Consider the following 124,443-nt stretch of genomic DNA (forward strand, 5'->3'; position numbering starts at 1 on the left):
GCTGCTGGAGTCACTGTGTACATACATTACTTATCCTGTACTGATCCTGAGTTACATCCTGTATTATATACTCCAGAGCTGCACTTACTATTCTGCTAGTGGAGTCACTGTGTACATACATTACGTATCCTGTACTGATCCTGAGTTACATCCTGTATTGTACTCCAGAGCTGCACTCACTATGTGCGTATTATGTGCGCGCAAATACACTTATGCCCATGTGAAGCCTCCCCTTGGTCTACGGGTGCATAAAACATGCAGTGTTACATGTGTATTTGCTGTGTTCTGAATATTAGGACTTCGACAGATGAACGTATGCACAAATATACTCTCTGCATTCGCGCATGAACAAGGGTTGTCCGCAGGGTCACACCCTTCCCCTTGCTTTTTCTAACGTGCCATAGACTTCTATGGCGGCTTTCTGCGTAAAACGCAGTAAAAATAGGGCAAGACCTATTTTTTCTCGTGCCTAACTCCTGCTCATGAGAACGAATCTATTGAAATCAACAGGTTCGCTTTGTCACGTTTTGCGGGCGTGAGTATCATATGTGGGCGCTATAGCACAAACATATCAACAGTGTATATATTCAGTGCTGCATTTGCTGGCTGTCACATGACCACCAGACAGCGTCCGTCTGCTGACCTGCGGGGCTTCCCATCAATTATTTAAAACCACATTACCGTACATGTCATCTCTTACCGCAAACCGCCATCATGACTGTCAATATAAACCTGTCAGCAGATGTAACAGTATAGCAGCCTGTGATGTATGGGCCGAAAACGGGGATGACGGAGCGCAGCCTTCATATTTAAATCATGTCTCGTCCCAACGTATACACAATATATATTTCATCCCTGTCAATAAAGTGATGGCTGCGCCGCCCGGGAGAAGGCCGCACGCTGTGACCTCCCAACAAGGCTAATGTCTGCGCAGGATTAATGTCTCAGGTGCGGAGTCCCAAGGCCGAGGCGAGGTGGCCGACCTCATTGCTGTCACTTGTCAGGATTTCACCGTCTTCCATCCCTTTTGACTTAAATACCTGTCAAATCCTCCAACGCAATTACATAATACAGCGGACAGGACTCCTCCGACGCCGTTACATCCTATAACTGTATCTGCGACAACCAATATGGCCGATCGTTACTACTCCTGAATGATACATCCGTCCAGTCATATATTCATTCATCCTATGGCTAGGATTGCTTCTCTCAGGCTGAGTGCATGTGTATTTGGGCACGCATGAGCATAGCCGTTTTGCAGACTGTGTTGCTCTGTAACGGCAAGCGTATTAGCGCATGCGCTCATGTGTTTTTGCCCTAAACAATGCTTTTTTGTGTGCACATTGGCGTATTTCACTTTTCTTTAGCAAGACGTGTTCATTGTCATTGACAACATTCTGTGTCATCGAGCCCGGATCACCAGGCAGCAGTTGGAGGAACACAACAACGAATTCTCCACATTGCCTTGACCCCCAAACTCACCAGACTGCAACCCCATTGAACATGTTTGAGATCTTCTGGAAAAGGCTCCGCAAAATGTTCACCAATGGATGGGGCTGCTGCAAAGGGCATGGGTTGGGTTCTGTATGGAGGATGTTTGCCACCTCTGTTTCTTAAAGGGTATTCCGGGCCAATCTTTTCAGTTTTCACGCATCCAATGGATGGGTGAAAGCTAGTGGGGGTCTGACTGCCAGGATCCCTGCTTATCCTGAGAATGGCAGAGGAACAAACACAACAGTACAGTTGAAAAATAGAAAAAACTCTCAGCGGGATTCTTAATGAAGAAGTAACGACAAAGCAATTGACTTACTTCACGGGGGTGCCCAAGACCAGGCACCCCCGATTCCAGTAGGCGTATATATCCTAGTCGGCGAAGGAGTTTCCGTTCCACAAGTTTATTAAGTACAACGCGTTTCGGCCTCTTGAAAAAGACCTACGATAGTAGAGGCCGAAACGCGTTGACAATTGCTTTGTCGTTACTTCTTCATTAAGAATCCCGCTGGAGCGCGGAGAGTTTTTTTCTATTTTTCAACTGTACTGTTGTGTTTGTTCCTTTGTCATTTCTTATGCCCAGAGTAGACTCAGGACGCTCTCCCTTATTACATGGGATATCATCAAGATCGGCAGATCCACCCCATGATTGACTGATTTCCAGGATTACCATTCAGTGACATACGTTATTAATTTAATATCCTTGCTTGTATGGTATATTGAGTGGATTACCCCCACCCTATTACATTTAAGTTCCGTTAGTCTTGGAACCTCTTCTTCCTTTCTCCCCTTGGAGCGCCGCCTCAGAAACTTTTGTATATCCTGAGAATGGGGGACTTCTGACCCCCTATTTCACATCTCAACATCTATTCTCCCAATTCTGTAAAGTAGTGGGGAATGGAACCGCTGGTCGGTCGCTTGGCTAAATGTTTGCGCCACTGAGAGGAATGGAGCCGCTATGTATAAACATACCCTAAATGTCTGGCAGCAGGGATCTCCCAAAAGGGTAGGCCAACCCGTTATAGAGTAGATGTTCCTAATGCAGTGATCGGTCTCTGTTCTGTACATACGCAACGTAATAATAAGGAATCTATGGGCCTCATTTATCTAAACTGTCTAATAATAAGGCTGTCCTTGTTGCCCATAACAACCAATCAGAGCTTGGCTTTAATTTTACCAGAACAGTATGAGAAATGAAAGCTGCACTGTGATTGGTTGCTACTGGCAAGGACAGTCTTACTGTCAGACAGTTTGATAAACTAGGCCCATTGTGTACATTTCATCAAGTGTTTTTGGGTGGCCTTCCTGACAAGCTCCTCTGTAAAAATATTTATTTGTGCCCTCTCTGTTGTGTATAATTATTTCTGATATTAAACATGGATTCCATACAGATTCCACGTCAAATCAGCTGCAAAATCCACCATGTGAACAGAACCTATTAACTTCAATGGGTTCATTCACATGTGTGTATTCTCCTGCACATTTCAGTCGCACAAAAAAAACCTCTATTTTTCAACACATTCACTCACCAATGGTTCCCATAGAAGTCAATGAGGTGAAGTGAAAAAAGTTTGGTACTGTGTTAGCCAGTAGAGCAAAATGTGATTGTTCTCAGCAAGAGAAACCAAGTAATCTTGTAGATCTGATACCTTTTAATGGCTAACAAAAATACATGATGTTATAAAGAGCTTTCAAACCTACGCAGGGTTCGTCCTCAATCATAATGAAATAGATCCGAAGAGGCATATATATATATATAAACACATACTTATGACAAGGCATAGACATGTGATTAATTTCCACTTAAAAAAACTAGAACAGGATAAGAAGAGAAATAAATAAATACATAAACAGTCCACTGATAAAGATATGAAAGTTTTATGGTCCCTGAATTAGTGTTAGGGGGTCACCAGGCCAGAGTGTTATTTCTGCTATAGATTTATCATACTTCCCAGTCACGCATTAATCTTCTTGAAGCATTTAGAACTCTGTTGAAAGTGTTAAAAATTGTTATACATTTGTACTCCCAAATTCTTCCATGGCTTTGTGATTTAAAATTGCCTTTTATTATGGTGACTTTCATGTGTATATGTTGTGTTCGTGACTAGAAAAGTGCTCGGCCACAGGGAATTCTGTCTTTCTCTCTTTAATCGTGTGATGATGAGACCTCGTCCTCGCCTTCAGTTTTTGCCGTGTTTCTCCATTCCCCAACAGGACATTTACTGCACAGTATCAGGTACACAACATCAGACGTGGAACATGTGAATGTCCCAGGGATCTTATAGTCCTGCTGTGTGTTGGGGATCCGTATCCTGTCTGCAGTCAGTATATGTGAGCAGGTCTTGCAGTTCCTAACCTTACAGGGATAAGTTCCTTTTTGTGTGTTCGGAGAGCAATGCACTCCTGATTATAAAGTTCCTCAAGTTAGGCCTTATGCAGACGGCTGTGACAGGCTCTGCAAACGGAATACCGCAGCGGAGTCCATCACGGCGCCCCCCCAAAGACCCCATACTCACCACCGGATCCGCTGCTTAAAGTACCGCATGACGCTCCGGCGCGCAGGCGCAGTACTGCGCCTGACGCGCCGGTGGTGTGATATGACGCACAGTGGAAGTATAGTGTGACGGGGCGTCTTCCATTGACTACAATGCGTAGCCCCGCAGCAAATAGGACATGCCGCGGGTAATTTCATGCTGCGAAATTCTGCAGTGGAATTCCGCAGCACGTACATTGAGCAATTAGGTTCAATAGAACCTAATAGCTGCAGTGAGATCCACCCGTGGGAATTAGTCCTTAGGAGGTTGCCTGTAACACAGGTGGGGAGGGGAGGGAATATGATTTTCAGACGATCATTGTTGTGTTGAGTATGATGGAGTTTCTTTGGGGTTTCCTTAGTACCTCTAGCTGCGAATTGTAGGTCACTACTAGAGGTATATGATTGTTTCTTTCCTTCTCTGTGTATTGAAGTCGTTGATTCCTGAGTATCCTGGTGGCTCTCGTGATTTGGTCATCAATTAAGGTGGGATGGTAACCATGATTCAAAAATGTCCTTTTAAGATGGTATAGATGTTCCTCTCTGTCTGTTGGGTTGGAGCAGATCTGGTTGTATCTGATGGCCTGGCTGTAGACAATAGACTTTTTGATGTGCTTAGGATGGGAACTGTCCAATCTGAGGTATGTGGGCCGATCAATCAGTTTCTGGTATAGGGATGTCTGTATTGAGTTGTTTGAAATTTTTATGGTGGTGTCCAAAAAGTTGATTTGGGTATATGAGTAGCTTAGTATTAGGTTTATGGTGGGGTGGAATGCATTAAATCTCTCATGGAATTTTATAAGTTCTTGTTCGGTGTTGGTCCAGATGATTATGATGTCATCAATGTAGCGGAAGTAGGCCAGTGGTTTGTTGGGGCAAGAGGCCAGAAAGTCACTCTCCAGTTATGCCATGAAAAAGCTGGCATATTGCGATGCCATTTTATTGCCCATGGCCGTTCCAGTGAGTTGCAGGAATATCTCTTTGCCAAAGGAGAAATAATTGTTTGTAAGGATGAATCTTGTGAGTTGTCACACGGATTCAGAGGCAACCATATCTGGCTCAAGGTGTGCGTGGCAGGCGGTCAGTCCATCTTCATGTGGGATGTTGGAATATAAGGATTCCACATCCATGTTGGCCAGGATGGCACCATCAGGGAGGGGACCTATGGTTGACAGTTTGTTCAGTAGGTCTGTGTTGTCCTGCAAGTAGCTGGTTGTACTCTTCACCAGTGGTTTAAGGACACCTTCCACCCATCCTGAGGTTCCTTCAGTGAGGGTTCCCACACCTGAGATAATTGGCTCCCTGGGTTGCCAGCTTTGTGCAGTTTTGGAAGCATGATGAATACTCCAACTCTGGAGTTCTCCGGTATCAAGTCCAAAAGTTTTGTGGAGCCCACAGATAAGCTTCTGATGACCCTTCTCAATTCCCTCACATATTTCTGAGTCGGGTGTAGTATCCAGTTTGGTGTAGTATCTGGTGTCCGTCAGCTGTCTGTCTGCTTCTTTCATGTAGTCTGATGTGTTCATTCCCTGTCACAGCTGGTGGTGGTAACCATGCCGGTGGAAGAATGGGCTGTTTTATCATCCTGCCCATCGTTAGACGATGGTCTTTGGCAGTTGGGTTCAGGTAAAGTTCTATGTTGCTCTTATTAGTTAAAACAGTCCAATAAATGCTGTGTTTGACTCCCACTTTCAACAAAGACGTAGATTGTGTCGTTATTTCTGGACATACTGTTGCCCCACCTCATTGCCATATCTATCTGCCAGCAATCTGGGCAGCTTTTGAACTGTTTTGAGAATGTAGGTACATTTTAAGTCTATGAGAGATATAAATGGCGCTTGTATCAGGCAGGTAGAGTCGGACCCTATTCCTCTAAGACCATCCTGACTCAGTCATTACATTCATTGTGTGATATAAAAGCCTTGATGGAGTAGCTTAATCGCAGTGACGGATGAGTGATGGACAGGACTGTAACACTCAGTGCAGCGGTTATACTGTATATAACACGATGGTGAACCGTGAATCGCCAAGCAGTAGATATAATAAAAAGAATATGTCTTTATGCTGCATAGTAAAACACTAAAACTACTGCCGCTCTACTGAAATAAGTTCATTAAACAGTTTGGTATTCAGATAACATCCATGTGTTCCTTCTTCATGTCTTATATTTCATTAGCCCATTTCATTGAAGCCCTTGTGGTTAGTTAGTGCAAAAAGTTTACTGCTTTTTCGCTTTCATAATTTAAGTTCTTGTTTTTTGAGTTTCTTTCCTGTAGAAAAAAAAATATATTTTTTTTTTACTTGGAAACCATCAACAAGCAGGAAAGTTCAAAGCAAAACAACCCGCCATATTATGAGAGGCAGAAATGGGAAAAAGTGGTAGCCATGTACACACTCAGATTTACCATTGCGGTATCTATGATTTATGTTTCCTCAATAAACTTTTGGGCAGAGATGGGATTGGGTCTGAGAAGATAAAAATGCTAAACTTTTTCCGATTTAAGGTTTTTCTTACCTTTTTTCTGTGATCTGCTAGGGTTAGTTCCCATCAGCATCAGAGGTACTGTTCTACATTATTTCGTCTTGTAAAAAGTGAGTAGCCTAGTTGAAAGACGAGCAGATTGCATTATAGCCGATGGGGTCTGGTCAGTGCTGTTCGGTTCCATCATAAGATTGATCCGCTCGGCCATGGGGTGCTGCTTTCTTGCTCTGCAAACGAGACCCCCATGTAAATGAGCCCTTATGGGTAAAATAGACACATTGGGAACTGGCTACAATTATATGGTTGAGTAGCTAAAAACTGCAACAATAACTATATCTGTGTAGGTAGTCGAATAATGACATACAATACAATAGTACTGCCATATTGTGCCTACATAAAACTGCCATACAGCGCCTAAACTATTATACATAGTGTTGCTGTATAGTACTACATAAAGTGGCCTTACAATACCTACACAATAGTATTATACCGTGCCTACACTGTAACACTGCCATATAGTGCCTATATAATAATGGTGGTATATTGTCCAGAAAAAAATGCCATATAGTGCCTACATAAAAGTGCCTTAAAGTGCCTACACTATAATGTTGTACAGTGCCCATATAATACCTACATAAAGTGCCATACAGTGCCTACACAATAGTGCCATACAGTGCCTATATAATAAAACTACGATGTAGTGCCCACATAATTATGTGATATACTATCCATACACTGCCTGCACTATAATACTATCATACAGTGTCCACATAATACTGCCATATAGTGCCTACACAAGAAAATCATACAAAACATCAGACTTTTTTTTAACGGATTGCAGTTGCAACCATCCCTTTGAAAACAGTCTTACTCCAAATTTTGTCCCCGATCACGGATGGTGGCTTTAAGGTTTAGGTCTCCAGCATGCTAGCATTTTTTTAGTCTGTGTGTAGTCCATCAACGGACTACACACGGCCAGCATACCAACCCATATTATATTATGTGGCAACGCGCACTACTTATGTTTTCACGCAGGTATGGACTGCGTGAAAAAATTCATCACATTTAGTAATCTGATCCAATCTACACACAAGAGTCGCCCAATCAAGTCAATGGGGATAAAAAAACAGACAGCTCACAAATACCATCCGTGCGCAGTCTGTGTGCTGTCCGTTTTTATAGTGTGATGCAGAGAAAAATAATTTGGCTTGTTTTAGGTTTATTTTTTGCAGACGTGGAAAAAGGATGGCGTACTAAGTAAGCAAAACCACATGGACGAAATACGGAGGCCACACCATGCTGTACATGGATGGAAGAACATCCATTTCCTACAGATTTAAGGGCTTAAAGAGATGGACGAACGGAGCATATTACCACATGGACTAGGGTCTTCTTTTATGACTATTCAAACTCCATACAGTGCAAGTCTGAAGAAAAAAAAAAGCAGGCGGATGGGTCCTGACTAGAGATGAGCGAGCATACTCGCTAAGGACAATTGCTCGATCGAGCATTGTCCTTAGCGAGTACCTGCCCGCTCAGAAGAAAAGGTTCGGCTGCTGGTGCTGGTGAGAGGTGAGTTGCGGCAGTGAGCAGGGGGGAGCGGAGGGGAGAGAGGGAGAGAGAGATCTCCCCTCTGTTCCTCCCCGCTCTCCCCCGACGCTCCCTGCCCGCCGCCGGCTGCCGAACCTTTTCTTCCGAGCGGGCAGGTACTCGCTAAAGGCAATGCTCGATCGAGTAATTGCCCTTAGCGAGTATGCTCGCTCATCTCTAGTCCTGACCAGAGATGAGCGAGCACCAAAATGCTCGGGTGCTCGGTACTCGAGCGAAGCTTTTTGTAATGCTCAAGATCTCATTTCGAGTAACGAACCCCATTGAAGTCAATGGGAGACTCTAGCATTTTTCAAGGTGCCCCATGCTCTACATTGTATTCTATGGTCTGCCGGCACCCCTAAATTGCTTTTCATGGAAGGGCTTTACATAGGGCAGCAGGATCCTCAACTGCAGCTGTCACGGTAGGGAATTGAAGAATTCCTCTGCTGTATCTGTCACAGATACAGCAGATGTAGCGCCAGGGAATTCTTTTTACTGGCGGGGATGAAGTAAACAGTTCTTCATCCCCACGGGGGACACGGCAGCAGCAGAGGGTAAGTTTTGTTTTTTTTTACACTAAAATTATTGCTTTTCAGGAAAGGGCTTATATGTAAAGCCCTTCCATGAAAAAGAATTCAGGGGTGGCGGCAGACCACTGCTTTCAATGGAGCCGCCTGCAGCAGCCGCGGCTCCATTGAATACAGGTGGGGAGGAGAGGGTCAAAATTTTCTCGAACAAGACATGGTGCTCGGCTCAAGTAACGAGTACTTCGTGTATGCTAATTCTCGAACGAGCATGCTCGGTCATCTCTAGTCCTGACCTATCTTTCTCATGCATAGTATTAATGTGCGAGAATCCCAATAGTGGAAACGAAACCATTGAAATCAATGGTTTTGTCTTTTCCCATTTCGTGATTTTCACGGCTGCAAAACGGGACTAAAACACAGCCATCTGTTTAAGCAAAAAAAAACCCCACTGATTAATTATTTATTATTTTGGAATGGTTTAGGATTAGGGATGAGCGAGTATACTCGCTAAAGCACTACTCGTCCGAGTAATGTGCTTTAGACGAGTATCTCCCTGCTCGTCCCTAAAGATTCGGGGACCGCTGCAGCTGACAGGTGAGTTGTGGCGGGGAGCAGGGGAGAGCGGGCGGGAGAGAGGGAAAGAGAGATCTCCCCTCCGTTCCTCCCTGCTCTCCCCTGCAGCTCCCCGCCCCGCGGCAGCACCCGAATCTTCAGGGACGAGCAGGGAGATACTCGTCTAAAGCACATTACTCGGACGAGTAGTGCTTTAGCGAGTATACTCGCTCATCCTTATTTAGGATACATCGTGTCATCACCGTTTCATGTAGTAGTGATTTTGTTTTTTCAAAGGAGAAAACGATCTGCAAATATATATATATATATATATATATATATATATATGTAAATGGAAAAATAATACAGCGCAGCAACAGAGGACACAAATGGAGCCGTATTTCATGCATCATAGATCAGCCCTGGGTTAAGTCTCAGCTCACTTACATAAATGTGTTAATTTCTCATAGCTTGGTGTATCCAACCAACCAACAAATTGCGCTCTGCCCAGGGAAACATCAAACTGTGGATCCAGTCTGGATTGCGTTCAGCAAACCCTTCCTGTCTGTAATGTCATCACTGCTGCTGTTCTTATAGGAATCGGTCCAAACGCACAAATACACATGTAAGGTGGGCTTTTCCTGGTTTACATACAGAACAGAACCCCCCATACATGTACACTGCTTAGGTTATTTAATGGGTTTTTAAGGATTAGAAACAAGTGTCAGCTTTGCATCTAACTACTCCCTGTTCACCTGAATTCTGCTATACCAGGCACAACCCTATAGCAGATATGATAGTGAAATAAGCAGGCCTTTTTAATGGTATTAGACACCCCCTTTAAGTCAACCCCTACACCCGTTACTTGATATATACACTGAATGGCCACTTTATTAAAGACCCCCATCTAGTAGCGCATTGGACTTGCTTTGGCATCTCCAGTGAGTAAAAGGGCACAACATTGGATAGAGGAAAAAATTACCTGGTCAGGTGAATTCAGATTTCTATTGCACCGTGCTGATGGGAGGTCAGAATTTGGCGCAAGCAGCATGAATTGATGACCCTTCCTGTCAGGCTTTGCAGATGACACAAAGTTAGGAGGGATAGCTAACACTAGGGAAGAGAGAGAGAATATTCAAAAAGATCTAGAAATACTTGAACAGTGGGCGGCGACTAACAGAATGGTATTTAACAAGGAGAAAAGTCCTACATCTGGGCAAGAAAAATGAAAAAAGCACATGCAGAATGGGAGGAATTGGGGTAAGCAGCAGCACATGTGAAAAAGACTTGAGTATACTAATAGGTCAGAGACTGAACATGAGTCAACAGTGTGATGCAGCAGCCAAAAAGACAAACACAATTCTGGGATGTATTAAGAGAAGCATAGAGTCTAGATTGCATGAAGTCATTAGAGATGAGCGAGCACGCTTGTTTAACGCTGCTACTCGATCGAGTAGCAGTCTTATCAAGTAACTGTGTACTCGCCCGAACAGAATGCGGGGGGGGGGGGGGGGAGCGGGAGGAGAGTGAGAGAGATCTCTCTCTCTCTTCCCCACGCTGCCCTCCGCTCGCCCCCCCCCCCCCCCCGCATTCTACTCAATCGAGTAGCAGCCCTAAACGAGCGTGCTCGCTCATCTGTAGTCTTTATCCCCCTCTACTCTTCCTTAGTCAGACCTCATCTGGAATACTGTGTCCAGTTCTGGGCAAGTGAATTTAAAAAAGACATGGACAAACTGGAGCAAGTTCAGAGAAGAGTTACCAAGATGGGGAACGGTCTGAAAATCATGTCCTATGAGGAACGGTTAAAGGATCTGGGAATGTTTAGCTTGCAAAAAAGAAGGCTGAGGAGACTTAATAGCTGTCTACAAATATCTGAAGGGCCGTCACAGTGCAGAGGGATCAGCCCTATTCTCATCTGCACAAGGAAAGACTAGAAGCAATGGGATGAAACTGAAAGGAAGGAAACACAGATTAGAAATTAGAAAAACTTTCTGACAGCGAGGGTGATGAATGAGTGGAACAGGTTACCACGGGAGGTGATGAGTTCTCCTTAAATGGAAGTGTTCAAACAAAGGATGGACAGACATGTGTCTGATATGATTTAGTGAATCCTGCACTGAGCAGGGGGTTGGACTCGATGACCCTGGAGGTCCCTTCCAACTCTACCATTCTATGAGGTGGAGTAATGGTGTGGGGAATGTCTTTCTTGCCATACGCTGGGTATTCTGATAACTGTGGATGAATGCTACAATGAATTGCTGTAGTCCAGAAAGCCAAACAAGGTCCAGCACAGTACTAGATGGGGTTCTCTAATAAAGTGGTCAGTCAGTGTATATGTACTCCATAATGTTGCACGCAGAAACTGCAACTTTCCCTGCAACAAATGAGATACTCTATTGATGCTTTAAGGCAAAAGTTGAAAAAGTTATTAGTTCTGGGTATAAAATAGCCAGTGAAGCAGCATCAGAGGCATCTTCTGTGGAATGTTATTAGTTCTGGGATGCCCAGATGAAAAAAAAAAATGTTATATAGTCCTAAAGGCTGAAAACGTCCTGGTCATTAAGGAGTTAAGATACACTTGAATATAAAGAAAATAGAAACTTATTCTATAAATAAATATTTTGATTACCGAAAAAAAAGAAAAAACAACATCTTGAAATCCGAAGAAGATGCGTCTTCCTAATTAGGTGCACAAAATATTAGCGCGACAAAGAATCTTTGTTTATTTAATATCACTTATATGACGTTTGTACTAATGATTTCAAGCTGCTACCGCCTGTTAATTAGCACAGAGCTGCAGGTCGCATCAACACCAGCATTCTGCAACATCGACCGAGAGAAGTGGGAAATGATTTTTATCGCACCTGTCATATTATTGTAAAGTATGGAGCTTATAGGTATGATAACTAGAGTCTTATGAATTGGGTCTTCTGAAGGGCTTAAAGGGGTATTCCAGGCATTTAGTACTGATAGTCTATCATGAGGACAGATCATCCTTAGGCAGGGGTTCACAGCTTGGAATCCCCGCCGATTGGCTGATCCTCCAGCCTGCTGTTAGTGCAATCGGGCTGGAGTCCACATAGCTGGTCAGAGCCAGAAGAGTAGTGGAAAGGCTACTCCTATCCTCAGGACAGATCATCCATAGGCAGGGGTTCACAGCTTGGAATCCCTGCCGATTGGCTGATCCGCCAACCTTTTGTTAGTGCAATTGGGCCGGACATCCACATAGCTGGTCAGAGCCAGAAGAGTAGTGGAAAGGCTACACTCCCATTGAAATCAATGAGAACGATGCCTTACATTACAGTTTTGGCACCTCATTGGAGTCAACTGGCATAGGAGAATCGATACATATGCCCAATTGTGCTACATAATGATCGTACCTGTGCTACACCTACTAAACGTAGCTCAACCACATTGCTATGTTGTGTACTGTTGTAGGGGGGTTGCTATTCACTTTTAATTTTTCTATTAGGCTAGTTTATTGGTGTAGGCCTTATTGTGTGATCTGTGTTATCGTTGTGCCACTGGGGATGAGGGTCTGGAAATCAGCAGACTCCACCCTGCCATCTCTGACCGGTTTCTGGGTGTTAGAGAGAAAGAGGAACTGGACAGAGTTTGTCGAAAGTTGCTCCTGTTTGTTACGCCCTACAGCCCTACAGAGGAAGAAAGCATTGTGCTGGCCAGCTCAATGGACAAGATCCTCATCGTTTCTGTATACTCAGATCGTCTTTCCTCACCAACTTGTGCAACCTGACCCGGTAGGCCTCTTGGATACATTAACACCTCAATAAGGCCTCAGAGATATTAGTTGTTCTACCCCTGTTATGGGAACAGTAAAGTGACACTTATCGTTCTACCCCAGTTGCACAGCATTCTAGAGACATTTGTTGTATTATCCCGGTCTATGTGAGTCTGTAGAGATCTACTATGGTCTAGTTGTTTATAGTTATATCGTTAGTTTATTGAGCATAAGCATTTGTGACTACCAAAGCTTTACTTGAAGCCTACGGTGGATGCCATTGCCAAGGAGCCACCATAGAGAGATGGGCTATCTGCCAACAGTGAGTCTAACATGGCCAGATCCCGGCTATGAGTGGTTAATGACTTTATTGCCTACTATAGAAGACAAGAGAGCCATGACCGCCTCCTTGGTGCAAATGCACACAGATTTGACACTCCCTATTCTGGCCGAACCGGCCAAGGCAATTGCAGATGATAGAGAGAGCTCTCAGCCATCATGCCGGCCATGCTCACACAGTCTCTTTAAAATCCCTTGACACATCACATCGTACATCTACCGCAGCTGCAGTCTTGACCCACCATGTCATTTCAATGTATATGGCATCAAGCGTAGATTTCTGTCCTTCATCTTTTTTAATCTGTTCTTCTCTGGACTGCCGTTACTCCATGTGCTTTTCCTCCACTGTATATGTCACTAACTTTAATCCTTCTGGGACTTTCATAGCCTTTCAAAATCTACTTCAAAAGAGGAACAGGAACTCGGCTACAATGACGAAAACCTGTCTGGAGCTGAAATAGAAATAATACATAGCATTTTGTACAATGTGAAAAATGTAGAAATATAGATAGATATGAGATAGGTAGAAAGTATTTTTTCACTTATTTCCCCTTTTTAAAGGCCATTCTAGCAATTTCCATTTTCAGTTTTTTTACACTTTTCAATACATTATTTTATGGCCCCTGGCTACAGCCGGAGTTGCCACTCACCGTTCCCTCCCGTCGGCCATGGACAATGGTTTATGCTGCCCCTTCAGTGTGGTAGATGCCGCACTGTTCTTCCTGCAGCTCGTATCTCCTGTAAGCTTGTATCTCATGTCTCCCCTCTCAAAGGACCAGCAGTTGCACCTACAGTGGATATAAAAAGTCTACAAACCTGTTAAAATCCTGGGTTTTTGTCACGTTAAAAAATCTGACAAAGGTGAATCATTTCAGATTTATTTCTGAAGAATTCCATTGAAAAACATACTAAAAACAAAAAATAACAAAACTAAAATAAGGTTGTTGCATAAGTTTGCGCAGCCCCTTATATTTGGGGATCTGGTTGTGTTCAGAATTAGCCAATCACATTTAAACTCATGCTAAACAGTAGTCAGTACTCCGCTGCCATTATTTGCAGTGACTCTGATTTACCCCATATAGAGTTCAGCTCTTCTCGGAGGATTTTGATGACATTTTCCAAGTTGCATTTTTCAGCAAAAGCTATAAAGATCTTACAACACATCAAAGGGGTCTGACTGGTGAGAGCTATCAGTCAGGAGAAGGGGACCAAAAGATTTCCAAGACATTACATATACCATGGTAGACAGTGAAGATGGTCAGCAAGAAGTGGATTAAATTTGGCACAACAGTGACATTACCGAGAACTGGACGTCCCTTAAGAATTGATGAAAAATCCAGAAGAAAATAGTTCCGGGAGGCTGCCAAGAGGCCTACGGCAACATTAAAGGACTTGCAGGAGTTTCTGGCAAGTACTGGTTGTGTAGTACATATGACAACCATCTCCCATATCCAGAGGCGTAAGTTGAAGCTTCTGGGCCCCAATGCAAAACCTGTAACAGGGTCCCCAACTATAATGCCTTATTTATAGTACTGGGCTCCCTATATGGAAAAGAGAGGTCTTATGGGCCCCCTAAGGCTCCTGGGCCCGGGTGCAACCGCATCCCCTGCATCCTCTATAGTTACACCCCTACCTGTATCCTTCATATGTCTGGGCTGTGGGGTGTGGGGGCAAGACGGAAGCCTTTTCTAACAAAGAAAAACCTCCAAACCCGGCTAAAATCTACACCAAGTCTAGCAAAAGTCTGTGGGAGAACATGTTATGGTCTGATGAGACCAAGGGGGAACTTTTTGGCCATAATTCCAAAAGGTATGTTTGGCACAATGACAACACTGCCCATCACCTCAGTGAAGATAGTGGGGGCAGCATTATGCTTTGGGGCTGTTTTTTGGCTGCGGGAACTGGGGCTTTAGTCAAGGTGGTGGAGGGAATTATGAACATTCCCAAATATCAGTCCATTTTGGCACAAAACCTTCAGGCCTCTGCTAAAAAGCCAAAGATGAAGAGCAATTTCACTTTTTAGCACGACTACAACCCAAAGCATATTACCAGATCAACAGAAAAATGTCTTCGCCAGAAGAAGACCAGGGTTTTGGAATGGCCCAGCTAGAGCTCAGACCTGAATCCCATTGAAGATCAGTGGATTTGACCGAGGGCACTACACACGAGATGCAAAGATTGATGCCATTAAAAAGTACTACTTGTCTTGCAATGAACATGCTCTCATATAGTTAGGCCAATGAAAAAATTTTGAAAGCTATGGCTTATGTAAGGCTGTGTCAGTAAGGGGTTAAATAACAGTGATCCTGGCTAACAATGCAATAGGCATTATGGACCATACAGTCTTATCAAATCCCCACTGAACCTTTTCTTTCCTTGATATATATAATTGTGTATTGCCAAATGCAGGTATTATTTGTAACCCCCCCCCCCCTCCCCCCAAGCAAAAATTCTGCTAAAGCGGAACCAAACTTAGCCTGAAACAATCAAGTACAGTTATTGTTCCATCGTCGTCGCTCCAGGACATAATGCGCAATTTAAAATATCCTAATCGGCCGAAATCCAATGCCATTTACATGTGAATATCACAAGCGCCGCCCTGGATTGTGTATTTACCCTTTTATTTTTGCATATACAGAATAAGCAGACCTCTTCTAGTACCGGCCTGGTTCTGGGATTACAGTGGCCGCCATGAATCTTTAATGCTGGAATGATAAAGGAGCTTAAAAGCACCTTAAGAAAACAAAGTAGTAAAGTTCTACGCATGATCACCTCAAGCCATTCACAACCGGCTTTTTAGAAGATTATTAGAGCTCGCTATTGATTACAGCGAGACAGCCAAGATTTCATCTCCGAAATTCTCTGGATACTTTAACATTACAATGTCCTACTTCAGAAGACCAATAAAAGTAGCTTACATTATATAAGACTTTGATGGTTACTTAGCAGAGTATGACAAATATGCAAAGGGATTTCTGTACTGATTTAAGACATTCGGTTTAATCTTCTTACTACAAGGAAATGTAACGGTAATGACAATAATCTGCTAAAGTACACCTGTCTACTAATGCAGCTTCGGTATCTCCAAGACAAGAACGGAGATGAACAAAAAGTTTCACGGGCTTAGAGATTTGTAGATGATCAAAGAACATGGATCATATCAGGTGACTTAGGACATCTTAAGGTAAGTAGAGTCCATTGTGTGTGTTCAAAGGGGACTTGAAGCGGTTGTGTCTCTAGGTATAGGCATCTGGGAGACCCTGGCAGTGATTGCTCCCTTTAGATTGAGCAAGCATTTCTAGGTGGCCAACGTCAAACATGAGCATGTAATCTGACTGAGTCATTGACATACTTAGGGGCGTGAGGTTCTTTGGTGGACATGTATTTGAAATTTCGACCCCTCCTTAATTCATGGTCATTGATTGCCAAGTCCACTGAACGCACATAAATACTACGAGTGGTCTTCAAATGGACACTCGCTGTTTTGACTGAACAGTTGGTGCCACAGCAAGTGTATCTTCAAAGACCAACACCAACCAGGGACTATAGAAGCAAGGACTGTTCAGTCAAAGATCACTGCCACCTATTTATATGGTTTTGAAAACAAATGAACGTTAAGTGGGAGGGCAAGAGAAGGCAGAAGCCAATCAGTGTTCGAGGGAATGCACATGCAGAATAAGAGCACACCTTACTGAAAAGTTGTTGGCTTGTCATTGAAAGACAATGATTACCTGTTTACATCAGGTGATAATCAACCAGTGACGGTTTTTAGGTGAGCTGAAACAAAGCGACTAGTGAACTAATTCTTGACCGTCACCAGGTTGGTGGCCACTGTCGCTTAAATTTGCTCTGTTGAGCGACTTTTTGGATGATAGCTCTCCCATGTAAAGTCCCCCTTAGATTCCAACTTACTAATGCTTTTTCCACTGCCAGGCAAAAGCGTCAAGTCAATGAACTATCAATTTGAATTTCTGGTATGCAAGTTTCAAAGTTCTTGGCAGAGGCGGTACTCAGCACTGGGTTCACTTTGACTGGTTGGTAATACTCTCTGTGTCCAAATATGGTGGATGTGGTTTGCGGCACATAGCACTCTGCCTCTTCCACTCACTGGCATTCTCTCAGGGTCTCTGCCACCTCGCCCTCTGGAATTGCAGTCTATGCTTGATCTTTGCCACAACTGTGTTCTACTTCACCTCATTCTATGCAACCCCATCCAGTACAAGACTATTATATATCTTCCCTGGGACATGTCTGGCATCTCCAATACCCTCATTCTGACACCCCCCACTCTACTGTGGTGCAATTACAGTATTATGATTAAGGTCCTTACATTTTATGCATCAAAGAAAATGTACTGCTACAAAGCATGGTAGAATTCTCACTCCATGACATCAGACTAAATAGAAAGACCGTCGCGAAACTGAGCATAGGTTGGTAGATGAAGTTGGGTGACAACTATTCTAGTTGTCATGGAGCATTATGGCAGGCATTGTGGCTGGCTTGGCAGCATTATGGCTGCCATGGAGTATTGTGGTTGGCATGGCGGCATTATGGGCGTTATGGAGGATTACAGTAGATGTAGAGGGCATTATAGTTGGTAAGGTGGCACTATGGCAGTTATAGAAGGCATTGTGTTTGGCGTGGAGCATTGTGGCAGTCAGAAAGCATTATGACTGTCATGGGGGCATTGTGCCTGCCATGTAGAATAGTGGCAGGCATAGAAAGCATTATGACTGTCATGGGGGTATTGTAGCTGTCATGATACATTCTTGCAGCAATAGTGGCCATTGTGGTTGGCATGGGGACATTAGGACTGTCACGGAGCATTGTGGGAAGCGTAGAGGGAATTGTGGTTGACTTAGGAGCATTTTGGCAAGCATAAAAAGTATTGTGGCTTTCATAAGAGACATCATGGTTGACATGAAGCACCACTGTAAAGGTCATGGGGGCATTGTGGCCATCTCATGGGGTTATCATGACATTGACATATAGCAATAAAAATTAGTGTGTAGTTGAGGGAATGCTTTTCAAGTCAGATTTGGTGCTGATTTCACCCACTGATTAAAATCTTATTGCACTAGCAAAATAAGTTTATATGAGGCATCCTTCCTTTTTCACATGACTGTACCTTAACTTCATGACCGTCACATGATGTGAGCAGAGCCTGAGACATCATCTCAGCAGATGGAAGTGGAGCTGTATGGACTGTTTGTGAAGAGAGTTAGAGGTTACTTATCTAGTCGCACATACTGCATTGTTAAAAAGCCGCTGAACACAGAGTTTTCTGTTCTTTATGGTTCGATTCTCCTACACTGCGAGCCCCAGCTCACTAACGATAATAAACCATGAGCCTAACTGAGTGAATCTGCAAAGATTTTAATATGTGACATTAAAAAGTAATGTGAAAATCAATGGACATCTTGAGCTGGGTCACTCCAGCGGGCCGGGAGAAGAGACACTAATGGCTGTCCATTATCGAGGTCTCTGCCATCTCATGGATGTTCTCAGACTAAAGCCATCTTCAAAGCCATTCAATGTATTTTCTCTATATGGGTTTTATTGTATTTCCCATGTAATTGTTTCATTGATTCTTCCCCTCCTTCTCTTATCTCTGACTATATTTACAAGAGTCTGCACTCTCTCGTTCTCTAGCGGTCCTCACTTTGAAAAATAAGACATAGCCGAGTCTGGGCTGGGACCTTCAAAATGCACTGCATCTACCCAGGGGCATCATGCAGTGCTTAAGGAACTTGCAGCTCAGACATCTCATGGGTTCCGAATTTTCTTGGATTTTTTGTCCTTAGGATACGGTAGGTTTGCAACCTAGTCCTGTTATTGCAATACTTGCAAAAATGATGTCCTTATGTGCGTGGCTACTGCAGTGAAGGTCTGTGACCCCAAAAGATCATTGTAAAATGCCAGAAAACTCTCTTAATATAGCTTCAGACTTTTGTATAAATATGTATAACATTTCTTGCCTCCTACGCTCCTTCTGCCACACAGGCTGCTTGTCACTGATCAAGCTGCTGGAGGTTTCTCTGGGGCCAATGTCAAGGAGTAAGCATTGCATACTGGGGATCTTAGGGTCTGTCTACCTTCAGTGCCAATGCCTGTAACCTCTAGGGGGTGGCAAGTCCCGTCTCCTAGTCTAAGCATATGCCTAAACCTTCTTTGCTGGGGCCTATGGATAATAACAGTGGTGCTCATGAAGAGGGTCATAGGCCGGTAACAATCAGCCGTCATGGGTGCATGGGGCTGCTGATAACCATATGCCAGATTGGGTGCCGACATACATTCACATGGCTATAGCAGCATTGCTTTCCAGTTTGGAGTCCAGTTAAGGAATATCCAGGTGCCAGCCAGGTTCTTCCCAGGTGGCACCATGGAGTCACGCATCTCAGAGTAGGGCTCCGGGTTCGGAAGTAGAGGACCGCCATGCCTATAGCAATGAGAAGATTAGCAGGAACCAGCCTTAGGGATGTCGGTCTTTTCCTCACTCCATGTCTTCTTCCATAGGTTCTGGGCAGAGCAACAGCAAGAGTCGATCGCTGGAGCGGTAGAGAATATTCTCGGATTAACAGATCCTTATCCTCGTCTTCAGAACAGTCTCCTCATGGCATGGTGTGTCATCTGGCAATCATGACTCAACTCACGGTGGAAGAGAAGAGCATGGATGCAGCAGGAGTCCAAGTAACTCTGCAACCCATGTGCCATCTCCAGTTTCCCAAATGACTTGTCAACCAACTATTGGGCAGTCTGCGGTCCCGGCAGTGATGGTCCCTCCAGAGGTACCCTCAGAAGTCACGAGGACAGAAGTATCCAGTGAGTTATCATGTCATCCTGCCTGGTCAGTTGACGCATCTCCTAAGGATATCGATATATCTTCATTATTGAAGGCTGCAGCAGCTAATCTGGATAGTAGGGCAATTAACCCTCCAACTTCCACCTTGGGGGTGCCACTACCTGCGCCTGAGTGTGAGATAGATAATTCTAGATTGGCTTCTAGGAATTCGTCATTTTGTAGGATAGGTCCTTTGGGCATTCACGTGTGTCCTGATATCAAAGAGAAAATATGGCGTCAGGAGTATGTTGTATGGTCTTTGGAACCAGTGGATAATGTGGCAGTCAACAAATAGCATAGTTTTGAATGCAGATCTGATAAGAAGCCCAAAGTGGCCAACACCTTTGGGACCTTGGCTTATATTTTTTGCTAGTGTTTTTCAGATGAATGAAAAGCAACAAAAAACACAAAAACAATGACCATATGCTTACTATTGTGCTAATGCAGAAGGGCAGGTAATGCACCCATTGCTCAGCATGCAGACAGCCAAACTGCTATATTGGAGGAGCACATGTGCGCGCTACTAATTAACAACCACTCACACATCCTCCTTATATAGAGGGGGCAGCTACCCAGCACTATACTTCCACATAGATAATGCAGCTTCAAATTAAGGCCCATTTAGACACAACGATTATCGCTCAAAATTCGTTCAAAAGCCGTCTTTTGAACAATAATCGTTGTGTGTAACTGACATCGTGCAGTTTTCGTTAAGCTCATCGTTATCTTTCAGGGTGCTGAAAGATCAGCGATCAGGGATTCACAGCGGGATACAGCTGATACTATTGTTTCAGTTATATCCCACTCGCTGATTACAGGCTGGGTATGAAGAACAAAGCGGTCCAGCTCTGTTCTCCATACCCCGCTTGGAGCGCTCAGCTGTATAACAGCAAGGCACTCTGTGCAGAAAACATCTGGATGCAGGAGATAAGCAGGGACGCCCCACTTGTCTTCTGCATCCTCCGCTCAGAGAGCCCGGCTGTATGACAGCCGGGCGCTCCGAGCAGAGAACAGCTGGATGCAGAAGACAAGCAGCTCTGCTTGTCTTCTGCATACCCCGCTAGGAGCGCAAGGTGATCGCTCAATGTTTGAGCGATCATCATGCGCTGTAAATGACACAACGATTATCGCTCAAAAGTTAATTAGTACCTTGACTACTTTTGAAGTCTCTGGATTACTTATTCCATTCACATGAGTTTGAGTCTTCAGCGTATATGGTGAACAAAAGTTTAGCTGGGATAGCCTTCATGCTCAAGTTATGAGGTAAGAAGCGCATTCCCTTTAGGGGAATTTATAAGGACAAGGAGAAATTGTTCAACTGAAACTGCATGGAATAAAGAAAAAGCTACTAGTGAGCGAACGTTAACAGAACGAGGATATCCTAGGGGGTTAATAGAACGAGCAAAATTTAAGGCTACAATGAGAAATTTCTTGCTGAACAATAAAAAGAGTGTGTTTAAGCAAAAAAAGCAAAATCAGGTTAATCTTTTCACCTGCAGAGGGTTCGAAATTTGGCCGTATTCAAAATATTTTTTTGAACTGCTTACCAATTTTGCGCCAGGACAGGATCCTGGATTTGATTAAAGGGGTTTTCTGTGGAAAATACTACTGATGACCTACAGTATCCTCAGGATAGGTCATCAATAGTTGGTCGCCTGGGGTTCGTTGCTCGGGACCCCGACCCGCAAATACACAGAAGTCGGAGCGGAAGCAGCGGAAGCCTCCGCACCAATCTTTGTGTAGTGGTCGGCGCTTGTAACTGCAGGCATGGCTCTCATTGAAATCAACAAACCTATGCCTGCAGTTACAAGCGCCGCCCACTACATAGAGGTCGGTGCGGAGACTTCCGCTGCTTCAGCTATGACCTCTGTGTTATTGCGGCACTGACAGCATGCACCCGCTCAGCTGACCGGTCGGGGTCCCAAGCCTATCAACTATTGATGACCTATCCATAAAAGTTAAATAAAACCTTGTTTTTATTCTGTAATCCAGGGAGTTTTGTATCTATTGCTGTTTACGATGGACCTGCACTTGTCTATGCACCCAACAGGACGGGTATCCATGCGGTGAGCTGGCGATTGGAGTTGCATCTATACTGTGGTTGGTTCTGTTATAAGCTTGGTTCTGGTCCTGCATTTAAATTATGAGTTTGGTTCTGGTCCTGTATTTATGTTATTAGCCTGGTTCTGGTGCTGTATTAATGTTATAAGCTTGGTTCTGTAGCTTTATCTATGTAACAAGCATGTTTCTGGTGCTGTATCTAGTGTTATGAGCTTGGTTCTGTAGCTTTATCCATGTAACAAGCATGTTTCTGGTGCTGTATCTAATGTTATGACCCTGGTTCTGTGTCTGTATCTATGTTACAAACTTGGTTCTGGTCCTGTATTTTTATTATGAGTTTGGTCCTGGTGCTGTATTCATGTTATAAGCTTGTTTCTGTAGCTTTATCTATGTAACAAGTGTGTTTCTCATGCTGTATCTATGTTATAAACTTCGTTATCAAACTGTATCTACTCACTGAACTTGGCTCCGGTGCTGAACCTAGGTCTATTTGTATATATATATATATATATATATTTATATTAAAAAATTTTCTTATGATGGGGGGACGTCAAAACACATTTCACACGGGGTGCTATCTAAAGCAAGGCTGGTCCTGCCACTGATGGCATCTGAAGGGCAAATGAGCATTATCAATGAAGTTGATCAAACTTGCAGAGGGGAAGGGATACTAATATCATATAGGTCATGGTTGATAAGGTGGAACTTTACTGTTCTCTATGGACCTGTAAGGTATACGTAAAGGTATATGTGTTAGAAGTAGAGATGAGCGAGCACCAAAATGCTCGGGTGCTCGTTGCTCGAGTCGAACTTTCCGCGATGCGCGAGAGTTCGTTTCGAGTAACGAACCCCATTGAAGTCAATGGGCGACCCGAGCATTTTTGTATATGACCGATGCTCCGCTAGTGTTTTCATTTGTGAAAATCTGGAAAACCAAAGAAAGTGATGGAAACGACACAGATACGGATAGGGCAGGCGAGGAGCTACATGTTGGGCTGCATCTCAAGTTCCCAGGTCCCACTATTAAGCCACAATAGCGGCAAGAGTGCCCCCCCCCCCCCTAACAATTTTTACTTCTGACAAACCCTCATTAGCAAGGCACACCTTAGCTAAGCACCACACTACCTCCAACTAAGCACAATCACTGCCTGCGGGTCACACCGCTGCCTCTTCTCCTGGGTTACATGCTGCCCAACCCCCCCACACGACCCAGCATCCACAGCACACACTCCCTGCGCAGCCTTCAGCTGCCCTCATGCCACACGCTGGCCCCATAGCCACACCACCCTCATGTCTAGTTATAAGTGCGTCTGCCATGAGGAGGAACCGGAGGCACACACTGCAGAGGGTTGGCAGGCCGGGCAGCGACCCTCTTTGAAAGTGTGGGCGATAGCCCACAATGCTGTACAGAAGCAATGAGAACTCCAATCCTGTGCCACCTCCGTCAGGAGCTGCAAACGTGGGCATAGCAATCGGGAATCCATGTGCCCACACAGTATTTATTCTGTCATGGTGTCGCATAGCTCAATCCACACTGCAAAGGGAAAGCCGTCAGCGCTCTGCCCTCTACCCAAGTCAGTCAGTGCCTTTGTGCCAGACAGGTCAAACACCGCGATGGGAGCTAAGTTTGCACCAACAGCATAGGTGGGTCCTAGGAAACCCAAGACATGAACAATTAATAAATCTGAGTGGCCAAACATGGCAGACTTGCACCGCGCCCACTACATTTTTTTTTCGGCCCACAGCTTCAGCAATCGTAGGCAGGAAGCGGACTTTCACTGCACCAAGGACATAGGCCTCTGCACAAACCCTCAGCAATCGCGGGCCTACAGCGGACTCCAATGCTAGCGTAGCTGTGCACGTCTCATTAGCGCTGTATTGATCCTGTAGTTTGTCCCAATGCAGTGCCCCGGATAGTAGAGCTAACGTCAGATTAAATACAGGTGGGCTTCGGCCCACACTGTATGCCCCAGTCAGACCGGGGTTTTTTATAAATAGTCACAGGCAGGTACAACTCCCCTATGGGAAGTCTGTGTGGAGTGGACCCACAGCATGGGTGGGTCCCAGGAAGCCACTGACGGTACATTAAAAAATCCCATTGCAGTCCCCCGGATAGCTGAGGTAACATCAGATAAAGTACCGGTGGGCTTCGGCCCACTGCATGCCCCAGTCAGACTGGGGGGTTTTAGAAATAGTCACAGGCAGGTACAACTCCCTTATGTGAAGTCCGTGTGGACCGACAGCATGAGTGGCTCCCTGGAACCCACCAGCGGTACATAAATGTATCCCATTGCAGTGCCCTGCACAGCTGAGCTAACGTCAGATTAAATACAGGTGGGCTTCGGCCCACACTACATGCCCCAGTCAGACTGGGTTTTTTTATAAGTAGACACAGGCAGGTACAACTCCCCTATGGGAAGTCTGTGTGTAGTGGACCCACAGCATGGGTGGGTCCCAGGAAGCCACCGGCGGTACATAAATAAATCCCATTGCAGTGCCCTGGACAGCAGAGCTAACGTCAGATAAAGTACAGGTGGGCTTCGGCCCACACTGCATGCTCCAGTCAGACTGGGGTTTTCTATAAGTACACACAGGCAGGTACAACTCCCTTATGTGAAGTCCGTGTGGACCCACAGCATGGGTGGCTCCCTGGAACCCACCGGCGGTACATAAATAAATCCCATTGCAGTGCCCTGCACAGCTGAGCTAATGTCAGATTAAATACAGGTGGGCTTTGGCCCACGCTGCATGCCCCAGTCAGACTGGGGTTTTTTATAAGTACACACAGGCAGGTACAACTCCCTAATGTGAAGTCCGTGTGAACCCACCGGCGGTACATAAATAAATCCCATTGCAGTGCCCAGCATATGTTTTCTGTTGTCCATTTCAAAGTATTAGCAAATAGCAATCCAAGTTTCCGGCTACTACCACGCAAGCATCTTTCTTAGGAATTACCAAAGACGATCACAAGTAAAGGCCTCATCATCAGTCTGTCCAAAATCATTCAGGGAGTATGTGGTTCTCAGATGGCCTGCTTCCACGAAGGATCGGTGCCTGCTGCTACTCTGTCCCTTGTCCTGCAGGGATGCTGTGTTCTATAGTCACCTGTATTCCGAACTCAGCTGTACGCTTATCTTTGGACTTAGCAGTACCAACAAGTTGGAAGCCACCATTGCTCTACCAGTCGGCTGAAAGTTTCAGCTAGGGATAACGGACTAGTACCGCGGTTTTATTTAGTTGGTCTTTGGAATGTGGCCAGGATTAGTGGGCCGTGGCGGGGGGCTTTCTTATTGTGTCGTTTAAGGTGAAATACTTGGATTGCCGCCAGATGGACCACTGTGAAAGCATTTGCCAAGAATGTTTTCATTGTTGGAGGAGGAGGAGGGGGATGTTTTTGAGGCAGTATGTGTCCTGTGCACGTGTCCGTGGTTATATGCACCTTCCCAGTAACCGCGTTGCTGAAAAATTGTCGCGCCTGGGGACCTAGTAGCGTGGTTTCGCCGCCATCATGTCTTTGGGGAGCCTACGTTTCCACAACCCTGTAACATAGCAGTAGCAGCAGTATAGGCAGAGCCCAGAATTAGTAACATTTCAGTGGTAAGAGTATGGACAGACCCCAGTAACATTTCCGTAGCAGCAGTATAGGGAGAGCCCAGCCCAGAATTAGTAACATTTCAGTGGTAAGAGTATGGACAGACCCCAGTAACATTTCCGTAGCAGCAGTATAGGGAGAGCCCAGTATTAGTAACATTTCAGTAGTAGCAGTATAGACAGGCCCCAATAACATTTCAGTTGCATCAGTAGGGACAGACCCCAGTAGCATTTCATTAGCAACAGTAGGGACAGACCCCAGTAACATTTCATTGGCAGCAGTAGGGACAGGCCCTAGTAACATTTCATTTGCAGCAGTATAGACAGACCCCAGTAACATTTCATTTACAGCAGTAGGGACAGGCCCCAGTAACATTTCATTTGCAGCAGTATACACAGACCCCAGTAACATTTCAGTAGCAGCTGTATAGACAGACCCCTGTAACATTTCAGTAGTATAAGTATAGACAGACCCCAGTAACAGTTCATTTCCAGCTGTATAGACAGACTCCTGTAACATTTCAGTAGTATAGGTATAGACAGACCCCAGTAACATTTCATTGGCAGCAGTCGGTACAGGCCCCAGTAACATTTCATTTGCAGCAGTATACACAGGCCCCAGTAACATTTCAGTAGCAGCTGTATAGACAGACCCCTGTAACATGTCAGTAGTATAAGTATAGACAGACCCCAGTAACAGTTTAGTACTAACAGTAGGGAGAGACCCCAGTAACATTTCATTGGCAGCATCCGTGACAGGCCCCAGTAACATTTCATTTGCAGCAGTATATACAGACCCCAGTAACATTTCAGTAGCAGCTGTATAGACAGACCCCTGTAACATTTCAGTAGTATAACTATAGACAGACCCCAGTAACAGTTCAGTACTAACAGTAGGGAGAGACCCCCAGTAACATTTCATTGGCAGCAGTAGAGACAGACCCCAGTAACATTTTAGTAGCAACAGTATAGACAGACCCCTGTAACATTTAGGTAGAAGCAGAATAGGGAGAGCCCAGTATTAGTAACATTTCAGTAGTAGCAGTATAGACAGGCCCCAGTAACATTTTCGTAGAAGCAGTATGGGCAAAGCAGCACATAAACATTTACGTTGCAGCAGTATAGGGAGAGCACAGTATTTTTAACATTTCAGTAGTAGTACAGACAGGCCCCAGTAACATTTACGTAGAAGCAGTATAGGCAAAGCAGCAGATTAACATTTCCGTTCCAGCAGTATAGGGAGAGCACAGTATTTTTAACATTTCAGTAGTAGTAGTAGCACAGACAGGCCCCAGTAACATTTACGTAGAAGCAGTATAGGCAAAGCAGCAGATTAACATTTCCTTTGCAGCAGTATAGGGAGAGCACAGTATTTTAAAAATTTCAGTAGTAGCAGTTAAGACAGACCCCAGTAACATTTCAGTAGTATAAGTATAGACAGACCCCAGTAAAAGTTCAGTAGTAACAGTAGGGACAGACCCCAGTAACATTTCATTTGCAGCTGTATAGACAGACCCCTGTAACATTTCAGTAGTATAAGTATAGACAGACCCCAGTAACATTTCATTGGCAGCAGTAGGGACAGGCCCCAGTAACATTTCATTTGGCAGCAGTAGGTACAGACCCCAGTAACATTTTAGTAGCAACAGTATAGACAGACCCCAGTTACATTTACGTAGAAGCAGTATAGCGAGAGCCCAGTATTAGTAACATTTCAGTAGTTGTAGTATACACAAACCAAGGTAACATTTCAGGAGCAGAAGTATCGGCAGACCGAAGTTACATTTCTGTTGCCGAAGTATAGTCAGACCCCTGTAGCATTACTGTGGCAGAAGTATAGGTAGGTGGAACAGAGTTACATTTCTGTAGCAAAAGTGTAGGCCAACCCCAGACACATTGGTGTACCATGAGTGCAGGTGAAGCCCATAAAAATTACTTGGATTACACTGTAGGCGAGGGCCCGAAAAATTGGTGTACCGACAGTACAAATGTACCCCAGAAAAAATGCCCATGCCCAACCCAGAGGGCAGGTGAAACCCATTAATCGCTTAGCTTACTGTGGCTTAATTTGTAACTAGGCCTGGAGGCAGCCCAGTTAAAATAAAAATTGCTTCAGGTGGAAGTTTCAATGCTTTAATGAGAATTGAAATGTATAAATATTGTTTACAAAAGTTATATGAGCCTTTTGGGCCACAGAAAAATTGCCAGTCCGGGGTGATTACGTGAGGTTTCAGGAGGAGGACGAATATCATACACAGATTGACAAAGGTAAAGGTCCCCATTTTTTACGATGATAGAGAACAATGCTTGCATCCGCGGTTGCAGTGAAAATAAGCTTTAGGTACCGCTGCTGTCCGCTGGTGGAGTAGAGAAGTCTGGGGAAATCCAGGCTTTGTTCATCTTTATGAGTGTAAGCCTGTCGGCACTGTCAGTTGACAGGCGGGTACGCTTATCCGTGATGATTCCCCCAGCTGCACTAAACACCCTCTCTGACAAGACGCTAGCAGCAGGGCAAGCAAGCACCTCCAGGGCATACAGCGCGAGTTCGTGCCACATGTCCAGCTTTGACACCCAGTAGTTATACGGAGCTGAGGCGTCACGGAGGACGGTCGTACGATCAGCTACGTACTCCCTCACCAACATTTTACAGTGCTTCCTCCGACTCAGCCTTGACTGGGGAGTGGTGACACAGTCTTGCTGGGGAGCCATAAAGCTGGCAAAGGCCTTGGAGAGTGTTCCCCTGCCTGCGCTGAACATGTTGCCTGATCTCCGTGCCTCCCCTGTTACTTGGCCCTCGGAACTGCGCCTTCTGGAACTAGCGCTTTCGGATGGGAAGTTTACCATCAGTTTGTCCACCAGGACCCTGTGGTATAGCATCACTCTCGAACCCCTTTCCTCTTCGGGAATGAGAGTGGAAAGGTTCTCCTTATACCGTGGGTCGAGCAGTGTGTACACCCAGTAATCCGTAGTGGCCAGAATGTATCTAACGCGAGGGTCACGAGAAAGCCATCCTAACATGAAGTCAGCCATGTGTGCCAGGGTACCTGTACACAACACATGGCTGTCCTCACTAGGAAGATCACTTTGAGGATCCTCCTCCTCCTTCACAGGCCATACACGCTGAATAGATGAGAGGCAAGCAGCATGGGTACCCTCTGCAGTGGGCCCAGCTGTCTCTTCCCGCTCCTCCTCCTCAACACGCTGAGATATTGACATGAGGGTGCTTTGACTATCCAGCGACATACTGTCTTCCCCCGCCTCCGTTTCCGGCCGCAAAGCATCAGCCTTAATGCTTTGCAGGGAACTTCTCAAGAGGCATAGCAGGGGAATGGTGACGCTAATGATTGCAGCATCGCCACTCACCATCTGGGTAGACTCCTCAAAGTTTCCAAGGACCTGGCAGATATCTGCCATCCAGGCCCACTCCTCTGTAAAGAATTGAGGTGGCTGACTCCCACTACGCCGCCCATGTTGGAGTTGGTATTCCACTATAGTTCTACGCTGCTCATACAGCCTGGCCAACATGTGGAGCGTAGAGTTCCACCGTGTGGGCACGTTGCAAAGCAGTCAGTGCACTGGCAGATTAAACCGATGTTGCAGGGTCCGCAGGGTGGTAGCGTTCGTGTTGGACATGCGGAAATGTGCGCTGACCCGGAGCACCTTGCCGAGGAGGTCTGACAAGTGTGGGTAGCCTTTCAGAAACTGCTGAACCACCAAATTAAAGACGTGGGCCAGGCATGGCACGTGCATGAGGCTGCCGAGCTGCAGAGCCGTCACTACGTTACGGCCGTTGTCACACACGACCATGCCCGGTTGGAGGCTCAGTGGCGAAAGCCAGTGGTCGGTCTGCTTTGTCAGACCATGCAACAGTTTGTGGGCCGTGTGCCTCTTCTCTCCTAAGCTGAGTAGTTTCAGCACGGCCTGCTGACGCTTGCCCACTGCTGTGCTACCGCGCCGCGCCACACCGACTGCTGGCAACGTGCTGCTGCTGACATGTGTTGATTGTGAGGTAGAGGTTGCGTTGGAGGAGGAGGAGGAAGGTTTAGTGGAGGTGGCACGTGTCCGTTGTTAAGTGGACCTTGCCAATAACGGCGTTGGTGAGTGCGCGTACAATGTTGCAGGAGACGTAGTCGTGCAGGGCTGGGACGGCACACCGAGAAAAATAGTGGCGAATGGGGACCGAGTAGCGCAGGGCCGCCGCCGCCATCATGTTTTGGAAAGCCTCAGTTTCCACAAGCCTGTACGGGAGCATCTCCAGGCTGATCAATTTGGCTATGTGGACATTTAAAGCTTGAGCATGCGGGTGCGTGGCGGCGTATTTGCGCTTTCGCTCAAACGATTCTCTTAGCGACAGCTGGACGCTGCGCTGAGAGACATTGCTTGATGGGGCCGAGGACAGCGGAGGTGAAGGTGTGGGTCCAGGCCGGGAGAGACTTGTGCCTGTGTCGTGAGAGGTGGGTTGGTTCTCAGTGGCAGGTTGGGGCACAGGGGGAGAGGCAGTGGCGCAACCTGGAGGTGGTGAACGGCCTTCGTCCCACCTAGTGGGGTGCTTGGCCATCATATGCCTGCACATGCTGGTGGTGGTGAGGCTGGTGGTGGTGGCTCCCCGGCTGATCTTGGCGCGACAAAGGTTGCACACCACTGTTCGTCGGTCGTCCGCGCTCTCAGTGAAAAACTGTCACACCTTTGAGCACCTTGGCCTCTGCACGGTGGCTTGGCGCGAGGGGGTGCTTTGGGAAACAGCTGGTGGATTATTCGCTCTGGCCCTGCCTCTACCCCTGGCCACCCCACTGCCTCTTCCAACCTGTCCTGCGGCTGCAATTTCCTCCCCCTCTGAAGACCTGTCCTCAGTTGGCTTATCACACCAGGTGGGGTCAGTCACCTCATGATCCAGCGGCTCTTCCTCTGAATCCTCTGTGCGCTCCTTCCTCGGACTTACTGCCCTTACTACTGCCTCACTGATAGACAACTGTGTCTTATCATCATCGTCCTCCTCACCCACTGAAAGCTCTTGAGACAGTTGCCAGAAGTCCCCAGCCTCATCCCCCGGACCCCGGGAACTTTCCAAAGGTTGGGCATCGGTCACGACAAACTCCTCCGGTGGGAGAGGAACCATTGTTGCCCAATCTGGACAGGGGCCCGAGAACAGTTCCTGGGAGTCTGTCTGCTCCTCAGAATGTGTCATTTTCATGGAGTGAGGAGGCTGGGAGGAAGGAGGAGCAGCAGCCAGAGGATTCAGAGTTGCAGCAGTCGACGGCGTAGAAGACTGGGTGGTCGATAGATTGCTGGATGCACTTTCTGCCATCCACGACAGGACCTGCTCACACTGCTCGTTTTTTAATAAAGGTCTACCACGTGTACCCAAAAATTGTGATATGAAGCTGGGGACCCCAGAAACGTGCCTCTCTCCTAATCGTGCAGCAGCCGGCTGCGATTCTCCTGGACCAGGAACTGGGCCTATGCCCACACCCTCACATGGAACTCGGCATCCTCGACCACGTCCACGTCCTCTACCCCTACCCCTACCCCTCAGCATGGTGGATTAAGAATCGAGCAGACACTGAGCGGTGTAAAAATTTTTGCCGCGCAGTTGGTGGCTGTCAGCGGTTATACAACGCAAAATGAAGCCAGAGATAAATTATAAGGAAGGATGCAAGCAGAACTAGCTGTGCAATATGCAATTGTGATGCACCTGAAGTCCCACAGGCCACGCAGTGATATGCACTGGGTTACAAGCAGCCGTAAAAAGGATTTCTTTTTTAAAATAGTTTTTTTTTCAATGCAATGCAGGCTATGGAGCGTGTATTGGACTTTCCCTCTATGGGTGTTTGCCACCATACACTGTGCGGGCAGCTGACTGGTAACACAGAGCGGTGCAAAAAATTAGTGCTTTCTTGGCGTGCACTTGGAGGCAGAATGCCCTTACGTTACACTAACTGCACCCAGCAAAAAATGTAACTGAAGGCTGAACGCAGGCCTTGCTGTGCAATGCTGAGGTACTACAACACCCAGCAACCACGGAGTTAAATGCATAGGTAGCCCTAAGAAGGACCGTTGGGATTGCTCTAGACAGGATTCCACACTACCCACTGTCCCTGCCTCACCAATACTTCCCCTTATACTACGTAGTACAGACTGCAGCCTGAGAACGCTATAGCTGTAATGGGGCTGCACGCCCGATATACAAAAAAAAAAAAGTGCACAACTGCTTCCAGCAGCCACAACAGTAGTGCCCTAGGTGAGCTGTGGCCCTAAGAAGGACTGTTGGGGTTCTTGCAGACGCTAACAATCTCCCTGTAGCAGCAGCAGCAGCACTGTCCCTAATCTCTGCCAGCGTGTGTCTGCGGCGAGCGGGTGGGGCTGCCTTATATACTCGGCGGTCACTTGATCTCCCCAGCCACTCACTGCAGGGGGTGGGATAGGGCTGGAACGTCACAGGAGGAAGTTGTAATGCCTTCCCTGCATTTCTATTGGCCAGAAAATGGCGCAGATTTTTCACGGAAGGAAATGGAATTGACTCGAGTAACGAGCATCTCGAACACCCTAATACTCGAACGAGCATCAAGCTCGGACGAGTATGCTCGCTCATCTCTAGTTAGCAGCCATGGCCTTGTATCTGGAAGTCCATTACTTATATGCATGCAGTATTGTTGGTGGGGTCCTAGTCAATAGGGTTCGATGACTATTCCACGGAGGTGACGCTTCCATAGCCAAGTATTCTTTCCTAAATGCCACAACCTGCCTTTTCATTTATCAAGCCAACATACAGCGCGGCTCCGTACACGCCAACATCCGCAATGGAATCCCAGTGTTTATTAAACTCTATCCGAAAGGGATATATTACACCGAGAAGGACGGGTTCATAATGCCGTTGATATTAAAATCTACTTGTCACCGACATTGGAGGTTTATCATTCTGCGAGAAATAAATAAATTCCACATCTCCATGAAATAACGAAATTATAATACTCTAGAGATAAAAATGATCACTGGGGGATATTTCTTTTTTTATGAAGACAACGAGGGATATAGGAATGCTAACAAATCAATGTATGCCGGGCCTGGAGGGGGGGGGGGGATGTCTTTCAATCAGTCACCTCTGTGTCAATTATGTATGACTACACAGCAGCAGCATGTGTGCACAGCGGGAAATGACGGAGGAGAAATACGATCCTCGCTACCTACAATTATTTAAAAATATCCTCTATAGACTTATGCGCTGCACGAAAAATAAGCATAGGCTTACAAAAAGCCCAATCTCTCCCTCTGTCGGGAGCTTTCATGTGAGATCTTGTTTCTGGAATAAACCGTATGGCACTTGGTATCAGGGTGTTGCTATAGGGCAGTGATGGCGAAACGTTTATTGACCAAGTGCCCAAACGGACACCCAAAACCCACTTATTTAAAGTGCCAACACGTCATTTTAGGCTGAATACGGAGGCCAAGCGCGATATTGGGCCGTGAAACTTAATCCGATATTCAACTTGTGCACATGCGATGTACTGGCATTCGTGTGCACATTGCATGCCGGCCAATGTTTTTTTCTGCCCCATTGATAAGATGGGACAAGCCGCGATTTTCTCCCACACCGTAATGTGATGCGGGGGGAAAAAAACTCAAAAAATCGCTCATATATATGACCCCATTCCATATAAGGGGTTTATGTTTGTGCAAAATTTGCGCATCCTGCGACGCACAAATATCGTGCGATTCTTTTTTTTTTATGGCATTGTGAAAGCAGCCTAAGTCAGCTTGAGGTATGCTGCCACGTGCAGAATGGCTTCAGTAGTAATAGTGTCCCCTATATCGGCTGCAGTAGTATAGTGACCCCCACAGTGGTCTCAGTAGTAATAGTGTCCTCTATATTGACCCTAGTGGTAATAGTGACCCCCACAGTGGCTTCAGTAGTAATAGTGTCCCCTATATCGGCTGCAATAGTATAGTGACCCCCACAGTGGTCTCAGTAGTAATAGTGTCCTCTATATTGGCCCCAGTAGTAATAGTGACTCCCACAGTGGCCTCAGTAATAATAAGGTCCCTCACATTGGCCCCAGTGGTAATAGTGACCCCCACACTAGCCTCAGTAGTAATGGTGTCACCTATATTGGTTACAGTAGTAATAGTGACCCCCACAGTGGTCTCAGTAGTAATAGTGTCCTCTATATTGACCCTAGTGGTAATAGTGACCCCCACAGTGGCTTCAGTAGTAATAGTGTCCCCTATATCGGCTGCAATAGTATAGTGACCCCCACAGTGGTCTCAGTAGTAATAGTGTCCTCTATATTGACCCTAGTGGTAATAGTGACCCCCACAGTGGCTTCAGTAGTAATAGTGTCCCCTATATCGGCTGCAATAGTATAGTGACCCCCACAGTGGTCTCAGTAGTAATAGTGTCCTCTATATTGGCCCCAGTAGTAATAGTGACACCCACAGTGGCCTCAGTAGTAATAGTGTCCTCTATATTGGCCCCAGTAGTAATAGTGACACCCACAGTGGTCACAGTAGTAATAATGTTCCTTACATTGGCCCCAGTGGTAATTGTGACCACCACACTAGCCTCAGTAGTAATAGTGTCCCCCACCGTGGCCTCAGTAGTAATAGTGTCACCTATTTGGTCCCAGTGGTAATAGTGACCCTCCACAGTGGCCTCAGTAGTAATAGTGTCCTCTATATTGGCCCCAGTGGTAATAGTGACCCCCACAGTGGTCTCAGTAGTAATAGTGTCCTCTATATTGGCCCCAGTAGTAATAGTTACCCCCAGTGGCCTCAGTAGTAATAGTGTCCCCCCACAGTGGCCTCAGTAGTAATAATGTCCCTTACATTAGCCCCAGTGGTAATAGTGACCCCCACACTAGCCTCAGTAGTAATAGTGTCCCCTATATTGGTTGCAGTAGTGATAGTGACCCCCACAGTGGCATCAGTAGTAATAATGTCCCTTACATTGGCCCCAGAGGTAATAGTGACCCCCACACTAGCCTCAGTAGTAATAATGTCCCTTACATTGGCCTCAGTGGTAATAGTGACCCCCACACTAGCCTCAGTAGTAATAGTGTCCCCTATATTGGTTGCAGTAGTAATAGTGACCCCCACAGTGGCCTCAGTAGTAATAGTGTCCTCTATATTGGCCCCAGTAGTAATAGTGACACCCACAGTGGCCACAGTAGTAATAATGTCCCTTACATTGGCCTAAGTGGTAATAGTGACCCCCTCACTAGCCTCAGTAGTAATAGTGCCCCCTATATTGGTTACAGTAGTAATAGTGACCCCCACAGTGCCCTCAGTAGTAATAATGTCCCTTACATTGCCCCCAGTGGTAATAGTGACCCCCACACTAGCCTCAGTAGTAATAGTGTCACCTATATTGGTTGCAATAGTAATAGTGACCCCCACAGTGGCCTCAGTAGTAATAGTGTCCCCTATATTGGCCCCAGTGGTAATAGTGATCCCAGCTGATCCAAGGAGGATCCCGGATGCATGCACTGCTGTCAGTTTGTACATTGGTAGCGGTGCCACCAAGTAATTATCAGCTAGGACGCTGCAGCACTCCAGGTGGTAATTCTTTTTTTGATGACCCGACGTCCCAAAAGTAGGATATAAGTGGGACAGACGTCCCAAAAGCGTGAAAAAGGCTGTCTCATTTAGGGACCCTGGGGACAGTGGGAAAGAGGGTCCCAAAGCGGAACTGTCCCGCCTAAATCGGGACGTCTGGTCACCTTATTCTAGTAGTACTAGTTAACAAATGGCCGTGCAATAGGTTTGCCATCTATATCACATAAGTACCCCACTATTAGACCCTGTTACAGTTTTTGCAGTAGGGCACAGAAATGGACCCAATGTGGTCCTATTAAACCAGTCTTACATAATCTTAGGGATTTAGGGAGCTGTAAGTTCCATTTAATAAACCTTTGGCAGGTCCGTGTATTATGTTCAAAGTAGAAACAGTTAAAGAGACCCTCTGACAAAATTCTGTTACGGGACAGAGGAGAGGGTGGGTTATATTACTTCTTTTCTGCAACCTTCTGTAGGTGCTGTTTTCGGCAATCCAAGATGCTCCCACCAATTTTCTAACTACCTACTGCACATTGTGCACCGATCTCTGATTGGTCAATGCCTATTTATATGAAAAGTGTAAAGTGATTCCAATATCATATTAGATAAAGGTCCATAAGATGGAACTTCACTTTAATGATACATTTTTGGAGAGTTGCCATTAGAAAGGCAATCCCATATGGACGACTGCAGGGTATTTATGATGAACCAGGAGAATTGGCATTCACAAGTAATAATGTTGCATTGCATCTGTAGAGTACAAAGGTCTCCCGGAGACTCACTTTAACAATCGGAAACTCACCATATACATCTTTTCTCATTATTTCATACCATAGAGACCCTTATAATAGGATGTTTTTGTGACTGTCCCTCTTTTGGGTCTACCCTGCTAATATTCCCTTGAGTACAATTACTACGGATTATTACGGAATCCTGACTTTTATTTCCAAGTGCAGCATCCATCAGACTGACTTGTATTACAATCCTCAACAAGGAGGAAGAAGTAAAAACAGCATATACAGAAACGTCTCCCAATTAACTACTTCACCGGCTGACAGGTTACCCCCGTTGATGGGCATTGAGACCATCGTGGCGGCGCTGGTCAGGTTACGGATCATCAGATCTTGAGCTTCATAGCTCTAAACTGCTCATCAGTGTAACCGGCAACCTACAAGTTCCTTCCTGTAATGAACCTGCCGGACTTATTTCTATTCATGCCATGTAAAAGGTCAAACGGCACAACACGAATCGGCAGATTAAATATGTTTACACCGCGTTAAAAATGAAGATTTCTTTCCATCATTAATTTAAGAAAAAGAAATACTAGATGGACTCGAAGAATGTTAACTGTACAGAACTCTCCATAGTCTCAGGAAGAGAAGGTCTTGACCTTAGATTTGGAGGAGACAAATAAGGCTTTACCCCTTTAATTTTCAGCTTTCTCCGCCTCAGTTTCACAAAATCATACCGTAACTCTTTTTTTTTCCCGTCAGCGTACCTGTGTTAGGGCAGTTTTTTGCGGGATGAGTTGCATTTTTCTATGGTACTATTTAATCTATATATATATAAAGACGAAAGCCCTCACTGATTCACTGACTCACTCACTGACTCACTGACTGACTGACTGACAGACTCGACACTAATTCCCCAACTTCCCGATGTCGTAGTAACATGAAATTTGGCAGAAGCATAGATTATCTCCAAAATAGGAAAAGTTAATGGGTCCCAACTCGATTATTTAATTCTAGCGCAAAAGAATTAGCATCCAAATTTTACGTACAGAATCTAATTCTCTCACTTCCCGATGTCATGGAAACTTGAAATTTGGCACGAGCATTGATTATGTCATAAACAGGAAAAGTTAATGGGTCCCAGCTTGATTATTCAATTCTAAGCGCAAAAGAATTAGCGTTCAATTTTCCATACGTAATGTAATTCTCTCACTTTCTGATGTCATAGAAACTTGAAATTTGGCACGAGCATTGATTATGTCATAAACAGGAAAAGTTAATGGGTCCCAGCTTGATTATTCAATTCTAAGCGCAAAAGAATTAGCGTTCAATTTTCCGTACGTAATCTCATTCTCTCACTTCCCGATGTCATTTTATATAAAGGAAACGTCGCATGGTTACCTCCATGTGGTGTTTCCTGGGTAACGCAAAGAACCATGCAAAATGGTGAACATAGTTTTTTCCTCGGTATCTCTAAAGTAACCACGACTTCATAAGATTTTCCGTGTGAACACCAGATAAACACCAGTACCAAATTAACTCAGGCGAAGCCGGGTATATCAGCTAGTATACCATATAATGTGGTGTTTGGGGGCGGCGTCTTGTTTTTACAACAAAAAGGCCATGAGAACTTTATTAGTACAATTACAACAATACCAAATGATTTCGTTTTTCTTTGCTGTACTACTTTTAAGAAATATCTTTTAAAAAAAGGTTTATAAATGCTCATCGGCATCTTCTGACAGGCATAACTGTTCGATCTTTCCATCAACACAGTTCTGTGATGGCTCATTTTTATGTTGGAGGACATATGACTTTTTGATTGCTTTTTGTTACATTTTTTCTTGGAGACAGTGTAACCAAAAAAGTGCAATGAAGGCATTGTTTTTATTTTCTACCGTCGTCATCTTGTAGTATAAATAATGCAGCATTTTGATAGAGCCGACTCTTACAGACGTGGCAGTACCAGATATGTTTGGGGGTTTTGTTTACATTTTTTATTATAAATACGGGAAAAGTATTTTTTTAACTTTTAGTATCCTTTATATTTTATAATATTAAAAAATGTCATTTTTCACTTATTTTCCCTTCTCTAGTCCCCATAGGGGACTTGAGCTTGCAATTGTTTGATCGCTTATACCATACACTGCAATACTTCAGTATTGCAGTACATGATATTTCTGCCGGCATTCTATTAGGAAGAGTCACAAACTCATTCTAATAGGCAGAAATACATGGCAGCCCTGTGGGCCTTTAGAAATCTCCAGGCTGCCAATGCAACCAAACGGTACCTTGCGATCTCATCGGGTAAGGTCTTGGCTAAGGCTCCTCTGACCCATTTTTAATTCTAACAGAGTCTTCCCCTCCATTCTAGGCCCTGTTAAAGGAGATGTCTCGAGGAAGCAGTGATTATTTTTTTTTGCCCAGTCCCCCTAATTAAACATACATTACTAATTACCCCTGTAAATGACTTTCCTAGCTGGTTTGTACTTACCGTTCCAGCGTTTCAGCAACTTATAAAAGTTTCCCCAAGATGGCCGCCGGCTCTTTCCCCGTCGCTCGCTGCAGCCCGACGTGCGCGCTCCCGAGACGCTGCCAGCTGTGTCTCCATGGCAACCGGACGCCCCGCAGCCGCCGACCAGACGCCCCGCAGCCGCCGACCAGATGCCCCGCAGCCGCCGACCAGACGCCCCGCAGCCGCCGACCAGTCACCCACCGCCAGGCAGCAGGTAACCGGCGCTAGCCCCCGGCTCCCCAGCGCTACGCTCCCGGCTCCCCAGCGCTACGCTCCCGGCTCCCCAGCGCTAGACCCTCAGCCCAGGTGAAGGCCCCGGAGCCCAGGTGAAGGCCCCGGAGCCCAGCGCTAGGTTCCGGAGCCCAGCGCTAGGTTCCGGAGCCCAGGTGAAGGCCCCGGAGCCCAGCGCTAGGTTCCGGAGCCCAGCGCTAGGTTCCGGAGCCCAGCGCTAGGTTCCGGAGCCCAGCGCTAGGTTCCAGAGCCCAGGTGAAGGCCCCGGAGCCCAGCGCTGGGCTCCGGGGCCTTCACCTGTCAGTGAACATCACCCCCGACCCATCACTTACCCCCCTGACCCAGCGCTAGTTCCCCCGGCCTAGCGACAGCCCCCCCATCGCAGCGACAGCCCCCCCCCCCCGGCCTAGCGACAGCCCGCCCATCGCAGCGGCAGCCCCCCCCGGCCTAGCGACAGCCCCCCCATCGCAGCGGCAGCCCTCCCCGGCGCAGCGACAGCCCCCCCATCGCAGCGACAGCGACGACAGCCCCCCCCGACGCAGCGGCAGCCCCCCCGGCGCAGCGGCAGCCCCCCCGGCCCATCACTTACCTGGACGGCAGGACAGCTGGGCGGCTTCTCCGGACAGCTGGGCGGCTCTGCACCTTCCTCTAACAGAGGATGGTACAGAATGGCCGCTCCAGCGCGCTCCCGAGCAGTGACAGCTCATCTGCGCATGCGCAGAAGAGCTGTAGCGGGGAGCACACTAAAGCGGCTCGTGCTGAAAGGAGAAGACCGGACTGCGCAAGCGCGTCTAAAAAAGCAAGCTGCCAGCGAATTTAGACGGAACCATAGAGACGAGGACGCTAGCAACGGAGCAGGTAAGTGGAATAACTTCTGTATGGCTCATATTTAATGCACAATGTATATTACAAAGTGCATTAATATGGCCATACGGAAGTGTATAACCCCACTTGGTTTCGCGAGACCACCCCTTTAAAATGGCGTAATATCAACTGTCATAAACTACCCCTTTACCTGTGCACTCACCTACCTTCACCATCTGCACTTGACCTGCTGCAGTAAAATACTGGCTATTTCCTAAAATCACTGTGTGCGCTGATGGCAAGCCAACCCAAGAGAACTTTAGGTTGACATTGCCATGGACAACAGTCAAAAAACAAACTCCGAGGATGGCGTGCTGATGGGGGTGAAAACGTGTTAGTGCTTCTTTTAAGTAAATTCATTGTGTCTGCAAATACGATTTATTTTTGATATATAATCCAATCTGGCTGCATTCCAAAGCTATCACAATGCTCCAGTCATGGTAACGTTTGCAACTGATACATCTGTATGTATGTGCACAGAAAGGATCCTCCAGCATTGCTACTTCATGGGGAATGCAAGTATTTACTAAAACACACAACTCTGGAGCGGTGACAGGTTCTATTGAAATTTCTGTTAAAGTGATAGTCCATCTCATTAGCACAGCTTGTAAAAAGTTGAACTTCTTCCCAATTACACACCTGGCTGCTTCTTTGAAATGACAAATGAAGGTCAAGTCCTTGCTCCATCCACACACATTGATTTTATTGAACCCCACTGTGTCGATAACAGAAAACGCTGATCCAATTCCATCTCCTCCTACAGCACAGGATTCAGTGGAAATAACTGTAACTTCTCACCAGTCCAAAGAGAAAACATCTCCTGAATTTAGAAAATAGTGAAAATGTGACAGATTTACTGGTGTCAGTAAGAGCATTCACATTCAACAACTATTAGGAGTTGGTTTTTGGTGAATTTATGACAATAATAGGTCTATCTATCTATCTATCTATCTATCTATCTATCTATCTATCTATCTCTCCTCTCATATCTATCTATCTCATATAGAATCATAGAATGGTAGAGCTTGAAGGGACCTCCAGAGTCTTCTGTCCAACCCCCTGCTCAGTACAGGATTCACTACATCATCCCAGACAGATATTTGTCCAGCCTTTGTTTGAACACTTCCATTGAAGGAGAACTCACCACCTCCCATGGTAACCTGTTCCACTCATTGATCATCCTCACTGTCAGAAAGTTTTTTCTAATATCTAATCTGTGTCTCCTCCCTTTCAGTTTCATCCCATTGCTTTTTGTCTTTCCTTGTGCAGATGAGAATAGGGCTGATCCCTCTGCACTGTGACAGTCCTTCAGATATTTGTAGACAGCTATTAAGTCTCCTCTCAGCCTTCTTCTTTGCAAGCTAAACATTCCCAGATCCTTTAACCGTTCTTCATAGGACATGATTTGCAGACCGCTCACCATCTTGGTAACTCTTCTCTGAACTTGCTCCAGTTTGGGATGCCCAGAACTGGACACAGTATTCCAGATGAGGTCTGACTAAGGAAAAGTAGAGGGGGATAATGACCTCATGTGATCTAGACTCTATGCTTCTCTTAACCCCTTAATGACATGGCCTATTTTGGGCTTAAGGACGCAAGGATTTTTGACGGATTTTCTTCTCCATTTATCAAAAGTCATAATTTTTTTTATTTTTCTGTGGACGCGGCCAAATAAGGGCTTGTTTTTTGCGTGGCGAACTGTAGTTTTTGACGATGCCATTTTTGGATACATAGACTATATTGTAAAACTTTTATTTTTTTTTTATGATAGCAGGGAGAGAAAACGCATCAATTCTGCCATAGATTTTTTTTTTACAGCGTTAATCATGCAGCATAAATAAGACAATCCATTTTTTCTGCGGGTCGTTTTTTTTAGGTTTTTCCACTTTTCTGCAATAAAAACCCTTTTTTGGAAATCTTTTTTTTTTCTAAATCGCTGCATTCAAAGTCCTGTAACTTTTTAATTTTTTATGTACGGAGCTCTATGAGGGCTTATTTTTTGCGAGACGAGCTGTAGTTTTTATTGGTACCATTTTGGGGTACATGCGGCTTTTTTGATCACTTTTATTGCATTTTTAGTGAGGCAAAATGATAAAAATTAGCATTTTGCCTCAATTTTTTAGCGCTTTTTTACACTTTTTTCCGTGCACACTCAAAAGCATATGCAACTTATTGTATGCGTCATTACGGATGCAACCAATATGTAAGGTAATTTTTTTTACCTTTTTTTATGCTAATTTGAAAAAAAGGGTTTTTTTTAAACTTTTTTCTACATTTTTTTAATTCATTTTTTAAATCTTTTTTAAAAAAAAAAAAACATTTGTGTCACTTATCGCTTATACAGCGATTATAGGCATTGGCACTACAGGACGCCAGTGTCTGGCATCCTGTTGCCATGGCGACAGGCCAGGCTCTCGCGATAACATCGCGAGAGCCGGCCGGATACACAGAGGGAGAGTGCTCCCTCTGTGAACTTTTTCCCTGCCGCGATCTACTTTATCCAAGTACTTGCATACATGCTGTTTAATAATCTGTTCAAAGATATTTCCCGGTATAGAAGTCAGGCTCACAGGCCTATAGTTTCCTGGGTCCACCTTCTTCCCTTATTTGAAGATAGGGACAACATTTGCCCTTTTCTAATCTTCTCCTGTTTTCTGGAAATTTTCAAAGATTATGGCGAGTGCTTCAGCAATTACCTCTGCTGCTTCCCTTAGTATCCTAGGATGTAATTTCTCTGGATCTTGAGACTTGAATTAATTTAAGTTAGCTATATCATATCTATCTATCTCATATATATCTCACTATATGCATCCAATATCTAAACAGGGGCATAGCTAAAGGCTCATGGGCTTGGGTACAGAAGTTCAGCTTTACCTACTTTACATGGCTACCAGCCGTGGTCTTTCTTCAATAATACATACAGTATATACAATCAGATTGCATATCTATAAGAGAACATTTATAATATGGTGTCTTAGATACAGAAGCTCGGTTCTAGTAACCTCTTTATAATGCAATCACCATAATAATCAGATATCAGTTCTAAATCTAGGCAATGATAGTGATTGATAGTTGCCTCCAGTGATCACAAGTGATATCTTCTCTCATTGGTGTTGTCTACTTTCTCTTTTCTTTGTTATCAGGCCCAGACCACCATAGAGATTTTTTAAAGCTATGATTTGCTACTGCACACTCTCCCCATCCTGTCATTACCCCCATTTGCTCCTTACAGTGCCTCCTACAGTAAAAAAGCCTCCTCTTGTGCCCCACAAAGCAAAACTGCTCGCCCACAGTAATAAGTTACCTGTATTGATCACCACAAGAAATAGTGCCTAGTTTGCGCCCCACACTGTAATAACATTTCTTTATGCCCCACATATTAGTAATTCCCCTCTATGTCCCCCACAAAATAATAATGCCCACTTTGTGCTGTAGAAAAGTAGTAATGCCCTCCTATGCACTCAAAGTAACAGTGGTTCCTTTGTGCCACTTAAAATAGTTGTTTATTATTTTTATACATGGGGAGCAAGATCATGCTATCCTTGAATTTTGGATAAAAAGAGGAGAAAGATCTGAAAAGACTCAGACCTCAAGGTTGGATTTCAGAAAGGCAGATTTTAATGAACTCAGAAAGAAGGTAGGGAGAAAGCAATGGCTGGATGTTCTTAAGGACAGAAATGTCCAAGAAGGTTGGGAAATATTGTGAATGAGATTCTCAAAGCACAATCTTTAACAATCCCTAAAAGAAGGAAGAATGGGAAGCATTTAAAGAGACCAGGATGGATGAACACAGAACCTGCACGCATGTTAAAAGCGAAGAAAAATATGTTTATCAAATGGAAAGAGGTGGGAATATCTAAAGAAGAATATAATGTGACCCGCAGAAACTGTAGGGCAAGTGTCAGAAAAGCTAAAGCTAATAATGAATTGAGGCTTGTAACAGAGGCCAAAAGCAATAAAAAAGGATTTGGGGAGTATGTCAAAAGTGAAAGAAAAGTCAAAGATGCTATTGGATGCTTACAAGATGAAAATGGTGAATTGGTTAAGAATGATGTTGAGAAGGCCGAACTTTAAAATTCCTATTTTATATGTGTTTCTCTCAGAAAGTAGATGGAACATCAACTGACCTTCCCAGTGCTATTGGGGGAATGAAAGAATGCAGGCTATCTATAAACAGAGAGATGGTGAGGGAACATTTAGCTAACTTGAATGAACTCAAGTCTGCAGGTCCAGGAGAATTACATGCTAGGATACCAAGGGAAGCAGCAGAGGTAATTGCTGAACCACTCTCCATAATCTTTGAAAATTCCTGGAATTTGAAAAGAGTTCTATCTTCAACCTGTGAGTGCGATCTTGTTCAGGGACCCAAGAGAGGGCTAACACAGAGCCACATGGAAGCACCTTTAGCTTTCATGTAGGTGAAGATGGAAGAGGAGCAATATCCCGTAGGATTTGGAGTGTGATTGTGAGAGGAGTAAGTCCCAGCAACAGAGAGAGTGCAACCCCCAGTTTCTGAAAACAGGTACCTGCGCAGTCGTCCGGCATTAGGATCATCGCACGGAGGTACTTTATTGAGTTACCCACACATCTGCTGTACGGGGTGTATATTGGCTAAGCCTACCTTGAGTGTATGTGGAGTGACCCCTACCCCCTTCCTCCTCTGGAGGGCTCCCAATCCAGGACCAGTGACATATAGATAACGTGGACTGTAGAGCCATACTTACCCTGTGTATCCTCCCTACTTATGAGCTTTAGCCTGTTTTTACTGAAAGTGAATTGTACCTGTATTACCTGTTGTTTAAGTTTAATATCCAGGTAAAAGTTATACCGGGCCCTAACCATTCCTAGGGACCCGAGATACATAGAATAACGCTGTGTGTGAACGGTGGTGTCATGAGTTATTTGTACTACTACTCCCCCCATCCCCTTTATTGGCACTCACTGCCAAAGGAGTGTCGAAGCTGGCCTGCAATCCTGCTGCGGCCTTGGCTACGTGGCATCCCTTAGGAACCAGAGCCTGGTAAGTGCCACTGTGACGAGACAGCACTTAACCTTCTCAGCTCTTCCTGTTAGCCAGGTCCCTAGGGTCACCCCTCTGGGGTGTTGCACTTGCACCAGCATAACCCTCTTCTGCATCACCTGACCAGCGGAGCTGCACGCAGTACAAGCCGCCGGGAAACAGGTGAAGGAGTACGCTGACAGCCGAAGACTTCAGAGGTGAGTATGGAATCTTCTCAAATCAGCTGTGGGACTCTTGCTTTGGGTGTGGAAATGCTGCAGAATTGCCGTGGAATTTCCGCTGTGGACATCCCGCAGCATATCTGCCTTGTGCAAACATACCTTAATGGAGACTATTTGAAAAAGTTGCTTCATTCTGAATCACATTCTTGACAGGAATATTATTAACCAGAAGGGGCGGCGAGGACAAAGTAACGATCATGAACCGGGCAAATGGAATCAATACATAAACTTACAGATTATGCCCAAATGTCTGACAGTGAGAAAGTTATACACCTAAACAGAGCAAGATTTCCAAAAACTGCAAAACAGTAAATTTACTTCAAGGGAACAAGTTCTGCCTGGAGCAGCGCAGCAGTAATGACAGTAATATATGTTCGCAGGTTGGGAAACAATGACTATATCCTTTTATTAAAGAACAAACCAATTCTGAGCTCTGCAGCTCTGTGTGTTGTTTACTTCTATATGCCCGAAGCTGGATATATGAGATGGTGACGTGGGCGCAGGTACCATCATTCATGTCCCCAGGAGAGGGTTACTGAGCATTATGGAGGGTTAATATAGGTGTAAGCACAAGGCATTTCCCTTAGAGAAGTGGTGCTCAACCTGCGGTTGTCCAGCAGTGGAAGAACTAGAAGTCCCACTATTCCCTGATAGTCTCTGGCAACAACTGGACTACCTGCCACAGGTTGGAGATCATTTACTAAGGCCACTTTCAGATGGGCACAATACGGATGCATTCTAGTATGTATAATAGCCCGCATTAGGGCGCAAGGAGCTCCCCTGAAGGGTTAAATTGTTGTTATGGCAATGGATTGTCGTATGTGCCAAAAGCAAAAGTTGCATCAAATTATTACATGTGCCAAAATTTGCACCAAATTTTGGCGCAGATAAACAGAGCATGCTTGAGGGAGGCTTATTGATAGGCGAAGGTTCCCAATACATAAGGACAATTTCTTCTATGCCACTGGAGGAGTGCTGGGTAACTGGCAGGGTGCAGTAGGTACTGTCGGAGTACCAGTAGAGAAAGACGCTGAGAGAGACTCGGAGTGAGACACTGTGGAGTGAAGGTCTGACTGTCTGCAGCTATGGTGCTCCCCCTCTAGTGAGTGCTGAATCATTCGTCAGGTGATACAGAAGTGGAATTACCTGACCAGCAGCTCGGCGCTCACAAAATGCAGGATGACCTATGCCAAGGGGTGCTGACTGTGCAATGTATTACGCGTTGAGGGGCAGCATTGTAGCTGCTAAAATTGACAGCGAATACACAGCTGATCTCTGGTCAAAGTCTGCATCTATGGTGAAAATCTTGATGTTTTTTTTAAGCAGAATTTGCCGTGGGATTTACTGCATCATTGCCGCTTGATGTGAACGTATCCTAAAAGTAAACTGACCCGATGTCCCAATTTAGGTGGGACAGTCCCGCTTTGGGACCCTTTCCATTCGGTGCTGCAGCATCCCACCTGGTAATCACTCAGTGCACCTGGGATCCTCCTCCCCTGACCTCTCCTTGTTAGCTCTGCAGGAGGAGAGGAGAAGGGAGGAGGCATCCAGGCACACACACTTCCATCCGCAGCAGCGCTGAGCAAAGGAGCAGTGGCACTTTGAATACAAGAAGAATGTAAGTATATTGGTTGCAGGGGGGCTCTAATATTGCTCATACTACTGTGAGAGTCACTATTAGTACTAGGGCTAATATAGGGGACACTAGTACTAAGGAGGCAACTGTGGGAATCACTAGTACTATTCGTACCGATATAGGGAACACTATTACTACTGGGACCACTGTGGGGTACACTATTACTACTGAGGCCACTGTGGGGATAACTATTACTACTGAGGCCACTGTAGGGGTCACTATTACTACTGGGGCCACAGTGGGGGTTAGTGTTAATACTGCGGCCACTGTGGGGGTCACTATTACTACCTGGGCCACTGCGGGGGGTCCCTGTTACTACCGAGGCTAATGTGGGGGGATACTTTTACTACTGAGCCAACTGTGGGGGACCCTATTACTACAGGGGTCACAATGGGGGTCACTGTTACTACTGAGGCCATTGTGAGGGTCACTATTACTACTTAGGCCGATATAGGGAACACTAGTACTAAGGAGGCAACTGTGCAGATCACTATTACTACTGGGGCCGATATAGGTGGTCACTATTACTACTGAGGCCACTGTGGGGGTCACTATTACTACTGGGGTCACTGTGGGGGAAACTTTTACTACTGGGGCCACTGTGGGGGAAACTTTTACTACTGGAGCCACTGTGGGGGTTACTATTACTACTGAGGCCACTGTGAGGGTTACTATTACTACTGGGGCCACTGTGGGGCGTCACTATTACTACTGGGGCCACTTTGGGGCTCAGTATTACTACTGGGGCCACTGTGGGGCTCAGTATTACTACTGGGGCCACTGTGGGGGTCACTATTACTACTGGGACCACTGTGGGGGTCACTATTACTACTGGGCAGATATAGGGGACACTTTTAGTACTGAGGCTACTGTGGGGGTCACTATTACTAGTTGGGCCGATATAAGGGTCACTATTACTAATGAGGCCACTGTGGGGGTCACTATTACTACTGGGGCCGAGATAGGGGACACTATTACTACTGAGGCCGCTGTGGGGTCACTATTACTACTAGGTCCGATATAGGGCTCGCTATTACTAATGAGGCCACTGTGCGGGTCACTTTTACTATTGGGTGGATATAGGGGACACTATTACTACTGAGGCCACTTTAGGGGTCACTATTACTACTGAGACCGATATAGGGTTTGCTATTACTACTGAGGACACTGTGGGGGTCACTATTACTACTGAGGCCACTGTAACATAGTAACATAGTAACATAGTATGTAAGGCCGAATGAAGACATTGTCCATCTAGTCCAGCCTGTCTATCCTACTGTGTTGATCCAGAGGAAGGCAAAAAACCCCAAGGCCAGAAGTCAATTAGCCCTTTTGGGGAAAAAATTCCTTCCCGACTCCCTAATGGCAATCAGACTGTTCCCTGGATCAACCCCTAATAGTTCCTACCTGCCTATATTCCAGGATTGACACTTAACCTAATATTTATATCCTGTAATATCCTTCTTCTCCAGAAAGACATCAAGTCCCCTTTTAAACTCCTCTATGGATTTTGCCATCACCACTTCCTCCGGTAGAGAGTTCCACAGTCTAACTGCTCTTACAGTAAAGAACCCCTTTCTGTGTTGGTGATGAAACCTACTTTCCTCTAATCGTAGCGGATGTCCTCTTGTTACCGTCGAGGTCCTGGGTGTAAACAGATCGCGGGAGAGATCCATGTGTTGTCCCCTCATGTACTTATACATGGTTATTTGGTCGCCTCTTAACCTTCTTTTTTCTAGAGTAAATAGACCCAATTTGGATAGCCTCTCTGGGTATTCCAGTCCCGTCATTCCATGTATTAGTTTAGTCGCTCTTCTTTGAACCCCCTCAAGCACTGTGACATCTTTCCTGAGCACCGGTGTCCAGAATTGTACGCAGTATTCCATGTGAGGTCTGACAAGTGCCTTATATAGTGGGAGGATGATGTTCTCGTCCTTCGCCCCTATTCCTCTTTTGATGCACCCCAAGACTTTATTTGCCTTTGCAGCGGCTGACTGGCATTGGTTACTCCAGTTTAGTCTATTATCCACTAATACCCCCAGATCCTTTTCCATATCACTTTTCCCTAGTGGTACCCCATTAAGTGAATATTCGTGACATCCGTTCCTCTTGCCCATGTGCATAGTCTTACATTTTTCAACATTGAACTTCATTTGCCATTTTTCTGCCCATGCCCCCATCTTATCCAGGTCCGTTTGTAGCCACATATTGTCCTCCGTTGCATTAATTACATTGTATAATTTTGTGTCATCTGCAAATATTGATATTTTGCTGTGCAGCCCCTCTATCAAGTCATTAATAAATATGTTGAACAGAGTGGGGCCTAATACTGAACCCTGTGGCACCCCGCTAGCGACTGTGGTCCAATCAGAGTACGAACCATTTATTACCACCCTCTGCTTTCTATCGTTGAGCCAATTTTTTACCCACTTACACACGTTTTCGCCCAGTCCGAGCTGCCTCATTTTGTATACTAGCCTATTATGTGGCACGGTGTCAAAGGCTTTAGAGAAGTCCAGATATACAAGATCAATAGATTCTCCCTGGTCCAGCTTAGAGCTTACTTCATCGTAGAAACTGATCAGATTTGTCTGACATGAGCGACCCTTCATGAATCCATGCTGGTGAGGAGTTATTCCCTTAATCTCCTTGAGGTACTCATCGATGGCGTCTCTCAGAATCCCCTCGAAAATTTTTCCCGTTACTGAAGTGAGACTTACTGGCCTGTAGTTACCAGGCTCACTTTTGCTCCCTTTTTTGTAGATTGGTACCACGTTGGCAATGCGCCAGTCCAATGGTACTACTCCAGTCTTGATAGTGTCTAGAAATATAAGGTATAGCGGCCTAGCTATCTCGTCACTTAGTTCCTTTAGTATCCTTGGGTGTAATCCATCAGGGCCCGGTGATTTATCAATTTTAGTTTTCTTTAGACGCTTCCGCACCTCCTCCTGCGTTAGGTATGAGATATTTTGTGAGGGGTTCGTTTTATTCCTCTGCTCCTCGTGTGGCATTTCCTTTTCTTTGGTGAACACACTTGAGAAGAAACTGTTTATTAGATTTGCTTTCCCTTCGTCATCATCAATGATTTCTCCTGCATTGTTTTTTAAAGGGCCAGCGCTCTCCCTGCAAATCCTTTTGCTGTTTATGTAGTTGAAAAATAGCTTCGGGTTGTTTCTGCTCTCTTTTGCGATCCGTCTTTCCGCTTCCTCTTTGGCAGTTTTAATCGTATCTTTGCATATTTTGTTTTTTTCCCTGTATGATTTTAGCGCTTCTTCGCTGCCTTGTTGCTTTAGTAGTTTGAACGCTTTCTTCTTTTCGTTTATTGCCCCTCGTACCGTCTTGTCGAGCCACATTGGTTTCCTTTTAGCTGAGTTACTTTTATTTCTGTGGGGATAACTATTACTACTGAGGCCACTGTAGGGGTCACTATTACTACTGGGGCCACAGTGGGGGTTATTGTTAATACTGCGGCCACTGTGGGGGTCACTATTACTACCTGGGCCACTGTGGGGGGTCCCTGTTACTACCAAGGCTACTGTGGGGGGATACTTTTACTACTGAGCCAACTGTGGGGGACACTATTACTACAGGGGTCACAATGGGGGTCACTGTTACTACTGAGGCCATTGTGGGGGTCACTATTACTACTGAGGCCGATATAGGGAACACTAGTACTAAGGAGGCAACTGTGCAGATCACTATTACTACTCGGGTCGATATAGGTGGTCACTATTACTACTGAGGCCACTGTGGGGGTCACTATTACTACTGGGGTCACTGTGGGAGAAACTTTTACTACTGGGGCCACTGTGGAGGTTACTATTACTACTGAGGCCACTGTGAGGGTTACTATTACTACTGGGGCCACTTTGGGGGGTCACTATTACTACTGGGGCCACTGTGGGGCTCACCATTACTACTGGGGCCACTGTGGGGGTCACTATTACTACTGGGCGGATATAGGGGACACTTTTAGTACTGAGGCTACTGTGGGGGTCACTATTACTAGTTGGGCTGATATAAGGTTCACTATTACTAATGAGGCCACTGTGGGGGTCACTATTACTACTAGGGCCGAGATAGGGGACACTATTACTACTGAGGCCGCTGTGGGGTCACTATTACTACTAGGTCCGATATAGGGCTCGCTATTACTAATGAGGCCACTGTGCGGGTCACTTTTACTACTTGGGTGGATATAGGGGACACTATTACTACTGAGGCCACTTTAGGGGTCACTATTACTACTGGGACCGATATAGGGGTTGCTATTACTAGAGAAGCCACTGTGAGGGTCATTATTACTACTGGGGCTGATATAGGGGACACTATTACTACTGAGGCCACTGTGGGGGTCATTATTACTAGTGGGGCCGATATAGAGGTTGTTATTACTAATGAGGCTTCTCTGCACGTGGCAGCATACCTCTAGCTGACTTGGGGTATGTTTACTAGGGGCGGAAATGCTGCGGAATGTCCGCAGCGTAAATTTCCTCAGCAAATTCTGCAACATTTCTGCATCCAAAAAACAGTCAAAATCCATACCATGAGTGTGGATTTTAAGTGGCAGTCAGCTGCGTAGCTGCAGCTCATTTCATACTATGCGGCACTCCCCTCGCCTCCTCCGTAGACTTCCCGCTGACGGCACTCCCTGGCTTTCGAACCTCAGCAGCCTTGCTAGGTGTTGCTGGTCAGGTAACGCCACCTCAGGCCTCTGGGACCCGTAAGCCGAGGAGTGCTGACAGCGGGAAGCCTTTGGAGAAGGTGAGCAGGAGCGCCGCATAGTAGGAAATCAGCTTCAGATACACGGCTGATTGCTAGCCAAGATCCGCAACAATGGTACAAACTTTTAGTTTTTGGATGTGGAAATGCTGCAGAATTTGCTCCCTGCCTTTTGTGAAACGACCGTGTAATTTTAATAATGACGGAAGTAAAATCATACATGGTGATAAGCCCCCGCCCCTGACCACACCCCTTTGTCCTGCTTTGAGCCTGGGAAAATCTGGTTACCTTACTAAAAGACAAGACTGCCATTATTGTAGCAATAGTCTTGCCTTACATTAACCTGCTGATAGGTTCCCTTTACATATTGCCATTCTTGACATAGTTCTCATACTATGGTTGCTGTCAGTGAATGGAAATTTTCTTATTTACAAGTCTGATCTGAAAGCACCCAGTTGAAACAGGTGACACCACATCCCTCATGAGTTGTGGTAAAGGCACAAGCCTCTTAACCCCTTTAGTGGCACGCCCGGAAAATGTCCAGGGCTTGCTACACTGACCATGCAGTTAAACCCCGGAAGATTTCCATGGACAGCTCTAGTGCTGAAATGCTGGCCAGGACACAGAGTTATTGTGCCACTGTACACGTTTGCCACTTCGAATCACCCCAGGAAAATCTCCGGGGCTTGCTGCGCTGACATAGTAATGATAAACCTGCCACTGAAGGGGTTAATACACTTGTATCAGGCAGCACTTCTGGGGGATTTAACTGCAGAGTGGGCCACAGAAAAGTAGGTTGACACCACACACTTATGACAGCTATCTAAAAGAAAATCTGTAACAGGGCCCCCAACTATAATGCTTTATTCATAGTACTGGGCTCCCTATATGAAGAGGAGAGGCCTTATGGGCCCCCTAAGGGTCCTGGCCACGGGTGCAACCACATCCCCTATAGTGCCTGATTAATTTTACGCCAATTTCTTGCAAAAATAGCGGTAAATCTCTCAGGCTGTGAGGCCATGACCGCTTCTTGCCCAGGTCCACCCTTATTGAAGACTGGTGTAAAAAAGCTAAAAGTTACAAATTATCGTGTGTGCCACGATTTGCGACTTTGTTACGACAGAAATCCGCTCCAAATTATCGTAGACCTTTGAATATCGTAGGCCTTTTTTTTTTTTACGTCATTTCCATATATCCAAAAATTAGAACACTCCGCAGATTTGTGCAGAATACATGGGAGTAGGAGTGATCACGCAGAATATTGCGCCGGCCAGAAGTGCGCGGACCGTAATGTCGGGGCGGTCAGCGGGGTTTCTTTTGAGTTTGTACAGTTTTCTGCTTCCTGAAATGATAAAGTGGAGTCTGATTTTGGGATTGTCTACAGCACTAAATTATCTATTTATCTGGTCACTCGGTTGTCACCGCGCTGGCCGGCCCGTGATTTCATTATCTTGTAGCGAGCGGCTTGTGGTTGCAGCATCGAATCTGAAATGTGCAACCGCTGCAAAACAGAACAACCATCCGTTTATTATCAATCTCTTTAACGTGCCCTCCGCTCGCTTACTGCAATGTAATCTCTACGTGACTCCAGTGCCCGAGTCTTTCCACGGATAGCTGAGCCGAGAGTGTCAGGTGTAGGTGAGCTGAGTTTGTCAGGTGTAGATAAGCTGAGTTTGTCATTTCATACACATTATGATGGAATTTATTTTGGGCTGCAGTGTAAATTTGGGAGTGTTTACACTCTTTAACCCCTTAGTGACGGCCAAACCGCCTTTTTTTCTTACCTCACTAACGGGCTTTGAACCTGCATATACGTCTTTTTAAGACCGGTACCAAGAATCTCGCCCATATTTGGTGCGTTGCGAGCCACACAGAACTCGCACGAATATGAACTCCATTCTTTTGTATGGACTCATATACATTAGCAATGTTTTCCCTCACTGCATCGCGGCATGTCCGATCTTTTCGCGTTCCTCTAAACGCATCGCCAATTGTTTTCAATGGGACAGGAAAACACGTTACATGCCGTACGATGCAATGTCTTCCATTAAAAACAATGGGAAACACTTGCCAATCCTCCAACGTGCGTGAAAGCCGCGCCGGAGGATCGCTATTTCACAGAAGTGATGGGAGGCGTTTTTTCGCATCTGAGTAAGAATGCATGTTGGTAAAAGTGATGTCGGGCCAAATTCTCCTAATATCGTGCTCGCCTGTGTGTAGGTAGCCTACGGCGGGGGTTTGACTGACTACTGACAGCAGGGCTCCTGCTCGAACCACCAGATTTTGTTATTTAAACCGCTTACATGTCACAACCAATAGCAATTGCAACATGTAAATAGATGTTTGGAGAGGAGGCGCCTTCTGTCACCCATCGCAGTGCCATCACGAGGTACCAATGGCTTCCGATGGCAGCCAGACGCCTGATAAAGGCCTCTATGTCTGCCATGTACCTCAGGCACACAACCCATCACCTCATGCGCCTTCTTGGAAATGTACAATAGGTCCAACCTGGCATAGATTTTCGGTATAACTTACTCCAGTTTCTGGCGTAAACTATACATGAGGGCTCTTTCACATGGGCGTATGAGGGGCCAAGTCGCGGCTCAATCTCCTGTTTTCCTGCCATTCAGATGGCCAATACCGTCGGGCGAGGGGAGAGAGTTTAACTCTGCTAAACTCTCTCCCCCTCTCCACCCCAGCCTATGGGAGCTTCGGCAAGGAGAGGGAGGGACTTTAGCAAAGCGAGCTGCTGGTAAACTCCCTCCCCCTTCCCTTTTCTGTCGATTCTCATAGGATTCCTATCTTTTCCAAGCGTTCATAAAAGCAGCCGGCCGGCTGATGTTACGCACCCAAAAAATTGCCCATCTGAACAAATGCATTGGAGTCCAATATTTCAGATGGTCACGATTCACAGCTACCTTGCCGCGATAAAACACTTGTGTGAAAGAAGCCTAAGGGCTTCTACTAAGGATGAGGGAGGATACTCGCTAAGGCACATTACTCGAGTGAGTAGTGCCTTAGCCGAGTATCTACCACTCGTCTCTAAAGATTCGGGGGCCGGCGGGGGGTGTGGAGCGGCGGGGGAGAGCGGGGAGGAACGGAGGGGAGATCTCTCTCCCCCCCCCACTCCCCGCCACAACTCACCTGTCACCCGCCCCACCCCCACTCCCCCGAATCTTTAGAGACGAGCGGGCAGATACTTGGCTAAGGCACTACTCGCTCAAGTAATGTGCCTTAGCGAGTATACTCGCTCATCTCTAGCTTCTACCCACTTGCGTTTTTGTCACACGATTCTCAATGGGACTTTCTAATGTTAAAAACGCATCGCAAGTTGTTGCTTTGCAATTTTTGTATGATGCGTTTTTAACATTAGAAAGTCCCATTGAGAATCGTGTGAAAAAAACGAAAGTGGGTGGGACCCCCAAATCAGTAGGATCGGCGGCTATGCCCCCTCCCAAAAGCCTTGGCTACTTTTCGAAAAAGTGGTGGGGCTGGCACAGAAAGAAGAAAAACTGGCATGAAAAGGTTTAGAAATGTGCTAAAAATTGTGATAAAACGCTGGCGCAAAAAAGTCAACTAGGAGATGGTATAAAGTTAGGCCAAGGAATGTAAAGATGTGCCAGGTTTATTATCCAGCATGATAATATATTGTATTTTAAGGCCTCATTCAGACAAGCGTTTTCTCGCAGATATTACCTTTTGACGAATATCAAAGGGATCTGAAAAAAAAAGGGAGGGGGAGGGAGTTCAGCTGTTCCGGCGCTCGTTGCAGAAGACAACTGGCTCTATTTAGCTAGTGAAGCTAATTAGAACCCATTCTGCCGATCACCGCTGCAGCGTCCTTTTCACATGATGCGGCCGTGTGAATGGACCAGAAAATTTCTTTTTGACATGTTGCGATCTTGTGGAGATGGTAAAGTTTGGTTTTCACTGGAGTTCCCCTTTAAATGACAAGTTGAGCTTCGCCACATCTGTAGCTCTTGTCAAAATCCCACTCACTTCTGCAACACTTAACATGTGCTTATGGGGCCTGACAGCCTATTATTACCGCATGCCCTCTAATAATGACGCCCGGGCGTTGGGTTCCAGTTGACACAATGATATACTAATTTATGCTTCTGACACGCTGACTTGTAGCACTCGTGGCAGCGAGGCGATTAGGTGCGCTGACATCTTATACGAATTAACATAATGCCGTCTTGTGGTGACGACGTTCATCAAAGGATTACAAATGTAGCACCTTACATGTTAAAATATGAACAGCTGAGTTATGCAAATCCACCAATTTTTATTTAACGCAAGCAGCAATTAACTGTTTAATGACCTGATAGATGACATGGAGCACATGGGGGCACCTTTACTTAGACCAGCGTTTCATACTCTGGTAAGTAAAGTATGTGCTGGCGTCAATGCGACAAACGCAGGAATAGGTGCAAGCCTTCTGTATAAGCCTACTGCAATGCACTTGTTGCCTCTGGCGGCACCTCCGTGCCCAAGACTGGCTATGAGCTGGCATTAAATTATAAATTTGGCACAGTTTCTGACATAAATTATAGTAAATCTGATGGGCCATGCAGCCTAAAGCTAGGCCCCGCCCATTTTTCTAAAAGATGGTCAAAATTGTACCTTTTTGGTACCGGAATTCAGGTGCAAAAGGTCTGATAGATAAGCCAGATTGTCTATCTAAGGCTTTATTCACACAAGCTTTTTATCGCGGCGGTTTTGCCGCGATAGATCACTGGCCTAAAATCAGACCAACTGATGAATTGGATTCCAATGCATTTGTTCAGGTGGGCAATTTTGGGGGGCCGGATGGAAAAAATAGCACATACGGTGCCAATTCCGGCACCCATTTTTACGCGTGGCCGGAAAAGATGGGACTTGTTCTATCTTTTGGCCACGATTAGCCAGTGGGAGCCACAAGCAGGTATAAGGGGAGGGAAGGGGGAGAGAGTTTAGCAGAGCTGAACTCTCTCCCCCTGGCCAACAGTAATCTGGGCTGTGGCATTTATACGCCACAGCCCGGCCATCTGAATGAGTGAAAATCTTAGCGCCCGTGTGAAAGAGGCCTAAGGCTGTGTTTGCACAGATGATTTTTCTGTGCATTTTTCACAAAGAAAAAATCATCAGAAGGAAGTAGAACACATTGAATGGGAATATTTACAGCGGTGTCATCTTACTGGGATGGACAGTCCGCCTATCTTTTGACCAAAACACGCTGGTGGCTCCAGCTGTCAGAAAAGGGAGGGGAAGTGTCGCGGCTTATTAGTTGCGACGGCATCGTGGCACGGTGGCCATAACACAGGGTTTGACCCATCACCTGTGTTACTATGCAGGACAAGGGTTAATGCATGTTGTGCAGAGATTGCTAGCTGCTCTACCTATCAGCAGGTGTGGAGAGCTTTATATTCTTTCCAAGCCCTCTTCCCCTTCTGTTGATTTCAGTTCACTAGAGGAGAGGTTGGAGCTGGTGAGATCCTCTAGCCTGGGTGATAGCTCCATTTACTGATAAGTACTGCTTTATCCTTTTTGTTGTTTTTGGTTACCTTTGTTGGTTATGTTGCAGTGTCAGTCCATCTCTCCAGCAGTTCCTGTAGGGATAGTCAGAGCCTGGAGGAAGACAGCAGGGCTGTCCTTATCAGGGCAATAACTCTGCTTGCAAGCAGGGACTCCTCACTTCACTGTTTGGTAGGGACAGGTTATTTCCATCTACCTGGAGTGGAGCTCACTGTCCCGCATTGCATGGTATTTTATACCTGCGTCCGGGCTGTGGAGAGGTCCGCCCAGCGGACATGACAGGGGGTGAGTTTAGCAGCGGCTAGCACTGCTAAACACTAACAAGTGCCTCTAGTGAGGCATTTAAAAGTAATTACTAATAGTTCTGCCAACTGAGGGATTTCGGAGCTGCGGCGTATTTTCCCAGCAATGGACAAAAAATCACAAACAATTTTTGGGGCAGAAATAAGTAACTTTCAGCAGAGATGTGAGCAGCATTGGAACGCAACACCTATGTGAAAGAGGCCTCAAATCACAATCGCCCGTATGAATATAGCATAAATCAAAGGGCATGGAGAAATCATGTAACAGGTGTATATGGTTTCAGCTAGATGAGCACATTGAGCAGTCACCCACAGTGCAGGTGAAAAAAGTAAGTGAACCTCTGTGTCAATAACTTCTCCAAGAGCTAATTGGCAAAAGGTATTTTAATTAAAGGGTAGTTTGGGCTCCTTCAAATGACCTATCTTCTGGATAGGCCATCAGTAGTTGATGGAGAGGGGTCAGCCATTTGGGATTTCGATCGTCCAATTTGATGTCCAGTGCAGCAGGCTGGGCATTATCATTGTCCTATCCGAAACGAGAAGCAGGAAGTAGAATAGCAACATGACGCTCCCATTGATTTCAATGGGAGTGAAGATAGTTCTCCCACTTCCTCCCCTGTGCACTGATGATAACGTCCGTCCCGCTGCACTGGATAGCTTGCAGGACAATCAGCTGATGAACTGGAGTCCCAAGCAGCAGACCCCCATCCACCAACTGATGACCTATCCAAGGATAGGTCATCAGTTGAAAAGAGCCCAGAGTAGTCCTTTAAGGAGAGGAGATTGACTGCAGGTTTCACGGGTGCTTTGTCCATTAAATAAAGGCAGATAAAGCCTGGTTACTAACAAGTCTGTTCTCAAGACAAGCGTTGGCAAGGAGATTGGTAAAATCCAGTTGTCATTTTATTCTTAAATTCCCAGTAGGTCACAAAAACCTAATGTTTAGACTTTTCTGCTGCACCATTCCTAAATAACGTGAATATACCATAATCCGGTATTGCACGGACTAAGTTATCAATTTGAACTTAATGGGGTCTATTTATTCAGACCGGTATTTCTCACGTCAGTCATAGTAAACACTGTGGCCCGCTACGAGCGACAAATGTACTATGAGCTGCAAGCCTCATAATACATTTATTTCACCTAGCCGTTCTTCTGCGTGCCAGATGAAAACTTACACCAACTCTGAGCTGGAGTAGCTTTTTTTAATAATCTAAGTCAGTTTCTGGCATATATCCCATTAAATATAGTGCATTGTGTGTGGCCATGGCCCCTAAAACAGAACCCACAACTTTTTGAAAAAGAGGCGGGGCTTGGCATACATACCTAAAACAGTTTGCCCTAGAATTGTGACTTTTGGATACCAGAATTCTGGCATCCAAGCCGTGATAAATAGGCCCCACTATATTTCCTAAGTTTCTTTCTATCGAATTCATGAATTCTGAGTTGGAGAAACTGAAACGGTGAGGTATATTTTAGCGGTTAAAGTAAAATAAAATCGCAGTAGCATTCTAATGGGGTTTCTGCACTTGATAAATGCACCGTGACATCAGTTAATGGGGCACATTAGCACAATTTTAGCAGCCTCCATCTACAGGTCTAACTTGCATGTCAAGTTATTTGTAGCGCCGAAAGAAGTTTTTTTTTACAAATTAAATTAGTAATCAGCACCTCCATTGAATGAATTAGCACTGTGTTGGAATATCACTTCAACAACAAGACAAATACTGGTGTAAATACGCGCTGGCATCGGCCTCTGTTTTCTGGCTTCTCTGGATGTTTGTAGACCTCCTGCTACTGCCCTAGAATATTGTGTTATTTGGTGTCATTCCGGATGCTCTCCGCCTTGGTGGATGTATCGCTAGACATAAGGAGCAACAGTATCAATTGCTCTATGGGATGGTCTGAGGTGTTTGTGACCGACCTAAATTTCATTTTGGGTTTGGCCGTTAACGCCAGGTGAGGCCTACATGTTATTTCACCCCCTTCTACTGTACGTTTTCCAAAGCGCTGTCCCTAACTTCTGTTCCTGTTACTGCCCCGTTATACTGCATTGCATAGCCTGAGTTCATACATAAACCTAAGACCATCCATGGTGGGCAAAAACGTCTGCTCATGAGTCCACTATTAGAAAAACACTAAACAAGAATTATGTTCATGGAAAGACACCAAAAAGGAAGCCGCTGCTGTCCTAAAAAAATCATTGCCATTTGTCTCAAGTTTACCAAGACCATGTAGATGTTCAACAATGCTGTGCTATAGACAAATGACACAAAAGTTGAAGTTTTTAGCACAAATGCACAATGCTGTGTTTGGAGGAGAAAGAATGCTGCACAACGACACCAAGACCTCATCCAACTCAGAAGCCTGGTGGAGGGGGCATCATGGTTTGGGGCTGCTTTGCTCCTACAAGACCTGGTCACCTTGGGGTACAATGAAGAAGGATACAGTGTATTCTAAGGTGGATCAGAACATCTTACAGGAGAATGTAAGGGCAACTGTTCAGGACCACAAGCTGACGAGACATTGGGTGATAAACCATAGAAGACAATAACCCAAAGCTCACAAGTAAATCAGCTAAAGAATTGTGGAAAAAGAAGCGGTTTTCTGTTTTAGAATGGCCAACTCAGAGTCCTAATCTTAACCCTATGGAGATGCTGTGGCATGACCTGAAAAGAGCTGTGCACGCAAGGCATCCCAGAAATATTGATGGACGAAAACATATTTTCAGGGAGAAACAGTCTAAAATTCTGCCACAGCATTGTGCAAATCTTACTTGCATCCACAGGATTCTCTATCTATAAACAAAGATCTAATTGCTTCAGTGTTTCTGATTTTTCAGAAGATTGGAGACTCTTAAAGCTACAGACACATCCTGATTTTAAAGCATGTATTATGCTCTGTGCATACAAAAGTCACAATTGTGGCACACGACAAAAATGCAATTTTTTGAGCTCTCATGCCAGACACCGCCACTTAAAAAAAAGGGGCCTAGCTTTAGTTTGTGGCCTCTTACATTTATTATGACATACACCAGAAACTGACAACCATTATAGCAGAAATATACGTCAGCCTGGAGGTGGCGTAGGTTTCCATCTGGTGCACGGAAGTGCCACCAGGTGAGAGAGATGTACTAAGAGTAGAGATGAGCGAGTATACTCGCTAAGGCACATTACTCGAACGAGTAGTGCCTTAGCCGAGTATCTCCCCGCTCGTCTCTAAAGATTCGGGTGCCGGCGGCGGTCAGGGAGTGGCAAGGGAGAGCGGGGAGGAACGGAGGGGAGATCTCTTTCTCCCTTTCTCCCCCCCCCCGCTCCCTGCCGCAACTCACCTGTCACCCGCGCCGGCCCCCGAATCTTTAGAGACGAGCGGGGAGATACTCGGCTAAGGCACTACTCGCTCGAGTAATGTGCCTTAGCGAGTATACTCGCTCATCTCTAACTAAGAGGTTTCTGCTAGTCTAAGTAAATATGCCCCACTATGTCTGCAATGCAATGTGTGATTGGTATGATAAGGGGAATGCTTACTCTGATTGGCATTTCATTCACCCGTCCAAGTAAACGGTCAGCCTCTTAATACATTTGACATGTCTGGCGGCACCTGTGTGCCGCACTGAAACCTGCATCAACAATAATGTATGCTAGTGTCTAGTATACATTAAAGTAAATAGCGGTTACGCCCCCTAAAGCTACGTCTAGCCCACTTTTTGAAAAAGTGGTGGCGTAAAATTGCAAACATTTTGAAACATACACAGTGACTCTTTACAAAACAGTCAGAACAATAAATGATAATGCCCTATGGGCACCGTGCTGTAATGTTATGGGTTGGTCCTTCAAATGGTACTATATTTCATGGCCACTGCTGATGGCAGTATCTCAGATATGCCAATGTTGTCCTATTCTCTACACTCAATGGGTAGTCTAGTAGCTCGTTCTGGCTGTTTACCTTCAATTCTCTTTAGCCCCTGCTTTTCTCTAATGATTGGAGGTCCAAATGGTAGACAGCCTAGTCAATGCGTGTTGATATAAACATACATATGACCATAGAAAGAGAGAAGCAGACTCGTCACACCAGATGCTCATTTCATTAGATCTTCATCAGGGGTACTTAGCCAAGTTCACTGCAAAGTTTATATAACAAGCTATTCAATTAGACAGCCATTCCCATAATGTTAAATACTAAGCACATGTGAGTTCACCGACGAGCACCTACTGATACTCCAACTTCTTGCATGCATACGAGTTGGTCATATGACATATAGCGTCATAACATTGATGCACAGTCACTGTAAGCATGATAGGCGTATATATTTATAATTGGTGCTTTTTGACTCCTTATGTTGGAGTGCCCTTCATATTAGTACAAAAAATGCGCTTAAGGAGAGCTGGGGCAACCTCTACACAGGGACTGGAGCAATCTGCTTCTGCTCCCTACTCTATATAATGGCGATGACAGATGGGCTTGGGTCCTGAAAAGCTGATGGGATGGGGTACTGAAGAGTGGGCCCCAGCGATCAACTATTGATGACCTATCCTGAGGATAGGTCAGCTACAAAAATTAGCTGGAAAACGCCTTTAAACTCTTTCATTGTTAAAGATGTTTGTCATCATAAGTCATGATCAGAGGCGTATCTTGAAGCTTCTGGGCCCCAATGCAAAATCTGTAACAGGACCCCCAACTATAATGCTTTATTCATACTATTAGGCTTACTATATGGAGAAGAGAGGCCTTATGGGCCCCCTAAAGCTCCTGGGCCACATCCCCTGCATTCCTTATAGTTATGCCCCTGGTCATGACTTAAACAATTACTGCTACGAGAATAAATGGAAAATCACTTTAAAGCCCAGCAGCTTACCTTTCCAATAATACCAGGATCAAAGCTCTAAGTGCAATAATCGGGGCACAGCACTTAGTTGAAGTTGAGCAAGCTGAAAAGTTTTACATCCTGGTTCTGTGTCTATGTAGGGGAGAGGTAGGAGTGAGAGCAGGAAGAAAGAGTAGAGTGTGTTACTGCGAACAATACCCTGTACAGTGTCTAGTGACCCTATGAGGGTGATACAGGCACCTTTATTCATGTTATGACCCCTCTATGCCAATGGGTGAGGATACGGTATATGTTCTCTGACTGTCACATTTAAGGAGTCTGTGTATTTTTTGAGATGAGAAGTTGCACATCTAATCACCCTTGTACCTAATAATAATAATAATCTTTATTTGTATAGCGCCAACATATTCCGCAGCGCAGGGACGTAACTATAGAGGATGCAGGGGATGCGGTTCCACCTGGGCCCAGGAGCCGTAGGGGGCCCATAAGGCCTCTCTTCTCTATATAGGGAACCCAGTACTATGAGTAAAGCATTATAGTTGGGGGCCCTGTTATAAGTTTTGCATCAGGGCCCGGGACCTTCAAGTTACGCCTCTGCTGCAGCGCTTACATAGACAGGGGGAATACAGAAAGACAAAAAATACAAAAATTACAGAACCGCGATTACATAGTAATCAGTTGATGGAAACAATAGGGGTGAGGGTCCTGCTCCAACGAGCTAACATACTACAAGTTGTGGGGTGATACAGAAAGTAAAGGGCTGGAGATGTGCACGGTATGGCGGAGATGTGCACGGTATGGCAGGGTGGAGAGTGAAGGATGTTATACACATAGAAAATGGTCAGACATTTAGCCGTGTGACGGCAGAATCGTTATGACTGCAGGAGCGGTTTATGATAGCTAGCAGGGATTGCAGTCAATAGGTCAGGGAACATGTTATCAGGCGGAGTACAGAGGGGTTTGTTTAGGGAATGCGGTATGCCTCCCTGAAGAGGTGCGTTTTTAGAGCACGCCTGAAGTTCTGCGAGTCCTGGATTGCTCGGGTAGCCTTTGGTAGTGCATTCCAGAGGACTGGTGGTGCTCTGGAGAAGTCTTGGAGGCGGGAATCAGAAGTTCGAATTAAAGGGGTGCGCAGTCTTGTTTAGTTAGCAGAGCGGAGAGCCCGGGCTGAGTGATGGATTGAGATGAGGGAGGCAATATAGGGGGGAGCTGCACTGTGGAGGGCTTTGTGGATGAAGGTAGCGAGCTTTCATTGAATTCTGTATTTAACGAGCTGCCAGTGCAGTGACCGGCACAGGTCAGAAGCGTCCGAGTAACGGCTGGACATGAAGATGAGCCTGGCTGCCGCATTCAGGATGAATTGGAGGGGGTAGAGTCTGGTTCAGGGAAGTCTGATCAGCAACGAGTTGCAATAATCGAGCCAGGAGTAGATGAGGGCAACAGTGAGCGTTTTTAGCGGGTCCACAGTGAGAAAAGAGCGGATTCTTGCAATGTTCTTGAGATGCAGCTGACATGTTCGGGCGAGAGATTGGATGCAGGGGGTAAAAGAGAGATCAGAGTCGAATATGACCCCAAGGCAGCGGGCATGTTGTCTAGGAGTTATGGTGGTGCCACACACTGAGATGGAGATGTCAGGATGAGGTCTGTTAGTGGAGGGTGGAAATACCAGTAAGTCAGTTTTAGAGAGGTTTAGTTTTAGGTAGAGAGAGGACATGGTGTTAGAGACAGCGGACAGACAGTCGGTGATGTTTTGGAGGAAAGGTGCAGAGATGTCACGGGAAGAGGTGTATAGCTGGGTGTCGTCAGAACACTTTGTCTACTCAAGGCCATGTAGCCATTGATATTATTCTACCGCCCCCTATGGACAAGAGTATTTTTTAAAGAACCCTTGTAAGCTCCGAGTTATTGTATTGCTTGGCATGGATGATGTCACCGATCATTTTTCCATACAATATTTCTCTATTCAATTTGCTGTGATGTGTTTCTATTAACCTAACATCCTGTATCGCGGCTCAGAGTCGCGGCCATTTCATCCTAATCTCTTCACTCATGGGCAATCTTCTCTCTTCTGCTTATTTGTTGAGCAGTCTTACCAGTTTGGGGCTTGGCACTTAAACTTTTCCCATCTAGGATCATAACTCTGAGATACGGCACATCTGGGACAGTATTGTGCTCCGGAGCTGCGCCTCAAACTGCTTGACATAGATTACTTCTTTCTCTTCATCAGCTTTGTGGCTGGCAGGTAAGATATAACTCTAGACCAAGCTGAGGAATTGACTAGGAAGGGACAGATATGCTCCAAGATCAGGAAGACAATGTGGCAGCAATCCAGATAACAATTGATCCGTCCTTCGCAAAGAGCCTATGATTCATCTGGTCTGTAGACAGTTCAGGTCATCCCTATTAAAGGCATAGATCACATGACCTCCCCTCGGTTAACATGGACAATAAAACAAATAGTTGAAGGAGGCAATGTTAATGCAAAGTCACAAACAATCAGCTGTAAACATCCTTACTATTCCCGACCCATCATTATAAAACTTAAAGGGACAGTAACCCCAAAAGTTTTTTTTTTTTTACTTTTTGCATGAAATTACACTTAAGCTTAGAAAAAATGTAACATTGTTTTTTTTTGAGGTTGGTAAATCATCATTTTTATGGTCCATTTATATGTCATGCAACAGAAAAACTATTTGTTTCACTATTTTTTTTGTTTTTATGATAAAAAAGATAGGCAATACATTCCATTTAAGGTTTTTTAATAGATAAGCTCTATCAGCTAGGCACAAGATACATCATACATTTTAGATTGATAGGGATGTAACTGATATGGGTGTAACAGGGCATAAATGACCCCTTTAAATGATAAAAATCCTCCTGTCTGCAACTCCAACTAGAGGGAGCAAAATCAATTTACTGCATAATTATTAATAATCTGTATGCAGTCAGCTCTTGAGCTCCCCTTAGTGGTGTCACCAGGCATCCAGAATTTTATGATTTAGCTCTACGGAGGAAATGTATTAAGCCTTTCCAATCTAATTTTGGATTCACAGTTTCCTAAAAGGCTTTCTCTTTTTGCTGCTATACAATGGTGCCATCTGCTGGCTAAATCCAGTATGTATGCACCAGAGAGGCTCTGACAGCAGAGTGGCTGGAAATAGACGGTAAGAATACCCTGTTGGACGTCTTCTGACATTGAAGCTGTACAAGCTTCAATCAGAATGTAGGAAAACGTCAGACAGTGGATTGGAAAGGGATAAGATGGTGTATCAAACATAGGTCTTAATATACAGATGCAGCAAAGTTTAACTGAACTGCGATAACGTTCTGCAACAAGTACGCATCTTCATACTTCAGGCACATATCAGGCAGTTCCAATGCCTACATAGAAATCTCTGCCAACTGTGCCAATGAGTTTCTGGTGTGAATTATATATACATCTGTCAGGCCGGGGTGACCACAACCCCTCTTGACGAGCCATGACCACTTTAAAAAAGAATTGTCATAAGGTGGTGTCAATTTTTAACGTCAAAACTTTTTGTGCAAGCAAGGTTGGCACATAAAATTGCTGTTTTTGTACTCCATGTTCTGCTTGATAAACTCCACCCTATGTCTATGAAGATGATTTGGAGCTCCAACCTCTATAAATATATATTACGAATTTAGTCATCAAATGTCGAGCCAAAAAAGAAACTACATAGGAGCGTGTTACTATGGGTGTTGTGCCAGAACTCTGGCATACAGTAAGTTGCGTCTTCCTTTTGGGGCAAATCAATTTTAGACAAATTAATATTGATTTCCGTAAAAAAAAGCAATATTACACCTTTTAGATAATCTTAAAAAGTGTCTAGAAAAGGGGGCAGGGTTTTAGTGGCGTGAAAGATTTAAAGGGATTACATCACCAGGTTTATGACGTTTGACTTGGAGTTGAACTCCAAATCAGGGAGGCAGGATATGCCAAGCCCTCCCTGCCCATTGCATGCAGGCTGTTTTGTGTATAGAGAGAAAACTGTCACTCTGCATGCTGCAGGCGAGGAGAGGCCCATCTCCGTGACTCAGAGCTCAGCTCCAAGTCAAAGTTCAAGAAGGGTATCATTTCTCCTTATGGAGACACCCAGAAGGTGAGTAAGGAGACTTATAAGGCCATTCATGCTGCTCATAGGCAAATAAGGAAGCTGGAACAATAACTCTGCAGCGCCACGTCACAGACCTCTCACAACCCAAGCCAGAATCCTACTGCACACTCATGAGGGTCAAAACCCCCGAAACATCTGTCTGTGTATGGATTCTGGCTTAGTTTTCAATTTCCAATCACTGTTATGAGGCTTGTATAAAGAGTCTAACATTGATTATGATTATCCAATAGGTGGTGCCGCAGAGGTATTGTTCCATCTTCCTTATTCAGATATATTTAAAGATGCAACAAATGTATCATTCTTGTGTAACAATATGATACATTTGGTGCAGTTTTGGTGCTGGAAAGAGAGAGAAAAAACTGTCAGAAAAGTAGCATTAAAAATTCCTCTGATGATAAATTCCCCCACTGCGCTAAAAGGTGAATAATTCACGTATCGCTCCGTGCGGAGTTCAGGTTACATTATTTAAATACCTTGAAGTGAGGCTTTCTACTAAAGACATAGAAGTCACAGCGGAATCTCATTTTAGCGTAAACATTTTAATGAATCTATAGTAATCCCACAGTGATTAATCCAATTGTTGTATAAGGATCAACATGAGCTAATAAAACCTCAGGGAAAGGATGCTGCTTAGGAAATAAAAAGAAATGAATAGCCAAGCTTGTCCTACAAATCAGCGGGAATGTACGCACTCCGCTGTGTGCAAATAATTAAAAGTTGTTACCGACCCTTCCCTGATCACACTTCTAAATCATAAGTTGTTTTGTTGTTAAATGCATTATGAAGTAAACCGCTCCGAGGTCTACATACAATTAGAACGGAAGAAATATACTTATTGTGGAGTTCCGCCTTCCTTCCGCTTTGTTATACAGATCTAGAAGTTCCTTTTTCTTTGGGTCATATATAAAAGATGTTGCTACCTGGAGACTGTCAGCAAGCTGCTGATAACATATCTGTCACTTGTATTCTGTTGCTTCTTTTGGTCCTACTGTGAATTGCTTGTAGGCCTGATTGGCGCAATGAAGCATATTACTTAGACCTGTGTTTCATACACTGGTCTATATTAAAGGGGTTGTCCCGCGCCGAAACTGGTTTTTTTTTTTCAATAGCCCCCTCGTTCGGCGCGAGACAAACCCGATGCAGGGATAAAAAAAAACAACAGATAGTACTTACCCGAATCCCCGCGGTCCGGCGTCTTCATACTTACCTTGTGAAGATGGCCGCCGGGATCTTCACCCTCGGTGGACCGCAGGGCTTCTGTGCGGTCCATTGCCGATTCCAGCCTCCTGATTGGCTGGAATCGGCACACGTGACGGGGCGGAGCTACGAGGAGCCGCTCTCCGGCACGAGCGGCCCCATTCAGCAAAGTAGAAGACCGGACTGCGCAAGCGCGTCTAATCGGGCGATTAGACGCTGAAGATTAGACGGCACCATGGAGACGGGGACGCTAGCAACGGAGCAGGTAAGTGAATAACTTCTGTATGGCTCATAATTAATGCACGATGTATATTACAAAGTGCATTAATATGGCCATACAGAAGTGCTTACCCCCACTTTGTTTCGCGGGACAACCCCTTTAAGTTTGCATGAGGTCAGGCTCACATGAGTGTGTCGGTGTAGCGTATTGCACACGGAATACTGTACCAATCTCCCATGTTGCCGCTCACACGAATTACACTAAGTACGTGTGCAAGAAAAATCACAGCACGTTCTATCTTGGTGCATATTACGCACACATACACGTCAAGATAGTAAATGGCGATTAGCAGCGCGCAGCCAGTACGCAAATATATTAAGAGACACAATCCTCTTAAAGGTGTATTTCCATCTTGGCAAGTTAACTCCTATCCACAGGCATACCCTCTGATTCAGAGAAATTGCCCATCGCACCATTCACTTCAGTGTTAGGGGACTTCACACTTGCAACAAAATCGCTCGACTGTGAGTGAAAGCGCAGAATTATGATTTTCAATGGTTTCATTCCCATCTGCGATGTTTTCACTCATGCGTGAAAAAAAAATTGGGGGGCCATTGTCCTCAATGGGGCCGGCCACAGCAGCACCGGCCGCATTGAAAGTAATCGGTGAGCTCCGCGATACTTTGCCACAGCTGTGACAGCCGCAGCATGGGATTCCATCATCCCTGCAGGGAATCCTTTCAGCCTTACGGGGAATCCCTTTGGATGCAGTGGGGAAATTCCTTCAGCTGCAGTGGGGGTGAAGAGATTCCCCGCAGGGATAATGGGATTCCCTGTAGTGATGCGAGGCGGTTTTCACGTGAAAACACTTTGCATCCAGGGTTTTCACATGGATTGTGAGGGCAATATCGGGCCGTGAATCACCAGTGTGGCTCAATATCGCTATCACCAGTGTGAAGCAGCCCTTAACACTGCAGGTAGCCAGGTTCAAGCACTCGGCAATCACCAGCAGTCCCATTGAAGTGAATGGGAGCATATGTAACGCCAGCTTCTGATGTAATTTCAACCCCTTTTTTACCCAGTCCTATCTATTTTTAGAAAAGCTGTAGAGGCTGGCGTAAAAATGCGAAAATATGGAATATTATATGTCTATGTTTAGCATTTTGAGAATATAAAACTTTCTGACAGTAAGGGTGATCAATGAGTGGAACAGGTTACCACGGGAGGTGGTGAGTTCTCCTTCAATAGAAGTCTTCAAACAAAGGCTGGGCAGACATCTGTCTGGGATGATTTAGTGAATCCTGCATTGAGCAGGGGGTTGGACTCGATGACCCTGGAGGTCCCTTCCAACTCTACCATTCTATGATTCTATGGTGCTCTACTTTGAAGGGACTGCGTGTCTGAAGTATTGGCATTCTACAGTACAGATACAATATAGCAACCGTCAAATGGACATTCCTTGCAAGGCAAGCATTCATTTGGTGCAGTTATCATTCATTTGCGTAACAAGGCGTGTGTAAAGCACAATATGGATGACTATTAGCGCAACACAAATGATCATATGGTGTTAACTACATCTGTAGATGCAATCACAGTCCTCATCATTAACAGTTGTATACACATATTAGGTATTCAAATGTTAGATAGATAGATAGCTTGAAATATAAACCCTACCCTGAAAATAAGCCCTAGCTACACTACATAAAAAAGTCTGATTATACTTACCTAGCAGGCTAACCCAGGTTCCGTCCACTGGTCTGCTGCTTGCAGTACTCAGCCTCCGACAGAAGGTCGCTTCCTGGTGACGGGGTTCGTAAACTCCGCCTCCAGGAAGCGATGGCTCTGATTGGTCCCCAAGCGCTGCGGCTGAGCCAATCAATGCAATGCTTGATGAACCAATTGATTTTGCTGTGATTGGTTCTTCAAGCACTGCATTGATTGGCTGACCGGTGGCACTCGAGAACCAATCAGAGCTATCGCTTTCTGGAGGCAGGGTTTACAAACACTATTACCAAGAAGTGATCTTCTGTCGGCAGCTGAGGACTGCAAGCAAGCGTGCCAGAACACCGGAGGCCAGCAGGAGGGCCCCCGGACTGTGCCTGCTAGGTAAGTATAATCAGACATTCCCTGAAAATAAGACCTAGTGCCAGAAATTAATTTAAGACAAGGTCTTATTTTCGAGGAAACACGGTAGGTAAATGGATAGACAGTTCTCCTTTCACTTTTGTATAAGAGCTTCATCCTATTAGTTTTCCTTGCTGCACTGTTTGATGTGGTAGGGCAGCACTTTACGCTCGGCCTCTGTGCTCCATTATTCTCTATGGTAAATATGTATTGATTGCACATAATTTCTTGCTGAGACTCTATTAGAGAGAACTGCTGCAGCAGCTCTCTCCTCTGTCTTTAAAATCACCGCTGAGGAGATGCAATGGAAATTAATGTGTGTTTTTCTTCCTCTAATTTAGAGGCGATGTAAACAATGATTTCACCGAGAGATTTTACAGCTTTTTAGCAACTGATACACTTTCCAAAAAAAAGTGTCAACTGGAAAATAAATAAAAGTGCTTGAAAAAAAAATTTGAAGGGTCCTGAAGAGATGACAACTGTTGTCAAATAGGCTGCTCTTAGAAGGATGGTAGGGATCCAACCTTCATTGCCAAGACCAGGGGGCCTCTAGTCACCCCCTCCTGGTTATGGAGATGACTGCCGCCACCATACCCATAAAATTCAATCAGAGCATCAGAAAACTTTGAGCACTCCAATTTCCTGAAGCTGCTGCCATATTTCTATTTCATTTCTATGACGATTGGATGCTAGGGTGGTCAACTTTATGGCCAATGTAAGGGATTTGGGGTCCCTTGTTTTCGGTAAGGGAAGGGGTGCCAGAGGTTGGGCCAGGGGCGTAACTAAAGGCTCAGAGGCCCTGATGCAAAAGGTGAGCTGGGGCCCTGCCTCTATCTGTATCTGTACCCGTACCCATACCTAAACCATGCTGCACAGAGGCATAACTTGAAGCTTCTGGGCCCCAATGCAAAACCTGTAACAGGGCCCCCAACTATAATGCTTTATTCATAGTACTGGGCTCCCTATATGGAGAAGAGAGGCCTTATGGGCCCCCTAAGGCTCCTGGGCCCGGGTGCAACCGCATCCCCTGCACCCTCTATAGTTACGCCTCTGGGTTGGGCTATTATATTTTTACTCATTACTCCTGTTTTTTAGGTTTACCTTGTCTGTATATTGTAGTTCAGCCTGATATATCAGCCTACTATTCCCAATCCTGATTTTCATGGACTTGTTTAATGAACCACATAAAGAAAGGCGTAAACTTTATGCAAATTTTGTTTACGTGGTCATTTTTTATTTTAGTGTCTGTTTCTTCAAGAACAGAAGGGGCTTAGATATTGCAGTTTGGATTCAGATGTTGGTAAATATTTGCCAGTTTCTGCGAAAAAATGGCATGCAAAGTTGCTGTCATGAAAGTTTCCATGGGGGTGACATCCAAAACCTAAGAATTGCTCTATGTTGGTAAGTCAAAAGTTAAAGCAGCGGTCAAAGTTTGGTAATTCTATTTGATTAACTAAAAGAGGTATTAGCAAAACATGGGAGAAAGAAAAGAGGGGAGAGAGGACAAGGAAGGGGATGGGGGTGCCATAGAAGCAGCACCTTGAACAGTGGTTCCCATTGTGTTTTAAGACAGGTATTAGCATTTTTGTAGGAGGTTGTGGTGGTCATTTTTGCAAATGCGACAACAGGAAGTGCAACCATATTGGTATCATCTTTGAATTAGCTTCTCGGGAACTTGTCCCATCAAGAGTACCTTTGTCCATGTGCTCTTTAGGGCACACAGGGTGCTTTCCCACTTGGTACCCTTTTCTGTTAACTATAGCAGAGAACTGCTTCAAAGAACAGCTTCCATTGTGAAATGACGACATGTAATACCACACTTCTCCTGAAGTGGCCACTGCAGGGAGAATGTGCAGCCACTAGCATCGTCTCACCAATGGATCTTACTTTATGTAAGGGGCTATCCAGACATGACAACCCCTTAAAATCTGCCTAGCGATGCAGTCGCAAGGGATATATTAGACATATCTACTATTTAGAAAAGTGGGAAGTGTACAAATAAGGTAAAAGGGGTAAAAAAAACTATACTCAGCAGATGGAGCTCCTGCTAGTCAAGCACCATTGTCCCAGTCATTCCTATTGGGCTTTGTTTGCATGACTGCAGTGATGATGTGTATCTACGTGACCACTGCAGTCAATCACAGGCCTCGGCGGTGTACGGCATGAGACCACTAAAGCTAGTGATTGGCTAAAGTGGTCACATGTGTTTATGAAATGGATATAAAAGGACACAACTGGTGCTAGCAGTGCATGTCGGATGAAAGCTCAGGAAAGGGTGGGTATGTTTATTTTAAAAGGGGCAAAGTTTAAAGTAGAGATAAAAGGGTGGGATTTGGCACATGTGCAGAGTCATTCTTGTGTTGAGTCAGTGATAGAGAAAGCGTAGAGCAGCTAATGCCAATCAAGTATCTCTGAGGAAAGGCTGCAGGAAAACCTGAGAACGTGGTTCCACGTGAAGACCTAGTTGAATGTGGTCTAAAGAGACTCTCCAGTAAAATTCCTGGAAGCTGTATATCTCCTGCCAACCAAGACTATGAATTGCCCATTTGTATCCTGTTTGTTAGACCATCTTTAGTAGAGTTGTAGCAGCACCTCTGCCTCCATTATGTTGGTCATACCATCTGAAGTTTTTGAAATTGCTACCACCCTGCAACTGGTCAACAACCCGCAAATCCACAACCCGGAGCAGAACTAGAGTGAACTGAGAGCACAGATCTAGAGGATCTCATATCATGTCAAGATCAAGGTGAAGTTGGGATGAAGAGATTCTGCAGTAAGATTCCCAGAAGCTATATAACTCCTCCGCCATCAGACAGAGTCTTCATGTGGAACCAGCTGAGGTTTCAGCTTGCTCAGGTTTCCCTGCAGCCTTTCCTCAGAGCTGTTTCATCGGCGTTAGCTGCTCTCCACTTTCTCTATCACTGACTGAACACAACAACGACTCCGCACATGTGCCAAATCCCGTTCTTTAATCTCTGTCCACCCAATTGGGTAGCGTAACAGGTATGCCTATTATTGCAGAAGGGCTCTTAGGAGCTATCTGTTATGATACCCTTGGTGACTCCTGTCACTGCAAAATAGTCCCTTAGGTGTGCCTGTTGGGAATACTTCAGGGTTCCATTCTCTCTACTTTCACATCTCCTGAGGTACATGAGATGACTGGTGGGCAGGGAGGCGTTTTCCTTGGTCAACCAATCAGTGATAATGTGAATGTATATAAACCTGCTGTGCCCTGTCATAGGTGCCAGTTACTTTCTGATGTCTTGCTGTCTGCATTACAGGTTGTCCTGAGCTCTGTCTGTCTGGTTGTGATGTGTGTGTGCATGCAGTCTGGAACTCTGTTTGTGGTTTGAGTCATGTTTTTTTTGTTCCCCTTCACCATCAGATGGGTGATGCCTGACGCCTTTGTCTGTCCGAACGATGCTCTATTGCCTTTCCCTGAATGATGTCCAGTTTCCCTTTACTGTCAGATGGGTGATGTATGACATTTTGGTCTGGTCTGAATGAATCTCCTCCATTCATAGTTGTGTGGACATAGATGATAAAATAGGTTAAATATATATATATATATATATATAATCTCACTATATCTGTCTTTTTTTTTTACATTTTGCTTTTTTCACTTATTTATGTAACTATTTTTTTATCCATGCCCCCGCGTGACACCATATAAGACCTATGAGGAACATTCACACTGTCATTTTCTTTTTATTTCACACTTTTCTACCGTAACTAAGTTACAGAGAAAAATATCCACCTGCAATGACAGTAGTCACTGCAAGAGTTGATCAAGGTCCCAGGATTACGTTCACATGATCACCGGGTCAGATAGCAGAGGTGGGATCAACCTGTGAATGTATCTTCTCACTTTTCCTACCTGCAGAAAAAAAATCTAGGACAGCTACTTTTAATATTTAATTTATAGTATCGAAATACTACAACAAAAATAAAGTAGGAAAAAAAGAGAAAAAGGAAAAAGACACAACAATACAGAGAGAGAGAAGAGAAAGCCCTTTTGTTTTCTATGGCTTTACCAAAATGTAAACCCCGGGCCTGGAATTAATCCAAGAGATTACCTTCACCCTTTTCATTATGCTACACTGTGCTGGCTCTGTTCCCAAGCTGAAAATGAGTTTTTGATGTGCTTGGTAGGTTTAGGGTCATTTATTTACTGGCATTCAGATATAGCAGCGACTTGTACTGTACATAAGACAAACAGATGCCAATTCTGCTGATACGCACTACAGAGAGCACATCAAAAATGCAGCATACGTCTCCTTCCAATATATAGCCGGCTTATCCATAATGGGATAGCGCTAAAAGACAAACGGATTAGGAGGGAATATCTCTCTGTTTGTAGGATCGTGGTGTCCGAATTAACATTATCAGACTAACCATGTCACACAATAGCATTGTTCTGCAGTCGAAAAGTAGGTAGCATTCTGGGAGCTGTAGATTTGCAACAGCTCGGATTCCAACCGGTGTATTGGAGCATGTTCAGAAACATATTGCTAGACACTTCAATATAAGGCACTACATTTAGTACCGCTGTCAAGGTCACAGAGAAATTAGGGCCCCAATCCCAGCTGATGATATGTGTGATGTCATCCAGGGCACAGCCAAAGGTCCTTTCAGTCCGCAGAAACCAAATCAATGTGAACAAAGTCATGTGACCTCTCTCTGAAGGTCCTTAAACAGCTATATCACTCCAACCATGTAAATGGGGGCATATACTTGCCTAATCCTTTACATTCCCCTCTTTTTTGGGGGGGGAGGGGTGCTGTCCTCGGCAACCCTGCTAAGTCTAAATACAGGGGTTCCGGCTGTGGGTGGAGTTCTGTGTTTTCTGCTCTCTGTATATGGAGTCCACCATGGTTCCTGTCCCACAGCAGCTGTTACCATGCCTTTAGGAGATAAAAACCCTCTTTACATATGCAGGCTAAGTCTAATTCAAGTTCTGTAATATTTATTGGTAGAGGTCACTCTCATTATGGTCACTGTGTTTGAAGCCCACAGAAATCTCGCACGATTTTCACGGTCATGTGAAAGCAGTCTAAGAGCTTATAAACTAACATACAGTCAAACTCTAGTCTACAAAAATGTCTAGCACCCAGCCAAGCCGAGTTATATCAAGTCCAGTGCCAAACAGAGTCATGTCAAGTCCAGTGCTCAGCCAAGCCAGGTCGTATCACGTCCAGTCTCCAGCCAATTCAGGTTGTATCAAATCCAGTGCTAAGCCAGGTCGTGTCAACTCCAGTGCCCAGCCAAGCTAGGTCATGTGAAATCCAGTGCCCAGCCAAGTCAGGTCATGTCAAATCCAGAGCCCAGCAGAAGCCAGCTTGTGTCAAATGTGGTACCTAGCCAAGCTAGGTTGTATAAAATTCAGTGTGCAGTCAAGTCAGTGCCAATCCAACCTGGGTCGTATCAAGCCAAGTGCCAGGCCAAGCCGGGTCATATCAAGTCTAGTGCCCAGTCAAAACAGATTGTGTCAAGTCCAATGCCCAGCCAGGCTTGGTAGTGTTAACTACCGGTAGAAGCTCGGCTAGGCTGGGCCATGCTAACTCTGGTACTCAGCCAACCTGGTTCATGTGAAATCCAGTGCCCAACCAAACCAGGTCATGTCAAATCTAGTGGTTAAATCTGGTGCCCAGCCAAGCTAGGTTGTGTCAAATCCGGTGTGCAGTCAAGTTCAGTGCCAATTCGGGTTGTATCAAGTCTAGTGGCCAACCAAGCCAGATCATGTCAAACCCATTTGCCCAGCCAGCCTCTGGGTCGTGCCAACTCCGGTGCCCAGCCAGTCTTGGTCATGCTAACTCTGGTGCTCAGCCAAATTGTGTCATGTCAAGTCCAGTGCCCTGCCAAACCAGGCCGTGTGGAATCCAGTGCCTAGCCAAGTCAAGTCATGTCAAATCCAGAGCCCAGCAGAAGCCAGCTTGTGTCAAATCTGGTGCGCAGTCAAGTCCAGTGTCCAACCAAATCAAGGAAAGGTCAAATCTGATGTCCAGCCAAGCTAGCTCATGTCAAGTCCTGTTCCCAGCTAGGCCTTGTCAAATCCAGTACCTAGACAAACTGGGTTGTGTCAAATCCAGTGCCCAGCCTAGCGGTCAAGTCCGGTTCCTAAAAAAGTGCTGATAATAGAGAATTGTAGCATTTTGTAATTAGATTTAGATTACAAAATGTTTCATTTTGTCTACATTATGGGAAAATTGTTTCTCCTGATGGGACAACCCCTGCAAGTCACTGCTCACCCTCTGAACCAACTGGACCAAAGAGAGCTTATAACAGAGAATTGTAGCATTTTATGATTAGATTTGCATTACAAAGTGCTTTGTTCTCCCCCCACTCCCCTACTATAAAGCATCATAGAGAGTTGTCCTGACTGGACCACCTCTCTCCATATTCCCTATTAGAGCCTATGGATGTTGTATGGGAGAAATCCCCATCCTCTATAAGCTAGGGTGGAGAGTCACTGCAAAGCCCAGCAAATAAGGAAGATGGAACAATACCTCTGCAGCGCCACCTATTGGATGGCAGTATTCCTTTAAATCAATGTCCGACCCTTTATACAGGTCTTAACAAAGATTGGGAGTTATAAACCAAGCCAGATTCCATACACAAACAGCTGTTTTGGGGTGTTTGCCCCTCATCACTGTGCAGTAGAATTCTGCTTGGCTAGTGAGAGGCCCGTAGACAAGAGTCAGGAGGGGTATTGTTTCTCCTTGAGGAGAGCACCTAGAAGGTGAGGGAGGAGACACCTAGGAGGTTAGTGAAGATACTTATAAGGCCATGCATGCTCCTCTGTGTAATATGCAAATAAGGAAGATGGAACAATACTTCTGCAGCGCCACCTATTGAATGCCAGCATTCCTTTAAATCAATGTCCGATATGTTAACTTCTAAATCTATTCCTCTGCGGGGTGTTTGGAGCTTTGTATCAGAAAAACAAAGTCTGGACCACTATGATGATATCAAGAAATTATTCTGCACATCCTTCTTTGAGTTAATTAAATTTGGTATGCAAAGGTGGGCCCAGATCATTCCCTGTCTGCCTCTGACCTTCAGAACAGCAAATCCTCCCTCCCATTATACTATCATACTAGAATCAAAGCTGTAATGCAAGATCAGGAATACGGTCTAGATTTCACTGACTTCCCCTCTAAGTCACGGCAGTAAACATGTATATAAAATGTAAATGGAACTTCCTAGAATATATGAAATCATAAAACTCGAGATCTTATACCAAAAAAATATGTTCCCGGAGATTGAAGCTGCAGAAAAACATCAGTGCTGTCATATCCAGCAGCTGCCGCATGAGTTAATGTGTGAGTGCGATTGAAGAGACATTTGTACGTCTGAGCCCATCTTCATGACATGCTTACATATGGCACATCGCTGCTGTAAATGAGCCATTAACAAATTGCACCGTACGGAAGATCTAAGCAAAATGTTAAAAATTGGAAGAGAATGTGAACTTTCGGCACGCGTTCCTCGGGGATTTGCAAGCGGCCTCCTTATTCATGAGTGACAGTTCGCAGTGTGCAGCATTGCATTAGAACAGCGAGATTAACAACCCTGCAACACTAAATACTAAATAAGCACCCTTCAGGGAATATCGACTGCCCTTGAAGTCCGATAGTTAAAATTCTGGCCTGTTATAGAGGGTATAGCGATGCCGTATACACATGTTTTCACAGAGTTTATATTAGGTAAATGTCATTGCTGGGTCGCTGCAGTCTCCTGTTGCTCTGGTTATTAAAGGGGCTTTCCACTCCCCCCATGCCTGTACAAGCTCCCCATGGGACTTCATTTACGATTTGTTTATATTGCATATATACTATATAAAGCACCAATATATTCCACAGCGCTGTACAGAATTTGGCATCTTTCACATAAATTCTTGTAGCTAATTGAGCTCACAATCTCATTGCAGCCAATTTTGGTTTCTAAATCTTTGCCATGGCTGCCAGCCGAGACCAGTGGCGCCTCCTCTTACCTTCCTCTACATCAGCCTTCCCCGTCTGTTGTGCAGCCAGTAAGGCATCATCCCTCCTATCACTGCCAAGCCTGTTGGATTTGCGTGCATACTCGGCCTGCCTTTTAATGGCTCAAGGGGCAAACAGTCTTCCTATTCCTAGTATACTAGCCCTCCCCATGTTATTTAAAGCCCTTCCTGTCTGACTACCCAGCTTTCCCCAACTCTACTTGTCCTGACCTCAGCTTGTTTTTTGACTACACCTTGTCTGATTGCCACCTGCCTTATTTGACATTTTGCATGAGCTCCGCCTGACCCATCTGTAGTATGTTTTCTGACTACACTTTGCCCAATATTCGCCTTCCCAGACCTGCTGCCTGATTCACCATATTGCAGGTAGTCTGTCTGTCCTGATCTCGGCCTCTTATACTGAATATTGCCTTGCTTATCACTTTGGTACTGAGCTCTGGTGCTTTTTGACCCTGCTGTGACTGCACTGAGACTAGTCTTCGGGAAGCAGCCTGGGGGTTCCCGGCCACAAAGATTTGATTCTTCAAAAAAGGGATTAAAGGGTGAATACCAGTGAACCCCTTAGAACAGCCTTAGGAGTAGTCTAAAGTCAAATCAGTCAGGGACACAAAGGGTTCACACCTACTGCATTACAATTTTGCAGCTACTAGTGGGGCAAACACTTTCTATACAATTTTAAACTGCTAGTATATAACTTTAAAGAAGGTATATAAATATGTATGCAGTCAGCTCCCCCTAGTGGTGACTGTGGATAGGTAGACTTTTAGCATGTAACAGATAAACAGAACTTCAACTAATATAAAGTTATATGAAACATTTAAAACCATTCCATTTACGCCTTGAGTGAATGGAGCAAGTTCAGTCTGCTCCATACACAGAAGAGGCTGACTTTGTTACATAGCTGATACCTGCCTGAAATGGCCAGGATTAAACATAGGTCTGATCCTGTTGATTTACTTGTTTTGGTGCCATGGTCAACAGCCATTAGAAAGAAGGGAGACTCCCCTCATTATCTCTTCACTCCCTCATGACACAATCCTGGTGTGCCAAGGGGTCGTCATGGCAGGCTGTGGTCTATTGAAGGCCTCTAGTTATGCCATATTCGTACTCCAAGTATTGTAATAGGATAGCACTGATAGCCCAATATACTATAATACAGAAGTATTGTAGTGTATTGTATGAGTAATCAAGCGATTGATTGTTCAAATCCCACTAGCAAACTAAAAAAAAAGTTAGGGAAAGTTTAAAAGAATTTTTTTAAAGCATAAAAAACAAATAATAAATTTCACATCCCCTCCCCCTCCTCTTTCCTTTTGTCATGAAAAAAAATCTAAAAAAAAAAACACAATTGGAGTCACCGAGTGTATAAAACTCAGAACTATTAAAATATTGCACTATTTACCCTCACAATGAACCTTGTAAAGAAAAAACACAATAACCGAATTGCAGGATTTTCCATTACATTGCTTCCCAAAAAATAGAATAAAGGGTGATCAAAAAGTCACATTAAAGGGGTTGTCCCGCGGCAGCAAGTGGGTCTATACACTTCTGTATGGCCATAATAATGCACTTTGTAATGTACATTGTGCATTAATTATGAGCCATACAGAAGTTATAAAAAGTTTTTCACTTACCTGCTCCGCTGCTGGCGTCCTCGTTTCCATGGTTGCCGTCTAATTTTCGCCGTCTAAAATGGCCTAATGGCCAAATTAGACGCGCTTGCGCAGTCCAGGTCTTCTTCTGTTCTCAATGGGGCTCCGTGTAGCTCCGTGTAGCTCCGCCCCGTCACGTGCCGATTCCAGCCAATCAGGAGGCTGGAATCGGCAATGGACCGCACAGAAGAGCTGCGGTCCACGGAGGTAGAGGATCCCGGCGGCCATCTTCAACCGGTAAGTATTGAAGTCACCGGAGCGCGGGGATTCAGGTAAGCGCTGTACTGTTCTATTTTTCAGTCCCTGCATCGGGGTTGTCTCGCGCCGAACGGGGGGGGGGGGGGGGGGTTTAAAAAAAAAAAAAACCGTTTCGGCGCGGGACAACCCCTTTAACATCAAAATGATACCAGTAAGGACTAAAGCTCACAAAATTCAAGCCCCAATGATAAAACAATAAAATGCTACAGGTCTAGAATTGTGGCGACAGAAAGCAATTTTGTAAAAAAGAAAAGTTTTTAGTTTTTTTTAAAGTAGCTAGCTAAACATAACAAAAACAACATTTTAAAAAAGTTTTTCAATGCATTATATGGTGCATTAAAAGGAACAAAGCAAGGAACCAGCTCACCTGATGTTCTCCAATATAATTGCTGGAGCACAGACAGTTTCTTGAACTTTAAATGTAACAGAAGGAAGGAATCCCGCTCCCAGGAATGTAGTAAATTGCTGAAACTCTATTCATAATCCAAAAACCTTCATAAAACTTTACAGGGACATCCAAATGAGATACCAACATTATTTCAAGTGCACATGGCGCTCTTAATCAGGGTAACACCATAACCAGGAACGCCATGTGTAGTGGCCCAGTGTTAGTGGGGCCCCACTATAATGTTATATGTCTGTCTCATGTCATTGTCTTGTCAGCCTCTTATGTATACCGTGTTTCCCCGAAAATAAGACAGTGTCTTATATTAATTTTTGTTCAAAAAGGTTTAACTTTTTTACATGTATAGCTGCCTGGACACTATTTAAATTGACTTTTTTAATTAACTGTTAGCAGGGCTTAATTTGGGAGTAGGGCTTATATTTCAAGCATCCTCAAAAAGCCTGAAAAATCATTTTGCATTCTCAAAAATTCTGGAAAATCGTGCTATGTCTTATTTTCAGGGTATGTCTTATTTTCAGGGCAACAGGGTAGTATGCATTTGGTTTATGTGTATTGCACTTCTGCAGTACTGAATGGATTAATGTCTGGATTATATCTGGAAAATGTATCATTGTGTGAGTCATGTGATTATGTTTGGTATATATGTATGTGTTTGCAAGGTGCACAAAAAAAAGAAAAGAGGGGGAGAGAGAGCTGAGGTCTTCAGAGAGACTACAGAGATCGGTCCGTGTGTGGACCATGGAGGAGGCAGAGCGATGGTCTGATGCTTAGCCTGGGCCCAGCCTGCCCAGGAAACCTTGGTGCCATTGTTGAGTTCTGAGAGAGAGACCAACTGCTGCAATGGCGAGAAGGGGACAACAAGAGTGAGTGTTTACCGGTAGAGAGTGAGAGAGAGAGAAAGAGTCGCCGGGAGCGGGATCACACAGATAACTGGGACTGTGGATTATCCGAGATACCCCAAGAATCCTCACTGCTACACCACTCTAGTTTGTTGAATCTGTGCCAGGGCTCTTTATGTGGTTTGGACTTTGTCAAGTTACAGTTAACGGACATTACTGACATTTCCCGGCTTTGTTCAGAAAGTTTCCCTGTGTGTGGACTACTTTATTTCATCATCAAGTTTCACCGTAGAGGACGGAATGGTGGCGTCACGTGTGACAAATGGACTCTAGGTAACCCCCAGTTACTTGCCCTGTGATCTCCCCCAGCAGTAACGTGGTCGGGTCCCAAGCTACCCCCGGGGGAGAAGATGGTAGAGCCCTGTGACAAGGTCTTTATCTACCCCGCTATCTCCTCAGCTGTGGGCTCGTTCCTCGGACGCTGCACATGTACATTTGAAATGTGTTGGTAGGTCATTGGAATGTTCCTGTGAAGTTTTATTCAGGTTTATGGATTATCAATAAAGAGTTTAATCACTTTTACTTCATTTCTAAGAGCGGGATTCCTTCCTTTTCTAACATTGTAACATTAACAAATGCAATTCTTCTTGCAAAACCAAGTTTGCATACAGCTATGTCAACAGACAAATAAAAAAGTCATGTCTCTGGGAAGGCAAAATGTGATTGTTCTCAGTAAGAAAATACAAATAATCTTGTAGATATGATACCTTTTAATAGCTAACAAAAATACATGATGTTGTAGTGAGCTTTCGAACCTCTCAGAATCCTCCCTCAGGCAAAACCCTTCTTCATTATGCCTAGAAAACGATTCTGAGATGATCCGAAAGCTCGCTATAACATCATGTATTTTTGTTAGCCATTAAAAGGTATCATATCTGGTAAGGCAGGCAAAAAATAAAAATAAAAACAGAAGGGGTTAATAAGCATAAAATTTTGTGTTGCAGGTGGGTTTCATTATATTATGACCATTTTGTAGCATCTGTAATGTGACGCAAGTCCAAACCACCCAAAGCGCTACCAAACCGAACTTATTGCAGATACTTAAACCACAAGTAAGTTCTGTTCAGTAGTACCGCAGGGAATCTCGACAACCGCAGGACAAGACCATTGGTTCTTCGTATTAAATGGTGAAGGTGCACTTTAAGACATCAACCACTCAAAATTTTCTGCAAGTAAGACCTGGCATGGGGTCAGAAGAGGACTTTATCTAAATTTGCACTCCCCAGAAGGTGCGGTTCTCGGCTGTCCTTATTCGTAAACTGTCTGATTAATAGCAGCATTGCTGGAAACAGATACAGCTCAGAACATAGAGATTGTCCTAAATCCCCCAAATCCACGGAGGGGAAATCTGCCACCGTCTTCTGATGAGTTCAGACAAGTGATCAATCCAAATGTATTTCATTTCGGCTTTATTGAATCATCAGAACATTTGGGCTGTCACATCGGCAAAGACAAGGGATGTTATATGAATGTTCCTGGCAACTGAGATCTCTTACTTCTGAACACATCCCACAGGTTAACATCACCGGCTGCAAATTTCCATCATAAAAACCTCCTCGTATGCAGAGGGTGCCGGCTGATTGGCGTTATCTCCCCAATACCCAGTCCAGTTTATTCATCTCAAGCATTTTTCTAGTCAGGCGGTGGAGTCTTTCTTCTCTTTGTGTGACATGGTGATGGTGGCAGTCCTTGGCACTGATAGACAGTTAAATGGAAAGACAATATGCATCCTCTTTATCTCACTGCTCGGTGTCCAGAGGCCTCTTTATTCTGATGCTAATATCCAGATACTGTAGAAATTACCGAATATTGTTTTTGTATTTTTAGCTATTTTGTTATTTAGAGTTTAGAATGGATTACTGATAGGTATTGCTGGCCTTCGGTCGAATGGTGCCCTGTGCCATACCTTCTATTGACTACCCTTTATGGTCTACCATATAGTGACTCCATAATACAGTGAAACAGTCTATAGACTATACAGTGAATACATGTAATGACCATAAGGAATTCTGTTGGATCGTCAATTGCCTTCCAGCCTCTTGTTGGGGCATTTGTTATGCAACTGTTCCTGTAGCTAAAAACACTGCAGTGGGTAAACTGACCTCACTGCTCAGCCAGCGTCGTTTATGGAGGAGTTCTCATTGTCTAGCCTTCCTTATGCACCCTTGGCTTCTGCATTATGGTTGGTGGTGATCAGTTATATGGCATCCTGTGTTGAATTTTCTAGCACTCCCACCTCCACACCCCAACCTATCAAAAATACTATGTGTATAGTACCCACACCAGAACAGATCAGTGAATAAATGCTTTACCAGAACCAAGCTCATAACATTAATATGGTACAGACCAGCCTCAGTACATAGATACAATACCAGAATTAATACAGCCCCAAGTTGAAGTTATTAACCTAAATATAGTAGCGTATTAAAACCTAAATATAGTAACCTACATATAGTAGAATTAAGTGATTTTGCTACAGGGTGCCAATGGGCTGACAGCAGCAACTTGGAACATCAAAGTGGAGGAGCCAAGAGGAGGATGATTCATGTAGCTCTATGAGATGCTGCTGTACGGAGGAAGGAGATCATCTGCTTAGGCAGATCTAAGAGGGGCAGTTACCCCAAGCCTATAACCACTTTGTTTTTCCCTATGTAAGCTGGTTGTTGGCACTATGTGCGACGGCATTGGGTCAAACTTAACTAAGGCTGGCCGTGTTGGTGATGTCAGACCAGTGGCCACTACAAAGTCAGAGGACAAGTTTTTGAGAGTCAAAAGTGTGTGTGATTGATGCCTCACAGCACAAAATCTTCAAGCACAGCTTAATGCCGCAAAAAATAAACAATTTTCCATTTCAACTGCGGAGAGAAAACTTCTATCTGCCGGTTTAAGAGGTGGAGTAAGAAGGTCACTGCTAAGATTGCAAAACTAAAAAAACACATTTGCCCCGGCCATGCAGCACCTCCAGTGGACTACTGAAGAGAGGAAGAAGGTCTTATGGACTGATAAATCAAAATGTGTCATCTTTGGTCCATCACACAGGGTTTTTGTAGGCTGCTGAGTGAGGGAAAGGATGGTTCCTGAGTGTGTGACACCAACTGCTAAACATGGAGGAGGAAGCATTATGGTATGGGGCTCTTTGGTTGGATCCAGAGTTGGCACAGGGTAACTGGCACACTGGACAAAAAGGGCTACTACAGCATTTTGATATGCCATGCAAGACCCTCTGGTGTACGCCTAGTTTGTCAGGGGCTCTTATTACGGTAAGATAATGATCCAAAACATACTTCTAGGCTATGTCAAAACTACTTAAGAAGACAAGAAGAAGTCAGTAGGCTTCAAAGAATGGAATGGCCTGCATGGTCTCCAGATTTAAACCTCATTGAGCTTGTTTGGAATGAAGTGGTCAGAAGCGTTCAAACAAAGCGACCTACAAGTGCAGCACATTTGTGGAAACTTCTGCAACAATGTAGGGAAGAAATTTTTGCATTATATCTGAATGCAATTGTAGAAAGTTGTTATATCAACTAGAGGATTGATATAGACTTTGAAGATTCAAAAATCTAGATCTAATTTGGTGAAACAGAGTTAATCCCTTATTTTTATTCATCTTAACTGCTTCATTTGTTTTATGCTTTCATTTCAAAGTACATTTGAGACATTAGGCTGCGTAAATATCAATAAAGAATCAAAAAATCGGTGTTCTAAAACTTTTGACTAGTAGTGTATATGATTAATGCCATCACTGCAGCCTAGCAAACAAAGACCTGTGGGGAGCACTATAGCAGTAGCACCGAAGCGACAGGGGAATATCGCCAGATGTATTATCCATCACAGGCATTAAAGGAGTTTCCAGGATTTGAAAAACATGGCTGCTGTCTCCCAACAAAAGCAACACAATGGTCCACAGATTGTGTGTGGTATTGCAGCTCATCCCTATTCATTTCAACAGAGCAGAGCTGCAATACCAGATAAAACAGTGGACAAACCACTGAGACCACAACCAATCCTGAGTTCAGGGATCCCGACGGTCCCATATAAATAGGGCGGATAGCGTGCATGTGTTCTGCCTCTCCATTCATTTTAATGACAGCACTGGAAATTGCCTAGTACAATCGATCTGCAGTGTCCAATGCTGTCATTGAGATGAATGGATCAGCAACACACATGCACAGTCTTCACATCATTTATCCAGGGGCTATTGGGACCCCTGTTATTGGGACAAGTGAGGGCCCAGCAGTCAGTGGATAGGGTATAACGTTAGATTTTAGTAAAGCCCTTTTAACCATAAATGTTAACTTAGGTATAGGGCTACCGCTGTGGGCACTGGCGGCTGGCGGTCGCGCTCTGCTCCTCCTGCCGCTGTGGGTGTCAGTGCAGGCGGCTCCTGTCAGGGTTCCCCCGTGTTGGTGGTTGCCTGCTCCCACATTCAGGGACGTGCTCCCTCTGGCTGGCCAGTTTTATCATCTCCTCTAGGGGCATGTCAACTTTCCCCGCCCTGTTTGGGCAGGGACTTTCACATATCAGGCTGCTGAGTGCTAGCAGAGGTTGCCAGTGTTTAGTTAGACTTTGTTCTGGTAGCACCCGCATATACTGGTTTGTTCTTTGACCCATTTTTGCTTCTTTACTCCGCTCCTATCTTAGTCCCTTTGTACTGCGCACGTGCCTTTCCGGTTTGACTCGGTTTTCCCTGACTACTCTCTGTGTTACCCTCTGTTGTTTTTTGCTCTTAGTAGGTTTTGACCCGGCTAGTTTTGACCATCCGTCTCCTGTCCCTCTCCCTTGGGGTCCCTGTCACTAGGTCAGAGCAGGGACCACCGCCTAGTTGTCGCCCTGGGGCTTAGCCCAGGGGGCAAGTAGGTAGGGATATGGGAGTGGGCTGGTGTAGGGAACCCCCCTGGCCATCTGTCTCATACCAGCCGTAACAATAAAGGCTCATGGCTCAATCACAAAGCAAGAGACTAGCATGCATTGGGTAACGATGTGTAGTTCCTCCTCCTGATTGTCTGAGCAAGCAAGTCCATTCCAAATGGTCATGGGGTCAGAGCGCTGTATGGCTAAATAATATATGTATATTTGTTAATAGATCACACGCTACAGGAGTCCCGTTGTGTAGTCCCTCTTGATTGGCTGAGAGAGTGTAGCAGTAATTGTCCTAGTAGACCGCACACTACAGTGAAAAATGTCCTAGTTGGAGTGTAATAAGCTAGACCGTTTATATAAGCAACATTCAGATGGAAAATGGCAATATAAAAATAAACCTTCACTTATGAAGAAATAACCGGGCTGCTCGGATGTCCTGAATGGGGCACATGAGATCCTTTCTACTTCCGAATGATACATTTGTACTATCTCTTATCACTTATGTGTTTTCTGAGCAGTATCGCTTCCCCTCTTCATCTCTTTCATTAAGTGTATTCCCTCTCGTGCCCTTCATTCCTCCATCCTATAACCAGATTCTTATTACTATTACTTTTTCTTTTTCTTAGGTTTTGACAAAAATGCTCCTATTTGCCCCGAAGACGTATGTTCCCGTCTTCGCTTTAGTAATTAGCTGCCTTTATTTCTTGCTTGTTAATAGTCATATCGGCTAATTGCAACCCTCCATGATAGCAAAGGGTGGGCAAAACAAATTCCAGTCTGTGAAAAATATACCCCATAGACACATCGCAGAAAAATATCAGTTCTGTTCCAATATTACTTTATTATATGGAGTCATCTTAATTTCTCGAGTAATAACACTAAAGTGCATCTCTACAGAAATCATCTTTTGTAATCAGGTGCACTGGGAACATATGAGAACAGACATAGGAGTTAATCCTTCACGGATATGACGGTAGTATTGCTATTGGGCAGTGGTCTATCTGTGGCCATAGAAATAGGATACCAGTCCCTCGGATGCTTATATGGCCCATAGATAAGTCATTACCCCACCACCACCATCTTGAAATCATTGTCCATATGATTTCATAGGATGGATAGAAATGAAGACACTTTATTTTCACTTATGCCTCCAATTCCCCATTGTCACCCATGGTAACATAGTAATATAGTATGTAAGGACGAAAAAAGATACATGTCCATCCAGTTCAGCCCAATGTTGATCCAGAGGAAGGCAAAAAAAGCCCCAATGAGGTAGAAGTCAATTTTCCCTATTTAAGGGGGAAAAATTTCCTTCCTGACTCCAATCTGGAAATTCCCGGATCAACAACCCTTTTGAAGTTATTATTGATTATAACATATGATATTGTATTGCTCAAGAAAGCCGTCCAGGCCCCTCTTGTACTCTTTTATCAAATTTGCCATCCCCACATTCTCAGGCAGAGAGTTTCATAGTCTCACCGCTCTTACAGTAAATAACCCCTTTCCATGTCGGTGTAGAAACCTTCTTTCCTCTAGACGTAGAGAATGCCCCCTTGTTACAGTCTCAGTCCTAGGTATTATTAGATGATGGGGAAGATCTCTGTATTGTCCCCTGATACAGTTATACACAGTTATTAGGTCGCCCCTCAGCAGTCTTATTTCTAAACTAAATTTTGCTAACCTCTCTGGGTATTGTAGTCCGCCTATTCCATTAATTGCTTTAGTTGCCGCCTTTGTACCCGCTCAAGCTCTGATATGTTCTACTTGAGTACCGGTGCCCAAAACTGTCCACAATATTCCATGTGTGGTCTGACCAGTGACTTGTAAAGAGGAAGAACAATGTTCTCGTCATGTGCCCCTAGACCTCTTTTGATGCACCCCATGATCCTATTTGCCTTGGCAGCAGCTGCCTGACACTGGTTGCTCCAGTTAAGCTTGCAGTTAACTAAGATCCCCAAGTCCTTTTCCATGTCAGTGTTCCCCAGTGGTTTCCCACTTAGTGTGTAATGGTGACATGTATTTCCCTGCCCATGTGCAGAACCTTACATTTATCAGTGTTAAACCTCATTTGCCACTTGCCCAAGCCCCCAACTTATCCAGATCCTCCTGCAATCTCCTTGCATCCTCTCTTGTGTTGATTCTTTTACATTGTTTTGTATTATCTGCACATATTGCTATTTTACTGCACAATCATTAATAAATATACTAGTAATTATTAGGAAATTATAGCACCAGTGTTTCTGGTGTGCTACATGCATGTCACACAGCACACACACAGCACTGTTAGATACATTGTTCATCACATACAACAGAGATCAGAAGCAGCACAGCACTAAAGATAAAAGACCTGTGATGACATCATTGTCATGCTCTGCCTCTGATCACATGAGAGTGACGTCATCAAAGATCCTTCATCACCAGTGAGGGAGTTACATGCCACGCTCCTTATCCCATGACGGTGACATCATTACAGGTCCTACATCTTTGTGCAGATTACGGGTGGACTACATCCCCTATAAAGCCCCTGCGGCCTCAGTTGCTATGAAATACTAACAAACCCCTAACCAGACAGGAGCCTTGTCCTTACAGGACTTGTGATGATGTCACCGTCATGTGATCAGTAGCGGAGCATATAACTCCCTCATTGGGGATGAAGGACCTTTGATGACATCACCGTTATGTGATCAATGGTGGAGCATGTAAGTCACTCACAATCCCACTCACTACTCACTCACGCACAGACAGACAGGTTGTCGTTAGTATTTTGATTAAAAAGGATAGGGCCCAAAACTGACCCCTTTGGTCCCCCACTGGTAACAGTGACCCAAGCGTGCAGCTCTTATCATTGCGGCAAGACATCCGATCTGTCAAACATGTGAATTCCTCTCTGGATTGCCCGTCTCTTACACGAAATATGACAGCGAGCATCATATACATATTGTTCATTATCAGGTGTGTGGCAAGCTGATGAGGAAGTCACTGAATTGGTAGATGAGATGTCCTACTTCAATGATAAATGCCACATTTAATACAATTGAATGAGACCACCGGAGTTACAGATGTAATACTCTTTAAACAAATGTTCAGTATGGCATTGATGTTTACTTGGCACATTGAAGGATCATTTGGTGGCTTATGCTATTTACATAGTCTACTGAAGTTTACTGACTACTGGGTTACACAAACACCATAAGTACGCAATGTTAACGATGTAGTATTCCGAAACAGTTATGGTGGAGCTGGCTGCATCGGTGGCTGAGTACTTTAACTTGGCTATCTCTAGCTTTCCCATTAAAGTGAAGTAAGTGACCGAGTGCATGTGCCACTGTTGCTGCCCAGACTTTGGGACACATTGGGGAGCCATTATCGGGATCAGTGGGGGTACCAGCTGTTGGACCCCCATCAATCTAAAAGTTATCCCTTATTCTGTAGATATAGGCTAATATGAACAAAGAATAGATGGAATATGGTCCATCTGTAGAGACAAAAGAGTGGTACGGAGAACATATAGAACCTTATGTGTGTTTAGTGTTGCTATTCTGCCTTATCTAGGCACCAGCAGTACAATAGATGTGACGTTAAAGGGCTGGTCCAGAAATTGAGACAAACCAGCTTCAATCGGACTGTATATGTTAAAATAATGAACTGAAATACAATTACCCTCCTGTGGTTGCCGGGAACCAGTGCTGAAACCCCGCTGTGGTCCCGATGGTTGTTGTTATCACGGACATTACAGGAACTGCAGTGACTGCTGCATCCAATAAGAGCTGCAGCATCGGTGCTCACATCCTGATCATCATGATGCCAGGAGTTCAAGAACGTGATGCTAAAGCCTCTCATTAGCTGCAGTGGTTACCTGCTTTCCTGTGACATGAGTGATAACAACAACCACTGGGGCGGAAGCACTGGATCCTGGCAGTCACGGAAGGGTAAGTACATTTCAATTTATTATTTTAACCCCTACAACCCTATTAAAGCGAGGTTATCCGATAACCAGAAAACCCCTTTAAATCACTTACCAAGTCTATAGAGCAAAGTTGAAAAGTGAGCAGCAAAAAACAAGAAATACCAGCCCGTTGTGTGTGCTCCAGTGGCTTTTGTGAAAACTGGAATATTTCAGTATTGTTCCAAATAATGCAAATTAGCTCTGCTCCTAAGGAAGAAACATACCTCATACCAGTCAAGCCAGAAACGTCCCCAAGAGGAATAGACACTCATGTGTAGACAGCTATTTTAGGGTTTTTGACTGCGATCAATACAGCGCATGGTACTGGGTGGCTGGATGAGATATCTTTGACACAGCTCTCACTGAAGAGATCCAGTGGTCTTTGGAGACTTACTTCAAAGAGGTCACCTAAAACCCCCAACATATGATATATTCACTTTAAATGGATCATTCTTGAGATTCCCAAATGGATAATCTGTGTAATCACAGAGCTTGCTAGACCTGAGTGTCAAAGGTGCCCAAGCTGGATGTCAACCCTCCTTAGGAGTACCAATGTGGTCACGTGTTATGGTCAGGAATTGATGGCGGCACATATTAAAGGTGTTATCCAGGGAGATATACTTATCCTAATTCAGGCTGGCTGTATTTCTACTTCTAGACCTTTTCTTGCAATTGGTCATATAGTATGGACTTCTCGTCTTGGTGATGTAATCGAAGGAAGTTGACTGTCAGACTCATTTCAATAATTAAGCCAGCACCCTTCTCTATCACGGCTTCCAAGCAGCCTTAGATGGGATCACTGAAAAAGACAGCTCCGTATCACGAGAACTGGTGTTGGAACCAAGCCTGAAGTAGAGGTGCCGTCACTGCTGGACTTGAACTGAATACGCTTAAGTTTATCTCTCTGGACATCCCCTTTAATGATGTTAATGTTCAAGGATTAGGTTATTTTCCTGGTGTGTCATATGATATATTCACTTTAAATGGATCATTCTTGAGATTCCCACATGGATAATCTATGTAATCACAGAGCTTGCTTGGCCCGAGTGTCAAGGGTGCCCAAGCTGGATGTCAACCCTCCTTAGGAGGACCAATGTGGTCACGTGTTATGGTCATGAATTGATGGCGGCACATATCAAAGGTGTTATCCAGGGAGATATACTTATCCTCATTCAGTCTGGCTGTATTTCCACCTCTAGACCTTTTCTTGCAATTGGTCACATGGTAGGGACTTCTCGTTCTTGGTGATGTCATCGAAGGAAGTTGACTGTCAGACTCATTTCAATAACTAAGCCAGGACCCTTCTCTATCATGGCTGTCAACTAGCCTGAGATGAGATCACTGAAAAAGACAGCTCCATATCACAAGAACTGGTGTTGGAACCAAGCCTGAAGTAGAGGTGCCGGCACTACTGGACTTCAACTGGATCGACATAAGTATATCTCTCGGGACATCGGCTTTAATGATGTTAATGTTCAAGGATTAGGTTATTTTCCTGGTGTGTCATTGCTGTGCTGTGTCGGAGAAGGGGAGAGGGGGGTGTAGTAGATGAGTGAAAGTGCTCTTCTTCAAGACATGGAAATGATGACTAATTTCTTTGAAATGGTTTGCTGCTATTTTAGCATTTGAAAGAGAATTTCCTTTGGTTAATGTAATTAGTCAATCATACTGCCATTCACCGTGATCAGACCAAGTTGTTGAAAAGTTATTTTCACCATCAATAGACTTATTTTTCCCCAGTTTCAATTAATTCGACTGGAATAATAGATGTTCTTCACATCTTAGAAGTTCTCACCTCTTACCTCTCACCTCGTAAGATTTTTTTCCATTTCTCAAATAATCTTGTCACTGCAGCCGTGTTAACAAGAATGGCGCTGTAAGAAGTGAATGGAGGAAGCCTCTCCTGCTGGCACTTTATTAACACCGGCTGTCAATATGGCTGGAGGAAAGACCGAAGACGACACTGGAGACAGCTCAAGAGCCACCTTGGGAGGCCTATTAGTGCGGATCTGTCTATTTTATCTTATTGCCACTACAAAATCTAACAGCGCTGTAATATAAAAAGCAGTACGAGAATTTCCTTTGCCCGGAGTAAACACTTTTCTGCCTTAGCTGTATGTCTAATTATACCCTGGTCAAGGCAGTGTGGCTTTTTGTGTCCCCCAGCTCCCGAGTCACAGGCCCCTCGAGTCCTATCTAGTTACTCTTACTGATTCTTTTAACATTGCGGTGATATACTGTAGTATATATGCTGTACACACACTGGGGCATGTTTACTTAGGCTGTTGTCTTATACACGAGTCTAAATAAAAATGGTGTTAAGGGTATTAACCCTTTCCAATCCAATTTTGGATTCAGGGTTTCCTAAAAGGCTTTCTCTTTTTGCTGTTATACAACGGTGCCATCTTCTGGCTAAACCCAGTGTGTGTGCGCCAGAGAGGCTCCGACAGCAGAGTGGTTGGCAATAGATGGTAAGAATACCCTGTCGGACGTCTTCTGACATTGGAGCTATACAAGCTTCAATCAGAATGTAGGAAGATGTCAGACAGTGGATTGGAAAGGGTTAATACATTCTCCCCGCATTGGTTATTGACAAGCCTGAATACATTAAAGGAAGTCTGTCACCTACATTTTGGAGTGGTAACTGAATATACTTTTAAATGAGCATCAGAACCTAGCATTACCTTTATCTTTTTTATATGTGTCTCCCGTGCCAAGATATTGCCCGGAAAGCTTCTTGAACACTATCTACTAATTAGCTGAGGACCGTCCGATGGGTGGTCCTCCACCTCAGCCGGTGGATCAGTAAGGAATTACATCATGCGCCGTTGTCTGTGCGGCCCTAGAACGAGTCACTGTGTGTGTGCCAGATCATTCAGGCACAATATGTTGGACTTCAAGCCCTATGTGCTCCCGATTCAGTGGGCAAATGGGGCAGTAAAAGTGTCTTGTAGTCCAATGGAAGTGAATTGCATCGCATGTGTATTTTATAGTCCTTTTTATTGCAAACATTGTGTCACAGAAGACGTGATGTGGAACATATACTCCATCCTCAATTCCCAGACACGCAGGTTTATACCAACTATTAGTTGGTTTACTTTTACAAAAGATTTTATACCAAAATTTTGGCACAAAAAGGTTGACATTCCGGCCTTGCCCTTCCAGTGAAGACACTCGCCCTTGCCTTGAAACCACATCCCTTTTTCAGACTTGACATAAAAAAAGCATCTAAAAGACTATAATAACTGTGGTGCAAAGCATGTAAGACAGCTTCTAGTGCATTTTGTATTTTCAGTAGTAAGGCCCAATGTCCATGGGCGGATCTGATTTGCGGAATATGTGCGGGTGACTCACACGGAAGATCTGCAAATCAAGCTGCCCATTGGGATACATGGGCGGCCACAAATGAAATAAGGCATGCAGATTTGATTTGTGGACTTTTTGGTCTGGAAAAAAAAAATCACAGCAGCCTCCATTTCAGTGCAGATCCCGCACGGATGGCTTCCATTGAAGTCAATGGAAACTGTCCTATCTGCAGCCCGTTCACAATTCAATTGTGGACGGGCCATGGATTCCGCAGTAAAGCAGGAGTTTACGCAAAAGAAAAAACTCCACTGCGCATATGTGGTGGCGCGCCGGCCGGCGCATCCTCACACATCCGCAGGGAAAGAAATAAAAGAGCTGGACGGGTAAGTAGAAGACTTGCAGGCTCCTTGGTCACAGGCAGGGTCGGATTCCACTGCGGGCTCCCACATGTGGAATCTGATCCGCCCATGCACACAAGGCCCAGATCTACCCCACTATCTATGTGTTCACTGCTGTCCCTACTTACAAATCACTAAAAAACAGTAATCTAATGGTAACAGTCCATTAGATCACTGTTACCTGTGCTTTATATGCACAGTCGCACATCAGGTCTTCTCTGCATACCTCCATGACCGTTCTGCACAGGACGTTTCTGTGAAGTCTTTACTGATGTCATAGGGTTCCCTAACAACTACCCAAATGCAGAAGCAGCGCTTCTACATTTATGACCACAATCCTCAATATGTCTGTAGCCTAGGGCCTTGTGGAGGCTCCAGGGCCTGCCATGGATTTCAGCCTACTAAGCCCTACCTGTAACAGGGTTTAAAGGTGTTTTCTGAGAATTAACAGTTGATGATCTATCTTCAGGTGGGATCTGCCACTCGGGACTCCCTCTGATCAGCTGATTGAAGCAATAGTGGTGATCAGTTAAGCTTTGTGGCCACTTCAGTCTATACCAGGCAGTGTGATACATTATATAGTGGTTGTGCCTAGTATAGCAGTTTAATCTCATTTACTTCAATGGAACTGAGCTGCTCTCAGGCCATGTGACCAATGAATGTGACATGGCATGGCTGAGAAAAGGCTGCGGCTCACACAAGTGCCATGGCCTCTACAGACAACTGATTGGTGGGGATCCTTAATGACATATCTCCACCAATCAACTATCCTGAAGACAGGTCATCAATAGTTTAGGCTGATGTTAAAAGTATGATACACTGTAATACAAAAGGAGTTTTACAAATGATCACAATCTCCAGTCCCTTGGTGGGACTAAGAAAAAAAAAACAAAATAACTTTAAAGTTGTTTTTTTTTAAGTATTTAAAAAATCTTTTAAAAGTTAAAAATCCTTTTCCCTGTATATGCTTAGAAATCAACACAATATAAATTTTACATCAGTGGTATGTCTGTATTAAGTCTGATCTATTAAAATACCTCATTATTTATCTGGGCTCAGTGAACGTTGTCAGAAAAAAAAGTACACTGTGTTAGAATTGAGTTTTTTTAGTTAATATTTAAATAAAAAGCAATCAAAAAGTTGTATGTGCCCAAAACTGGTACCAATTAAAAATATAGTTGGTCCCCAAAAAAAACAAGCTCTCACACTGGCCTGTTGTTGTATGAAGTTGGACAGGACACACCAGGATCTCTCTTCATGAAGTGGGTACGTTTATTTGTGTGCGCACAGACCAGAGGGAATTCAGTCCAAACCTCTGAGTGAGTAGACAAAGTTCAGCCAGCTTTATACCAAGTAGGTTGGCTTATTCACAGCTTCATAACCATTGGTTAACAGTTTAAACAAAGAACCAGGAAGAGAAAATCTACTTTCACTTTCATCAAAGAAACAGGAGGGGGGGGGGGATGTAATTTGCATAAAATGTGTTTTTATGTGCATAAAAACATTTAAGAACAGTAGAAAAGTCTATAATATACTTTAGCTTTCTGGCTGATAACAGAAAACAATAGCGGTTGTTAGAATATCACTTTTTCTATGTCTTCGTGCCACACCATCAACGGAAAAAAAGGTTATGGGGATCAAAATAGACAGCTTTGAATGACATCTGAGTGTTGCCTGTGATTGTCACAGCACTCAGTCAATCAAATTAAATTCAATGAATGGCTGAGCACTGCCTCTGTTTGGCTGAGTGCTGTGACCAATCACAGGCAGCGCTGAGCTGTCATTCAATGAATGGCTGAGCGCTGCCTGTGATTGGCTGAGCACTCAGCCAATCAGACCCAGCACTTTCAGGAGGCGAGAATTTTTAAATCCTCGTCCAGGAGAAAGTGCTTCAGAACAGTGTCCAGGAGCCAGTGAGAAGTCACGCCGGAGCCCCGACAGCGGTGGAGAGGTGATCTTTTTTTTTCTTTTTCTTTTCAGCAGCTAGGGATGATTTTTCACGGAAGGGCTTATAGTTAAAGCCCTTCCGTGAAAATCACTGCGGGGGTTGACTGCAACCCATTGCTTTCAATGGGGAGGCAGTAGCGCCCGCCCCATTGAAAGCAATGGGCACGGAGCTTTCGTCACACACATTTTGAACATGCATAGAGTGCATTTTCTTTGCGCACATAGGTGCACAAAATAAAAACTGTTCATCTGACTGAGTCCTTAAAGAATACAACTTGATTTCTGGTCCTGAAAGGGTTAAGAGAGCTCAGCAAGTTTATCTACTGTCCTATGGAAAATAACACACACCGATATCATGTCATACGAGAACCAGCTCTGCTACATCAGTAAAAAAGTGCCTAAAAAAATGAAAAGAAAATAGATTACTTCTACTACACCTTTAACTCCTTCACTGCCAGTCACCGACTATACTTCTACTTGAAATAAACACTTTTCTTTTCCTCTTGCTCGCCGGTCTAAAATATATGAATTCATCTGCACAAAAAGATAAATAATTGATAATAATATTTCACAGAATCCCGAACAATGAACATAGAAGAGCTTTGTATTATTATTAGTCGGGTTTTGAAGAAGAACATTCCACACTACGTAAAAAAAAAGATAAGAATCGCAGCATAGAGCATTGAGTCCGACAGACGGTAAAACGGGATGAAGTATTCTTATATAAGTCATTGAATGAAAAGACTACACAGAAATACTGAAGAGCTGAAGAAGTGGCAGGCAGGGACGTGGCGGGGAAAGAAATGACAACGTGCAATGAGTATTGGATTAAAAGGAAAAAAGACCAATACATTAATTGTCAAAAACAAGCCCTCCCCTAGAAGTTGCCGAAATTGAATGAAACTTTCTCTGTGTGATTGTAACCTTAATATAAGAAAGTGATTACAATATTGGAGCAAACGGATCATTTATTGTTGAAAACTGACATCTTGAAGGGCGGCTCCTGTTGTACCAATGCAATTGTATGAGTACCCCAGAGTTGGGGTCCCACAGCATTACCACCTTTATATGTGTAAATATGGAAAATGTGGGTAGTTATGTGTTTATGACTGTAAATGGTTAATGTCTGGTGTTCCTACCACCTAACGCTGCATGACTATGCAAAACACACCCTAACCTACTCTCACCCTTGTAAGTCATCCCTAACTAGCCTGGGATTGGGTAGAGGGGTTTCCCTGAGCTCAGAATTGGTCAGTGGGGAGAGTATAAAAAACAGAGAAAGGGTGGGGTTAGCTAGTCTAGTCCTGGAGTGCATAGAGAGAAGACAGCCAGAGATAGACACTGGGAAGGAACAAGGCGAACATCTTTACAAAGTCTTCTGGGAGAGAGTCTAGTCCAGGCATAGAGAGAGAGTCTAGTCCAGGGAAGCCTGTGATAGAGACCGGGGAGGACCTTGGAGAAGATCTTTTCACTCATAGGAACCAGTCTAGCCAACTCAGAAGAGACTGAAGGAGACCAGGGAGGAATGAGGAGAACATCTACTCTAGCCAGTGTGGTGGGAAGTAACATTTAAAGTGTGAGTATGATACCAAATTATGAAGGAGAGTAAGCAGAAGAAAGAGAAGGAGAGATAAGAGAGAGAAAGAAGAGAAATCAAGTCGGTAATCCAAGGGTCAAGTAATAGTCAAAGCCAAGGAGGAAAAGCTGGAAGCTAATGTCAGTCACCTTAGTCAGCAACCTTTTGTATATGCAAGTGTAATGAAAGTCTAAGATCTACCTCAAGTGAATATAATGCAAGTGATGTAAATACTGAACACCCAAGTGTTCTCTGCCTTCCTGCATTTAAAAATGTACAAGTTGTTTTCACTATCTACTGTCTGTGGCCTGAAGTTTCTTCCCATCGTCGACATCCTGCACAGAGGTACCACACTGCTTCAGGGACAAGGACTACTAGCTCATTATTGTTTAGTTCTCCACTTTTTATATTTTTAGTTTTTGTCCGGAATGGGTCCCTACTAGACATGAGCGAACGTACTCGGTAAGGCCAATTTCGCAATCGAGCACCGCAATTTTCGAGTACTTCACTACTCGGGTGAAAAGTACTCGGGGGCTCTGTGGGGCGGGGCGTGGCGTGGTGGAGCAGGGGGTAGCAGCGCGGAACAGGTGGGAGCTCTCTCTCTCTCCCACTCCCTTCTGCAACCCCCCCCGCTCACCCACAGCGCCCCCGAGTACTTTTCACCCGAGTAGTGAAGTACTCGAAAATCGCGGTGCTCGATTGCGAAATCGGCCTTACCGAGTACGTTCGCTCATCTCTAGTCCCTACCCATATAGGGACTGGTGTCATTACAAAGTAACATCTTACCCAACCGGACTCTGCAGGTAGCAGGCCATAACAACTGCCTATATTATTTATTTTTATAATTTTATTTTAATTGTTTTTACCACTTTTGCATGTGGCCTACCGGCACAGAGCATGATTTACCACGTTGGAGGGGAGCAGCAGAGCCACCGTTGACAACCATCTTATTCCCTGCTGATTCACCCTTGTCGTTGGCCTGCGCTTGGTCTGGGTCACTGCACAAAATGTGAGAATGGCGAGTATGGAAGCTCTAGTACACTGTTGTACCACCTCTAGCTTGGATACATGATGTGATACGGGCAGGCATTGAGGCTCTAGTACCCTGTTGTACCACCTCTAGCTTGGATACAAGATGTGATAAGGCCAGGCATGAAGGCTCTAGTACCCTGTTGTACCGCCTCTAGCTTGGATACAAGATGTGATTAGGCCAGGCATGAAGGCTCTAGTAACCTGTTGTACCGCCTCTAGCTTGGATACAAGATGTGATAAGGGCGGGCATAGAGGCTCTAGTACCCTGTTGTACTGCCTCTAGCTTGGGTACAAGATGTAATATGGGGGGCATGGAGGCTCTAGTACCCTGTTGTACTGCCTCTAGCTTGGGTACAAGATGTGATATTGGGGGCATGGAGGCTCTAGTACCCTGTTGTACCGCCTCTAGCTCAGATACAAGATGTGATAAGGGCGGGCATGGAGGCTCTAGTACCCTGTTGTACCACCCGTAGCTTCGATGCAAGATGTGATATGGACGGGTATGGAGGCATACAGGTCCTGTATGGTATCCTGCGCCATATTGGTCCATATTTTCTGTAACTGAGCCTCTAAATCATGCAAACTTATAGCCTTTGGAAGTTGGTGTCTCAGATGGTCCCATACATGTTCTATTGGTGATCAATCTGGTGACTGAGCAGCCACAGAAGTGTGACAATGTTATGGGGACATTCCTGTGACCCCCTTGTGTGTGCGGTCGAGCATTTTAAGAGGAACACATGTGGCTGCAGGATGTCCTGAACATATCGCTGAGCTGTCATTGTCCCTCATACCACTACTAGGGGTGACCGACTGCCGTATGTGATACCCCCCAGACCATCACACCAGTAGGGGGCAGTGTGCCGCTCCACAGCAAAGGCAGAATTAATGTGCTGACCCCAAGGTCTCCAGACACGAACACGGCTGTCGTCAGCGCCCAAACTAAACCTAGGAATGGTTCCAACAAACACAGGGGCCTGTAACGATAGTGCCAGCTATCTGTAGATGGTGGACAACGTAACAGTTGGAGCTGCTCGTGGATATCAGATGTTCCTCTCTTTCATGGTCTGTTGAGGGGATCATGAGCGGGGTCACCTTGTGTGCCCTCACACATCCACGTGTCCCAAGACTTCCTAATAGTTTGATCAGAACGGTCCAGGTGGCAATTTATTGATACGACTATCCAGCCTCTCACATCCCAATAACGCGCCCCTCTCAGACTCTGGTAACGGGTGAAATCTCTTCTCTGCGTCGTAGAGGCGTCTAGTGGTAAACAAGCTCTACACAAACGGAAGAAGAGGTCACTACACACAGGGAGCCTCTGAGAGCCTTTTATAGGCCAAGGGTGGGACCATTTTTAGGGCCTCAGGTGACACCACCATTCATCTAATCACCCCACAACTCTAATTAGAGTGATCATAATCTAATAATGATTAGAATTAGAGTGATACTAGATCATTATAATCATTTGCATATCTGCCTGAGATGTAACTGCATGCCAAATTTTGCAGCAAAATGACAACTTCTTCTAGCGGCGCGATTTTTATTTTTTACCAACAGTGCACAAGGAACCAAAGTTATAAGTTGACTGAAAAAATAATCTTGGGAAGACACGAGACTCTGTCCCGATGCTCATATCATTATATGTTGTCACAGACATCCCGGGTCAATATCTGCAGACCTATAGACTAGATTACTGAATGGTATGGTGGGGGGTTTTGTGTGCTCTGATGAAGGTGTCCAGACATTTTTTGTCTCTCCGAGGTGTAAGGTTAAATATCATATTGATGAAAATATGGATTTAAGGGAATTAGAAACCGTGCTGAAGTTAAAAATACCACCTGGTGCTGGGAAGAGCACTCGCAAGCCTGAGAGGTTTATTCCTCTGTTCCTGGAACATAAGACAGTGCTGAAATGACCAATCTCTGCCCCGAGGCTCTGCTCCTCCAGAACACTCGTAAGTTCCAGGCATTATGGAGAGGTTAATGATGGTGGTGAGCAAATTGCTTCCAATGGGCCCGCGTCCAAAGTATGACATACATTCCATCCCATAATAAATCTTTAATAAGATAAAACATGATAGATAATGTACAAAAGACATTTTTTGGCTATGGTCAATCAGAATTAAAGGGCGTTTTCTCCTTAAAGGGGTTTTCTCGGCAAAAACTATTGATGACCTAACCTAAGAATAGGTCATCAATAGTTAATCCCCAAGGCCCCACCACTCAAGATCCTCGGAGATGATGTGATCACCCGGCCTGGTGTCTGTGCAGCAGGCCAGACATGCGTCATGGAGAAAACCAAAGGCCACTGAAACAGCTATTATACTTCCATGTCTGGCCCCAAATGGCGGATGTGCCGAAAATGCAATGGCCGTCTTCAACCTCCATTGATTTCAATGGAAGTGAAGTCAACTACTACGGTGAAGTTGGCCCTGTTCCCGGCCGTAGAGACTTCATGTGAAATTTAACTCTAGAGTCAACATTTATGCTTCAAACTGTGAGCCTAAAACAGCAATAAAGTATATGAACTGAGTCCTGGATACCAAAATAAGGCATATTTACACTGGCAAGCACAATGTCAGTCCAAGAGACACTCAGACCAATATCACGCTTGCAATTTTCCCCGTGATTACGATGCGTTTTGCGAGAAAAATCACATGTGTTTCAATAGGAAAAATATAAATCGCATTGTACTCGCATGAAAAGTGCGTCTACATGTGAGTGCGATGTATTGTTTTTTTAAACTCCCATAGAAAATAATGCGTGGTATCGCCAAAAAATAGGACATGCTTTGATTCTTCTATCTCGCAGCATCGATGGCCCATGTAAATAGACCCATTGCAAATAATGGGTTTTACTTTTGTGCAAGATTCGTATGTCTCGCAATGCGCAAAACTTGAGCGACTAAATCACCTATGCAAATACAGCCTCATTTAGTGTTTCAAAGAGAATAACAGTTTTCTACGTCAGTGGGAAGATAATGAAAGTCCATTTAACGGGGTTAACAGCAACCTGTACCCATTTATCTGGGATAACGGTCTACGAGATGAGATGACGTTGTTAGTAAGGAGGGAATGGGAAACCGTGTGACTCTGTGTATTCTTACTCAACACCTCTCTATTCCAGTCTGCGGAGGATATCTTGCTTGTAAGGCGAACACTTTTAAGTAAATAGGTCCCATTGTAAGGACACTTGCTTCATATACTTTTGACAGACCTGTCGAGTCCTGCAATTGTCAGCATTGTCAATTGTGAGATTATCTATCTGTCTGTCTGTCTGTCTATCTCATATCTATTGTAGTGTCCTGGATTGGGGACACTACAGCACTTTTGTGGTCACTTCTTATGGAAAGGTTGTTCTGTATTTTAATAGTTGAAATGTTTGTTTTGCATTATATTCTGCTTTTTCAGTTTCTACTTTGCCCTATTCTCTGTTAGGTTCCCCATTCCCATTGGGTTCTCTGTCCCCTAGCCACAGTCATTAGGGTAATGGTTAGCCAGGTATCAGCTAGAGAAACAGAGCCTGAGATTGGAGGATTAGTCAGCTTCATGGGTTGGTTAGTAGAAAGTGGTATAAAATAGATATAGCGGTATGGCTAGAGAGAAGTCCCAGTTTGGCTTAGAGAAAAAAGCAAAAGCTGAGGAGAAGAGATAGTGCGGTGAGAAGGAGGAAAAAGTGTGAGTACCCAAAAGCCAGAATTTGTGGGGGGCCAGAGAGAGATAACAGAAGAGAGAATTCAGGTGGATAGCCCGTTAACTAAGGAAAAGGAATAACTCATCATCAGAAACAAAACAGGAAAGAAAGTGACTAACAGTAGATCTATCCAGAGGCACTATTCCCAAAATAGCCTGTATAAAAGTATGACTCTGAACCGCAAGCATCTACCTCAAGACGTAAAGTATACTGTTTGTGTTAAGTAACTGGAAGAAAAGCCTCTCTCTGGGAAAATAAAGTGCTTTATTGTTTTACCGTTCAACCTGCCTCCTGGAGTCCCTTCTCACCACCGTTAATATCTGTACTGAGGTACCACACTACATTTCAGGGGAAAAGACAATATTTTTTTCATTTTATTTTTCCCGCTTTTTAAAAATATTATTTTATCTGGAACAGGTCTCGGCCTATATACGGACTGGAGTCACGAACTTGACAACTTAACCACCATACACTTGCTGACTTTATGGGTAGCACCCAACGCCAAATTAGAACATCATTCACACTGCAGCGTTTTTTTCCCACAAGTGCGGTTCTTGGGAAGGGGAATAGCGGAGCCGGCGCCCTTGGCTGTCACCTGAACTCCTCCGCAGGATAATGTGGGCCACACTATCTATTTATCTATCTGTCTATCCACCTGTCGACCATTAGGCCGATTTCACACGACCTTATGTGTTTTTACGTTCTCTGAATCCTGGCCAAAAATCGTGTGTAAGTTATTTATTGTTATAGCCACAATAAAGGCCCGATCTTAATGACAGTTTTCTCGTCAATTCACACGGGCAGCTGCGGTGTATCAACAAAAATATACGCTGCAACACAGAACTCCCTTCGTCAGCAGAAATCCTAGGAATGACTTGTAATGCTTAAATAGATTCAACTGTAATCATTTTCCAGCGCTAGCTGCTGCTAAACTCCCTCCCTTTTTTTCAGCTCCCATAGAAGCCTATGGGAGCCTCCAGCGTAACCCGTCCAAAGATAGGGCAAGACTTATCTTTTCTGGCACCGTATAAAATCAGTCGCCACTTTCGATCGCTGATTTCCTATTTTTCCCGGCATGATATTTTACAGTGGAATCCAGTGCTTCAGATGGTCGCGATTTTTTGACACAGCTACATTAGCCACGTATATACGGTCATGTGACTAAAGCCTAAGAAAGGAAACACATCCATGTGAATATTACCCACTTAGAAGGCGCATCCTGAGGCTCCCCATTAGTTGCCTACAGGCGGCAGCAGGAAGGAGTCACTGGAGGTGTTCATTACCCACAGTGTATCACAAAGTTTTGTAAAGTGAATGAAGAGAAGCATTGCGATAAAGTGAATAGAAGTGTGTGAGAGGGACGTTGTCTTGCCCAATACAGCGTGAAATAAGCTGGTGATGATGCGTAGCAGTTGCTTTTGATAGAGGATAAAATAAGTCGGAGATTGTTATATCCTGAATGACAGAATGAAAAGGAGAATAGAACAGTGTGAATGACTTATGCGGAGGTGAAGGGAAGTGTTGAATTGAGGAAGCATAGACTTAATTGGGTATATTTGTTGGAATTTATGGGGGCTGCGCTGTAGTAATGCTAGTAATAGTGAAGTGGATATACGCTATAGACTAGTGTTTGTACATCGCTTTAGCTGGAGCCTCAGAACCGCTGTGTCCATTAAAATTAAAGTGACTACCGATGTGACCCTCTACAGCGGTCACCAAGCTTTACCTTGCAGGCAGTGAGGGGGGATCATCACAATAGAACACAGTCTGTGATGAAACAGCGGTTATTGTGACATCATCACAATAAGGGCTTCTTCACATGACCGTTTTCGCACATGTTTTTGTGCGTGCAAAATATATACGTGCACAGAGAATAAAACCCATTGATGTGTTGAGTTCGTTTTCATGAGCGTGTTGTGTGCGCGCATTTTGTCCACATGCAAAAAAATAGAACTTCCTCTATTTTCCAACATATTTGCACACCAAGGGCTTAATAGAAGTCTTTGTGAGGTGCGTAAATACGCAAGGAGATGTGTGAAACACTGCGCAAAACCGCGGGGAAACTAACACATCTGGACCTCATTAGGCTAAATAGCCATTTTAATCAGGACATGTTCGTCTGCTGCGTGCAAATAAACAGGCCCTGCATGCGAAATATACTGTAAAATGGGCCGATATGCTCGCAAAAAAGCCTTGTACATAGCGCAGATACGTAACATTGTTTGTTAAGCTGAAAGAAGACAATGTCCATCCAGTTCAGCCTATTCAACCCCCCTCCCCTTGTGGATCCAGAAGAAGGGGAAAAAAACAATGCAGCAGAAACCAATTTAGCCCATTTGGGGGGGGGGGGGGAATTCCATGCCGACTTCATAATGGCAGTCAGAATAATCCCTGGATCCACGTTTGAGTTCCTACCTGACTCCAAGACCCGGATCAACAACCCTTCTGGTTAATTAATGTCTATATCCTGTAATATCGTAGCTGTCTAGAAAGACATCTAGTCCCCTCTTAAACTCCTCAATGGATTTTGCCATCACCACATCTTCAGGCAGAGAGTTCCACAGTCTCACTGCTCTTACAGTAAAGAACCCCTTTCTGTGTTGGCGATGAAACCTGCTTTCTTCTAGACGTAGCGGATGCCCTCTTGTTACCATTGCAGTCCTGGGAGAGATCCTTGTATTGTCCCCTAATGTATTTATACATAGTTATTTGATCACCCCTTAGCCGTCTTTTTTTCCAGGGTAAATAATCCCAATTTCATAGCCTCTCTGGGTATTCCGTCCTCCCATTCCGTTTATTAACTTAGTTACCCTTCTTTGAACCCCCTCAAGCACTGCAACATCTTTCCTGAGCACCGGAGTCCAGAACTGTGCGCAGTATTCCATGTGAGGCCTGACAAGTGCCTTATATAATGGAAGGATAATGTTCTCGTCCCTCGCCCCTATACCTCTTTTAATGCACCCCAAGACTTTATTTGCCTTTGCAGCAGCTGACTGGCATTGGTTACTCCAGTTTAGTCTACAATCCACTAGTACCCCCAGGTCCTTTTCCATATCACTTTTCCCTAGCAGTACCCCATTTAGTGTATATTGGTGGCATCCGTTTCTCCTGCCCATGTGCATAACCTTACATTTATTAACATTGAACTTCATTTGCCATTTTTCTGCCCAAGCCCCCGGCTTATCCCGGTCCGTTTGTAGCTGTACATTGTCCTCCGTTGTATTGTCTTGTATAATTTTGTATCATCTGCAAATATTGATATTTTACTGTGCAGTCCTTCTATCAGGTTATTTATAAATATATTGAACAGAATGGGGCCTAATACTGAACCCTGTGGCACCCTGCTAGCAATGGTGACCCAATCAGAGTATGAACCATTTTTTACCACCCTCTGCTTTTTATCTCTAAGTCAGTTCTTTATCCAGATATACACTTTTTGGCCAGTTCAAGCTGTCACGTTTTATTTATTAACCTATTATGCGGCACGGTTACAAATCCTTTAGAAAAATCTAGATATACAAGATCAATAGACTCTCCCAGTGCAACGAACTGAAGTCGGCAAAGAGTAGCTTGAGTGGTCATGCTGATCCTGTCCTTGTCGCGGTGGTTGCTATTCTGCCCAGAAATAGCACCTTGTGCAGTCGGCAGATTGCAACAGGAGACTTATCGGGGCAACCAGTAGTTAGGGTATGTCCGATGTGACACCAGTGCCTCTTAATGTTATGTGGCAATGAAATAAACAGTTCCAAGTGCTTTAGTGAAACCAGAGGCACACAGTTTACTTGTAGCTTGGAAAACAGGTTAAAGTCCAATACAGGCAACCATATACAAATATTTTCAAATTTTTGTCGGAACAACAAAAATGAGGTAGCCAGGCTAAGTTATCTAGCAGTTAGTCTTAGCAGATTATTTGGAGAGGAGTGGAGGGAACAGGACAGCCTCTCTTGTAGACACTCTGACTTCTGACTGAACTGGGACAGATTAAACTCACAATTGTGGTGGCTGCTTTCCTACCCACTGATAGGCAAACCTTTCCTGGCTATGTTCCTTTAGGACAAGGTTGCTGAAGACTGTATATGACACCCTCTCTGTCCTGCCATCCTCCCCTCCAAGCGACTCCATGGCTAGGCTCCCTCCACAGCTTGACTCTGAGCCTAGGTCAGGCACTCCAACGGCCTGGGCTAGCTTGGACTCCTAACTGTCTCTCTCCTCTCTCATTCTTTCCATCTCTTCTCTTACTTTTTCTTCTCTCTCACTTTTTGTTTTTCCTCTATCTTTTATACCAACCCCACTAATCAATCCGGGCAAAGGGGAAAATCTCCGTACACCATCCCAGTAGGAACTGAAGGATGATTGACAAGACATAGAGTAGGTTAGGGTGAATCGTGCTCAGTCATACCCAGGGTTAGACAGAGAATACAACAGACATTGAATTTTCATTGACTCAGACAAGGTCAATACACACAAGTTATTACAATTGATGGTACACACAGACACATACATACACACCACATGAGGTAGCTATTAAAGATTTGTGGGGGCCCTAACTCCAATTGGTCTGACATGATTGACCTCTCATGAACCCATGCTCATGAGGAGTTATACTGTTGTTTTCCTTGAGGTATTCTAGGATGGCATCTCTCAGAAACTCCTTGAATAGTTTTCCAATTATTGAAGTGAGACATACCAGCTTATATAGTTACTAGGCTGTCTTCTTGACCCCTTTTTGTATATTGGAACCACATTGGCAATGCGCCAATTCAGTGGAAGAACACCAGTAACAATAGTGTCGCTAAATATAAGAAATAGTGGTCAGTCTATCATGTCACTTACTTCCCTTAGGACCCTCGGGTGTATTCCATCTGGACCCAGCGATTTGTTGATTTTAATCTTTTCTAACTGGCTCTGTACTTCCTCCTGCATTAGGTAGGCAATATTTAGTGGGGGGGGGGGGGTTAGTTTTTCCCCCTGCATTTCATGTGACATTTCTTTTTCATTCATGAATACACTGGAGAAAAAAACTATTTAATAGATTTGCCTTCCCCTCATCATCTTCTATGCATTATTTGTTAAAGGGCCAGTGCTCTCAGTGCAAATTCTTTCACTGTTTATATAATTGATAATTAGTTTAGGGTTATTTTTGCTCTCTTTGGCAATTAGTCTTTCTGCCTTCTCCTTGGCAGCTTTGATCTTTTCCTTACATAATTTGTTTTTTTCCTGTATGTTTTTAGCGCTTCTTTACTGCCTTCTTGATTTAATTGTTTAAATGACTTCTTTTTTTCACTTATTGCCCCACCTTACAGTCTTGTCAAGCCACATTGGTTTCCTTCTACTTGTAGTTATTTTATTTTTAAAGAGTATGAACTGCTCAGATGAGGTAATTAGGATGTTTTTAAACTTCTCTGATATGTCATCTGTACTGTTATTTTTGAGGATGTTGTCCGCTTAATGTTGCCAAGAGTAATTCTGAGCTGATCAAATTTTGCTTTACTAAAGTTTGTTTTTTTTGTCGCTCCCTGATAAGGCTTCTTATTGAATGACAGTTGGAAATTAATTATATTGTGGTCACTATTTCCCAAGTGTCCCTCAACCTGCACCCCCGTGATTCTGTCCAGTTTGTTAATATGTAATAAGTCCAGAGTTGCCCTCCCTCTAGTTGGCTGCCACACAAGTTGGGTAAGGTACTTATCTTTTTTTCCCCAAACATCTTTTTTATTTTAAACTTTTGCAAATATTCTTTATAACAGTTCAACAAAATAAATAAATAAATAATACAGAAATAAAATACATCTTGGAAAAATACAATGATATTCTTCAAAAGCTTTTCATTTGCAGACATAACTTGCATTGTCCCTTTTGGAAAGTAAAATATTATATTAAACACATTGATCTCTTCTACTATTTCCTTATTATGCTTTACTCATCACTTTCAGTCCTCCCATTATCTTTGTATAAATCCATTTGTTTCACAAAAAAAAAAAAACATAATAAAATGTAAAAAAGGAAATAACCAGAAGGGGGTACTTTTAATATTCTCGTCCTCCTCTCCTCCCACTGTCCCCGTTCAGACCCTATCCTACGTCTCATATTTCATTCTAGTTATCTTTAATTGCTCTCAAGAATTTATGAGACTTGCCCTTATGAGATTTGCAGGTTTCATCTTCCCATATGCCTTCCTCTCGATCAACTAGATGGACATTGTCTTCATTCAGCCTAATATACTATGTTATATTATGTTACTATATCTGGATAATTAAAATCTCCCATAATAATTACTATTTAAGACTATTATTAAAGGGGTTGTCTCGCGAAAGCAAGTGGGGTTATACACTTCTGTATGGCCATATTAATACACTTTGTAATATACATTGTGCATTAAATATGAGCCATACAGAAGTTATTCACTTACCCACTCCGTTGCTGGCGTCCCCGTCTCCATGGCTCCGTCTAATTTCAGCGTCTAATCGCCCGATTAGATGCGCTTGCGCAGAAAGGTCTTCTCCCTTCTGGTCGGTCCGGGCATGAGCGACGTTCTGGCTCCGCCCCTTCTATGCGTCATCGTGTAGCTCCGCCCCGTCACGTGCGCCGATTCCAGCCAATCAGGAGGCTGGAATCGGCAATGGACCGCACAGAGCCCATGGTGCACCATGGGAGAAGACCCGCGGTGCACCATGGGAGAAAACCGCGGTGCATCCCTGGGAAAGGACCGGCGGCCATCTTAGGGACAAGATTTTTATAAGTTCATATTTCATCACATCGGTGAGTAGCAAGTGGTTTAAAAACCGCTTTAAAGTGCTATTTTATGCCGGGGGGTGACAGGGGGAATGGGCTAATTTAAAATTTTGATGTTTTGCCTCGGGACAACCCCTTTAAGACTATTTGTCTTAATAATAAGTATTCAGTTTCATCTGTTATTTTTGGTGGCCTATAGAAAACTATCTGTATTTTGTTAGTTTCCACCCCCCACCCCCCTGTATTCCTACTCACAGAGATTCCGTGTGCTCATCTCCTACAGCTATATCTTCTCGTAGCCTCGTCATTAAGTAGTATGTAATATACACGCATACCCCTCTCCCCCTTTCTGGTTCCCACAATCTTTTCTGAAGAGATTGTAACCCTGTAAATTCACCGCTTAATTGCATTTATCATCAAGCCATGTTTCCGTTATTCCTACTATATCGTAATTTCCATCAGAGATTCTAGCTTTGAGCTCACCACTTTACTGATCATACTTCTTCTATTCATTACCATACAATTTATACGGTTGTTGTTGTTCTTTATATTTATTATGAGACTTATGGTCCTATTAGCTATTCTGTCATTTCTAACTGTACTAACCCCACAGCCAACTCAACCCCCATTCCCACTACTTGGTCCCAGATCACTGTCTACATTGTCTTACCCCCTATTGCTCTTGATGCCCTCCCCCGGTCCCTAGTTTAAACACTCCTTCAAACTTTCAGCCATCTTCTTCCCAGCACGGCTGCAATCTCCCCATTGTGATGCACCCCGTCCCTATGGTAGAGCCTGTAGCTGACCGCAAAGTCAGACCAGTTTTCCAGGAACTCAAACCCCTCCTTCCTTCACCAACTCTGAGCCACTTGTTTGCCTCCGTAACCTTCCGCTGCCTTTCTACTGTGGCTCGTGGTACAGGTAGTATTTCTGAGAAAACTACTTTGGAGGTCCTCGCCCTAAGTTTAGATCCTGTTCCTTTATCCAATAAAAGCTCTGTATCTACCAGACCCACGTGACCAAAGTTTTAAAAGATGTCCCATGATTGACAGAGTCATCAAATACTTGTGTTTGTTTAGCATATGTATGAAAAACTATCCCGTATATGTCCAATGGACAGTCCCCCCAAAAAAGGTGACCCTCTAAAACAAAGGGGCTGTTGCATTTAATAGTGTCATTTGACACTCATACAAGGAGATGTAATTATCTGATCCCGAATGAGGGGAAGCTGGTGTTAAATATGCATGTTCTGAAAGGTTCTGATATAGCAAGAGAAATTAAAAAGTCCACACCTTGTTGAATTTATTAAGTTGTGGAAAATACTTACGATATGTACTATGAAACTCTCGTTGCTGCGTTCTTTTTGGACGTATAACCAAACTTTTTATAAAAGGACATACGACAGGCCCTTATGGTAAGTTTAGATCCTAGATCTCTGAAATCGTTTTTAAGAGTTCTCCATTAACCTCTAACTTGGTCATTGGTGCCAATGTGCACCGTGACCCCTGGATCCTCACCAGCCCTTCCCAGTAATGCTGTGGTCTGCGCAAAAATGCATACGACCATGTGAAGGAGCCCCCAGGCTCCTGATGTGGGTCAGGAAGAGTATTGTTTCTCCTTACGGAGAGCACCTAAAAGGTGAGTGAGGAGACCTGTAAGCCACCCATGCTCCTCTGTGAAATATGCAAATGGAAAGCTGGAACAATACCTCTGCAGTGCCACCTATTGGAAAGCAGCATTCCCTCAAGTCAACTGTGAATTTTAGAACACAGCCTAAAACTAAAAGAGAACACCATTGTGGCACCTGTAACACCTCCATGCACCACAGGGATGAGCTGGGCTGGGGGGAAGGGTGGCATGTGTTCGCCAGGCCGGGCCTCCAACTCCATCCGAGGTAGAGATTACCTTTTCATTGTGTCTGATGTTATACATCATATGGCAGCTTCTTCTCTCCTCCCCAGCCCAGCTCTGTACTCATCTCAGAGCATAGTGAGCACCAGTTGGGAGAGGAGGAAAGGAGCTGCCGTTTGCTGTATAACATCAGATGCAAGAGGGAGTGTGTGCATACATGATGCAAGGTAATCTCTACCTGGCCCAGAGTTCACAAGGGCCACACAGGGGCTGCTTTTATTAGTTAGGACTACACAAAGTGGCCCCCTAGTACAAATTGGAGCCAAACTGGGGCCACACAAAAGGGGTTCTTATTACCAAGTGGAGCCATGCAGGGGAGGTCCCTATTACTAAGAGGAGCCACACATGGGCATCCCTCTTACTAAGAGGGGTCACACAGGGGGGTCTTTGTTACTAAAAAGAGTCACACAGGGGGTCTGTATTGCAAGTAGGGACCACAGCAGGGCCAATATTATGTAATGGGGTCATAACAGGGCTAATATCACATATTAGCCCCTAGCATGGAGACTATTACTTAGTGGGACCATAGCGGGGCCATTATTACTTGGTGGGACCACAGTGAAGACACTATTACTTGATGTGACCACAGCGGACACATTATTGCTATAGATTTACACTGATAAGTTCATTAAGGGTTACGGCAGCAAGATGGGAAGAGTGAGCAGAAGCAAGTTTTGGCTGGAAGATTCCTCAGTGGCAGTCTGGACTCAGAATGAAGAAAACTGAGTACAGACGACTCCATACAGAGAAGAAATCACCTATGATCTCTGGAGGTAACTGCACAGTAATCACTATCACTGTGTAGAGTAGTTATATGTGCATATTTTATGGTACCTGTATTGTACTAAAGCTGAGCCACATGTATTTGTCTGCCACATTACAACGGTTGTTTCATAGAGTATTTTTTTGTGGGGGGGGGGGGGGGAATGCTGTGGCAGGTTGAAATTCTGGGTTTCGCTATGGAGTCCCAAGGGTTTTCAGCATGCCCCTGCTTCTGCTCTCAGCCCTCTCACTTAATAGACCCCTATGATGCTGTGAGTTTAGGTTAGTAAACCCGCGATCAGGTTGCAACACTCGTCTGTAAAATGCACCCGTAATACATGGAGCTGGTCATATGTTCTCAGATTGGTTTTGCACTCATGTTATGAGCTTGGTTCTTTATTTATTTTATGACCCTGGTTCTGGTGCTGTCTTTATGTTCTCAGCTTAGTTCTGGTGCTGTATTTATGTCATTAGCTTGATTCTGGTGCTGCATTTATGTCATTACCTTGGTTCTGGTGCTGTATTTATTTTGAATAGATAAGCAGATTAGGAGTGGAAGGACACAGTGGGGATGATTGTACACAGAAAAATCACGGCCACCCGCAGTGGACAATGATCATACAATTTTGCCGGTAATCTGTGTGGCCATGGTTTGCCTGGATGCAGCCAGCCGCACTGTGTTTCCACTAGTGGATTTAGTGTGGCTTTTCCACAATGTAAGGGCTTTTTCACACGAGCATATGCGTTTTAGCGTTCTCTTGGCCGCGCCGTAAAATTACATGGTGGGTATTTTGGTGCAGATCTGCAGTAGATTTAAACCCCTCAATTGCCATTTCGCTGCTTGCAACCGGCAGTGGAAAGGCTAGACAGCCCCCTCAGTGCATGTGTGACTGCTACTCCATCTACCTTCTGAGTGCAGTGCTCCCCTATCTCCATCTGTCCCATAGAAGTCAATGGAGTGGCGGTCTCACGTCTGCACAACTTGTCCATTTATTGGGAATGGGTCCCAGTGGTTGGACCCTCAGTAATCATACAGTTATCATCTATCCTTTGGATAGATGTTAATTATACTGTATTCAGTGGGAAAAATGATATAGCATTGGGAAAACATGGCTGCTTTCTTTCAAATTGAACCTCAGTCTCCCACATCAGAGCTGCAATACCAAAAACAAACCATGAAGAGCCTGACGCCGTGTCGCGAAGAAAGCAGACATCTTTTTCTAATTTTGTTTCACCCCTTTAAGGGGTTAAAAGCCTGACACAAGATAACTACAGAAACATCAATCCTATAAAAGCCTATATTAGTTAAATGGATTCCGGCTATGTACCGATAGCGTCCGCACTCACAGGTGTGATGGGAAACAGCAGAACATTACCCATCAAAAGAAGCGTGTAAAGAATTTACCAGTAGAATAATAAGAGGCAGCATTTCCACTTTAGACAGCGTTTTTATTGATGGACACCTGGAACATTTAATATAACACTCTCACTGTCTACTAATTATGTACCATAAGGATAGGAAGGTCGGCCAAGGTGAATGTTGACTTGTTAGTAAAGGCATAGAATTTCTAATAGAAAAATTATTCGTTGGGCGCTAACAGGCATTAATAAGGTTAAAAGCCATTCAAAAAGTCATCCAGTCCCAAGGGGGCCACAAGCCCTTCAGTCACTGAAAGGGGATTTCTACCCAAATGTTTAAGTTGGCTATATGTTCGGAAATCAGAGGTTACATCAACAGCCAACGTTTGGTGATCGTATTTTAACTATCTCTAGAGAAATAGTCTTTTTGCTGTTGTGTTGCGTTGGCTCTTTGTATACGGACAGTATATGGTTAAAATGGATCTGGATAAGTTGGGGGCAGAAAAGTGGCAAATGAGGTGTAACACTGATAAATGTAAGGTTCTGCACATGGGCAGAGAAAATACATGTCACCATTACACACTAAATGGGAAATCACTGGGGAACACTGACATGGAGAAGGGCTTGGGGATTTTAGTTAACTGTAAACTTTACTAGAGCAACCAGTGTCAGGCAGCTGCTGCCAAGGCAAATATTATCATGGGGGGCATCAAAAGAGGTATAGGGGCACATGATGATGTAAGGGGCTGACTAAAAAGGGATTAACTGGTTTCCCTGGTAATAGGCTGTGAAGTGGGACAATTTGTGCAACAATTTGAATTGAGCTTGTCCAGGAGAACATGGACTCATTGGCTGCTGTCTGCACTATTAAAGGAATTGTTTGCTGCAACACAGAAAGAGAGAATAGAGACTTTAGTAGTAGCTGGAGGTGCTGCTGGAAGAACTAACTGAGGGTGCAACAGTCTGCAAAGTAGCTGCTGCCAGCAACTGTAGGACACTGATGGGACACATCTCTGAGAGGAAGAGAAGCACAGCATCTGGGAAGTGAGGCAACAAGAGCCCTTTTCAAACCCTTGTAGAACGCTATGCAAGAGATGGTACAATGATCTGCAAAAAGGACAACAGCTGAAAGTACTACTGTAAAGAGGAAGCCCAGGTTTGAGTCTGTGCTGTAATGAGCTCTGTTATAGTATTTAATTTGAATGGTATAATGGCGACCTCTACTGGCCATCATACATTGCTGCAGTTTGTGTATTTTGTCTATAGAGTGTTGTATGCAACTTCCCATTGGCTGCAGAAGTCAGGTGGAAGACCCAGAGGACTTGAGATCATAGAGAGCTGCAAGCTGGAGAGCAATTCTAGTGATGCTGAGCCTTAAGACAGACTTTATTGCCAGGAAAGAGCTGCCAAAGGAGTGAGGAGTCAGCTTGGGGAGCTGTGTAAAAAGTGTTCTGGAGAATCTGTGCCTGTTAGAGAAGAACAATGGCACAAGAAAGGAGGTAGCCGGTGTTTGAGAAGCACAGCTCCATAATGCGCCAGAAGTGACATTGCTGAAAGAACAAAACTGCAGGGACTACAGCTAGAGAGTCTGCTACAAAGGATTTACATAGTTCTGCAGCTCTGCAAATCAGGGAATCCCCAATGGACATCCAAAGATGCTTCTCCTACATTCCAGTACTGAACATGTTGGAGATATGTAAGTGAGGTAGGCCCTCAGGAAAAAAACAGACATGTGCACAGGGTAGTGACATAAATACAGGCCTGCCAGTTAAAATACACAAGCTCAAGCCAACACCAGAGGAACATATTCATATGCCAGTTGGGGACAAGGTATTGGACAACACTTGCGAGCGACCACCATTGCTGGGTTGAAACATTGGGAGGTACTAGCACGTGTTCTAAAGTCGAAGTGTGTTGCTGATCTTTGTGATTTATGACAGATTGTTACCAGACCCCATTCACGTTGGAGATAAGCATACTCTTAGTTAGAGTCAGGTTGTCTAATGTTTCTGAATAACCACATATGGTTTATCTATTAAAAGAAACTTCTACGGCAACTTCATCTCCAAGTTTGTTAAAATAAAAAATATATTTTGTATTGTAAGCTTGGTATCCGCATCGTACCCTGATTCTTCTGTTGCCTTACCCTACTGCAACACTACTACAAGAGGCCCTTGTGTCACTGGACTAAGCATCTGGGCAGCAACTCTTCCCCTTCCAAACTGTAATTGTGGTAAACCGCGACATAGGTAATATTCACATGCTGCAAATTGCCAGCCGTGAGTGGAGAATCGCAATGCTTCTCCGCTCATGGACACGGGGCCAGCGCTTTCCATAGCAATGCTATCGAAAGCTTCAGACGGCGTGATTCGCTGGCGAGTTACTGCCAGCGAAATCACTACCGTGGACAGAGGGCCTAAAAGTTGGATTGCTCACTTATGCCTAAACTGTTATTTACCTACATTCCTATGTTCCTAAATAAACTTTATATATTTTTGGTAACTCCATCGGCCCCATTGTACCCTGAAACCTGCATCGTGCACTACCTCCTTTACAAGTCACTGGTCAGACCACACATGGAATATTATGTACAGTTTTGGGCACCGGTACTCAAGAAGGACATATCAGAGCTTGAGCGGTACAAAGGTGGGCAACTAAAGTAATAAATGGAATGGGCGGACTACAATACCCAGAGAGGTCATCAAAACTGGGGTTATTTAGAAAAAAGACGTCTGAGGGCGAAATAATAACCATGTATAGCTATATCAGGGGACAATACAGAGATCTCTCGAATCATCTATTTATACCCAGGACCGTGACTGTAACAAGAGGCGTCCTCTACTTCTAGAGGAAAAAAGGTTTCATCACAGACATAGAAGGGGGTTCTTTACTGTAAGAGCAGTGAGCCTGTGGAACTCTCTGCCTGAGGACGTGGTGATGGAGAACTCAATATAAAAATACGAGAGGGGCTAGACGCCTTCCCGGAGTGTACCAATATCACTTGTTATATCACTGATTACTTCAAAATGGTCCGTGATCCGGAGATTATTCTGATTGCCAGATTTCAGTCAGGAAGGAGTTTTTTTCCTCTAAAATGAGGAAAATTGGCTTCTACCTCATAGTGGGGTTTTCTCTTTCTCTGGATCAACATTACAGGATAATAAGCTAAACTGGTGTGTCTTTTTTCAGCCTTATATACTATTTTACTATGTTCTGAACTCAGTGTATGTGTTAGAATCTTATACTTTTCCCATATGTATTGATTTTACTGATCACCCGGCCTCATTGAAAATCACTCAGATCGCTGGATTTTCCTATTTAATGTGGATTCACACTGAAACTGATCTACAGAAAACTTGATTTTATGAGGCACTCTGGGGTTATGGGTATTATTTCAATTTAGGGAAGCTCCAGTCATGAAAGGGCCGGGGTCTCTAATAAAGTGGCCATTTATTGTATACTAAACAGAGCCTGTCCTAAAAACAAGTTCACATTAAAAGACAACTCTTAATAATAATTAATATCCCTTTAAAAGTAAATCGGGGCAAAACAATAGTAAATCAACTTTAATAGTGACTCACTTCATCATAATTAATTACTTTGTCATTTTCCACCTTATGACTGTGAATCATGATGTTAATGCGCTGCCACCGCTCTGTTACAAACTGTAGTGACGAGGACTGGGTACTGCCGGGAGAATAATTACATGGCAAGAATTTAGTCCCATTTCCTTTGATTGGTTTTACAATCAGAGAATGGAGGACGGAGGGCAAATACCCTCTACATAATTCCAATAGCCTCCGCTAGCTGCATCCCGGGATCCACTTTCTGCAAGTCAATGGCTGAAGACAATGGTGGAGAAATAACAAGTTGCAGAGGTGAAAGGGATTGTCCAGGATTAGTGTTCTATTTCAAAAACAGTGCCATACCTGTGTGCAGGTTGTGTGTGGTACTGCAGCTCAGTACTATTCATTACAATAAAGCTGAGCTACAACACTATGTTCTTTGCTGGATGAAGTTGTATTTTTTAACGGTAAGTTTTTTAAAAAATGGAATGAAATGGAAAAAAACCCCTCAATTTCGTTATTGGGGGGCGAGAGGGCTTGTTTTTACGGCATACATTGTGTGGCAAAAATTACATGTTAACTTCATTTTGTGGGTCAGTACGACTACAGCAATACCAAATTTATATAGTTTTTTTCAGCATTACTTTTAAAAAGTAAGGGCTCCTTCACACTGGCGAGGGCAATATCGGGCCGTGACTCATGTCCCAATATCGCCCTCGCCAGCCATGTGAAACTCCTGGATGAGAGGCGTTTTCATGTGATAACAGCCTCGCATCACTGCGGGGCTGAAGGAATCCCCCGCCGCAGCTGTCAGAGAGTATCATGGAGTTCTCCCATTGTTTTCAACAGGGTCGGCGCTGCTGCCACTGGCCCCTTTGGGAACAATGGGTGATATTGCAGGAAGTTAGGAACCCATTCAAAAGAAGGGGGTGCCTATTTGTGCGAGCTTTGTGCATCTTGCAACGCAAAAAATCTCGCGCGATTTTTTCGCCACTGTAAAGGCACCCTTAAATGTACTTTATGACGCCATCTTCTGACTAACATCACGTTTTTACTTTTCTGTCATTTTTCAGTACATATGACTTTTTGATTGCTTTTTATAACATTTTATCTTGGAGTCATGGTGACAAAAAAAAGCACAATTTTGGCTTTCTGTATGTTGTGTTCACCGTACGGGATAAATAATACATTATTTTAATAAATTGGACATGTCAATACCTCATAGGGCATTTTCTTTTTTTTATGTTAAAAATGGTAATGGGTTATTTTTGGAATATTTAAAAACTTTTATCTCTTGACTATTAGTAGGGCTTGAACTTGCAATTGTAAATACTGAAGCATTGTAGTATATTGTACAGTATTTTTAAAGGTATTATATTAAGACAAGCCACAGGCATGCCTTACTAGGCAGAAATACATGGCAGTCCTGGGGACCTTCACAAGGCTTAAGGCTGCCTTTTCAACATAACGACACCCTGCAATCTCATTGCGGCAGGTGCCGTTCGGGAGATAGAGGGAGCTGCCCAATTAAATGCTGCTGCTAGGTTTGAGTATGGTGCAGGCTCGGCTCCTGGGTCATACAAACCCCGCCACCAGAGGGCATACATGTACGCACTTTTGCGTTAAGGGATTAACCCTTTGCAATCCCATTTTGGATTCAGGGTTTCCTAGGGGGTTCTCTCTTTTTGCCATTATACAATGGTGCCATCTGCTGGCTAGAGCCAGTACTGCGGTATGGGACATGCTGGAGAAGCCCCCGACAACAGAGCGGCCAGTACTATACAGTAAGAATACCCTGCCGGACATCTTCCGACATCAGAGCTCTACAGCCTTCGATCAGAATGTCTTCAGACGTCAGACAGTGGATTGGAAAGGGTTAAAAAACTTTTCTATAAACAAAATGTGTTCAATGTATAAAGAAAATTTATATAACTTTCTTCTCCATTTTTTATAGTTTAAAAAGCTCTACTTGCTGTCACTGAATGGAACCAATTTGAGGCTGAAAAATGAGTCTTGAGATCAGGTCCATTTGGTGGAATTTTAGGACTCAAACAATAAATGGGATCGTCAGTACATCTTATAATAAAAAAAAGGCAAAAAGATACAAAAAGTTTAGTCTCATTTGCGTCATTGGACAGCTGTGGAGGTGTGCTGGAAGCGGTTTAATGTTGTGATGGTACGCCCTCCTATACTGTAATGTCTAAAATAGAACCATGGGGTAAATGCCCCGCAGTCTGCCAGACGGACCGTGCCCGTACTTGGCGACCAGCAGGCATCATAACAAAATTCTCACTTTGCTGGTGAACAAAGAGATTTAAGTACTTGATTAGCCACAGGGCCGCCTCCTATGGAACCAGTGTATGTTTTAATAAGTGATAATGAGAGCACTAATTAATATTAACTTCAAAGACAAATAAATGCATAGCCCGGCGCTGCTTACAATTTCCCAACAGACGAATTAGAGTGCGAGGAAAGACAAAGCTTCGCAGTAAATCAGCGGAGGCCCGCTTTTTTTCCTATCCTCAGGTCAGGGAGAGTTCACGTTGCAAAGCGGCTCTAGAAGATGCACCGCAGCAGCTGTGTACTGAGGCAAACTGGTATCTGTAGTCATGGGGGGACACTACGGGTTACATATCAAGGAAGCGATATTGCCGGCATGTAGCATTCAATTAATTAGCATTCAACCCTTAAGCGCTTCCTTCATAGGAAAACAAAGAGGACTTTATGGTTATTAGCACCATTTATTTTTCACGAAATTACAGATTCCTGAGAGTATAACGATTGTTGCAGAGGGGAAGCAAAAGCCTACAGTATACAGATGGAAGTGGAATTGCCACAACGAAATAAAATAATAGTTTGCAACATTGTATCGGTTTATACTCCAGACATTCCTTTAAGGCCCCCTGCACACTGCAGAGCTGGATTCCGCATGCAGAATCCCGCAACGGAGTCCGCAAGTGTGCAGGAAGAATCGATTTGCAATAGCATGCTATTAGCTGCGGATCCGCGGTGGGGACGCCCGCAGCGTATTCCGCGGCAAATATCCGTCAGTGGGCAGGAGCCCTAATCCTGAATCCAAGGGGTGACAGATTGTTAAACATGCCTGATTGTTGGACAGTTATTATAGAGGAGAGTCGTGCGAATGCACAAAAGATTTAGCGCACGTGTGAAGATTAAGGCACTCTGAGCGCCAGGTGTAAGCCTCGCCCCCAAATGCTCAGAAATGTTGTCAGTGCCACTAGGAGAAAGGAATTGGAGGTGAGACAGAGGAGAAGGCGCAGGGACTTTAGTGTGAGCAGGAGTGCCGTTTGGAACAGGAGAGAGTTGGGGCATGATCGCCTGCAGGAGTACAGCTAGGGTTGCTGCCTTTGTCATGAAAAAATACCAAGGTAAAAGGAGGTGTGGTTAAGGGCGTGGCTTATAAAATATAGGTTTTTAACTTTGTTATCCTAGTGGCTACAACTAGTAATAGTGGCTCCAGTGGTGGCACCAATTGCAATAATGTAATAGATACAGTAGTAATAATACCCCTAGTAGTGTCCTCAATAGTAATAGTGCCCCCAGTAGCGTCCCCAATACTAATAGTGTCCTCAGTAGACCTAAACTTAGAACCAGAAGTTGCCTAGAGTGGTGGAGAGGCTCCACAGGTGTCACCGACTACAGAAACGCTGTCATCCGGGGTGTGACAGTCTTTAGCTGCGAGAGGATGTTAGGATGCTCATGTGAGTTTCCAAGGTCCTGTGGTCAAAGAACGCTCCCGATTCCTGACTAGCTGGAACTGGTGGAATACAATACCACCCGGCAACTATTTATGTGAGTCCAGCCTCATTAAAAGCCAATCGGTGTGCACACCAATACAGACCTGTTACTTAGCCAGCAGGCCTGCTGCACATTAGTAAGGACTTGTGTGCAAATTATACGGAAAGCAGAAATTGACCCAGGCCTCAATGGGCTAGGAGTGAACTTTTGAATGGGGTTAAGTCCTGATGCTTATATACTGTTAGTGCAAAATGCGCTGTTCGATATACTGTTGGTGCCATATTACATATAATTAATGTACGAGCTCGGGGGAGCCAATGAAAGGCACATCATTATAGAGTGTATACCACAGGACATCTGCCTTTATTTTGGTGGGAAAATGTCTGTATAGTATTCAAACAAAGGAAGGTGGGACATTCAGATACATTACAACATTTGGTGTGCTGATAGGTCATTCTCATAGGGAGTATTTATGATGTAACACTTTAGCCAGAAGAAGTAACATTAGACAGACATGCTCAGTAGATAGATTTCAATGCCAGTCTGTGTGTGTTCTTTCTTTGAAGCTCCTCTGTTGGTATCTTCTGCTGATAAAAGAGCAGTCTGACCTATTTATATAAACAATAAATTACTCCCTCATTTCATATGGGGGGTGGGCCCTTCCCCCAGGAGGTTTAAGGACTTGAGACACAAGTAGTGTCCTTCCTCTTAAATCTACACAGCTGAATAACGGAAAATACACATACCAAAATGGCGACCATCTCTGTCATCTCCCACAATACCAATATAGTTGAGTGAACTGTATTTGGAGACCGCGAGTTGCAGAGGACACTTAGTTAACTTAAGGGGTTGTCTCGCGGCAGCAAGTGGGGTTATACACTTCTGTATGGCCATCTTAATGCACTTTGTAATATACATCGTGCATTAATTATGAGCCATACAGAAGTTATTCACTTACCTGCTCTGTTGCTAGCGTCCTCGTCTCCATGGTTCCGTCGAAATTCGCTGGCGGCTTGCTTTTTTAGACGCACTTGCGCAGTCCGGTCTTCTCCTTTCAGCATGAGCCGCTTCAGTGTGCTCGCCGCTACAGCTCTTCTGCGCATGCGCAGACGAGCTGTCACTGCTCGGGAGCGCGCTGGAGAGGAAGGTGCAGACCCGCCCAGCCGAGAAGCCCAGCCCAGCAGAGAAGCCACCCAGCCGTCCAGGTAAGTGATGGGCCGGGGGGGCTGCCGCTGGGCCGTGGGAACTGTCGCTGGGCCGGGGGGGGCTGTCGCTAGGCCGGGGTGGGGGCTGTCGCTAGGCCGGGGGAACTGTCGCTAGGCCGGGGGGGGGCTGTCGCTAGGCTGAGGGGGGCTGTCGCTAGGCCGGGGGAACTGTCGCTAGGCCGGGGGAACTGTCGCTAGGCCGGGGGGGGCTGTCGCTAGGCCGGGGGAACTGTCGCTAGGCCGGGGGGGGGGGCTGTCGCTAGGCCGGGGGAACTGTCGCTGGGCCGGGGGGGGCTGTCGCTAGGCCGGGGGGGCTGTCGCTAGGCCGGGGGAACTGTCGCCAGGCCGGGGGAACTGTCGCTAGGCCGGGGGGGGCTGTCGCTAGGCCGGGGGGGGGCTGTCGCTAGGCCGGGGGAACTGTCGCTGGGCCGGGGGGGGGGCTGCCGCTGGGCCGGGGGGGCTGCGCCGGTTACCTGCTGCCTGGCGGTGGGTGACTGTGTGCCGTGGTCGGCCGCGTTGAATCCAGGGGTCCGGTCGGCGGCTGCGGGGCGTCTGGTTGTCAGGGAGACACAGCTGGTAGCGTCTCGGGAGCGCGCACGTCGGGCTACAGCAAGCGAAGGGAAAAGAGCTGGAGGCCATCTTGGGAAAATTTTTATAAGTTGCTGAAACGCTGGAACTGTAAGTAGAAACCAGCTAGAAAAGTCATTTACAGGGGGGCTTAGTAATGTTTGCTTAATTAGGGGGACTGGGCAAAAAAAAAAATTCACTGCTTCCTCGAGACATCTCCTTTAAATGAATTCAAGTCTCCAGGTTCAGATGAATGACATCCTAGGGTACTAAAGAAAGCACCAGAGGTATTTGCTGAAACACTTGCCATAATCTTTGAAAATTCCTGGAGGAGAAGTCCCAGAAGATTGGAGAAGGGCAAATGTTGTCCATATCTTAAAAAAAAAAAGAGAAGAAGATAGACCCAGGAAACTACAGACCTGAAAGAGCTTTGAACAAATTATTAAACAGCATGTAAGCAAGTACTTGGATGAGAATGCAGTAATTAACCAGAGCCAGCATGGGTTTGTAACAAACAAGTTATGCCAGACTAATCTAATTTCCTTCTATGACAGAATCACTGACTGGGTTGATCAGGGAAATGCGAGGGATATAGTATATCTTGGCTTTAGTAAAGCATTTGGAAAATTATCTCATACTATACTTATTAAAATAAATGACTAAATATGGAATTGACAAGGCAACTGTTATGTGGATTCACAACTGGCTGAGTGATCATAGTGAAAGAGTAGTCATAAATGGCTACACATCCAATTAGAAGAATGTATGAAATGGGGTACCACAAGGTGCTGGGCACAGTGTTGTTCAAAAATTTTATAAATGATCTAGAGGAGGGAATTGAGGGGAAACTGATAACATTTGCTGATGACACAAAGACAGAAAGGATGGCTAACACTAGAGAAGAGAGGGGATTCAAAAAGATCTAAAAAAAAGCTTGAACAGTGGGCGGCGACTAACTGAATGGTATTTAACAAGGAGAAATGTAAAGCTCTACATCTTGGCAAAAAAAATGAAAAAAGCACATACAGAATGGGAGGAATTGGGCTAAGCAGCAGCAAATGTGAAAAAAACTTGGGTATACTAACAGATCATAGACTGAACATGAATCAACAATATGATGCAGCAGCAAAAAGGTCAAACACAATTCTGGGATGTATTAAGAAAAGCATAGAGTCTAGATCACATGAGGTAATTACTCCCCTCCTACTCTTCCTTAGTCAGACCTCATCAGGAATACTGTGTCCAGTTGTGGGCACCACAATTCAAAAATAACATAGACAAACTGGAGCAAGGTCAGAGAAGAGGTACCAGGATGGTGAGCAGTCTGCAAATCATGTCCTATGAGGAACGGTTAAAGGATCTGGGAATGTTTAGCTTGCAAAAAAGAAGTCAGAGAGGAGACTTAATAGCTGTCTACAAATATCTGAAGGGCTGTCACAGCGCAGTGGGATCAGCCCTATTCTCATCTGCACAAGGAAAGACTAGAAGCAATGGGATGAAACCGAAAGGGAGGAGACACAGATTAGATATTAGAAAAAGACTTTCTGACAGTGAGGCTGATGAATGAGTGGAACATGTTGCCACAGGAGGTGGTGAGTTCTCCTTCAATAGAAGCCTTCAATCAGAAGCTGTCTGGACTGATTTAGTGAATCCTGCACTGAGCAGGGGGTTGGACCAGATGACCCTGGAGGTCCCTTCCAACTCTACCATTCTATGACTATCCGGTACTTAACGGACTGTGCAAACTAAAATGCAAATTATTGTTCCAGTTGCCTTACTAATATTGTGTGTTGCTGGCACTGTATTCCCACTAAACAAGTTGTGAGATGAGTCCTTTCCTAGTGTGCCTAGAGTAATATCATTAAGCCATAGCCAGTTGTAATTAGGATTGAGCAACAGTACCGTGAAAGTTACTTTGTTTACATTACATCATAATATTGTTCCTTAGGCCGCCTGCAGACGGTCGACAATTCCGCGGCGGGATTTCCACCCGTACACGCGCTGCATACGATTGCATTACAGCACGCAATGCTATGTAGACGGCCGCAGTTTGTCTGCAAAATCACACGCAGGAAACAAACCGCGGCATGTTCTATTTCTGTGTGGGGCTCGCAGAGCCCCGCACGGAAACGTTACTCCCTGGCCGCCGGCTCCACTCTGCGCATGCGCCGGCTGCCCGGCAGCCGGCACATGGAGGAGCGGGAGCTGCGGGAGTGACACGCTGCTCTCTGCAGGCGCTCGGGTCAGGTCCCACTGCGAGAATTCTCGCAGCCGGATCCGACCTGGCCGTCTGCAGGCGGCCTTATACAGTTTGTTTAAAACAAGTGTCTTAATTTTGTAACTCTGTCATCTGCATCGTATCCTGGAATCTGTGTCACATACCATCACCTGCAACATCATAGAAAAGGGTATAAAAATTTACTAGTAAGGTTAAAGGGCTACTAGATATAATGCCAAAAATAAAATGCTCAGAATGTTGTCATCTTAAAGGGATTGTATCAAGATACACTTTTAGCACCTATCCACGTGATAGGCAATAAACGTCTAATCGGTGGGGATCTCACCACTGCAGCCACCACTGATGCAGAGAGTGAGGGCTCACACCCACTGGTGAGCCGATTTCCCTGCGATGCAATACTGAGTGAATACGCATGATAATGAAACCAATGATTTTCAATGTTTTCATTCTCATTAGCGATGTTTTCACTCTAACCTCATATCACAAAGAAGAATATGCGATATTGTCCATTGTTTTCAATGGGGCCAGCGGCAGTCCTGCAATGCTTTATCATAGCCGGCCCTGGTCTTTAGCTTATTTAGGTGAATATAGAAGGTATTGATAATAATTAAACTGTATCACCCTACAGGCAAAAATAGTATAGCCTTAATTAATGCTGTGTTGATGCATAACAAATAACCCAAGATTCTTGGGTGCAACTCACATGGACTTCCTGCCCGAGTGCTGTCCAATGTACATTAACATGTGCTATTCTTGTTCGAAAATTATACAAAAATAGGACATTTTGCAATCGTTCATCCAAGTAAAAAAAAT

At 44.6% G+C, this 124,443-nt stretch overlaps 1 long non-coding RNA gene across 2 annotated transcripts; it reads right to left on the reverse strand.

Annotated features, from left to right (window-relative positions):
* Positions 1-3,212: 3,212 nt before the first annotated feature.
* LOC136626232 (uncharacterized) lies at positions 3,213-61,973 on the reverse strand. Of its 2 annotated transcripts, none has more exons than XR_010792645.1 (6): positions 61,910-61,973; positions 40,276-40,456; positions 13,904-14,041; positions 13,496-13,705; positions 6,540-6,733; positions 3,213-6,294 (listed from the first exon to the last, which is right to left on the reverse strand). It is a non-coding gene; the product is annotated as an uncharacterized lncRNA (long non-coding RNA). The 2 variants fall into 2 exon arrangements; XR_010792644.1 differs by having other exon boundaries at positions 6,540-6,763.
* Between the last annotated feature and the right edge of the window lie 62,470 nt (positions 61,974-124,443).

Source organism: Eleutherodactylus coqui, chromosome 4, assembly GCF_035609145.1.
Source record: "Eleutherodactylus coqui strain aEleCoq1 chromosome 4, aEleCoq1.hap1, whole genome shotgun sequence".
Classification (NCBI taxonomy): domain Eukaryota; kingdom Metazoa; phylum Chordata; class Amphibia; order Anura; family Eleutherodactylidae; genus Eleutherodactylus; species Eleutherodactylus coqui.